The sequence below is a fragment of the Mytilus trossulus genome, chromosome 3 (assembly GCF_036588685.1).
Source record: "Mytilus trossulus isolate FHL-02 chromosome 3, PNRI_Mtr1.1.1.hap1, whole genome shotgun sequence".
Classification (NCBI taxonomy): domain Eukaryota; kingdom Metazoa; phylum Mollusca; class Bivalvia; order Mytilida; family Mytilidae; genus Mytilus; species Mytilus trossulus.
The window spans coordinates 5,395,588-5,510,463 of NC_086375.1; the positions used below are offsets into that span (position 1 = coordinate 5,395,588).

At 32.0% G+C, this 114,876-nt stretch overlaps 5 protein-coding genes across 6 annotated transcripts; 3 read left to right on the top strand and 2 right to left on the bottom strand.

Annotated features, from left to right (window-relative positions):
* Positions 1–14,845: 14,845 nt before the first annotated feature.
* Positions 14,846–29,410, bottom strand: LOC134709185 (visual system homeobox 2-like). Of its 2 annotated transcripts, none has more exons than XM_063569363.1 (5): positions 28,827–29,410; positions 26,230–26,323; positions 22,507–22,630; positions 15,993–16,173; positions 14,846–15,230 (listed from the first exon to the last, which is right to left on the bottom strand). In XM_063569363.1, the coding sequence occupies exons 1-5, from the start codon at positions 29,233–29,235 to the stop codon at positions 14,938–14,940; spliced, it is 1,101 nt and encodes a 366-aa protein (XP_063425433.1). In that variant the 5' UTR covers positions 29,236–29,410; the 3' UTR covers positions 14,846–14,937. The 2 variants fall into 2 exon arrangements, with proteins under 2 accessions (XP_063425433.1, XP_063425432.1); XM_063569362.1 differs by having other exon boundaries at positions 14,846–15,242.
* Positions 29,411–60,483: 31,073 nt separating this feature from the next.
* Positions 60,484–64,592, top strand: LOC134709904 (furin-like). Its single transcript, XM_063570030.1, has 6 exons — positions 60,484–60,651; positions 61,577–61,696; positions 62,153–62,233; positions 62,546–62,674; positions 63,328–63,395; positions 64,484–64,592. Exons 1-6 carry the CDS (start codon positions 60,484–60,486, stop codon positions 64,590–64,592), a joined length of 675 nt encoding a protein of 224 aa, XP_063426100.1.
* A 2,868-nt stretch (positions 64,593–67,460) lies between these two features.
* Positions 67,461–69,251, top strand: LOC134709905 (furin-like protease kpc-1). The gene is made up of 4 exons (XM_063570031.1): positions 67,461–67,484; positions 67,988–68,188; positions 68,777–68,888; positions 69,142–69,251. The coding sequence occupies exons 1-4, from the start codon at positions 67,461–67,463 to the stop codon at positions 69,150–69,152; spliced, it is 348 nt and encodes a 115-aa protein (XP_063426101.1). The 3' UTR covers positions 69,153–69,251.
* Positions 69,252–70,739: 1,488 nt separating this feature from the next.
* LOC134709906 (neuroendocrine convertase 2-like) lies at positions 70,740–77,173 on the top strand. Its single transcript, XM_063570032.1, has 5 exons — positions 70,740–70,816; positions 71,962–72,275; positions 74,792–74,860; positions 75,702–75,734; positions 76,989–77,173. Exons 1-5 carry the CDS (start codon positions 70,740–70,742, stop codon positions 77,171–77,173), a joined length of 678 nt encoding a protein of 225 aa, XP_063426102.1.
* A 13,854-nt stretch (positions 77,174–91,027) lies between these two features.
* On the bottom strand, positions 91,028–114,414 carry LOC134709907 (neuroendocrine convertase 2-like). Its single transcript, XM_063570033.1, has 15 exons — positions 114,184–114,414; positions 110,003–110,119; positions 108,568–108,648; positions 107,130–107,258; positions 106,659–106,723; positions 106,022–106,110; positions 104,933–105,105; positions 104,040–104,243; positions 102,948–103,072; positions 102,600–102,709; positions 99,343–99,460; positions 97,700–98,010; positions 96,966–97,022; positions 95,290–95,718; positions 91,028–91,337 (listed from the first exon to the last, which is right to left on the bottom strand). Exons 1-15 carry the CDS (start codon positions 114,412–114,414, stop codon positions 91,237–91,239), a joined length of 2,340 nt encoding a protein of 779 aa, XP_063426103.1. The 3' UTR covers positions 91,028–91,236.
* Between the last annotated feature and the right edge of the window lie 462 nt (positions 114,415–114,876).

The window sequence follows — 114,876 nt, forward strand, 5'->3', positions numbered from 1 at the left end:
CAGTTTTCTTGCTTACACTTTAGTTTAACCCTAGTGTTTTTACAATAATATGATGAATAAGCCATTTGTATTCTGTTTAAGAATCAGAAAACGGGGCTTGATGATAGTCAATAAGACAACTCCACCAAACACAAAAATGGCATAGATGTGAACAACTGCATGTAAGTCAACGTAGATACTTTAACAATGAGCAAAACCGTATATATATACAATAAGCTAGAAAATGCACTGACTTGGCAAAAAGTGATAAGTCAAACGAGAATGAGAAAGATAGTTTTTATATGTACAGTTTCAATGATAGGCCATAACGATGGAAAAAAGTCATATTAATAAAAATGTGCAATGGAATTTAAATTTTATGTTTATAAAATTGGAAATAACATGTGTTTCTATTATTCTAATACGCTATTTTTTTTTTATTATTTTTACTTCAAAATTGTATATGAATAAGATAAAATTCAGTCATATAAAAAACAAGCGTGACTGATGAAAAAAATTATGTACTTAGTATGAGTTTTTATAAAAGTCTTTTCATTTTTAAATAGTGTTTATAAGTTAAAACATCAACTGCATGGTAACGATTTAATTCAAAACTAAGTGATGCATCCCTTATTTTTATTTTCAGAAAATTGGGAGAGAGAGAAGCTACCATACAGAAATGGTAAGATATCCAGAAGGGATAATAGTAGTTTTGTTTTGTTCTTCTATGTTAGCCAGTCTTGTCGTATTTTATTTTAATTAAACCTTCCTCTTAAACCATATCAAAAGAATTGAACATGTATATCAAAACGTTTTTCTGGTTTACTCGTTTGAATGGTTTCACATTTTTCATGTTTAGAGGGGACATTTTATAGACGACTTTTATGGCATGGATTTTTCTTATTGTTGAAATGTATGACTTTAGTTGCTTATATCCACTTTATTTAAAGTAGGCTGGTGAATAGTTGTCTTATTGTCAATACTATTATAACCAGATCTTCTTATTTTTATAGAGCTATACAGAAATAATTATATATATGACTATCAATGAATTAGAAATTAAGAACATGGGCATGTAAGTGATAAGTATTGCATTAATTTGTTTTGATATATATACATTATGTATGTATTCTTGATAACTTATAAATCTTCTTATACTATGCTATTTGTACAAGAATGGGGACTATATACACTCTATTTGCCTATGACAAACTGATATATCGAAAATTTCAGGTTAGATTCCACCAAAAAAATGCATTACTTTTGATGAATTCATGCATTGCATGTCCACTTTCTGGCTTGGGTTTGAATTTGAGGTACTTTTCACATATAGTTGAATACATTTTTAAGTTTCTTGTATCTTTTTAGATGCAGTTGTATACATTATGAATAGTTGTATACAGTATGAATAGTTGTATACATTATGAATAGTTGTATACAGTATGAATAGTTGTATACATTATGAATAGTTGTATACAGTATGAATAGTTGTATACAATATGAATAGTTGTATACAATATGAATAGTTGTATACATTATGAATAGTTGTATACAGTATGAATAGTTGTATACAATATGAATAGTTGTATACAATATGAATAGTTGTATACAATATGAATAGTGTAACATCACAACATGGAAAGATACACTATTACATACAAATTGAAATGGCTTAACTCAATCAAAAGACATATTAACAGAGACAAGTGAACATACACTAAACGAATAAATTTGTAAATACAAAATTGATAAGATAAGGAGAGAGATATATACATATCTATTTTGAATATGTTTCATCATGTTCATTTTATGCTTTAATCTTTTCCATTCGTTTTACTTGTTCTAATGTGTGTGTTATTAGGTTCAGTGCATTCTTTTAGTAATCTAGACAAAAGAAGCCAACTAGTATGAATAACAGACATCACTGTCAACAATCTCTATAGAAATAAAACATTTAATAAAGAACCCTTATGACTTTCTAATTTTTACCAGTCTTAAATGATTGGCGTTTGAAAACTTGATTTATACTAAATCGGTAGATCGATCTGATCATATACAAACCCCATCTGTGGTGTCGAAGAGGCATGCATGCTCGCATTGTATGGCTGCATCGAAGAAAGATTTATATTTGTTGCTTTTATGCTAAGAACTCGATTTAGACTAAAACCAGGAAAATTGTAGCCTCGTGCAGAATCATGATATAGTGTCTGGTATAAACATTTTACAAAATGAGCTATATCACTTTCAAAAATAGGCTTTTGGTGTTTATACATATATATACAATGTATAAAGTAAGCAAGGTATATTGACACCATGCACTGTCTTGTCAATGCATGTAATATTTTCCAATCTGATGTTAAGGTGGCACGGTAGTATTTCCTGCCCCAAAAGGGATAATGATAGACTTTTTAGAATTTTCATCACTTTTTAACACTGTGAAAAATTCTACATTCACAGTTTACTGAAGTACTTTCATTTTAATATTCAGAAATGAATTTGAATATGTAGCATGACCGTTTACTTTTTTGCTGTCTATAAAAACCATATGTCACTAGTGCTTTTAGGTATTTTATCTTGCAGTGAATACAAAATTTAATAAATTTCTCAAAAAATTCATATGCATCCGTATGTAAAATTATTTCATATGTTTCTACACCTGATATATCCCTCTGTTTGGGAAAGTATGTTGAGTTGAAACTGTATTTTTTGTCCAATCACACTGTTCAGATACATTGACTTAATTAACTTAGGGTACCCAAAAGAGATTGACCTAAATTATGGAATAAAATTACAACCGTGCTACCTTAAGCTCCTATACCAGTTAATACAATATGTAGTTGTAAACCTCCAATTTTTATCGGACTGAAATTTTATAAAAAAAACATTTTTTTTTAGGTTTCCCTCAAAGCACAGTATTGACTTTGGTATTCAATTATATGAATGCAGTATCGATGTCAACGCAAAATCTCCTAAACATGTGATACCACATTTATCAGTATTAATTTATTTGTGCAGTTGTGCTCTTTGTTTTCTTTACTCAGATTGATTATTAATGAATGTTCAATTGTAGAAAATATAAATCTTAAACCACTGTGAAGTATCGGGAAAGTGGTCAATCACAAACTGGTAAACAGTTTATATTGGTCAGGAAAGTTTTGCTTTCGTTTATTTCTTTTCTTCAAGCATGGAAAAACATAGACGTATATATCCATATGGAAAACTACAAACTTGAAAAATTTTATAAAAATGCCAAACATTTCAGCAAAATATGCAAAAATGGTGCAAGCTTTAACATTGAGTGTGCGCAATACTTTACCATACAATCAATGGCTTGTACAGGACCTTGACGATTAAAAAAATTGTCATTTTACTGCACGAATCAAAATTTGACAGTCGGATTGAAACATGTTACAAGCATTGCTCAGACATTCCCATTGTTTTAATCATCGCATTGTTACATCTAATATGTCAATATTTACCTTCAGTATTACCTGAGAATTAGTTAGATTTACCTGCCCTTATCTCAAACCTGATAGATTACGGTATTTTTGTTTTACACCTCATATTTATTATTTATTTGAGAACGAGATCAAGATTAGTATTTTTTCCGACAAAGAAAAGATTTATATACTAAGAGAAGAGACAACAAGCCAAATCCTAAGTAGATCTTCTTCATATAAAAATTACCAAAAAATAAATATGTCACGTTATAAAAAAAAAAGAATTCTGCACTTCATAAAATTTTAGAGACAACATAGAAAATCCTGCCTCTTTTTTAGAAACAATATCTCTTGCAAAAATATTTTCTATATTTTTTTTTATTAAAAACCTGTGTGAATGATACAATTGTCGATTTCAGGTAAACTATTTATGGATAGCTTTACACTATAGAAAAGAAGATATAGTATAACTGCCAATGAGACTTCTCTTCACAAGAGACCAAATGACACAGACATTAACAACTATTGGTCAGTATACGGTCTTCTACAACGAACAAAAAACCCATGCCGCATAGGTCAGAAATAAGATACCCGGAAATCACAAATGTAAAACAAATCAGTTAACGTGAAGACTAACAGCCTAATTAATGAAAAAAAAATTAACAACACTAAGTACAGATCTGAGAGTTATATATTTATTTTTCGTAGAATGAAAATTTTACAATTTTAGTAATTGGATTTAAAAAAATCCAATTACTAAAACTGTAAAATATTCATTTTACGAAAAATAAATACGTGAAACAAAATGGTAAAATTTCGTTCTTTTTAAAGTTTCAATGACAATTGTCAATGAAGTTTTTATAATGATACAGATGAGGCTGTTTAATTTTGTTTTCTTCTTTAAATTAATTTTCTCTTAATTTACCACCAGTACGTATACGTCAAGATTTTTAACGACACAATTTCTGTATCAACTTTTTATATAAAATTTTAGGTATCCTAAAGTTAGGACAATTCCTAGGATTTTCCTAAGTTGCGCGATGTTTGATAAACCCATTTAGGACTAAGATGTGTCCTAAGTTGGTCTTAGGACACGTCCTAATCCTAAGAGAGCTTCGATAAACAGGCCCCTGATGTTCAGTGGTTGTCGTTTGTTGATGTGGTTCACTCATAAGGTTTTCTCGTTTCTCGTTTATTTTTAATTTATATTTAAACGTTGGTTTTCCTGTTTCAATGGTTTTACACTAGCCATTTTAAGTGGCCCTATATAGATTGCTGTTCGATGTGAGACAAGTTTCCATTTTAAAAGCCATACTTAGACCGTTGGTTTTCCCGTTTGAATGGTTTTACGCTAGTAATTTTGGGGCCGTTATAGCTTGTTGTTCGGTGTGAGCCAAGGCTCCGTGTTGACGTCCGTACATTGAGCTATAATGGTTTACCTTTTTTAAATTGTTATCTGGATGGAGAGTTGTCTCATTGGCACTCACACCACATCTTCCTATATCTATTTGATTTATAATGTTTTTTTCGTTTACAAATTGTGACATCGACGGAGAGATGTATCATTGGCACTCATACCACATCTTCTTAGATCTATTTGTACAGATTTTCGAAAAGAAAGTAAAAAGAGTTTTCATTGTTACAATGACTAATTAAAGGATTGAGCTTGTCTGTTGATCGCCTAGCTCCAAGTTCAAATTATTTCATGCGTAGCCGGTTATAGCTGACTATTAGTTGAGGGTTTGTCTCATGTGTGAAGGTCATATGATGACAGTTGTTGTTAACTTTAACATCATTGAATGCAACCAACTTTAATTCCCTAACTGGATATAAGAAGATGTGGTATGAGTGCAAATGAAAAAACTCTCCATCCAAGTCACAAGTTGCAAAAGTAAACCATTATAGGTCACATTGACCTGTTTGCTTTTGTATACAATGTGTGCAACGTAACGTGTTCGGACATTATAGATATCTTGGAAATGTCTCAATCTCATTAATTTCTGTGTTTGATTTTTTATAATTTTTATCGAATAACATAAGACTGCATGTTTTATTCTTATGACGCTATTATTTTTAATAATTCATTTTTTTTTATTTTTAGGAGCAAGCACCGAATTTAGATACAATATGAAGTAATACGAAAGTATAATAATCAAAAGTGGAAATAAAGATAGCCTTTCCCTGAAATGATAAGAGAAACTAAAAAGAAATTATGTAAGCAAAAGTTAGCGAGTAAAAAACCCCACCAACAAACATGAAGAGTAAAATTATCCGGTATTTGTTTCACTCACATATTATATGCAAATGAAAACGAACTTTTACTTATACAGTTGATCTTAAATTAGTTCATTGTTTCTTTAATTCTTACAAACAATGATAACCATTTATGATTTTTAAAAGAATTTTGAAAAATTAACAAATATATACTGAATAATTGTCTTATTCATTTATACTACAGAATTGTCTTATTCAATCAGGGAAATTGTTGTAACTTCTTTAAGGTGTCAGGCCACAAATTACTCCCTCAAATTTAGAACGTAAACTACCCAACATATTTGCAGAAATGAAACTTTTGGTGAAAGAGAAATATATTAAGACCATATTGAGTCCAAATTTACTTGTCTATGAGTTGAAATTAAAAATTGAGGATTAATGCGCTCCATAGTATACTAATTTAAGATTTCAAGAAAACCAGGGGTTATTTTTAGTGGTACATCCATTCGGAAGGTCTCTTCTTTCTTATATGGCTTTAAAGGTATGTCGAAAATTGGCATGAAGAAAGGTGATACCTGTACAATTCAGGACATACCTGGTTTGTAAGAGGTTAAACTTAAGATAAAAAAATTAGAAAGCTATGAAAATTGCAAAATTTGGTTGAACAGATATGGACTTTTAATTGGTGGTCTGACACCTTAAGGTGGTACATAACACTTCAGGGAGATAACTCTGTAAAGTCAGCTAAACGTTTTAATGACATTGTGTTGTAAAAGGAATATTAAGCTTCTCAATGATCAAAATTGGTGTTGGTCAAAATATAACCAGTGTATTTTTTTTGACAAAACGGTTGGTTCAAAATTTTCAAAATTTTTATATTTTTGTTAAAGGGTCAAAGTAAATACTTTGTCATAATTTTATAAAATTTAAACGAGCCAAATTAATTTTAGTGAAAGTGTTGGGTACCACCTTAATTGGTGTGATATATTTAGGATAATTTTGCATTTAGCCTATGCCAGTTTTGAACCTGGAAAAATTGTTGAAACAAACAAAACTTTCTGCATAAATATCTTGCCAATGGTTTTCTTCATAGATCTTTGTGAATGTAATACAATGGACAGGATCAGCGCACATCGGATGTCGTATATTTAACTTTTTACAGCTATCTTTCAAACACATTTAACGAAAAGAAAATGTATATTAGATGGTTGTATGATAAACTAGTATGAACTATATTACCCCATGTAGTCCAGTGGTAGCCATCACTCAAATTTGTTATTTTAACTAACAGTCTGGGCAATTTGACACTAGTTATTAAGCCAGTTACAAACACACAAAGTTTTTGGTTACCTGATAACACAAAATAAATAATGCTGCTGTGTTTACTCCATTGATGTGAAGTTTTACAACATGTGAATTTCAAACTAATTGAGGACATCAAGTTTATGTAAGAATTTTTATCAGATTTTATATTTTTATGATAAAGTACTCAAAAATATATTCAAGTTATGAAATCAAAAATAATGATTTCTGCTGCATATCGTTTACGTGAAAGTCGACGGAGAACCATCAGTTATCTTTACGTGAAAGTCGACGAAGAACCATAAGTTATCTTTACGTGAAAGTCGACGGAGAACCATAAGTTATCTTTACGTGAAAGTCGACGGAGAACCATAAGTTATCTTTACGTGAAAGTCGACGGAGAACCATCAGTTATCTTTACGTGAATGTCGACGGAGAACCATCAGTTATCTTTACGTGAAAGTCGACGGAGAACCATAAGTTATCTTTACGTGAAAGTCGACGGAGAACCATCAGTTATCAAACTTAACGTACATAGGCAAAAGGTAATGAATATCTTCATGTCAACAAATATCTTGAGTGAACCGTTATTTGTATTGTTGTTCTATCTAACATTCCAAATGTTTGGTCCTCTTATGCTCGTCAACTTCGTACTTTATAAACCTTCTTAACAATTATTTATTCGAGCGCCATTGGCGAGTCTTTTGTATAAATGCAAACTATAGACATCTTTGATGAGTTTTTTACAACTAGATTGTCACTCATTATTTTGACAGAATTGTTCATATAAAAAAGAAGATGTGGTATGATTGCCAGTGAGACAACTCTCTACAAGAGCACAATGACACAGAAATTAGCAACTATATATGTCACCGTTCGGCATTCAATAATAAGCAAAGCCCATACCGCATAGTAAAACAACAAAGGCCTCGAAATGAAAAATGGAAAACGATTCAAACGAGAAAACTAACGGCCTAATTTATGTACAAAAAATGATCATCGGAAAACAAATATGTAACACATAGACCAAAGACAACCACTGAATTACAGGATCCTGACTTAGGAGAGGCACATACATACATAATGTGGCGGAATTACCCCATCCCTCTTTCACCTGGGACAGTAATGTAACAGTACTACAAACGAACGAACGATAAAAATCAGTTGAAAAAGGCTGCATTTAATCATCAGATGGATATACAAATAGAAATACATCTAGCAAAAACACAGAGTGGATGTGGCAGAGTTCTTGTATATCCCAACAACAAAAAGACATTACGTTCTGATCATAGAGTACTCGTAGTTACTGACAGCTAGTTCAAAGCCACTAACAACTCTTAAAAAGAAAATCACGCATCTAAGACTAAATTATCCAACATCCAGAGTTCATTGCCACTTACTAGTATATAAAATAAAAAGAGATGTGGTATGCTTGCAAATTTTACAACCAGAGACCAAAGCATGTTGCTGTTTATTCTGTTTATATGTATATCACTCGATATGCGAGTAATGAACGTATGTAGCCATAACGATATCTTTTAACGAATTCTACTCAAAGCGGTGCTAGAAAATTGATATTGATATAGGCTCCGATGATCCTGGAAGCCTTATTGTGATATGAGTTGCATGCATGGTAAAAGCAGTAAAGCCACTATCAATTTGCTTTTGGCTTTAAAAGTTGTGTCTGTAGTTTTGTGTTATATAATAAACTATATCACCTGTTCTATCGATCCGAGTAGTTTCCATTCGGAATGCTATTAATAGTATAAGTAGTATACCAAGGTGTATATACATGTACATAGAAGATTATCCGGTACTAAAGCTTTAACCTTCAAAGAAATCTGATCAGGTTTTGTTTAACATCATCGTATATTAATCAGTAATCTCTTATAATCAGAGACATTAAAAATATTTAGTTTTTGTTTGTTTAAATGATACAACTGTGATTTGAATCATCGATTTATAATAAAAAAATAAGGCAAAGAAAAAATATTGAAAAAGTAGATCAGTCGGTATCGGAACCGTGTTCAGGAATAAGAAAACAATTGTCGGGATAAATGTACATTTTTTAAAAACTCCAGGTATGAAAGTGTCTTGTAGAGAAAAGGAAAAATAATATAAGAATCATTTTTGCATGGACGCGCCGAAAACATTTGTTCCACCCCTGCAATACCAATCAAACGATTATAAGACCCTAAATGATTGAATCAACAAACTTAAAACGAAGAAAAGACACACAACAGAACACCCGAACACCACAGAGAAGTACAAACAAAACAAAACCCAAAGCAGTGCTGGTTCTACCATGGAAAGCTTCGCATCGCATACATAACTTGGCTTAAATAATTTCATGATTACAAGAGTTTAGGTTTCTTTACCAATTCAAAATAATAATTATTTTACTCAGACATTTTGAAATTATTTTACTCAGACATTTTAAAATTATTTTACTCAGACATTTTGAAATTAAAAGTATATTTACAAAGAGAAATACAAGTTTCTGTATTTCAATCCAATTCTGATCGAATATTGTTTAATTCATTGGTAAAAGGTGTGCAAAATGCAATATCTGCAAAGTTCCAATAACACTGTGGAACCCACAAAATAGGTACCCATTTTTTCTCGTCCTAAAGATAATCCGCAAGACAAAATCCTTACATAAGCCTGTTGTGTAACCCGGCCACAAATAAATAAAAAATACCATGCAACAAAATCTAATTGAAATGAATGATTTACATATTATAGAATAAAATCAAACTGCTCTCAATCTTTTTCCAGAATAAATCCCACTTATACACACCACTATAAGTATTACTTTGTTTTTTATGGATTATCCTTATTTACCTTGTAAAGCGGCCATTTAAACATGTTAAAGTTCATAGGCTTTTGTGTATACTTTATTAGCTTTAACTATAAAGAAGGCGTGATCTATTTCATTGTAAACAGTATTCCACATTTTCATTTTAGATGCTGATACCCACATATAAATTAAAAATAGAATAAATAAAAACGAAATAACTTCATATACCAGTCTTAAATATTATGTGCTGAACTACTGTGAAATTAAAATTAGATTTAGAAAATTGTATACTGTTAAACGTTTGGCCCATGCAGTTATCGAGAGGGTTGAGCGTCCAAAGAGATGTACAATCGCTTTCATTATAGTAAGAAAAGCCCATACCAAATAGTCGGCTATTAAAGCCTCTACTAGAAACATATTTGAAAAAACTTTAAATATGGAAACTTACGGCCTAAATCATAACAATTTAATTTTACAGAAAACAGGTTTAGCAGAGATGAAACAACGACAAACAATCAACTAAAGGCTTCTGAGTTGGAATAGGCACACCAATAATGTGGCGGAGGTAACCAGCCCTCCCTAAACCTGGAACAATCGTGTAACGGCAAAAACACTGATAATAATGAAAAGTAAGTTTAATGGATGGGCACCAAAACTAAGTTAGAATCTTCTATATCATTGCTCTTCTTTTTTTTTTATTTTTTTTTAATTTTTTTAACTTCTCTCTCTTCTCTTCTAAGTAAACATTTTGCCCCGATAGCTATTTTCTAGAATATCCAAGTTCCTTTCGATCCTTTCTAATTGCCCGAAATGCAATCTGATATGACCTACATGCACATCGTGATCCAGATTGTTTTCTTGAATAAAACTGAGACACATGTCAAGGTTTAAACAATCAAGTGTTAAGTAAAATGCACCAGTAAGAAGCTACATGCACCTTCTTATTAAAGTGTTTTCACATGAATGTCCTGTAAAAATTGACATTTTGTAAATATAACATACGATGGCAGAGTTATGAGTTTGAATAAGAAGTGGGACGAAGAAGGCAACGACAAATATTAAGGGCCGGTAGTCATCATATCATTTTTTTACAAAAACACAAATGTCCTGCTGATATCGAAATATTATCCCGTTAATAATAGGACATTTAATATACAATTTGTATTTAAACACAATATTGCGTTCCTTCGAGATCGGTTTGCTGTATATATACATTGTATTAGGATCGCCATGGTATTACGGTATGCTTGAAACGTCTTTTGGGACATTTAAATTATGATCTATTACTTCATGATCATTTAGTTGTATTCCAAATACAAATTACATGCATTTTTCAGCTGTCTATATTTTCTCTCTCTCTTAGTCGTGTTGGGTTACTGGGCTATATTACATAACTCTCACATGAAATTCGAGCCGACTTCTATGGATGAAAAACGAGTCAACAGTTTTCTCTAATATGTAGATATAGGAAGATGTGGTGTGAGTGCCAATGAGACAACTCTCCGTCCAAATAACAATTTAAAAATAAGTAAACCATTATAGGTCATTGTACGGCCTTCAACACGGAGCCTTGGCTCACACCGAACAACAAGCTATAAAAGGCCCCAAAATTACTAGTGTAAACCCATTCAAACGGAAACACCAACGGTCTAATCTATATAAAAAAACGAGAAACGAGAAACACGTATATATTAAATAAATAAACGACAACTACTCTAATAGTTCTTTTCAAATTGTCAAATAGCTAGATTTAATTTTATTTTTGATTTGTAATAGTAAAGACCAGCTACAACTAGTAAGAACATAGCAAGTAGCAATAAAACAATAAAGTCGAAGAACATATTTAAACACAATGACCAATGATATAAAGAACGGAAAGAAAAACATTCACAGAGCACTTCAATGAAAAGTCACATTCATACTTTGTGTTTGGTTGTTATTCGCTTAAAAGTTCAGTGGCAAATATTTCATGCGTATTATATGTCTTTCTATGTCATGATGTTCCTTTATTGTTTCAGATAAGGGTGAAGGTTGGTACATATTAAAACTTTTAAACCCGCTGCAATTGTCTCGATGTAATTAGGTCTCTGGTGGAGAGTTGTCGCATTGTAATGACAAACATGTCACAAAATGTGATATCTCCTTTTAAAAGTAAAATCTGTGATCAACTCCAAAAAAACGAAAACATATAAGTATGTGTACCAAAACGTATGAAAAATAGTCGAAAATAAAATAGAGAGAATATACCATTTGCACAAAAACCCAGTTTGAGATTATTTGCTAACTAGGAACAAACCATACTATTTTCATATACCGATAATGCATGGTTTTGGTTATTTTCACAAGAAAAAAACAATCAAGATTGTAGCCGGTCAAAATATCAAATAGAACAAACGAAATATATAAAACATTCAAATGGATCAAAATGTGTTCAATAAAAATAACAGCCGTGTGGGAAAGTTGTTTGTGCCAATTAAATATTTACACTATATTAGATCTGTAGTTACGACACACACCCCTAGTCAGTTCAGCCACACCCTTTTTTTGCTTGATTATCACTTATTCTGCATCAATTTCTAAATCACTTATTAACAACAAATATTTGTGCACGTTGTAAAGAGATTTTGTTTGGACGTCAATTTTATGAAGTTGCACCATGTTGTAGTTTTTGGTAATTAGGGAGTCGGTTAAAAATCAACTGAGTTAATGACAATGATAATTAAAGACCAGGCAGCATTTTAAAATTTTCTTCAATTTTATTTGAAATCAAGGAGATGTTTAAATTGAAACATTGTTATACATGGTAAGGTTGAATTTGTGTTTTCCCTGTTCTGGGTTCTCCTTCTTGCGAGTTTTAGATGGTCCGAGTGAAAACCAAAGAAAACTATTTAAAAAAAAAGATTGTAATTGAACTTTAAACTTGATGAACTATTTTTTTTATTTAACATTCGGTTCAAAATATAGATAATCCACCAAAGTGTGGTTGGCTTGTTTGAACAGGAATATTTTTGATGTAAGAAATTGTTGTCAATTCTCATTTCAAAGCTTTATTAGTAGTCGGTACGTATGTAGAAGATTACCGTGGCACACATAAGTTCCATAGAGCTTTTTAAAACTGCTAATATGTACACATTTGAGTAAAATTGAAAATGGAAATGTGGAATGTTTCAGAGACAACAAACTGACCAAAGAGCTAAATACACCCATACCCGTAGCCAGGGGGGGTTCGGGGGGTTCGGACGAACCCCCCCTTGAAAACTATTAAGCACTGTTAAAGTCGATGTTCTGTTCGAATTGTGACTGTTAAAGTCGAGTTTGTGAGTCAAACGAACCCCCCTTTGGAAATTCCTGGCTACGGGCCTGACACCCGAAGGCCACCAATGCACGAGTATTAAATGCAGCGAGCAGATCCCGCACCCGGATGCCTGCTTTAACAATCAGCTAGCCTCTAAACAAAAATGTGTACTAGAATGTATTTATTCGGTTATGTTTTTTTCTTCCTCTCTAGTTTGTACTTTATTAACATTTAACGTGCATAAAACGTTTAAAATAACAAATAAAAGGCCTTAATTTTAAGCAAGATGTTTCGGAGGTAGGTCTATATTAGCTTCATACACTGAGGAAATATAAACAAAAAGTAATGCGTTTTAGATAAAGTTACTAAAGGGTGTTTTTTATTATAAAAATTATTTTCCAAATATTTGAAGAAAAAAATACTTGGTTAAATAAATGGATCAACAACAAAAACGAACCCATTTTTAGTTGTAGTAAAATCATACTGTAATTTTAATTTGCAGGGGATTGTGTTAAAAGGGCGACAACTCATTTTGCCATTTTAGAATGTCATACGATCTAAGGGAAATAACTCTAGAATATTTTCTAGTAATGTGTATCTAACTTTTCTTAAGAATGAAATAAACAATAAAATGGTAGCCTTTTTCGAGATACCGACTTTAGAAAGTTGATTTTTTTTAACGAAACCTTGCTAGAATCAAAGAATGTTATTAGGAAAGTATTTTTTGGTCCAAAAAATATAGGTTCGCGTTGCTTTTCTTAGCGTATTTTGTACTTATCCCCCATGCCTATCAATTTTGCCCTTCAAAAAAAAAAAGTCATCTCAGTGCCTTTAAGGCTACGGACTAATTTTTATTTTGCCTTTTGTATAAAGCAGAGTGCACGAAGTCTCTATAACAAAAAATAACGGGAGCACATATCGACCAATCAGGATTAGCCATACTCTTAATTCTGAATACCATGGCTGCGCCCATAAAATCTAAAGGTGTAGTGTAACCTTAAACGGAGTCAGTACAGATTGACGGAATAAACACATTAGTACAATAGTACTGACTACTGAAATCCAGCAGCGTTATCGACTCAGTGCTGCAGAAAATCTGTCTATTAACACGTGCGTATGGTTTCCGACAGAGTTTCGAAATGATCCAGTCGATGAAATAGCATCTCCGTCACACATAGCAGTAATTTAATCAAAATGGAAAGTTTCAACAAAAGTCTTGTCTACAACTTTTCTTAACTCGCAGGGATTAAGCTTTATATATTTTATATACTGGTTTATTGTTGAAGGCAGTATTGTTCCCTCTCTATGTCTCTGGTTTGTGGCGTTTAATTGCTGTTTTTTTTTAGGTGAATACCCTTATGTATCATGAAGTTTCTTATAATTCGATAAATACTGGTTTTACAGAAGCATTTTATGTCAGTTAGAAACAAAAAAGTAGAAAAACATAAATGCACTTTACAACTGCAGATTGGATATAACATTGATTTTTGTGTAATCCTTTTCTCTCGATTTTTATTGTTCTAAATTAAACATGTTTGTTGTACATGTGTTCAGACGATAATAAAAGTTTTACCAACACTAGCAATAAATGTGCATCGACTGAATCATATTTTCAATTATCATAAATTTGGGCAAGTATCCCAATTTTGCCAGCACACACAAATCTTCACACTGCCTTGATTCTTCCCTGCTAAGCTTTGAATAAGCTAAAGGTGGAATGAATATATATATTGACTCAAAAACACATTGATTTGCGTTTGACATCTATGTTTAAAACACAAATTAATATTGCAAATGATATTTAATGGTCATGTATATAGCAAACAATAATATTTATAATAAAGATATAATGAGAATAATAAAAAACACATTAAAACAAAATATAACAATAAATGTATGACACATATTTATTCAACATCAATCTCGTCTTGTGAACTTTCACCCAAAGAATCCTTCCCAGGTTCCTCGAATCTGCTCTGGTATGTACCATAGTGTTCATGTTCATTAACAGATTTCGTGTCCTCGTGTTCAGATTGATCACAGTTAAATTTTGCACTATGTTCAAAAGCTTTGGCTCGTAACGTAGCGATACTTTCCGAACGCATTTCGTCTTTGTCTTTGGTACTCTTGCCGTCATCAGATGATTGTTCGTCGACGTCTTTAAAGGTCTTGGCTGCTTCAATGGACTTCTTGTGCATACCTGAGGACAAATCTGAATGTAAGTGTTCAGAGTACTTTAGTTATATTATATTTACACCTTTGTGTCATGATCTACGCTTCGTTGTTGCTCTACTGAGTTTATAATCTGTGTAATTGTTTTATATTTGTTTCAGTAACCTTATTGAGCTTCCTCGTATTATACATACTAGATTCCAAAGTAATGGAGACCACACAATATTCTTTTACTTATATATCTATCTATTGTTTCACTGTTTGCTGTCAGAAATTGGGTTTCGAAAGTACCTCAACAGGTGCTTTAATAAAGCATAGTCATACTGACTTCGGGAACGTATAAAGTTTTATAGTTATAGTGCGCACTGGTCACAGACCTGTATTTGTCTCATTGATTGTGTACACTACACGTGTCTAAATATGAATATGGCTGTTTTGTTTCAACTTTGTATGGTTGTATGTTTGTATGTTGTTCTTTTTTTAACAAAATAAAAATTAAAACGCCACTTTCATTGTTTGCTTATCTATATTTTATTGTAACTATTTTTTACTTGTTTAACAAAATGAGATGTATGTTATTTCTATTATCTCATTCTTGCATTCAAAGTCATAATCTAGTGACTACATTAAATGTTTAATGGTATCAATTAATTTATTCTATAACAGTGATTCTGTAGCAATCTTTTGATAGAATGGTATTATTGTTTTTTTGTGTGTATATTTAATTGCCTTCAAACTGTACATATACTGAAGTATGCAAGTTAATTAAAGACTTTTGAAATAAACTTACTTAATAACCATGGTGCACACGAATCCATCACTCCACGTTCAGCACTTTTGATAATGGTTTCTGGAAGCGGAAGTGAATGTCTAACCATTGCTCCATAAAGCCCATACTCTGCCATGATACTACTTCTTCCCCAAGTTTTCTCTGTTTTTCTCCATTTAGCTCTTCTATTTTGAAACCATACCTAAATGAGAAACAAAATATTTTCGGTTTACTTCATATTTAAAAAAAAAAGGTAAGGTTAATATATATGTAAAAGATATTAAACCCATTCTATCACTAAAATTAACAGGACATAAAAAGGGGGAATTATATATATACGAGACTGTCATTAAAGTGAGAGGGTTGGTGCAATAGAACCAGGTTTAATCCACCATTTTCTACATTTAAAAATGCCTGTACCAAGTCAGGAATATGACAGTTCTTGTCCATTCGTTTTTGATGCGTTTTGTTATATGCTTTTACCATGTGATTATGGACTTTCCGAATTGATTTTCCTCTAGTTCAGTATTTTTGTGATTTAACATTTTTCTATAACCTAACTGGTGCATGATAGGACTGAGGTTATACAGCTGAATCTTTTAAAGCACGGCTGTCTAGTTACAATCTAGGCATGCATGGCAAGAGGTTTTCAGAATACACATGGGCTATTTGCCGCTGAACTTTAGAATTCATCAAGAAATGATCAGTGTTTACTTGATAATATTACTTCCAGTTATAACGCAAAGCAGGGCATATACAAAAGTTGTCTGGAATATACATGTAGTATTTGACACTGGTCGTTTTACATATGTTCAGAAATGATAATGTATATACGTCTTTCCTTCATAACGTCAACTGGCAATGCAGTGAAAGCATTATTGATATAATTGCAGTAATTTGGGACAGAGCAGAATCTCAGGCATTTGTTGAAAAAAACCAAACATTGTATGGTCATTAATGCGATAAAAAGGTGTTTACTTTGTAATTCATATGTACATGCAGCAAAATAGCACTTTTCAATTATCAGTTTATATATACAGTGATAGATAATATATTTTTGTTTCATTATATTTACATAAAAACTGGTGCTATATACTATAGACATGTAGAATACTGAGTGACTGTTAGCTGCATTATAATATATACAGCTACAAATATTACACTGGTCCTTAAATCATGCAAAAATCAACGGAAGCGTTGAAAAAACCAACACACACAAAACATGTGGGCAAAATCAACGGTTTTACAATTTTATGAAATAATAAAAAGAAGTTTTTAATTCTTTTAACTAAATTCTTATATTTTAACCATGAAATTAAGAGTTATACATCAATCTTTTCGTTTTTTTTCTGTACATCATGTTACATAAATGCAGTCAAAGCAGTTGTACTATTTACCGACATAAAATATGATATTGGAGTGCTTTGCGTTTATTGCCAGCCAATCAGAATCACGGATTTTCGTGTAATTTAATTATATACAAGAACCAGTTCAAAAATATTAGTTATTCAACATGCGAAATAAGAAAAATACAGTAGTGCTAGAATGTACTTTGATGTTGAATAATTGAAATAATTGTAAATGTTTGATGTCATTTTATTTGTATTTTAATGTATTTTAGAATTTCTTGGAATCTTTTGAAAAACAATATAGACGAAGGGGTTGCACAAAATATTTCAATTTCGTATATATATTTATTCAAATATATTTTAACTAACGCGAGAATCAATTATAAAAAAGTATTTTTATCGATTTGAAAATAAAGACTAACCATTTTTCAAATCCCGTCCGCTAAAATCTTTACACTAATCTTGCATATCTTTATGCATTAAAATTCTTTGAATTATCTCATTTGTTAGCTACAGTTCACATCAATTTAGTTATAATTTTCCGCTGGTTGGCTTATTATCGTAAAAGAGGTTTAAATATCCGCAGTGCCGGTCTAATCCATATAGAAAATATAGTTCCTTTGTTAATATTCAATAAAATAACAAAATGATTCTAACTGATTTAAGGCAGTTGACCGGATTCGTGAGAAGAAAGAATTTATCTGAAATACAATGATGCATTGACAATATAATTAGAGGAAAATGCATTACATCGCTAATATCCCGTTTTCCAATTGGAAACCTATTAATTGATGTGCAAACACGTGCTTGTTCGCGGTAGAACGTGTCTAACGGGGTTGTCAGCTTCAGTAGGTGGTATTTATCTGATCGTACACTCTATCGAAGGCAGGTCTGAAATATCTGATGAAACAAGTCTATTAAATCCTATATTGACAACCAAAATATTTCGAAATTTATTGCAAGTCTCCATAAAAGTTTATCATATTATTTAATGCGTATGAATTTAATTTACATTTTAGATATCATAGATATGAAATGTTGTTATGTTTAATTGTTATGTATTGTGGTAAGGGATGTTTACATGTATAAATTTGATTTACTAATTTGCATTATTCGGGGAAAATTATTTGTGCAGACATTAGCCGCAATTTTTTAACCTTTGGTACTACAGAGCGATTAAAAATTTAACCGTTGAATAATTAAGCATAATATGGTTATATATTCTTCACTAAAGATCAACTGGTTATCTTATGATTTCTGTTGTTGAGTTACTGATAAATTTCAAAGAGAAATAACTAATTTACTTTCTTCAAGTACGCTCAAACCTAAGCATTTGAAGGTCAAGACTAAACGACCTAAGGGGACCTATGTCGTTAATCTTCATGCGATATTGTCGGATTTAAATCATAATATTAATTCATGAATGAAGCAAAACTTTTTTTTATCGACAGTATCTTCAAAATATTAAATATTTCATATTTATTTTTATTGCACTATGAAACTATTTATTCAAAATATAATATGTGAAAACAAAAAATAATAACACCATGTTATAAATGTCATGCGCACGACTCGTTTTTTGGATAAAGATAATAAAAATGGAAATGGAAATGGGGAATTTGTCAAAGAGACAACAACCCTACCAAAGAGCAGACAACAGCCGAAGGCCACCAATGAACATGAATGTGTCCCATAAGGACGTACTATTACTTGTCAGAAGGTAAAACAGTTTTTTTTTACGTAGATCTAGTTGTTTAATTGCTATTACTACTACAACTGATTAAATTAACATTAGGTTTAAATGTGTTCTATTACTTGTGTAAAAGAGGGGCAAAAGATACCAGAGGGACAGTCAAACTCATAGATCGAAAATAAACTGACAACGCCATGGCTTAAAAAAGAAAAAAGACAAACAGACAAATAATAGTAGACAGGACACAACATAGAAAACTAAAGACTTTAACAACACGAACAAAAACTAAACTAAAAGGTGCATATGTGTAAATAATCAGAGAGTTATTTCAAACTAAGCGGTAATTTTTATTTCCGATAACAGCCCAATGCTATCCTCTAACAGTAAAAAATAATATAAATTTCAAATTTGAAAACCAGGATGCCTTTATATGTAGAAACTGGAAGAACGGTATGACCAAAATAAACATAATAATAAATATCATCGGCTTTGTTGGAGGGATTTTGGACCCCAGTTTCTTAATTATTTTCTAAATTAACCAACACAGTTTTATACTATATAGAATAAATAGGTTATCATATCCCATTATAATCCATTACATCAAAAGCTACAGATAAAATGTGACAAACTAAACTAATTAAATCTAAGTTAGCAATACAGAGAGAATGGTACTAACTGTTCGAACTGAACAAAACCTAATAGGGTGTGACAAGGAAACGGTCACGCTATAATGAACACAACCGTAACAGCAAGATGTTAATGTACGCTATTCTCATTGTGTTTTAATGAAGACTACGAGACCGGTTTGAACTATTAAGATAAAATCTAAAACCCGGACAATGATCGACCTAGCATTCGGAAGACAGCAGTGTAACTATACCAGTTAATAAATACGATACATTGTTTCCAATTTCCAAACCGGATCTAACACCAATGAAAAGCAATATGGCTACCTTGCCGCATGGTGATCGCTGCAATTAGCTTTTAATTGAATATGGTCACGACAGACGAGATTGGAGTGCTATAACAAATCTATTAATTGGAATCACATAATTGTTAAAAGATTCATTGGAGAATACAGCTAATCTATTAGATAAATTGAAAATTCTAGACATCATTGCACTCGTTGGGTTTCAAATATTCTGCTTAGCAAAATACAATTTGACAAATTCGTCTCCTGGGGTGTTTATTTCGACCTTAGAAAAGATAATAGTTCTAACGTGATATTCTTTATTCTGTTTGAACGACTATTAATTATCCTGAACAATGTTATTGGACGCACTTGTAAATGAAATGTCCATGTTGTCGATGGGTTTTCTTCTTCAATGACAGATAAAAGCTAATAAATGGAGGGGAAATATATGCATGTTTTACAGATATATAGAAAATAGATACATCACCGAAAAAAGAATCCAAATTGTTTTATCAGCTTATTTGAGTTATCATTCATTATATTGCGCAAATTTATAGAATATATAATACGGTATCTTACACAACTATACAAATAATTATTGAGAATTATGATTTTATCAATGAGTAATTAAAATATATGTGCATTTAAAACAAGGTTGGTCATTTGGATACATTTTATAACCACACATTTGATAATATTTAGCCAAATCTATTTGGAAATAACTATCGTTGTTGAAGGCCGTGCGGTATATATAGTTAATTTGTATGTCTGTCTATAGTGAATATATAGTTCAAGGGTGCCAGGTCTACTTAGTTTTACTATATATTTCCTATAACAACACGGTGCTATCCTTTAAAAGTCAAAAACTTTATAAATATCACATTTGAAAATCAGGATGCCTAAATATGGAGAAACTGGAAAAAGATCAGCTTTAAAGATAACTTTTTAAATAATTGTCAATAACTAAAGAAGAAAAAAACATCGACAAGCAGTTAGTTACAAGAGGAAAAAAGCATTTATAAAGCATTTTTGTTTAAAATGAGGCGACGTGGCATGGTCGCAACGAGACAGCTATTCAAAGGAGATAAAATGAAGTAGAACATACATTTATATATAGTTAGCAATTATAGGCGACCATACGGCCTTTCGCAATGAGAAAACCGTCATAACGTATGGTCGGTCTACTTTAAAAGGCTCCGACATGAAAAAATGGAACCAATCTAAACAAGTAAACTATAACGGCCTTATTTATGCCGGCATTTTGCATTTGCGCCGATTTTTTCTTTCATTTGCGCCGATTATTTTTTTCATTTGCGCCGTTTTTTCTACAGGTAAATCAGGTAAATTACAGGTGAAATGATATAAGAAGATGTGGTATGAGTGCCAATGAGACAACTCTCCATCCCAATAATGTTATTTTCATTTATCATTAAAGACCTATTCCGTTAGCCAGTTGTACATATGTTATGAATTGTCATGCAATCATAACATGTATGTAACTGTTGTCTCCTGCTTAAAATCAAGAAGTAAAAACCTAAGATAAAAGCACTTTGTTTATACTAAAATGACGAATTAAAAATATATGTACAGCATTCAAACCCATAAAAACGGAATACATTCAAATCATAAATCTGTTCTTTCCGAGTATGTATAGGCAACACATCTTTCTTATGATTTCGTCTCTTCTATTTTTGGCGTAATTGTCGATAATGAAGGCCACCTTTTCTTTGTCTGACATACGTACTGGTGGGGGCATTTCTAGAGATAGCATTTTCTCACAAGGAAGCTATTCAACCAAGAGTTCCAAATGGTGAAGTTGAATTCATCCCTTCGTTAATTTTATGGACGCTATCACGAATTGGTTTACCGTTATGCCGAATGTGTACTTGTACGTTGTCTAAGAATGTACATGTATGACATTTGTCATCAGAAGGAGCGGAGCGTCAGGCAATGTCAAACGTGAAGCAGTCATCGATTTCATTTAGGGAAAAGAATGGTAACCCGAAACATTGGGATAGCCATTTACCAATTGCAATGTCACTTGATTTGTCTTTATACTCTCTGCTCAGCCAATGTAAAAGTATGAACTTACCTGTTACTTACCTGTAAATCCAATTAGGAAAAAATATAAAATCGGCGCAAATGAAAAAATGAAATCGGCGCAAATGAAAGAATGAAAAATTTCAAAATCGGCGCAAATGTCATACGCCCATTTATGCACAATGAATAATTTACGAAAAACAAATACAGAAATGAACAAATGACAAGCAATGCACTACAGGCTCCCGACTTGGTAAAATATCATCGCTTTCAGAAATAACTTTGTCACACTTGGGCACTCATATATACGAATATAACCTCAACTGCTGTATTTTAAGTGGTACTTTTAGTTCATCATGGTACATATATAAGATATGTAATAGAAACAAATAATAAAATAATACAAATAATCCCAATCAAACCGTTCTTTACATCATTTTTTTTATAATTTCTCCGTAATCTCTGAGTCAAGCTATATTGCAGTAAAACATACAAAAAGAGTGAATAACACACTTGACAAAAATAAATAATTTCACAAACCTGAATTCTGTCCTCGGGTAGACTTGTTTTTAAGGCCAGAACCTCGCGTGCGTACACATCCGGGTAGTGGGCCTCTTTGAAAGCTTTTTCAAGTTCTTCAAGTTGATAACTTGTAAAAATTGTTCTATAAAAATAAAATAAATTAATGTTATAATTTTAGTATTAGAAAAAAAAAAATAATTGATATTGTGACATGAAATTAATGCATTGGTTATAATTGTGTGTTGACGTCGATGACATGACCTCGAATAAAATTATTAGTCGACATTTTCTGTAACAAATTACGATAGTTTTGACAAGTTACTTTAGTAATTGGATTAACGAAATAATCTGTTAATCGTTTTAGTGAGAAGCAAATACAGAATTGTTTTATGTTTTTGAAACATCAAACAAAAGGACACAAATATTCATCATACCCTAACCTTAACCTTAACCCTCAAAACCCTAACAGTTTCAGGTAATTTGTGTTGACATCTTGTGATTCAGTTATTAAAAAAATACGACCATGGGATTTCTAACTTTCTTCACACAATTTAATGCAAGTTTAAGTTTGAACCTTTCAAAGGGGAATACATATAAGGGGTTGCTACAAATGTATTATTTTATATGACTACAGGCATTTTGATAACCAAGAAGTATAGACATTATTTTTTTAAGTGGCCTAAAATGATTTCTTAAAGGCAAATGCCGACTGTATGGAATGCACTCGGAAAAGTTACAACAAGAAAGACAACTCTTTCATTTTAATTTTAATTTCATTCTCGCATAAAAGAAATCCAGGTCATTCATACACGTGTATGTTAATATATATGTATACATGCTTAATTAATCATTGAATGAGAGCAATTATAAATAGTCAGCTAATTTTAATAAAGGGCTGCGCTTAAGCGCATGATACGCCCGTTGCTCTTTTAACTTGTCTTTTATGCTTTAAATGAATTTATATGATCAACTAGAAATAGTGTGAGCCCTGTCAAATACCCCCTCCAAATAATAAATAAAAATGCACAAAAAAATTGGCACTATTAAGGTCAATAGATATAAACAATTTATCAAAGTTGCATAAAATTTTGTGAAAGTGTTAGTTATTGTCCCAAAATTGGAAAATCCTCTTTTTTAAGCATAAAAATTCATAACACGGAAATGTAAAATCTGAAATTTATAAAAATTGAAAGGGAGCTTACATCAATAGATATAAACAATTCACAATTGTTTCATGGACATTGGTGAAAGCCTTTTTGAGTTATTGTCCGAAGTGTTGAAAATCCCCCTATTTTTATGAATAAAGCCCCATAAATCCAAAACTTAAAACCTGAAATTTATAAAAATTGAAAGGGAGCTTACATCAATAGATATAAACAATTCACCAAAGTTTAGTGGACATTGGTGAAAGCCTTTTTGAGTTATTGTCCGAAGTGTTGAAAATCCCCCCTTTTTTTATGAATAAAGCCCCATAAATCCTAAACTTTAAATCTGAAATTAAAAAAACACGAAAGGGAGCTTACGTCAAAGATATAAACAATTCACTAAAGTTTCATGGAAATTGGTGAAAGTGTTTTTGAGTTATTGTCCGAAGTGTGGACGACGGACGGACAGACGGTACGACGGACGGACGGACGGACAACGGTATACCATAAAACGTCCCGTCTAAAAGACGACGGGCGTATAAAAACGGGATATAGATACAAACAAGGCTGTCAAAAAATATTTAAAAGTTGAAAAAAAACACCATTCCCAAAGGATAAAAGACAAACAAGAATCAGCGAAAAACTACAAAGAAAATGTTCCCGTTTTAATAAAACCTGTCTTTCGTGACCTACGAGATGTATATGCAGAGAAAAGGCGGAAACTAAGAGAAAATACTTTAATATTAGTTTAAGAAAGAAAATTTTATCCTATCGAAGAACAAAGGAAGAACAATTTGTTTTTTGCCATTTTAAAAAAGAGCTGGAAAATTAAAAAATATTCTGAATTGGTCTTTTTACCGTAATTTATTTTCAAAACTAAGAGCATTAAATCAAAATTATTGTTAACAAATTGCACTCGAGCGATTTACCATAGCTAGCTACCCGACCAAAAATGAAACCTCAAAACAGAATTACCGCCATAATTCTGGTTTTGCTTTTGAAGTATAGAAGCATAGGGGGGAATGAAATAATCGCAATAAATTATTCATTTTTATAGTATATATAAAAGTACACCTAAACGATAATGACATAAAAATTCAATGAATTTCACAAAATATAAGTTTGATGGAGCATGCTTTTTAATACAATGCTATACATAGAATAATTTAATCCTAACTAATTAAAACAACATCCTGTAAAGTTATAACAGAAAGAGTATTCTCGTGTAAGCCTTTGTATGATACGGGAATAATGTACTTTACTTTGCTAGTGCGGAAAGATTAACAGTTTCGAATTATACCAATTGATAAAGGTTACTGAGAAAATTAGCTAAAATTAGACAATTTACCAATCGAAATTGATAAACGAATCAAGCAGACAACGCAACAATTAGAAAAAATGTCATCCTATTGTTTGTTAGGGACCAGGAACAATCGTAGCATTTACCGTGCTAATCTGTTAATGCGCCTCTATTGTATTAACAATGTGTAAAATGCAAACGAATGCCTCCCTGGGTATACTTCAATTATGGCTGTCATTATCATATCGCACGTCAAATCCACAGAACAACAATTGACAATAATTAGGTTATTATACCAGGACGACCATTCTGGTTTTATATTTCACAAGTTTTCATGGTATAAGCATAGACACGCGATGGTTCTGTGTTATACAGCTAAAGGGATGAACATAATATTTATTAAATTGTATTTTAAACTAGCCGTATTTATTGATTCTAGGTAGAGAATGATATTCTACAAAATTACCTTAACAAATTATTATCTTCTCAATTTTAACTAATTAGAAATTGTCATGATACGACTAAAAGAGAACAAAGATAAAACCTCGTTTATAAAATTTACAAATGTTAGGGAAAATTCCAATACTTTTGAAAAGGTATGGATCTAACAAATGTGATTTATTTGAGCATCTGGTTCTATATTAAGCTATTTAAGGGAGAATTAGATATCCCACATTCCTTAAAAGACTCATCAAATTTCACAGGACAACAAGTAAAAAATATTTCTAGAAATTGTATATGATTAAATGCCTCATAGTGTGTTAAAAATTGAAACATCCTATACAATTTTCTAAGTAAATCTAAAGAAGAAAATTTAAAAACTGAACCCATAAAGGCTCTCTATATATATATACTGAATAGTTAATAGCCGACGTATTCGCAACGCACTAATTTAAAAAAAAAAGTCCGGATTGGAATTAGGACGAGCTATCACGAATGACTTATTGTACATATATCATAATTTGACAACTATTGAAGTCAAGTTTGCAGTATCAGAAAGTTAATAATCCAAACTAAAGATAGGATAACTAAAATAGTAAAGTAACGATATCCTTTTTTGAAGACGTCATCAGCCGTACAGTCACCTAATTTTGTACCGACACAGAGGCAAAATCGGGAGAATCGCGAGTTAAACTGATGTGGAGACTCTATCTAATGGAAAGCAAAAAACAAGTCAGCACCCGATGTACTTGGAAATACAAAACAATTGTCTTGCTGTAAATTTGAAAATTTCACACAGAATTATAGAAATTGTTTCACATTGTCATGCATAATAATAAAATTATTTACACAGACCTATGTCGTCGCTTCTTCTTCTTTTTCTTCCCTCCAACCGTCGTTCCATCCAGACTGTCGACACTTCCTTTATCTCCTATACTATGTTCTAAATCTAAAAGGAAAAATGAACAAATTTTCTGATCCGTACAAGTATAGTTATAATTTTTTTTTTAAATGCGCCAAATTGAGAGATTCAACGTTGAATATTTTGATATTGTGTTCTATGTCCATGCAAATAGTTCTATTCTATTGTCTGTTCAAATATATACGGTTATAATTTCCCTGCACCAGATGCGCATTTCGACAATTAATGTCTCTTCAGGAATGCTCAAACCAAAAAAATTTTTGAAATATCTTAACCTGACACAAACGTATAGAAGACTTGATGCATGCAAAAAAGGACAAAATTAAAGAAAACTCTGGACAAGTAATCCGAGCTATGCTTAAAATTTTCCAATATGCTTGTCTTCTTTATGATATTTTTGCCATTTCTGTATATAAATTTTGTATCGAGTTTGATTGCGACCAATTTCACCACAGAACACTCTGTATAGATCCATTACTTACACGGAATTGTTTCTGATACATGAACTTGAGGTCTTACTGTAGAAAAACTACATGTGTCGAGTACGTTGTCGTTTATATATAATTTTCAATTTAAGGTTGCACATTTTGTTTCGTTTTTTAACTTTCAATTATTCGTGGATTATGTTATTTCATATCTTATATTTGTGTAACTATAATAAGACTTAAATAATAACAGTACAAAATGTTTTAAACCTGTCGACAATTAAAAATATATAAATGATAAATTATTTAGTATAGGTTGATAATTTAATGAACAGGCTAGAAATATAGATTCACGGAATTTTAACCATAAATAATTATGTAAAAACGTATTTGTGAATTCTTTTCCCCCCTATTTTTTGGCTTTAAAACAACTTATGTATAATATGCAATAATCGAAGTAAAAACTTGTAAAAATTATTGTGTCTTCCAAATTTAAAGTAACATATTTATCGAAGCGAAAACAAACGAAATTACAAATATCATAATGTTTAAAATAATTTCCTATTAGACGTTATACAATATGACTAATTTCAAAAGTTTCAAAAGTTTTTTCTTCTGAATGATTTCATTGTTAGTAAATTCTGGATTATTCCCGTAGGAAAAACCACAAGTTTGTCATCTATAAAATTAAATGTTATCTTTTCACGTGCAAGATGATAAGTTTGAAAGAAACGTTTCCTGAGTTTACCCGCGAGTAAAAAACAATCTAGTCCTCTGCGCGTTTGAAGTGTATATAATGTGACACTCGAGGACAAACACCGGTGAATCCCGGAGATCCAGCACGTGCTTACCTGTTTAAATTAATTGAACAGGTAACCGTAATATCCGAGAAATATGAATAATAATTTTATTGCTACATCTTTTGTCAATCAGCCAAATGGAATAACTAGCGATAATAAAAAGTTAAATTAGCAAATTAATATTTGATAATGAGTAATATGAAGATATTTAATACCTGAATACACTTTGAAGCCCTGCAGGGATTGCCATTCTAAAAGTTATCTTTTTGCAGGTATAAACATTACGAATGCTTTTGAAATTAGTTCAATTTTTTTATGATAGCATTAATACAAAATGAAAACTGTTGATAATTTAATTAAACGTATTTTATATGTATATTATCAGAAATATAGATCGCTCAAACTGGTACCATCGAAATGGCTTCAGGTTAAGGTTGGCATCAAGTGATCTTATCTCGGACAACAGGCTTTTAGAAAATTGCCATCGTTACTATTAATCTTGGTTTGGCTAATGAATGTTTATTTGTTATAAGGATGAACCCCAGTAAACACAGGCAGCGATGTGTCAATTGTTAAGCCTATTATTTCAGAAACCGTTAGCATTATACAAATGACAAGCAGCGAAGATTTCGCTGAAATATACAAAAATCAGTATATTTCCGCGTGAAATAAATTACAATTGTAAATGTCACTAATAACATAAAAAATCATAAAATAGAAATAAGCTTTCAGATTTACGGTGTATTGATGAAACAATTGTTTTTTTCGTAAAATCAAATTGCTATTAAATAATTATTAATTTTTCCATGGGTCGTTTATATTTTACAAAATTACCACAAATTGTTTTGCATGCAGCAATGATTAAGCGTATTTATTCATAAAACAAACAAAAAAGAAAGAAAAGAAAGAAAGAAATACAAATATATATAATTTTTAATTCAAATATTATATTTGAAAATACAGCATTTTAGACTCTAAAACTGTTGTATATTTAAGCACTCAAAAATAAATATATAAAAGCGAACTATCTCCAATGCAATAGTGGAGCATACAATAGTTTTTGTAGTGGTTTACGATAGTCAAGATATATAAATAAACAAAAAGTGTCGTTAACTTACTTTCTTTTGTTAAATTTCATTCTTTTATTTTTTTTCCAGTAAAAATATATATATATAGTTTAAAAAGAAACAGGAATATGACAAAGTCGTTTTTTTACAATGAGTATATTTTTATTGTGCTTGTACAAAACACAATTGCAATTTTGAAATTATTTATTTACAATAAAATATTGAAATTTTCACTTACTTGATTTAATATCGCCTTTTGGTAAACCTTGACCAGCTCCAATGCCGAATACAGTTTGTGCTGAGCTATTTAGAGCATTTATAAATGTCGATCGCCAACTGGAATAAGGGAGGCTAGCAGTAGACTCCTTAAGCCCCGGACTCCCTAAAGGTGCCAGGGAGGTGGCCAAATACGCAGAAGGAGAAATCAAAGCATCACTGTGAGTTGTCCTTACTTTTTCTTCATCCTCACTTCGAAGTCCTAAAAGTTCTTGTATAGCGAATGAATTTCTAGAATGTGAAAATGTTCGGTCTGTGTTTTCGGCAGTGTGTAGATTATGTGAAGCAAAATTTGCCGAGAATCCTAAAGAACTAGCGGCTGTCATCCCGAGCGCGGCAGCATAGCTTGGATGATGGGCAAAATTCATCATCTTCTTAAAGTCAATATATATTATTTTAAATATATTTATATGCTTTTTAAAACTCTATTTTTTCTCGTTTTTTTGTACAAGAAAAATTAGAAAAAATGAAACATATGAGCGGCTGAGTCTCCGTTCTCTCAAATTACAATAATAAAACAATTAATCCATTTGCAGTATTTTAGAAATCTATAATAAACAGATTCAGAAAACATTAATTTATTAGCTTATATCTTTATGCATATAACTATTTAACGCCCATTCTAATTGAATATCAATACAAATAGCTGTCAATCTATTGTAATAACCAATACAATATCGGGACGGATTAGCTGATACGTTGAAATTGACTTCCCGCATTAATGAGATGTCTTGCGGCGTTCAGCGAGCTCGCGATACTAGACTATGAGTAGCTTTCAATAGATTTTTTATCAATTTGTAATTTTACCATATTTTTAATTTTTGTTCTAAAGGAATAAAATGGACGAACGTGATGCTCAGAAGAATAGAAAATCAAGTCCACTTAACTTTGTCTTCCCGGGGAGGTTAGGCTTTAAACTGTGGCAGCAAGAAAAACAATTTGTTGATTACTTCTTAACTAACTAATTTAGCATAACGTATGACTGCTTGTTAAGAAAACATCTTTTGCCATTTTAGATTTTAAGAGTTTTGACAATAAAGTTCATGGTACAGGGCGAGACGCGTTTCTAACTTTGATCTCGCTTTTATAAGTCATTATAAAGTACAGATGGTGTATAAAACGAGCAAAAGTACCACTCATAGTTGTTAGATACCGCTCATAGTTGTTAGACCTCAGTTTTAAGGTTTTAGGCTTCTCGAAGAAAAAATATGGAAATTCACTATATTTGTAAAGAGAGAATTCCATTTTGAAAACTAATCTATGAAAGAATAATAAGAGAAATTCATCTTAAGATTGTTATGAAAAAGATCAAAGATAATAAATTGAAATATGTTTTCTTATATGAAATTATAAAATTATGCAAAAAGGAATTTAAAAAAGTTAAAGTAGAACTAATTAAGTATGGACTAATAGATAGCAATTATTGTTTCCTTTTCTGGAATAATCATATATACAGGGGAACGGCCGTTGGACTTCAAGGGGAAAAGATGGGTTATGTTTTTAAAAAATAAATATTTTGATCCCCAATATGATAATTTTGTTTTAATCTGAATCCGTTTTTTCCACACATCTTGTAATGTTACATTTTTTTAAGGATAATAATTTGATTGAACGCGTCGAAAACTTAATAAAAAAACATAACTCCCTTTGAAGTTAAATGGTTGCAACTTTATCATTTATAAAAACAGAACAATGTATATATATATAAATCAACTTCTTTTTCATTGAAAATGAAACGGTATGCATATAGTCGTTTTCTATCCGGAGACCCATAGAAGGTAAATAAATAAAAACTATGAAGCTAGCAATTACATTATTTATGAGCTGGCTTCAAGAAACAAGGATTTGTATACTAATCCTTACAAGAAATAAATACTTTTCTTTTTTAATATTGTTCAAATAAATACACACAAGTGCTTAATTTTATACCGTCACGGTTTTATTCCAGATTCATAATCTGCCTGACACTTTTTTCATAGATTATATTTGTATACAAGCCTTTCTTGAATTTTAAAGTATTTTTTTGGATTCGAGCGTCACTGATGAGTCTTTTGTAGACGAAACGCGCGTCTGGCGTATAAACAAATTTTAGTCCTGGTATCTATGTTGAGTTTATTTATAAAGACGAATTGTTTTGTCTAGTCTATCTCACGACCAGTGGCAAATATGTCATGTTAGTTAAGGACATTTCGAGAATCCTTTGTCAGCACTTCTATTGACTGTTTTAAAAAGGAACCAATCGCATTAACCCCATAACACGATACAGGGTTTAGAATATTATAGTATCTGTTATTTTATGTATATAGACAAATTCACAATGCAGACTTGGGTGGAGTATAAAACCCTTTGATCGCAAAAAAAAATAAAAAAAAATGGCAGAAAACATTTGAATTGCATGTTTCTGGTTTAAAATATAAAATAAATTTCGTAATAATACAGCCAATTACACTTTTTCAAGAAGCTTGTATATAGATAACAATTTAACTTGATTTTGTCACAGAATTTCAACTAAATGCCATCTATCACTACCCGGGTACTTATTTATATAACTTCTATATAACTGAAGTCTCCGCATGTCTGCTCAATAAACATGTCTATAAAAATATCATTGCTTAGTTATATCCAATTTAGTTTTATAAATGCAGACTCCTTTTCTGCATCACGTGCAGGTTCCCTTTTTTATTACTATTATTATTTTTTCATCTTTCCGAAACAGTGCAATTAAGAAATCCAAGCTTTTTAATGAGCGTTCAAAATCGTTCACCTAAAGTCCAAAGCCAGATTTGGTAAGGAAGTTTAAATTTATTTTGTTTGCTTCAATATAGGATGACGAGAACATTCTTTAAATATTTATAAATTTGTAAAGTATGGACGTAAATTTTAACTGAAACATAACGTGTTCAAAAATCTTACACACGTCCTAACTTCAACACTATTAGTTTACATATTAACTTCAAAAAATGATTTTCGAAAGAGATAACCTTAATGATGTAAAACATTAAATTGTCCTAACATTTGATTGCAGTGTATATTCATAATTTAATATTAACCTCTGGTTAAATATCATCCACTTCTCTCCAAAAAAGCGTTTATATTGGATGGAGAGTTGTCTCCTTAGCACTGATACCACATCTTGTTTTCGATTTGAGCATTGAACAGTTAAACGTTATAGAACTCTTTATTATATCGTTTTGTTTTGTTTTGTTTTAATCAACAATATAAAAAAGAGAGGCATCAAATATAAACAGCTGTTATATATATTGTAATATCATATGGTTAAGAGCAAAATCACATTCAATAAGTGAAAAGTGGTTAAAAAAGTAAATAGTATTTCTTTTTTTATTTCACTTTTTTTTTTCTTTGGAAAAGCGGGTTCATTCCCGAGTCGCCTGTGAGAGTAATGGATAGAAAGATTGTAGCCTCTGATAAGAAATGTCAATCGAATATCACATGGTCAAACCCACTACGTGATGCTAAGCCGTATATATGTCCCCTACAGATTAATGCGCTAAGTATATTTACAATACTTATATAGGCACTGATAGGATTATGACTGACATTGACTATTCACAAATTTCATAACTTCTCTACTTTTGTTGTAGATGCATGTTCTGATAATAGTATGTACTTTGTATTAATAAAAATTAAGAATTTTCCAAATTTTGCACGAGGGCAACTATAAGGTATACAGTAATACAGCGGTATTAGAATATCATTAATTGAAATAAAATTATAAAACAAATACTTGCGTTGTACAAAATAAAAAGCACAAAAACCAGTTATATAAAACAGTTAGACAAAACTGAGAGTCACATATATAAGAGTCTTCACAGTTACTAAAAGCTCGTCCAAAACCAACTACAATTAATTAATTACAACTGATGTTCAACTTCCAGACTAAATCTTTATGCTGGTATATATGATCATATATATTTGGTTTATTTTTTACCGAAGGAATTAAGATATCATTTGAGATTTGTTACATGTCACATCTCTTAACGTAACGTCTCTTATACATATCATAATTTTATGATGGCCGGATTTAATCATTTCGTGCCGTTTGACTTTGTCATTTAAAAAGAGAAAACGCTAAGGCGTAAGGGAGCTACCATTTGATTTTTATGGGGGTGGCTAGGATGAAATTTGAAAAAAATAGGCAGGACAGGAGTTTTGAGTAAAAAAAAAAGGCAGGATGAGACACTTGCCAAAAAAAATTCAGGATAAACTAAAGAAAAAAAAGCAGGACCGGATAGAGTGAAAAATAAAAATGCAGGACAAAGATTACAACTAAAAAAAATGCAGGACATCCTAGCCCCATCCCCCCAAAAAAATCAAATGGTAGCTCACTAAACTCAGAAAGAAGGAGTTATTTTCAGATTTCAATGCTGCGTGTTTCTTTTCCGCATGTAATCGTTTTCCCTTTTTGAGTTTTTGCTTCAAGAAATTTTAGAGCCGATCTTCACAGATCCAAGATTTAAATTTTTTTTTTCAATTTTTACATTACTTCAATTTCTATTCAAAATTGAACTCGTCCTGGGCACGCATGAAACATTTGCCGCTGGACGTTTAGCCACCAACAATTAATCAATAAAAGTAAGAATGCTTGGAGATAATACATGACATACACTTTCAGGAAAAAAAGCTTCGATTGATAGTCATAGTAGTTCTTATGTGTCTTATCACATGTTCTATATTATGTAACAGCTCAAGCATTGGTATTTCATGGTAATTCTGTATCCGTGTTTATAACTGATTGCTTTTATCCTTGTCTTTTCCGTTTTAAAGTTAATTTTATGCAGAATTACCTATTTATATTATTGGGATTTGAGAAAAAGCAAAAATTTCGAAAAATTAACCCTGTATGAATAAATACAAACTCCCATTTCATTTACATGGCATGCCATTCATTAAGTTGTATACATGTTGCCTTTCACTATACATAAACTGATATTGAAGGAGAAAACACAGAAAGTAAAGTTATATTTTTTAATTGGATAGTGTTTAATATTATTTGCATTTAAATTTCGGGAAAAAAGTAAAATAACAAAAATACTGAACTCCGAAGAAAATTCAATTGGAAAGTCCCTAATTAAATAGCAAAACCAAATGACAAAACACATCAAATGAATGCTGACTTGGAACAGGCATTTTCAAATGTAGAAAGAAAACTAGAAAAAAACAGTACTTTATTTAAGAGGTTTGCCTGACGTCATTTGCCCGTCGGATTCAAATATAGAAAGAAGTACATGTATAAAAAAGTTGGTCCAGTTTTTACCCCAAAATATAGCAATTTTACAAATTTGTTAAAATGTAAACTTTAGTCTTAGATGCATGATTTATTTATTAGTTGTTAGTGGCTTTGAACTAGGTAGCTGTCAGATAACTGCGAGTACTCTCAGATCTGTTCATTGTGTCTTTTTGTGTCGGGATGTATAAGTACCCGGCCACGTCCACTTATATTTTTGTCCATCTGATGAGTTAAGCCTTTTTCAACTGATTTTTATAGTTCGTTCTTATGTTGTACTGTTATACCAATGTCCCAGGTTAGGGGGCGGGATCCCGCTAACATGTTTAACCCCACCACATTATTTATGTATGTGCCTGTCCCAAGTAAGGAGCCTGTTTATACAGTGGTTGTCGTTTGTTTATGTGTTGCATATTTGTTTTTCGTTATTTTTTTTACATAATTAAGGCCGTTAGTTTTCTCATTTGAATTGTTTTAAATTATCTTATCGGGGCCTTTTATAGCTGACTATGTGGTATGGACTTTGTTCATTGTTGAAGGCCGTACGGTGACCTATAGTTGTTAATGTCTGTGTCATTTTGGTCTTTTGTGGATAGTTGTCTCATTGGCAATCATACCACACCTTCTTTTTTTTATATTTTAGCTATTTATTGGAAAGAAGAACACTTCTGTTACATAAATATGGGCTGGTTTTGTCAATACAATGTACATATATCGGGTACTAGCATCATTAAGTCATGCTTAAATACTAAAATCTTCAATATCTTAGGATTTGAGTAATATTTTAGACGGTTTCCGTCTTGAATGGAAGTGGCCGCATTTGTGGTCATTCTTTAATATTTATAATTGTAAGTTGTATTTGATGATATAACATAACATATATATATAAAGGTTGAGAGTAAACACGGAAATGTGGCCAATTTCTTTTTTTTACAAAAAAAACATCTGAAAAGTGACATATTATGGCATATTTGATAATTTTCATATTTAAACTTTTATTTGAGCGTCTTTACTGACAATAAATCAGTTAAAATCTTTCAAAAAAGCTACAGGTAATTGAACAGACTGCAGTAGACACTTCAGTGTTTAAAAGGTGTTCAAAATCTTTCATCTAATGAACCTGAACTTTGAAGCCAAAATCGGCTCTTACCGGACCTACTCCTTTATCAAATTTGCATATTTGACCATAACTTATTTAAGATTTATTATTTATGAAAAAAAAAAAGTAAGTGGGACAATTTTCAAAAGGTCATCAATTATTGCAAAAATTCAAAGAATTTCAGCTCTGTGTGTATTTATCTGCCTGTAAATGCATGAAATATTTGTCACTGGACGTTAAGCTACCAACAGTGTATTTAAAGTGTGAGCGATATATACTCGAGTAATTTTAATAACGAGATAAATAACATTGGCGGATCCAGGGGGGAGGGGGGGGGGGGGTTGTTCCGGGGGTAGGAACACACCTTTTTTTGACCGATCGATGCATTTGAATGGGAGCATAGAGCTGGAACCCCCCCTTTTACTCTTGGTTGGGACCCCCCTTTTCAAAATGGCTGGATCCGCCCCTAATTTATAACTATACTGATAACGATGAAGGTATATTGTGTAGGCTCTGTAATATTCAAACTCTAATAGTTTTCGTCAATATGACCCTGTGAGGGAAAATGGGTAAATACACTGACATACCTCTTAAATGAAGTACTGTTATTCTTATTATCTTTTTTTTTAATTTGAATATATTATAAAACACCACTCGTTAACATAAACAAGTACATGCATCCATGGGTACATATTCGATTAAAGTTTATTTTGTGCTACAATAAACTTTAAAGTTTTATTTGGAAAACATTAAATAGATTTTAAAACGGTTTAAATCATCAGATGACACAATTCTTGACAAACAACCAAAGTTTAAGAAAGGAAATCCTGCCCATTTAATAACAGTTCTTTGTGAATTTAAATTAGGCCCTGTCAAATTAATCCAATTGAGCATAAAAGTAAAATATTTTCCTGTTCTTAATTAAGATTTCAAAATTTGTAAGCCAGTATTCTGACTTCTGTGTTTAAAGCTGAGTGATTAATTTTTACGGCAATTAGTCAGCTCTGTTAATGAGAAGAAAACTGTTGTTTGATATTTCTTTTAAGACAGGTGACGTCGCTGACAACGGTTAGACCGTGCTGTGATTTACTTGGTAGCGTGTCTTAATAACCACGCCCACTCCCTATTGCTATGAATCTCCCGCTGAACGAAATGCCGCAAACATTATTCTCGTTAATTTATCCAATAATTAAGCTCTAATTATTCTAGAAATGCCACCAGTCAAGTAATTTATATTTTCCTGTAACGGTATAATGATTAGTTATAAACACCAACATTTTGTAGTAACGATATCATAATGATGTCATCTAATTACGGGATCCGTTCAACGTTTATAGTCTTACTCGTTCATCGCTCGTTAGAGACATCGTTCCCAGTACCTCGCGTACATCGCTCGTTACAGATATACGGGTATAATTGTATTGTATCACAGTATTAATGACTTCTTAAACATCTTACTATACCTCTGAATGTCTCTGATGGTAGCTATATATAGATCAAGTTTGATGCTTTATTCTTTGCTGCTTTCATAAGTAAAACATATGAAACTGCTTTAATTTTAGCGAAAAGAGCTTTTGTTGTAAGATTAAAAAATCATTGAAAGATGCAAATGCGAAAAACAGGAACGGGAATAAAGTATCAGTTCACTCTATATAACAATTGTATAATTTTCCCAAAAGAGATTTACGCGAAAAAAGCTTGAATTAACGCTTCCAAATTTAGATTTTTTTTACCCGAATGACAATTGAGCGATGGCATATTAATGTTTCTTCTCATACAGTTTAATTATTGAAGAAGGTTGAAAACATACACCCCTTAACAGTAATTTTTGAGTGCATTCAATAAAATTACAGAATTAAGTATATCATAGATCACCCTTGATATAAATTTGCTAACCAAATATTAAAAGGCTATTCAAACCTTCAAGTTGTTAAGCTTTCGACAATTTTTGCATCAATTTTAGCTAAAATATTGAACTGTAAACAGCGTTTTGATATATGTATGAAGCCTTGTAAAAATATGATGTTTTTCATACATATCTCGAAGAATTATTATCAATCAATCAATCAATCAATCAAACAATCCTTTGTAAATATCATACGATACGCAAGAGTGTAAAAAATACCAGAGGGAGATTCAAACTCATAGATCGAATATAAACTGACAACGCCATTACCAAAACGAAAAAGACAAACAGACAACACACAAGACACAACATAGAAAACTAATGACTAAGTTTACTTCAATGTAAGCAACATAATAATATGAAAAAAACAAGACTACAAAAATCATAAGTTTAATATACAGTTGTTCTTCAACTTCGTACTTTATTTTGGCCTTTTAAACATTTTTGAATTTGAGCGTCACTGGTGAGTCTTATGTAGATGAAACGCGCGTCTGGCGTATTTCCAAAATTTAGTGATGGTATCTATGATGAGTTTAGTGTAGACAGTTGCCAGATGTTGTAACCACACAAATGTGTTTAATGCATAGATGTGGTAACGACCGTATTTTGTTAAAAGAGACTATACAAAATCTGTCTTACACGGTATGTAAATAAACTCATCATTGATTCCAGTATTGAAATTTATTTTGAATTTACACCAGACGCGCGTTTCGTCTACTAAGGACTCATCAGTGACGCTCGAATAAAAAAAAAATGTTACAAAGACCGAATAAAGTACGAAGTTAAAAATCATTGAGGACTAAAAATTCCTAAAAGTTTTGCCAAATACAGCTAAGGTAATCTATGCCTGAGGTAAATTATCCTAGATGCTTCAAAAATCAAAGTTTCGTTAACAGAAAATTTAAATTTATTTAATTATGAACATATCAGTGATAAATTAAGTCAACACAGAAGTGCTGGAGTGTGGATTCACATTGTTTTAAGACGTGTCGCGGTGCTTTTTTGTCCAAAATTCATGTATTTAGTTGATATGTTATATTTGTAATCCTCATCGGATTTTGTCTAATGCTTAGTTTGCCTCTGTGTGTGTTACATTTTAATGTTGTGTTGTCATTCTCCTCTTATGTTTAATGCTTTTCCCTCGGTTTTGGTTTGTGACCCGTATTTGTTTTTTTCTGTCGATTTATGAGTTTTGAACATCGATATACTACTGTTGCCTTTATTTACTACTGGTCTGGTGATTCCTTTGGGGAATTAAACCCCCCCCCCCCCCCCCCCAGTAGTGGTATCGACCCGTGCAGTGGTTGTAAGTAAACTCATCATAGATACAAGGATTGGAAATTTATATTTACGTTAGGCGCGCGTTTCGTCTACCAAAGACTCACAAGTGACGATCGAATATTTTTTTTGTAAAAAGACAAATAAAGTAAGGAGTTGAAGAGCATTGAAGACAAAAAATTCCTAAAAGTTTTGCCAAACACAGCTAAGGTAATATATCCCGGAGGTAGAAAAGCTTTAGTATTTTAAAAATTTAAAGGATGTATATAGGTATAAATTCTTGGAGTTGAAAGACTTTCAATGCATTACGAGAACAGGAAGAAAACTATGCGGGTGACATACTTTTATTTCATATGCATCCCACAAATATATATGCATCTTTTGATCAAATAAAGAATTATATTTGAACTTGAATTTAATAAATTTATAACGAATTCTGATAAATTTGTTCAAACATAGAAAAAAATAATGTTTTCGTGAACGGTACAGTTATATGATTTAATTAACAAAATCTAGAACTTTTTGGACTCGCAAAATCATAACATTTTGTACATTTCATCCAGATTTTTGTTCAAACATGAAAATTGCTCTTCAAGAAAAGAAAAGAAATTTGAAAAATGATGATACGATTATAAAAGAGTTGATCGAGCAGACGAAGATTGTATTATTGTTGAAATTACCATTTATTTGTAATTCTGTAGTTATTATTTGATCATATTGAATTAAGTGAAATTAATTTAGCCACTACAATGTTACAATCATTTTCTCAATGCCGAGTAAATTGACACGCACTTTGCATTTTACCGAATTATATCCCATATAAATTTGTTTGAAAAATAATGATTCTTTGAAAAAGGTATCTTGACCCTGATGAAACACGACTTCATCAGACATCTTAATGCTTCAATCAGCCAATACGTTTGTTAAAGAAGACCTTCTCGAGAATTATCTCGCGGAGTGATCAGATTAGCGGCCACTCACTGCAGATTACAACTCATTATAGGTCACGCACGAGGCTTCCGCGTACACTCTCGATTGGGTCTTCCGTTAATAAAACACTTTACTGTTCCAATCTTAGTTCAAATAATGATCTTTGAAAAGGCGATAAAACGTAGTTATCTGTGTTTAAACTGTTGGATCTAATAAGTAATCAATTTGCCTGGCACAAGTTAGCAATTTTGTTAAACTCGTGATTACTTATATAGGGTTTCTGTTAACAGACTAGTTTTGTTGGTAACATGGGACGAGTAGTCTTAATTCCTACAAATTAAATATGAATGTTTTTTAATCAAATTAAATGTGTTCGGAGAACAAGTTGATTAAAGAACAACAAAACAAGAATTTAATTCGAGATTGAAATTTTATTTCTGCTATAATGCAAATATGCAAGCATTTTTATGAGAGTACACAAACGATAAATATTATATTCTCATAGCTGCATTCCAGACGTTTGGTCATTATGAAAGTACTCTGTTAGTTTGTAACCCGGATTTTTTTTCCTTAATCGATTTATGAATTTTGAACAGCGGTATACTACTGTAGCCTTTATTTATCAAGAGAACAATAAAAACTCACGAGTCGAAGCTTTATTATTTTCTCAAAGGGTCACTGACTATAACAGTTTGTTAAATCATTAAAACAGATTAGAGGATAAAGAGGGCGCGTTGAAATCCATTAATTGAAGAGAGAGTGCAACACGACCAAATGAAGTACTAATAACGTAAATACAAACGATGGTTCACAGAAAAATTAAATATTAAACACACAAATCACTGCATGAAAATCAGGTGAACCGAAAGGATAATGTGTTCATGATCAACCAAGGACACCATTGCTGCTCTCGAACGACAAGCATTATTAGAAAGAAAGATAATATTGCTGTACGGCAAAAAATATCGTCATCTGTGACACAGGTATACATTAAGGTCAACTAAATAATGATGGGGTCATGCATTTTGCTATTTCTACTTTTTTTTTTATTGAAGCCGAATCCCATATTAAAATGTATTATGCTGTTAAAATACAAAATATAATTTCTGTTTATTATACCTTTATATAATTGTTTTATTAGTTCGAAAAAAGTAAGTCAATGTTGCTAAAGCACAATCAACCTTTAAAAGATGGGTACATACAATTGATGTGGTAAAATGTAGATAAAACAGAAATTTATAAATTCCAAGACACTTGTATTAAAAAGTATATAACAATTATTGTAAAAAAGAAGGTAAATAAACTCATCATAGATACCAGGAAAGAAGTTTTTATTTACACCAGACATCGCCTACAAAAGACTCATCAGTTGCACTCGAATAAAAAAATGTTAAAAAGGACCAACAATTTCTTAACGTTTTGCCAAATACAGGTAAGGTAATCTAGGGTAGAAAATCCTTAGTATTTCAAAAATTCAAAGTTTTGTTAACAGTTACTTTATAATTATGAATATATCAATAATAACTCAAGTCAAAACAGAAGTGCTGACGTGCGTTTCGTTTACAAAAGACCCACCAGTGACGCTCCAATAAAACAAATGTTTTAAAGGCCAAATAAAATACGAAGTTGAAGAACATTGAGGACCAACCTTTCCTAAACGTTTTGCCAAATACAGCATAGGTAATCTATTTCTGAGGTAGAAAAGCCTTAGTATTTCAAAAATTCAAAGTTTTGTTAACAGTTAATTTATAATTATGAACATATCAATGATAACTCAAGTCAAAACAGAAGTGCTTATTACTGGATTGATGATACCTTTGGGGAATTAAAACTCCACCAGTAGTGTCATCGACCCGTGCAGTGGTTGTAAGTAAACTCATCATAGATACCAGGAATGGAACTTTATATTTATATCAGACGCGCGTTTCGTCTACAAAAGACTAATCAATGACGCGCGAATAAAAAAATTAAATATACATTTCATTTTTAAAATATACATTGTAGCATGATACTTTTTGTTCTGCTTAGTGGGTCAGTTGGTAATTACAAAAACCTCCCCTCAGACAATTGGCAGGAGAACGAACTTAATTGAACTGGTGGATTAGAGCAAAGCGTCTAGTGGCAAACACTACATACATATATCTTGACAAAATAGTTATCAAAGGTACCAGGATTATAATTTAGTACGCCAGACGCGCGTTTCGTCTACATAAGACTCATTAGTGACGCTCATATCAAAATATTTATAAATCCAAACAATTGTTTTCTTGTGCATATTCTGCGTTTTTTGCTAATTTTTGTAAGACTCCGTGCATTTAGCTGGGATGCAGTTTTGATAGCAGATATATAAATTGAAGTTGAAAAGACAACACTCTGTCTTAGAATTGAAAATTAACATAGGAGACAATGCACTGATTGGCGATCTTGTCCTTAATTTAACAAGACGGTAAAGCATTTATTGGTGATATTGTCCTTTATTTCACAAGACGGTAAAGCATTTATTGGTGATCTTGTCCTTAATTTCACAAGAAGGCAAATCGAATCCTATACATTGACATTTCAAACGATACGTTGTAAAGGGCAAAAGTTATAAAGGAGAACCGTTAAGTATAGATATGATTTTATCATAATTATAAACAAACAAAGGCCTCCTACCAAGACATCCATTACTCTCACGAACAAAAGGTGATGCATCAATATTACTAATAATAGATTATCAGGGCATATAAAGATAAAATCACATTGATAAATCAATTAATGTCAATTAACGGATGTTTTGGACACACAGACAGATATACACTATGGACAATTTGTTTTCATATTAGTGTCAACACTAACAAGCTATTATTCCTTCGATTTTATTTATTGGAATATTTAGTTACAAACAAGACAGACGGTTCTAGAAACCATGACGAAATAAGTTTATTGAAACGTTCTTTCAAACAAGTGTTAAAAATATGTTGAATACAAGTAACAACGGGTTCAATTCTTATATTTCATCCCGTCCATATAATACTCCTCAATGTTTGACGTATATTTGTTATGAGTTTGTTGACTATTATCAGAGGAGTAAGCTGCTGAACTGCAACTCTGAGGTCCTTTTGCTATTTTTGTTTTACTACTTATGGATCATAGATTATAATTAAGGACATACAAGCTACGGTTCTGCAGCTAAATATGAGTTTGATTTGTTTGAACATTTGATTATACCATATTATCAAGGACTTTCTGTTTTGAATTTTACTCAGTATTTTTGTTATTTAGATATAGGAGGATGAGGTATGAATGCCAATGAAAGAACTCTCCATCAAAGTCAAAATTGTAAACCGTTATACTTTATATTTTACTTTTTACAAAACATTTTCTGCTAAATGGTGAAAGGGGAACATAACAATAACATTGGATTGACATATAAATAATTTATGACTTACCTGATTATATAATAAGTTATTGGAGTTTTATATAAAATAATAACATGTGCAAATTACTATGCTCTTTCACTAATATCTATTTATAATTGTGTATCGTGTATATATCATAATAATATTGTACTTTATGCATACGTTATTTTTTTTTGAGGACTCTAAGATTAAATATGTCTGTTAGTTTTGTTCACACATCGTTAATCATCGTTGTCAATATAATTGAATTGTATGTGACTGTCATACAAGCAAGATGTTTAGCTTGCTATAAAACCAGGTTTAATCTACTAATTTCAACATAAGAAAATGCCTGTACTAAGTCAGATATGAGAACTGTTATCCATTGCTGTATGTTTGATATTTTTTATTTTGCCATTTGTTTAAGAACTTTCCGTTTAGAATTTTCCTCCGAGTATGGTAGGTTTTGTTTTTTATTTTACTTTTTACCATAAATAGAGATAATACCTGTAATATGATTTCGTTAATTTGTCTTTGTTTAAATTATAACTTTTATGGTGTCTATTTTTGATAATATTCATTTGACGTGGATCAGTGCATATATATCCTGTCATTGTGTAATTGTGCTATGGTAAATTTCTGTATTTTTGTCTTTTAATTTTACTAATGGGATTTGTCTATATACCTTTTTGTTCTTTTTTGTGATATATTCATTTTTATAGTGAATAAGAATTTAACACAATGTTTGCTGCTGTAACCCTATTTATTTTACATTATTACCTATTACATATGTTTGTTTTGTTCACACATCGTTGTAAATATAACTGAATTTATGTAACTGTCATACAAATGAAATGTTTAGCTAGCTAAAAAAAACAGGTTTAATCCACTAATTTCTACATAAGAAAATACCGGTAATAAGCCAGGAACATGACAGTTGTTATCAATTAATGTGTTTGATCTTTTTATTTATCCATTTGCTGAGGGACTTTTCGTTAAGAACTTTCCTCGGTGTTTGGTATTTTTGTTATTTTGCGTTTGACCATACATACAAAAGGTAATTCCTGTACTATGATTCACCAGAATCTAGTTCAAGCAACGTATAATGTAGCTGAAAAAATGAGGTAGGGTAGTTAGGGCAGGTGACCTACTGGCCCTTCAAAGAGTTGGTGTACTGTTTTGGTAAAGTGCCGAATTGACCATGTTGTCCTTTTTGTATCATTTCACTCCCCAGTCTCTTTTATCCCTCGATATCTGTCAAAACTGAAGCACGTTGTTTTTTTTCTATTTGAAGTTTTATCCACCACTAACGTAAGTTTACCTTTTATATGTGTGCTCATTTTTAGCTCACCTGGCCCGGTTAATCAGGTCAAGATCTATCTGCCCTGAAATTTTCAGATGAATCAGACAATCTGTTGTTGGGTTGCTGCCCCTGAATTGATAATTTTAAGGAAATTTTGCTGTTTTTGGATATTATCTTGAATATTATTATAGATAGAGATAAACTGTAAATAGCAATAATGTTCAGCAAAGTAAGATTTACAAATAAGTCAATATGACCGAAATGGTAAGTTGACCCCTTTAGGAGTTATTGCCCTTTATAGTCAATTTTTAACAATTTTTCGTAAATCTTAGTAATCTTTTACAAAAATCTTCTCCTGAAACTACTGGGCCAAATACTTCAAAACTTTAACTGAATGTTCCTTAGGGTATCTAGTTTATAAATTGTATCCGAAGTTTTGATCTATCAACAAATATGGTCGCCATTGCTAAAAATAGAACATAGGGGTCAAATGCAGTTTTTGGCTTATAACTCAAAAACTAAAGCATTTAGAGAAAATCTGACATTGGGTTACATTGTTTATCAGGTCAAGATCTATCTGCCCTGAAATTTTCAGATGAATCAGACAACCTGTTGTTGGGTTGCTGCCCCTGAATTGATAATTTTCAGGAAATTTTGCTGTTTTTGGTTATTATCTTGAATATTATTATAGATAGAGATAAATTGTAAAGTGAGCAATAATGTTCAGCAAAGTAAGATCTACAGATAAGTCTATCTGTCCAAAATTGTAAATTTACCCCTTAAGGAGTTATTGCCCTTTAAAGACTTTTTTCACAATTTGTTCATCATGTTGACTTACTTTAAAAAATCTTCTCCTTTGAAACTGCTGTATCAATTTCAGCCAAACTTAGACTAAATAAGTGTCATAGTATCTAGTATAAATTTTATATTTTATTTCCTTGTATGTCAAGAAACATAGCTTCTATGGCTAAAATAGAACATAGGAGAAAATGATTTTTTTTTTGCTTTTGAAGAAAATAGGACGATCCAAAAAACATTTAAATAAATTGAAAAGCCAAAATAATCATTGATGAGAGATTTAACCAAAAGAATTAAGGTGAGCGATTCAGGCTCTTGAGAGCCTCTTGTTTATATCTTTGTGCATATTGTTGACCTATACATTTTATGCAAACTCATTTTTGATTATTGGTGCTGATTTACGCACGACATGAAAAATATTGCCGCTGTGAATTTACAGTACTGTTTGTATTTTTTATGTATGCATTTGCCCCTTAAATTCCATTCATTGTTTGTCAATCCCACATATTAGGGTTATTTTTTGTGTTTTATCGATGTAGACAAGGGTCACGCTCGAATTTTCTAGAACTACAGTACGCACAATTTTAACGTGTGTAAATTTTTCATCGTGCACGATATGAAAACTACAGTCAATGACATATGCAACCTGTCATTTTTATTGCATATATAGATACTTACGTGTAACCTTTTTCTGATATATTGATGTTGTTTTTCGAAGTGTAGTGTACAAGAGTTACTTGTATCGAACTATGTAACCATTTTCTTTGTGAATGTACTATTTTTTGACATTTATTGACTCACTAGTATGCTTATGTTTGTTATTTTGTATTTTCAGTTTGTTACCCTCTCCGGAGGTCTATACCAATAAACAGTTGAACTCTCAACGACTTATCAGTACAGTTGTTGTAAGGGTTTTTAAAAGTGAAATGGTGTGTTACTCTCTTAAACTGTGCATTGAATTGTACATTTCATTCTGACAGGATGTAGCTGCAAATTAAAACATTACAAAGTACAGCAAAACGGATACCACACTGCATATCGGTATCAATAGATTACCTCATTTCTATACCACAGGCACTTTTGGGATCAGAAAAAAAATACTCTGAAAATCAAATGATATCAAGTAAATATAGTATATATATACCTTGACCTATAAATTTGGATGTTCAGTCAATAACTTAGGTCCAGATTACTTCCATATACAACGGCATTAGTGATGTCGTCTCGACTTGCGTGGTACAGGTCCAGATTACTTCCATATACAACGGCATTAGTGATGTCGTCTCGACTTGCTTGGTACAGGTAGTATGGTTGATCTTTTGCGACTGAGGTATTATGTTATATTAATGCATGACAAACAACTCGGGTAGACTCAGACTCAAAAAGTATAGTGTTTTGTTAGATTTGCGTAAGCGTACATATTTTCATTTTATTTCTGTGTCATTGTCCTGGTGTACTGTAATATAATTATTTTTGGTCAACGTGTTTGTTAATGCTGTTTAAACGATATTAATTTGGGCAGATAATTAATTATTTGTTAACTGAGGGGAAAAAGGACACCGATAAAGAGTTATTTTGTTACAAGAGTTTCATTTTTAATAAATACAAAAAAATATAAATCACTACTCCAAAGTACCTTTGCAGCCTCTCTTACAAATTGTCAACTTTTTTGTTTTGCGTGGAACCGATACGTTTGAACAAGGACTTATATATACGTCCCTGGTTTGAATAAAATAAGTAGCTTTTAATTGTAAATGAAAAGTTTTACCATTTCAGAGATTTTATTGGTGGTATAATCAGTTCCTTCACCCGTGACTGGGGTACATAATTACGTTCACATTTGGTCTTTCATAAACCAAGAGGTATGAGTTTATCAAAACTTATACTCTTTCTTTCAGGCATTCACTGATGCCAATGGTGTAAGCAGGCTAAACAGCAAGCTAATCCTCAATTTCGTCAACTTTATATAAAAATATCTAAAATAGATGTTCCTTAATTTCCCCCCTTTATTCGGACTTATTGATAGGTGAACGTGTACTGTACTAAAGAACATTAAATTTATTTCTGTTTCAATGATTTTTTTTTACATTAAATAAGACCTAAATGCACCTCTTTTTGTGCGTGTGTTTTTGTCACGGTTTTTTCTGTGGTCTGATTGATATGCAATGGTGTAGGAGCAAATGTTTAAATGAAAAGAAATGATTTTTGCAGAGATAGTAACACTTGGTATATTAAATGAACAGTTAGCTTGAGTGTTTTGATGTACTATTCCGTTCGTGACTGCGATCTTTACTTTGCCTAACAGTCTTATTATTCATTTTGTCATTATTAAAATCTAACACTTATGTTTATTGTCAAAATATTGAAAAGCATCGTTAAATTAGTTTTTTAATTACGAAACATATTTGATAGGGAATTAAAAGGTCCAACGGAAAACAATAGAATATAAATAATTCAGGTAATTGTTAATGCACGTGGTGATCACCTGTATTTTACTGTATCGGCCAATCAGGGTAATTGACAGTCATTTGTCGCAAATTTCCCAGGTGACATAGGTATTCCTTGATCTTACAAACATTAAAATTATGGATGTTTCTAGGGGATCTGCTTTGATTTGACTTGTGCCCGATCGTATGTTTATTTTGATCAACTCATTTGATGATTAAGTATAACTAGTCGCATTTGTAATCTCGTGACAAGCAGACGACATTTTATAATTATTCGTGATTACTGTAAGCTGAATTAAACTATCATATTTTCGCAAATTGGTGTTTACATTTCAAGGTAAATATTAGAAAATGGTAAATTAAGAACTATATTTTACATTGCTATTACTATTATATGACAGCGAAGGGAGCACGACGTACTCCCGAGGGAATCTCGAATAATATATTTGTTAAATCATTAAGTCACCTTTCATAATTGGATGTTAATGATGTATGTATCATAAATAATAAGACAACAATACCGACCTTTATTATATACTTTGTTGTAAATACAAGTAAATAGTATGCGTGATACTATCGCCAGTAATTGTTCTGCACCAGCCATCCGTGATAATATCGATATGAGTCACGTATATATAGGCTAAAGGAACAGAAAAGAAGCTGTTTAAGTATAATATGTAAAAGTTATCTGATATATGGCGTCCCAATAGCTCGCATATCTCGTCTTGATTCGAGTGAGACATTGAAAAAACATAGCATGTTTCCATATGTAAAGCTTAGAAGCATCGAAGTCTTAAGGCTATTTGCTTCAATAATATTTTCCTTCAAGGATCATAATACATGTATTCTGATACCAACATCTACATGCATCTAACGCTGTTTAGTCCAGTTATTCAGTTTGATTATTAATAAATTTCATCCAAACAAATATATATTTTCTTATAATTCTTGAAGCGACCGTCCTTTATTTGTTTGATAAATTTTACTAGTGTTAGAAAAAGTTTTGAAATGTTGTAAAAGGAGCTCACGCCTTTCGCCCCTTCCTCATGAACAATTAAGAACTAACTTATAGTTGTTGTTTATAATAGGGCTTTTGGTCATTTGATTTTGTTCGGAATTAATATGTTCATGCACACAATATATCTGGATGCACAAGGACAACAAATATGAGGAAATCTGTTTTGCAACAAAAATCAACATCATAGTGCTTTGTTGCAAAACAGTAGTCGAAACATCGGGCCATTCGAGAAGTTATTGTAATGAAAAATATATAAAACACCTTTAAGAGGCAACTAGTCCATGTATGCGTTTTCGGTATCGTTTCATCTCTAAACACATAAAAGTACCACCTACGCATCTTTCCTACAAGTGAGAAGTTAAGCTAGCCATACAACCAGGTATAACCCACCATTTTCTTAGAAAAAATGCCTATACCAAGTCAGAAACATATCTATTTATTCGTTCCGTTTGTTGCTAACGTTTGATTATGATAGTTTTAATAGACTTAAAACTCTTAATTTTCCTTAGAGTCAGGTATTTCTGTTATAGCTTTTTATTACGCTTTATCGTTTATTCAACACAGGTTTAAACAAATTTCAACTTCAAAAAGCTCTAATGCATGCGTGAATAGGGAGAGTATCAACTTCAACAAAATATAGTTAACAAACAAAATATGTATCGATCCTCCAGTTTATTGCCCCGACCACCCTCGTCCCTGTCGCAGTTTATGAATCCTCTAGTTTAATGCACCCTCCCCGGGTCTGTTTCCGTGTTACAATCTATGAATCCACAAGTCCATGTATGCGTGTTCGGTATCGATTCATTTCCGAACACCTAAAAAGTAACCCCCTAGGCAACTGCTATAGAAGTGAGAACTTTAGCTAGCTATAAAACCCAGATTGCCTATATGCCTTTTTATCTTTCTTCGTTACATATATGACGTGGCGCTGTACTTATACATCCCGTCATTGTGTTATTGCACTATGGTAAATGTGTGTATTCTTGTCTTTAGTTTTTACTTATATGCTTGGTCTACATGCCATTTTGAGCTTCTTTGTAACATGTTTGTATGTTTGTGACTGCTGTATCATTGATATTTTTACCTATTATGTATGTTTGTTTTGTTCACACATCGTTGTCAATATGATGGAATTGATGCAACTATCATACAAATGAGAGGTTCAGCTAGCTATAAAACTAGGTTCAATCCACCATTTTCTTATGTCACCATTTTCTACATAAGAAAATGGCTGTATCAAATCAGGAATATGACAGTTTTTATCCATTCGTTTAATATTCTTGAGCTTTTATTTTGCCATTTGATAAGGGACTTTCCGTTGTGAATTTTCCTCGGAGTTCAATATTTTTGTGATTTTACTTTTCACCATCACAACTTCCTGTTTTCCTGTTGCAGTCTATGCAGAAATTTATTTATCATTAAACATGTTTAAACCACGAACACTTGTCTATATATACTCAAGTCAGATCTTCTCGAAGCGTAATTCTATTATTGATTAAACAATACCTTATTTAATTTGAAATATTAATTAAAAGTGTTGTCACTGTGGACAAACTAGCTGTGTGTTATCTGTACGAGTTTTACGAGCTAAACACATTGATTAGAACCTAATACGCCAAAAATTGAATGAAGAGATAGGAAATGTACGGAAATTTATTTTCCTCGTTATTTTATTACGCGATTCTGTCAGTAGCAATAACTAATTACAAAGTTATAAACAGCATTGTATTTCCATACCCGCAGTAAAACGACTCCTCAGATGACAAACCATTAGCTAACGTTAGATTAATGAGACCCCAAAATTTGCCGTAAATAGGAAAAACGACAGATTATTTTTACACTGCTGTTAGCAATGTCCTAATATATTTTTTAAAAGACAGTTGTGACTTTTTCAATGTGTAAAGAATTGAACGTTGTAACCTGGTATGTGATAAAGAATTACCATTTATCATTCATTTTCCTTAGAAAAAAATACGTATACTTTATTAATTATGTTTCTCAGACTTCAACTGTCTATCTCAACACCAATAAGGCCACACCGATTAAATTTCTTGTTCTACTCCAAGAATTGGGGCGAGCAAGCAATTTGAAAAAAATATAAAAAAAAAATACAAACATTTCAGGCGAAGCTTAAAATTTAAAGGCGAGCGATACTATTTTTTCTGAAAACATAACATAATATTTTTGACAGTATTTATCAAAATAAGATGGCAAAACACTGATTTACCACATGTACTTTGATTTGAAGTGTTCTTTTTTCCTGTTCACTAAGGCGGGAACATAGTATATTTTTTTCGTTTTTCGTCGAACAAGGAATTAAATTGGTGTGGCCTAACATGTGAATAATTTCTTTTTACAATATGTCTACATAAGTATACTTTTCAAATTATAAAATATAATAAAAATGAGATCTGCAATTCCGTACAAATACCTCCATTGATTTAAATATTGGAACTCGAGATCATGTTTTGATAAATTGTCTCTGCTCAGACTGCTGACGTAACGAACGAAAATCACCGAAGTTATCAGATAGATATAGAAAAAAAAGAAGTCGCATCAATTGTACAAGAAGATAACCATGTTGCAAAGCCAAAGAAGGTGTACATTTACCGTGCTACATACAACACAAAACAAGTTACTTAAGGTTTAAGTTGACAAGGTGACTAACAAATCAAGTTCGTTAACTGATGGTTGCTTAATTTTCAGTGACGAATATTTCATTCATATTTAGGACAATAAATAAGATACAAATGTCAAATGAATTTAGTATATACGCTCCATCTTTTACTAAGTACACACAGTTGTGCTAGCTCAATAAATATATCATATTTGTTTTATAAAAACCTATCAGGATAAGACACTATCCGTTGTGAATTTCTTTGTATTTCGGTATTTTTTGTTATTTCAATTTTTCATTTTGTCCATTTACTTTTCTGACAATTCATTGGCTTACATTTAAAAAAAACCAAGAACTTATCTTATAGTAAAGGAAGCCCTACTGTGTCATCAAATAGTCCACAGTTGACGACGTTGATACAATATCACCACTATAAAATGTTGTAAAGTGATGGCATATGCCTGTACAGATATATATTACGCTTTGAATTGTACCCTACAGATTGGACTTATCCTATATGTCGGTATTTGACTAACATTATCAAGATGTGTTAAATTTTAATGCATTTTAATAAACGTATCAGCAAGAGATTGGATGTCTGAGGTAAACGTCCCAGGGAATTGTTGATGACGAGCTTTAAATCTCGGAACTCAGATTTAATCATTCAATCAAATTTATTTGTGCCTGTAAAACACAACATTTAACTTGATATGATCTTTGAGCAATCATCTATGTAGAATAATAATGGATTGTAATATGAAAACGGGTTTATTGCCGATAATAAGCACTTCATATAATGAAACCTCTCTACTTTAGCTAGTTAATTAACAAGTCAGCGCTAAACAATATGTTCATGTATCATTAACGCTAGCTACCATTCTTCGTTCCTTCGAGATTCTCTAGCATTGGACCAGAACTTCGGAAGAAATGATAAAAGCTATCACTTTTCAATGCATAAAAACTTTTAATTTCAAAAATTGTATTGGGTTCCCAGGAGTTTACCTTCAAATCCAAATTCCTGCTTTTTGCCCTTGGATAAGCTGAGATTAGTAATTATAGAGTTGACAATTGATACGAGATGTTGAGCTAGAGTTTCGTCTCTCTGGGCGCCATATTTACAACATTTGTTACAGTTAATGCTTTATTTTTGTAATAGGTCGTTACGATTGATTCCAGGTTATAACTAGATATTTCTCCGCAGAGAGTTCACACAAATTGACTCGTTTGACACTCAATACATTCATATAATTCATGATTATTTCTTTTTATTAATTTTAAAATTATACGTTTTGTCTGCGTTTTTATGACAGAGATTTGTTTTCATCGTTTTTCTCTTCATTGCAAATTATATTAAACGTTATGACTGAATCGTTTCACTGCTTTGGTTTGGTTTGGTTTGATTTTATTTTACTTCCAGTCTTAAATTTTCACTTTATGTAGGGGTAGTCTCGTTTTCAACTGTTGAAAAAAGAAAATTGCATAACAGTGCATAAAAAAACAATTTGCTATTTAACCTTGTATTTGGCTGTTTATCTGTAAGCTCGGAATCAACACATAAAATGTTACTTGTCAACATCACACAAAATCTTTTTCAACGTGTTTTTTTAATACCACAGATAGACATTTCTTCTTCTTTCCGGTGTTAACACCATGGCATAAAGGGAAGTGCTCACCGTATAATCTTCATCAATGAGCAAAATATTAGTACATATGCCTCAGAGGGCATTATTTTTGTTATACTTTATGGTGGAAAATTTCTAGAAAGAGACTATATTCATATGATAAGGTAAAGTATATAAAGTTAACAACATCAAAATTCCATTCTGTACGTGTGCATCACTTTGAAACATCAATCCAGAGTATTTCCTTATTTTAGAACCAATTTTTATCCTTGTAATCATATTTAGTCGTGTGTTTTTTTCTTCCGTTCTTTGTTTTCCAAACAACCGTTATGACTGTATTCTTGTAAACAATTGAAGTATGTACAAATGCAAAACAAATACCATTTACAAAATCCGAATGGAAGCGGAATACGGAAGAAAGGTTGGTTTCCATGCCGACGCTTTGAAAAGATTATTTAATTAGATTCTAATTGGAAATTTGATTCACCGTGAATCTTTTACTAATAGAAATTAAACAATATGTATGGACAAAAATCGTATTTCAATCATAAAAAGCTAATGCGATATGAATAGATGTGACGTTAAACACTGAATAACTTTGTTGACAGTGTCTACTTCAATTGCCTTCCCATATCAATCTGTATTCAAAAATAATAAGATCTAAATGATATCGGCTATAAACACTAACTAGTTAATTACAACCGAGCAGTAAACCTTTTAACTACTTTATTGAAATGAGATCAAACACGTAAAACTGGAGATTGATAGGCGGACTACATTGTCGCCAATATGAAGTCAGACCTCGGGAGACAACAAACTAGATATTAGGAGGACGAAGTGCCATGAATTTCAATCAGTTTTGCCCTTATATTACTTATTAATTCTATTCTCCGGAGATCCGCTTATACAAATTGGTAGTCAATTAATTGCATGCAATCCAAATGTCATTTCGAGTATTTATGTAGACAATTTTCCAATTAGCGACTAATTGATTATCAAGTTGATAATTAAAACGATAGAAAAACACTTTAGTTTGGAATACTGTCACAATTCTGACCTTCCGTTTACTGGCTCTCTGGTATTCTAAGGGAATCAATTCTTGCCCCGTATTTTTAACTGCACGCTATACCATGCTTTGTAATCTAAAAACTTCGTTATTTAGCTAAATCAGAGAAATATAACTAAATTAATACGCGATTTATATAACTGAACAGAAGATATATAATTAAATCAAAATGTGATGCGTTTAAGAATTGATTTATATTCTGAACAAACGATTAAAATTTTTAAGGTTCTATAATTCTTTTTGTTGAATAATTCTATTAAGATAATTTTAAAGAACCCATTTGTTAAAAAATGCTGACGGTGCATGTTATAATTTCGATCTTGTGTTTATTTCTTTTCAGCTTTAATGCAACAAATTTAAAATTCACAAGTAAAAATATTGGTGATTGACTTTTACAAAAACGAAGCCCGATTCCTTATAAATATTAATAAAATTACCCCGTCTATAAAAACATGATTTTATTTGTAAGTTGAACTTTGATTGAAGTAACTAGTACAGTTAGCATAAAAAAACATATGAAGATGTGTTATGATTGCTAATGAGACAATTCTACACTAGAAAGCACTGACGTAAAAGGATAACAGCTATATACAAAAAGAAGATGTGGTATGATTGCCAATGAGACAACACTCCACAACAGACCAAAATGACACAGAAACTAGCAACTATAGATCACCGTACGGCCATCAACAATTACCAAAGCCAATACCGCATAGTCAGCTATAAGACGCCCCGAAATGACAATTAAAACAATTCATACGAGAAAACTGAACTAACTAACCTAACTTAAATGCACAAAAAAAGAACGAACAACAAACATATAACACATATACAAACAACTACCACTCAGTTACAGCTTACAACACGACAGGTGCCACATGTGGAGCAGGATCTGCTTATTATACCCTTCCGGAGCACCTGAGATCACCCCTAGTTTTTGGTGGGGTTCGTGTTGTTTATTCTTTAGTTTTCTATGTTGTGTCATGTGTACTAATGTTTGTCTATTTGTCTTTTTCATTTTTAGCCATGGCGTTGTTAGTTTGGTTTAGATTTATGAGTTTGACTGTCCCTTTGATATCTTTCGTACCTCTTTTATAGGTTATCGTATGCGAACTTCCACAATGTGCAAAACCCGTAACGCATAGCAAGCTATAAACGGCACTGGTATGACAAATGTTAATCAATTCAAACGAGAAAATCAATGGCGTTTTGTTCTTCTTCTCTCCTTTAAGAAAAATTCCAAATCAAAGATCTGAGTTCATTTCATTTATTATTTTTCTGTCTTAAGCAGTTTCAACTGCAATACAATCATTGAAAGGTCATAAGCAAATTAAAGAAAAAAAACCCACAAATAATTCAATTATATACGAAATCTACAGTAACTGTTCGCATTGATGAGTCAAGTGCAGAAGAGCATTGACACCGTGTTGAAGGCCGTTCTTCGACCTTAAATGGTTTACAGATTGTGACTTGGATGGAGAGCTGTCTCATTGACACCCATATGTATTGGTATCCCTATAAATGACTAATATAAAAATCTCATATCTATAGTTTAGATATTGCTTAAATTTGTTGACCCAACATAGTTGTTTATCTAAATTCTTTCAAATTAGAATATTTTCCCAACATATCCGCAATGTGAACATATTTATAGGGTAGAAAGAAATGTAAGGCTTTCAGTGCCAGTTTAGGTTAGAGTGACTAACACCTGGGCTAACGGTCATAAAATTTGGAGTACGTTATTCGTTCTCATCTCAGGAATCAACCAATCAAATTCATGGATTTGGCGTTTTGAGTTCAATTACTGAGTAAAATGTAATGACCGACAGGCCAGGTCTTCTCAGCTCGCAAAATGCGATAAAACGAACGAACAGTTCCGTTATGATAACAATAAAGCTTGCAAAAATAGAATTAAGGTTTACAAGTTTAGAATTAGAAACGTCACAAGATAATTGAGCTCTAAAGGAAGAGGAGCTTTTACCATGGTTACAGATCTGATGACTCTGAAAGTAAAACATTTGAAACATCACTAGGGTTTTAGAACTTGTTTATACATGTTTCATACATGTATACATTAGGCTTATTTAAAATTGTACATTACAGTCTTATTTAGGATGTCGGGGTGTACTTATTTTGTCTGTATATCTAAAGCATGTTAAATCGATTTCATTAAAATATGTATATTCAAAATAATTAAAGTTTTATGACTATACTGCAGTACTGACTATAAAACACTAGGTGTACCCATTTTTCAGACTTTTTCGAAAACTCCTCGGTAACCCGCCGGTGGAAAACATATCTCCGTAACTGAAGGGGAATACAAGGTTATCGGTACTGCAAAAACAGGCTATGATGGTTAGGGACATACCTTAAGATTTACATAATCTGTCTTGCAACATGTCACCTATTGGTGTTTTGACTGAAATATCCCCACTAGAGGCGTTCCGAAAGGAATACTGACAACTTCGTTTGCATGGTGTGAAATGCTGGATATTTGATTTCTTAGATGACTATATATATTTTAATAGTCTCGTCAACAATTGATATCTGAATTCAAAATTTAAGTTTAGGACCAGTGGAATATCTAACATGATAACTGCTACATGTAATACTTATTTTTAGCAATATTGATATCTCTATTTAAATGTGCTGAGATAACAGTCGACGGCACGAGCAGGGAATTATACCCAATAATAAAACTGTTCAACAGAAATTTAAAAGATATCTGAATTGATTTGTTAATTTGGAAAAATAAGCGAAAATCCGTTTGACACCTTAGTCCCGTATAAGGATTTTTCTGCTATAAACTCATCTTCACATTAAATAAAATCTTATGGACATGATATTCAACTTATTATTTAGTTTTTTTGAAACGAGTGGTGCTATATATATATATTTTTTAACTATTATCACACACATATTATCCAATAAGATACCTTCGTTACCTCTCTGGATTTATTAGAAACATAAAATTCACATTAGTATAATTAGTTAGTTATATTTTATAGCTAATATGGTCATTACTAAATAGTCTTATTAAAAAATCCTTTGTGTCAGGATAATTACACGATGGATCCATTTATCTAACACTTCTAATCACACATTTATTCATCAAATGTTTAGTCGATACCGTAAAATACTAATAAATAAACCATCGTAAAATATTCAATATCCAAATCCAATCAAAAGAATGCCATCCGAATAAATCGAGCGAAAAGAAAATGAACTTGTCCGATCATACAAAATATAATTACAGTATTTCTATATTAACCATTTTCATAACGCGACTTAAGGTTAGACATAATGATGTAATGAAGCCCGAACAGACTTGTAAATAATGCCGTTGCCGAGTTTTATGTTTTATGACAGTGCTTTGTTTTTAGTGCTTTGTTTACAATTAAAAGATGTTTTAATCTTTTTGTTGGTAAACTCCTGTTTTATGACTGTGCTTTGTTTTTAGTGCTTTGTTTTTTACAATTAAAATATGTTTTAATCTTTTTGTTGGTAAACTCCTCATTTAATGAACTATATTCGTAAGAAAATGTGGTATGATTGCCAATAAGACAATTCTCTATCCAAGACTTGTTTTCGCTCAAATGTCCTACGCTTATTCTTATTTTCGCTCAAATGTCCTAAAATTTAGGCCCTCAAATGTCCTATACTTTGGCGCTCAAACGTCCTTTTTTTTTCGCTCAAATGTCCTGTCAATGCGCTCAAATGTCCATTGCCGAATAATAAGCGCATCGAACTTCACATGGCCTCTTTCCAGAAGACACCGGAAGGTGAAATATGGGCTTAGTTCGACCTAGTCAAGATGTAATGCCCACTGCTCTCATCCGATAGGTAACAGTTCATCTCCAAACGAGATAACACTTTAGATTTTACACCTTGTTTGTTTCCACTAGTTTTTACGTTTCTAAAGACGCTTCAAACTCTAACGACGTTAATTCACTTTCTAGAAGACTAATCGACATATCTTTTCCTTGTGGGTCAGTTTGACCATATAATAAGAGTGTGCCCGAATGAAGAGCGCACAAAGAAAATTAAAAACGTTTTAATAAGTTTCCATAGGTTGCAGAAGAGTTTCGTTGTGTATGTATCGACAAAATCAATTAAATATGAAGCCAGTGTTATTACGATATTTTATGGAAAATTGAAAAAAGTATGCCGAAATAAATAATTAAACAAAAGAAACCGTCTAATAAAAAGTTGCTTGCAAAGTTGAAAGTATCGTTATCTTCTATAATAGCTCCCTAATGCGAAACTATTAAGTAGAGATAAAGCTTGCACCTTTAAATAATTGGAACTTAAAGCATCATGATACGCACCCAACTTGATGTTATTATTTAGTCAAATGATGACCACATTGAATTGATCATTTCTAAAATCCTTTTGATATTAAATTCTGCTGAAACTTTTTGTTTTTAGGTTCTACTGGAGTGATGAAATAGTTGTACTCAATTCGTAAGAGATGTATACTGATTTTACGTTTAACTTATTATTTTGTTTATTTTTTCTCGGTCAGTTATTTCTCGATTTTTCTAAACTTGGCATGGTCACATAGTAATTCCATAATGTTAAATGTACATTTGCATACAATGACGCCTTCATGTTACTAATATTTCGATTAATTTAAAGGGTATATTTTAAAACGCAACGCTTTATTGTTTAAATATTAACACATGCATGTCTACTAACAAGCGAAGTGTTTGTTGGTGCTGATTTATTCATTTGTTTTTCATGCTATGTGTTAGCACAGTAACATACGTATACATTTATGAATTATACTGAGCAAAATGATACAGATTAGAACATCACGGTTATTTTTCAGGCCAATACTTTTTTATTTTTTATAAATTACTATAATCACCCCCAGATTTTGGTAGGGTTCGTGTTGCTTAGTGTTCAATTTTCTCTGTTGTGTTTTGTAAAGTGTGTTTTGTGTTCTTAGGTTCGTCGGTTTGACCGTTTCTATTTAGGCCATGGCGTTGTCATTTTGTTTCGATCTATGAGTTTTAATGTTCTCTGGTATCCTACGCCCCCTTCTATAGTGTTTCACGAACAAAACCGAGAAGGATAGTCAATGATGTCGTATACTCTCATCCCTCTTCTATAGTGTATAACGGACAAACCCGAGAAGGATAGTCAATGATGTCGTATATTCTCGTCCCTCTTCTATAGTGTGTCACGGACAAACCCGAGAAGGATAGTCAATGATGTCGTATATTCTCGTCCCTCTTCTATAGTGTGTCACGGACAAACCCGAGAAGGATAGTCAATGATGTCGTATATTCTCGTCCCTCTTCTATAGTGTGTCACGGACAAACCCGAGAAGGATAGTCAATGATGTCTTATATTCTCGTCCCTCTTCTATAGTGTGTCACGGACAAACCCGAGAAGGATAGTCAATGATGTCGTATACTCTCATCCCTCTTCTATAGTGTGTCACGGACAAACCCGAGAAGGATAGTCAATGATGTCGTATATTCTCGTCCCTCTTCTATAGTGTGTCACGGACAAACCCGAGAAGGATAGTCAATGATGTCGTATACTCTCATCCCTCTTCTATAGTGTGTCACGGACAAACCCGAGAAGGATAGTCAATGATGTCTTATATTCTCGTCCCTCTTCTATAGTGTGTCACGGACAAACCCGAGAAGGATAGTCAATGATGTCGTATACTCTCATCCCTCTTCTATAGTGTGTCACGGACAAACCCGAGAAGGATAGTCAATGATGTCGTATATTCTCGTCCCTCTTCTATAGTGTGTCACGGACAAACCCGAGAAGGATAGTCAATGATGTCGTATATTCTCGTCCCTCTTCTATAGTGTGTCACGGACAAACCCGAGAAGGATAGTCAATGATGTCTTATATTCTCGTCCCTCTTCTATAGTGTGTCACGGACAAACCCGAGAAGGATAGTCAATGATGTCGTATACTCTCATCCCTCTTCTATAGTGTGTCACGGACAAACCCGAGAAGGATAGTCAATGATGTCGTATATTCTCGTCCCTCTTCTATAGTGTGTCACGGACAAACCCGAGAAGGATAGTCAATGATGTCGTATACTCTCATCCCTCTTCTATAGTGTGTCACGGACAAACCCGAGAAGGATAGTCAATGATGTCGTATATTCTCGTCCCTCTTCTATAGTGTATAACGGACAAAACCGAGAAGGATAGTCAATGATGTCGTATATTCTCGTCCCTCTTCTGTAGTGTTTCACGGACAAACCCGAGAAGGATAGTCAATGATGTCGTATACTCTCATCCCTCTTCTATAGTGTGTCACGGACAAACCCGAGAAGGATAGTCAATGATGTCGTATATTCTCGTCCCTCTTCTATAGTGTATAACGGACAAAACCGAGAAGGATAGTCAATGATGTCGTATAGTTTATTTTTATTTCTATGTCTGCGTTCTTTTGCTCGTAAATATAAAATAATGAAATTTACTTTAATCGAATTTGATCATTTAGTTCAAATCGCTATCAGCCTTAGCTTCATCAATAAGCAAAACCCATACAGTATAGTAAGCTACAAACAAAAGGCAATATGACAAAATGGGAAACAAAAACACAAAATGACAAAACAGTAAACGAAGAAAACTATTATCAGAAAAAGCCGGTTTATACCTGACCGTTAAAACGTTCCAGAATTCTAGAGACGCATTCTCATTCTGTTTATATCTAAAAAAAACAACAACGATGTAATAGAAGTACTTAGGTCCCGATATTTAGATTCATTTTTAAAGTATACTCGCTCTTAAATATTCGCATTGAACTGTCCACGACCCGGCACTGAATAGTTGGTGCTAATTTATTCATGATAACAATACTTATAAAGTCAATATATATGCAAACTATTTTACAAAGTTTTTACAAACACGAAAACGAGACGGTTCCAAATATGTGCAGCTGGATAATAAATAGTGTTTTGATATTATTTCTACATTTTAATCCATTTAACACATTAGGATTGACAGAAACGATTGATGAAATAGTGATAGAGTTGTCTGACGGAGATGATACTGGTGCAGTTTCGGAAAGGTTTCATAATTTAGAATTCGTAGATAAAGTAAGCTTCTTTATCATATTACACGAAAAGTCTTTAAGGTATACATATAAAGATAAGGAGAGTGGGTGTTGAAGGTTGCTTTCTCATGATCATATTGACTAGTTTCATATTTTGTCATGTCGTGGTTATACCATCTGCCAAAGTTCAGTAATAAGAGTTCCTTTTCACTAACATCGTTTTTTTTGTGTTCCTATCTATTATCAAATATTCCTCTTTTGGTGTATTCCAATTCTCCTTTTAGTTGTTTCGTAAAAATGAAAAAAAAAACGAAATCCTATTCAATATACCTTATTCGTTATATTTTTACATGCAAGATGCAATTGGTGTTGAATGTTTTTTGTTTTTTTAGAATTAAGAATTGAATAAAGTTCAAAAATATATATTAAGTTCTAGATATTAAGTTTGATTAGGGTGCAATGTTGTATATAAATAAATTCAGCACACAGCAAACAATCGCAGTTTTGCGATAGTGTTGGCATAGAAATAGCACAAAAAAGAAATCATTTTCTATACTCTACATTATTGTTTAGTAAAAAGGAAAACAAAATAATATTCAATATCTCTTAAATTCGTTATCTTTTTACACGCAGGTTGCAATTGGTGTTGATTGTTTTTTTTTGAATTTTAAAAATTAAATAAAATCCAAACTATTTTTCAATTCTAGATATTAAGTTTGACAAGGGCGCAGTGCTATTCAGATCACTGCAAAAATCCCAGTTTTGCGTTCGATGGGCATTAAAATAGAACAAAAATAAAGTTTTTTTTCTTTACTTTAGATTATTGTGTAAATTTGAAGAAAAAAGCCATACTGACAATTTTAATCTTATAAATCGGTCAGAAATAAACCTTAAGTCTTAAGCTTGACAGTTATACTGTAAAAGGAAAGACAACCACAGTTTCTTTGACACCCATCGATATTTTGTAGCTATCAATAGGAGAACGAACATTCTATAAATTTAAACTTAAAGACAATGATGGTGGACACTTACCAAGCACGTCTAGATCTGCTGCTACTACTATCAGAGCTCTTCAAACAGATTCCAGCGTAAGTATATATGTCACTTAAAGGCTAGTGGAATCCTCAATTTGACGATCATTTTACAGAGTTACTGTTCCAATTTGATTGGTTATAATATCATAAAGTTTCTTTAAGGGCAGTTACTACGCAAGTCCAAGGCCTTTTACTCCAGTTTCAGTCCGAATATAATATCATAAAGTTTGAGGGCGGTTATGACATTTAACTTCAGTTTAAATCCACTCTTTCCGACATAAGCTGTAACTATAAATCTATTATTTCAGAACACATGTTTTCTCTCTCAAACGATATAAGCACACTTCACAGTATGGATAAGGACTTGTTTCACAGCTGTAAATGTTGTTTACATTAATAAACTTTTCGAGAGAAAATAAGAAGGTGAAGAATAACTCAAAACTAATAACGAATAAATTTCCTGATATAAAGGACATATATTAAGTAAATACTCTACATAACATTTTGTAGATTGGATATGTCGGTCCTCAAATCAGACGTCATTTCTACAAGAAGACTTTAGACGAGGGATGGGAGAAGCAGTGGCACTTGGTAATATATTACTAAGTTTAACTAAATATTTTCATTTTTATACATTTCTGATGTAAAATTCAAATTAAGTTTAACTGTTTATTGTTTTAAGAAGTTTAAGACAAATAAATAATTATTTTAGCTTTAACTTTTTATTTTTACGGACCACAATTCATTTTAATGTCGTTACTCAAAAATTGCAAAACAATTTTGTGACGGCATATATAATCTGAATACCAACAAACGAAAGAAATTTAAACTTCATTTCAAAGTAAAAAATAAACCATTATAACTGTCTGATATTAATATAAAGGAATATATTGATTGTTGTAGAATGGACAAATATATCCATCAATGAACGTTCACAAGGCATGGGAAGCGGGTTATACCGGGAACGACGTAGTAATAGCAATAGTGGACGATGGAATACAAACAAATCACCCAGATTTAAGAAATAACGTGGTATTTATTAACCATATTACTGTAGTACCTTACTGGATAGAAATTAATATGTACATATTGATTAGATGGCATAGCAACATTATATGAATATGAATAAAACAACAAGTCGATAAGACGAGGAGCACAGTTGGTTACCATGGGAATGTCACGAGATGGTTTGTTGACAAATTTTGATCAGTGGACGAATTTAATACGTTTTTACTTACGTTATTTTTATCAGCCTGATGTTAGATTAATCTTCTTGTGAAGGGAACATAGCTCAATATTATCATACAAGCTTTATGTATATATATAGTTAATTAAGATCCATGTTAAATAATTATATTCTTCACTTTTTGGGTCTTTTTGAAACTGTTGATAGTGACGTATTTAGACCCTCTGTCAAGAAATTTGTTACATGCAAATGAATAAAAAAATGCTGTTCTTATCCAACGCAATCATAGGTTTGAACGGTGTTTTCAATTTAGACTTTCAGATCTTTTTTGCTATAGTTTTAATCTTACATTATAAAGAAATAACTATTAGTATTAACAGACCACTCAATTCATATAATATTTTTTTCATATTTCAATTATTAGGCTTGAGTTGCAGTTTTATTGAAACGTTTTACACTTAACACAGCAAAAATAATCAAAATACTTCCTTTCTTGTAGGATACAGTAAATGACTATGACTATATTTCCTCTGATTCAAATCCTTTTCCTACATTCTCTTCCGACAGGTAACTAATTGAGATCCTTAACTATAGCAGTCAGCTGAAAGGCTATTTATATTTTATAATCTGGAATCAAAATCATGTTCTTTGTTGTATTATTCTGTATATATGACATAACAAGTTATTTATTGAAATCACATAAAAGGTTAACGAAAAAAACAAGGGGTAATCCGAAAACATAGGTCGACGAAAAGTTCGCACCATTACAAAAGCTACAATATACTACGAACACATACTGTGAAAGTACTTTTATTCGTGGGGTACCAATTTTCGTGGATTTCGTGGATGACTTTATCCACGAATTTAAGTGTCCAACGAAATAAAACAACCATTGTCCATTTAATCAAGACATGGAAAGATCCATTATTTGTTTTTGTTACTGTTTTTTAGGTGACATGTGTATGGCATAATTAACACCTTTGATAGTCTTTAATCTGTTGATCACTTTATCATTGGTTAATTAGTGTTATCATTACGATTTACACAGGTCAATGTTTACATTTCAATTTCCTAAATCCAGACTATTTGTAACCTTTGTTTCTTAAGGGCTTTAATTTTTCAATTGTTTTTTTTAGAAAACTAAAATCCACGAATTTAAAAACCCACGAACATGTGAATATTGCTCAAACCACGAAAATTGATACCCACGAATTAAAGTACTTTCACAGTAGGTCGACGAAAAGTTCGCACCATTACAAAAGCAACAATAAACTACGAAAACATAGGTCGACGAAAAGTTCGCACCATTACAAAAGCAACAATAAACTACGAAAACATAGGTCGACGAAAAGTTCGCACCATTACAAAAGCAACAATAAACTACGAAAACATAGACAGAGGTCTTAACAAGATTACAACTAAACAAAAGTTGAAAAAGTCATATATTAACCCAATCAAGACCGGGAATAACCGCAGGTGTTCTGTTAGGGTACAACAGGGATACAACAATGTCATCAGTTACAAATAATGTTTGTATTAGGGTATAAACAAAAAGTAAAAATGAAGAAGATTTGACATAATAACCTTACACGTGTTACGTCAAATGATAATTAAAAGTTAAAACCCTGTATTCTAAAACATGTATTGTTTTTCAGCCATGGTACACAAATTGCAGGTTTGATCGCTGCTGAGAGAGACAATGGAGTATGTGTGGTAGGCGTGGCATATAATGCATCATTGGTTGGTACGTATCCATGTATGTAGGCGTGTTGGTATTTATACTATAGTTTTAAGTTGGCATGATATATGACGAATCATTGATTGGTAATGTTTGGTGAATGAAGGCGTGGTGTATAATGCATCATTGGTTAGTACTTATCCATGTATGTAGGCGTGGCATTTAATGAATCATTGGTTGGTATTTATACTATAGTTATAAGTTGGCATGATATATGACGAATCATTTAAGGAATAACAGTACTGTAGTTGAAGAGTTGCCACCGTCAATTGTAGATTTGACGGTCGCAAATGCAGTTTTACTGGCGACGCGTAGCGGAGACAGTAAAACGGAGATTTGAGACCGTCAAATCAAAATTGACGGTGGCAACTCTTCAACTACAGTACTGTTATTCCGATTCTAATGCATTACAAAAATAAAAATTACGATTAAACTTGAACAAATGTCTAAATTTGTCAAATAAAAAAAATTCCGCGAAACTTCATGAATGATTTTGGCACAAAGACGTCATGGCTAAACGTGACGTCGTACAATGAAAACTCACAAACCGGAGGTTATTACGTGGTTATTACGTTTTCTGTACGCTTCAAATTCGGATAACAGTACATTAAAGTGGCAATTCGAGGTAGGTGTTGTTTTATTTTCGAGTATATAGTAGTAATCGAACATTTGTTGATTCTTTAATTCAAAATGGCGAGTCCCTCCTTAGTTACGCCTGGTCAACTATGGATTTGACGGCAACTTTTAGCCAATGAAAAAAATTGTTACATTCAAATTGCATTACAATGATTGGTAATGTTTGGTGAATGAAGGCGTGGTGGGTAATGCATCATTGGTCGATAAGTTTGTATGTATGCAATTATGGCATATAATGCATCCTTGATACGTGTAGGTATGGCGTATACACCATTTCTTTTTGTTAATTTATACATCAATATTGCAAAATATGCCACACTTACGGACATTTATAATAACATATGTTGCAACATGTTAGAAGCATATAATTATACATTAAAACTTAATATTAGCGAATGAATATTCAATATTGCAAAATAGACCATGCCTTCATAAATCAATAATTCTAATGCAACTTCACTTTGTAACGTTCATTTTGATTTGATAACGTCACACATTTTCAGGGCACCAATTCACAATTGATGCTTTGAAAATATACGCGCAAGTGCAGGCGGCGTTTGACAAATTTTAAATGTTTAATTTGAGTGAGGCAGTAAACTTAATCTGCTATCATCAATTCAATAATTGATGCCGTCGAAGCTCAACATACAATACAATTATTTCCTAATTACAAATACTGATTTAAGACAACAAACCATGCACACATTTGAACAACATAAGCTTACAGGCCAACACACGGTCTTCAACAATAGAAACATAGTTTATTAGTGCAGTATAGTCCAGTCAAATTAAGATTTAACCTCAAAATAATTGCTACAGAAAATGGTATAGTTCTAATCTATAGCATTATGCCCTTTATATTCACAGAAAAAAGTCCCATAAAATCTAACTTGAGGAAAACTCAAAAATCAGTATTTTTGATTTCCTATGGAAATTAACATTGAAAGGGGAGATAACTCTTGCAAAAATTAGTATTTTTTGTGTAAGTTATTGGTTGTTTTTCTTGATATTTATGTAAAATATGATACTTTAATGGGATTTAAATTTGTATTTGACTAAATTATATAACCTTCTGCTTATGGAATGTACAAAACCGAAGTCTTCTGGGTAGTTTTATTTTTTTCGTGCATTTTTCATTACGGAAATTGCAAATTTGAAGCTTTGTAACCATTTTGAAAAAAATAATGTGAAAATTTGGTATTGTTTATATCTGTATATTATATATTTTCAGCAACTTACTTATCTTAAGAAACTTTAAACCACAAAAAGAAGAATACATGCTTAATTATTTTTCATTAAAAAGTAAAATCACAAAAATACTGAACTCAGAGGAAAATCAATTTGGAAAGTCCATAATCACATGGCAAAATCAAAAAACAAAACGCATCAAAAACGAATGGACAAGAACTGTCATATTCCTGACTTGGTACAGGCATTTTCAAATGTAGAAAATGGTGGATTAAACCTGTTCTATAGCGCTAACCCTCTCACTTTAATAACAGTCTCATCAAATTCCGTTACATTTACATGATGCGTTAAATAAACAGTCACAATCAATAAAATAGTCAAAATATGGGAACATCAGTCATCATCGTATAACAATTTAACAGGACACAACACCATCTACTATCTACGAACACATGGATTGATTTGAGTGTCTGACGTCAGAAAAATTATATACGTCACATAAATTTGTCGTTCAATGTGCATACAATAGTTATCAAAAGTACCTGGATTATAAACAATTTTAAATTTTACATAGGCAATGAGCGCAGACAGGGTTAAAAAATCAAAAGTATGTAAGAATAAATTACAGAAATAGTTATTGTAAATACGACATTAAAATAAAACAACGCATCAAATGATGTTAATGTAATCGAATCCTTCGAAAATGAGAAAAAAGAAACTTAGCCTGTGTATAAGATACCAATAAAACTCTTTAACAGACAAACATATGTATGTTTATCTTTTCCTTTTATCTGTATACACTGTCAGGTGTCCGGCTGATTGGAGATTTTGCTGTCACAGATTTCGAGCAGGCACAGGCACTCTCACATTATAAAAGTGACGTCGACATTTACACCTGTAGTTGGGGACCAGAGGAATTAACTGACTTTGAAAGTATGGATTTTCTAACATCTTTAACCATAGCACATAATGCTAAAAAGGTTAAAAATTTAATTATTGAACTTATTTTTTTTTATGCATTGTGAAATGACTGTTTAAAAAGTTAAACAACAAAAATAAAACAAGCTCCGATGAAAATTCGAATAGGACAGTCCGTAAGCAAATGGCAAAATAAAAAGGTCAAACACATCAAACACATCAAACGAATGGATAACAAATGTCACATTTTTGACTTGGTACATGCATTTCCTTTTGTAGTGAAAACACAACAAAGTTAACTCAGAACCGAGCTACATGAAACCCACCAAGTTGTTTATATGAGTCATATGTCGTGCTATTCATTTAAGTATGCATTTGGTGATATAGTATAATTTAGGAAAATCAAAATAAAACATATTCAATAAGTTTCAAACAATTAGCAAATTCATATATAAACTTAACTTTACAGTGATAATAATTAGAGTATACAATGTATATGAGGTATGCAAGTAGAATACACAATAAGTCACACATCAAATAGGTCAACACGTACCTATCCCATTTAAAAAAAACAATCTGAGATTGATCGAATAATTGCTTAACCGTTTTTACGATACATGTGTAATAAAAATATAATTTCTACCATAATTCATAATAAAATATTAACCAATATATACAGGGGAGATCTGGAAAAGGCATTATCTACACCTGGTCTGCAGGAAATGGGGGAACGAATGATAATTGCAATGCTGACGGGTTCACTAACAGTATATACACAATAGGAGTTACTGCTCTTGGAATTGGAAAAGAGGCCGACTACGCAGAAGTGTGTGCTGCTTCACTTGCGACAGTATATGGTGGTATCACCGATTCTTACTTGGTAATTAGGATAATTATCATTAAGAATAATGACCGCAGAAGTAGTCATTCTTCGAAAAACATTAAAGTTGAACAATTAAAAAAATCCAGATAGGCAATGAAACATGTGTCCAGAACATTTTACAATCTAAAGTTCATGATTGAATGCTAAATATTAAAAAATACATCAAGTGTAGAAAATAACAATTGAAATAATATGCTTTAGTAATGCTGCTTATCCTTAAAACAACAAAATCGAAATGACAACAAAAAGGAGCCTCTGGCCTTTATTAGTCTTTAGTATATCTTATTTTAGTTTCTTGTGTACAATTTGGAGTTAAGTATGGCGTTCATTATCACTGAACTCGTATACATATGTTTAGGGGCCAGCTGGAGGACACCTACGGGTGCGTGAATTTCTCGCTTCATTGAAGACCTGTTGGTGATCTTCTGCTGTTGTCTGTTCTATGGTCGGGTTGTTGTCTCTTTGACACATTCCCCATTTCCATTCTCAATTTTAGAAATAAAAGGTATGATTAACCATGACGTTTTGCTACACTACTGTTGTCTGTAAAAACTCTCCTAAATATAACTCTATCTAATTTTTCAGATGACAACTTCAACATTAAGTAGATGTTCAGATGATGGTATCGAAGGGACTTCATATTCAACGCCAATAGTTGCTGGAATCATAGCTTTAGCTCTGCAGGCCAAGTATGAAAGTAAACTTTTATAATTGAACATTGTTTATAAAATTACCGATTTTGTCGCTCTTAATTTTTGGCCAAGGATAAACTCATCAAATAAACCAGGATTACAATTTTGTTCGCAAAACCCACCTTCCGTCTACAAAGGACGCTGGAACTAATAGGAAAGCAATTATAGAAAGTACAGCTTCTATTCCTTAACAAACAAAAAACCTTAAAACAAACAAGTTAAGGTGATACTATGATGTAATTGATCTGTCTTTTGTAGTCGAGATTTGACTTGGAGAGATGTACAGCATTTAATTGTATATTCATCATCACGAACCAATTTAACAGATACTTATGATGGTTGGCAGACAAATGGTGCTGGAAAAGAAGGCAGGTTTAATGATATATAAGACGGTTGCAGAAGAAAACAAAGAATTGTAAAGATAACTATTGATGCATTGCTTCAGTCGACATAACAAACACCCCCTTATTTCTTTTCTTGAATTCTTATGTCTTATGTCAACCTTGAAACCCTCAACAATGAGAAAAAAACCTTCACCATGTATTCTAGTTATTTTAAATTATTTACATAGTTATCTTCATTATCTTAACTTTTCAAACACATTTTTGTGATTTGAAAAGTACATCTAGCACAGGAGCTTGCAAATCAATAGTATCTTATAAGACGAAAAATGAACCTACAAGTTATCAGTACCCAACATCAACTCAAATTTAGAATAAGAAGAGAAAATAATTATAGAATACAGAATGGTAACAAGGAATGTTTCAAAGAGGCAATACCCAAACCACAGAGCCAAAAACATCCCAAGTCCACCTATAGATCTTCAACACAACGAGAAAATTCAACACCCGGTGGCAGTCTCAGCTTGCCCCGTAACAATTATTTATACCAGTACCGTACATTAACTTATACTATACATAAAAAAGAAGATGTGGTATGCTTGCCAATGAGACAATTCTCCACAAGTCAAGAGACCGAATGACACAGGAATCAACAACTATGGGTCAACGTATAGTCTATTATTGTTTGTTACCTATAATTTTGAATAACGTGTTCATTGATATATCTTTAATCTTTTGATTTTGTGAACTCTATAAATGATAGAGTTTACTAGATTTCATGTTTATGTTCGTAATAACTAAGAAATTGTACCAAAGTAAGATGGAACTTAACGAAAACGAACATGCAATTTTAAGCATTAACAATGTATTTATTTACTGTAAGTTCATTGTTATTTCCTGGATTTCGCGTGCGAACGTGATATCCAAAGGTAAAGCATAGAACGAAGTACAAATGTCCTATTGGCTTGAATGCAGAAAATGGAGAATCTTCGGAAAAACTAAAAAAACAAACTTAGAGGAAAATCAATTTCGGAAAGTCTATAATCACATGGCAAAATCAAATAACAAAACGCATCAAAAACGAATGGACAAGAATTGCAATATTCCTGACTTGGTACAGGCATTTTCAAATGTAGAAAATGGTTGATTAAATCTTGTTCTATAGCGCTAACCCTATCACTTTAATTATAGTCTCATCATAAATGATATTGGTAATGTCCATAACGTCTATAAATCATCTGTGGTACAATACCTGATACGGCCTTCCATTTCCTGAATTTTAGTAAGAGCGATTAGATTGGTGTTATTGATGTAATAGGACCAACTAATACAATATTATGACACCCGACGAGTTAAGTCCTATTTTTATAAGGGCATGTGACATTGAATCTTAAGTGTAGTGATTTCTCGAACCCTGGATTTACCTTTCTGCGCTTTTAATAAGTATCTCCAAGTTTCGACTTCGATATTATAGTGAGCCAGGTTCTATCATTCGGAATTTTGGATGCAGACAAAATGGTAACGTTGGCAAATAACTGGACTCAGGTTCCTGCTCAAGAAACTTGCAAACTGCCTAAACAGTTTAATACGAAGTAGGTATATGTCTTTATACTTACAAATACTCAACTGCCACTACGCTTTGATACTAACGCTTTTCCCAGGCATAGATTACCTTTAAGCTAGCCATATTTGGCACAACTTATTGGAATTTTGGATCTTCAATGCTCTTTAACTTTGTACTTGTTTTGCTTTATAGATATTTTGATATGAGCGTCACTGATAAGTTTTAAGTAGACGACACGCGCGTCTGGCGTACTAAATTATAACCCTAGTACCTTTGATAACTATTATATTTATTTTCCAGTAGTATGTGCACTATTGGATTGTTCTGTAACTTCATTTTTTGGCAGTTTGTCTCTATTTCTTATTTTGGAGGAAACCCAATATAAACTTAAAATGCTTCATACAACGATAGTTTTGTTATTTAATTTATAATAAAGCTATAACTAAGAATAATTGTAAACGTTATATGTTTTGAAGAATACCGAGTTATATAGCTTGCCTAGAAAGTACCTTGATGTTTAAACAAATTTACAAGTGTCCAACCTTCATTTAATAGTATCTGACGAAAACGTTTCTGCTTGAAATCCATATAAAACTGTTTTTAACATTCTGAAACAGTTTTTTTCCTGTGTCCATTTCTGATTTTTGCATAATTGTTCTGTAGTTCTGGACCAAAACATACAATATTTTTGAGCAAAACCATGTTTCTGTATATAAATTGAAATTGTAAAATGTCATGCATATTCAGAACAAAACAAATAAATATATACAACAAATAGAAGCATTCTGCAATAATTGTCGAACAGATGAAGGTTAGGAGCTCAAGGCTGATTTTTTTTTATGGTAGACAATTGTTTTCTGTTTCAGATTTGACCTTCATAGTTTTCAAAAGCGTCTTACTAGACACAGATCATGACACTACCCAACCAAAGTAACATAATTAAGCTCCTTAACATACAAAGAGTATGACACATCCAATCATAGGACAACGAACTAATATCCTTAACTGACTTACCTAATCATAGATCATTGTACATGGTTTTTAATTTATACATCCTGTATGACTTAAAAGAAATTGAAAATATGTTTCATTAACTGACGCAAGTAATACCACCTGTGTTTGTAAATTTCTGAGTATAACATAGCAGGTAATGTTATATATTTGTTATTGTAGAGGAACAAAAGGGTCAGCATTTTCGACAGTTTCACTAGAGTTTCATAATAAAGAAGACTGTAACATTAATTTTCTAGAACATGTGACAGTCGATGTAGAATTCTCGTACTCAAGATACCGTGGTGACACTGAAATATATTTGAAATCATCAAGTGGAACAACCAGCCACATACTTACGTATAGGCCTTTCGACTCGTACGTATATAGCGATAGAGGGGATCTGTCATGGACGTATATGTCCGTTCATTATTGGGGAGAGGATCCAAATGGAACGTGGGAATTGTTATTCCGGTCATGTCATGGCTTTTCAACAGGTATTTACAATTAGTAGTATTGATAATGATAATCAGTTCTACTTCAAATTTGAATTTTGCTCTCGTTGGGGTACGTCAAGACATAACATGAATGGTAATCCTGCATTGTTAAAGTAATAAGTAAAATCCCCAAAATACTCAACTCCGAGGAAAGTTCCAAAAGGAAAGTTCCTAATAAAATAGCAAATTAAAAAGCGTAACAAAATCAAACGAATGGATAACATCTGTCATATTCTTAAATTATTACAGGCATTTTCCTTTGTAAGGAATGGTAAATTGAACCTGGTTTGATAGCTAGCTAAACCTCTAACTTGTATGAAAGTCGCATCAAATTCCATTATATTGACAACGATTCGTGAAAAAAAAAACCGAAACAATAAGTAACACGAATGTGTCCATAGCACTATCATTTTAAATGTTCAGTGGACCGTGCAATTGGGGTCAATATTTAATTTGGCATTACAATTAGAATGGTTATATCGTAGGATGCATGTGTATTAATTTTCAAATTGATTGGACTTCAACTTCATCAAAACCTACCTTGACCATAAACTTTAACCAAAACTTTAACCTGAGCTTTCCACTTTTTCTTTGTTCAGTGGACCGTTCAATTTGGGTAAAAACTTTAATTTGGTATTACAATTCGAAAGATCATATCACGGGGAACATGTGTACTAAGTGGCAAGTTCATTGGACTTCAACTTCATTAAAAACTACCTTGACAAAAAACTTTAACAAGTGTGTGTTTTAAACCTTTACTGTTTAGTCCAGTTTTAATAATATCCTTATATCGTGGCTTGGTATTCGTAAATCCCGCCATTGTCTTAGTTCTATTATATAGTGTCTTTTATTTTTATTATGTGCTTATGTGCATTGTCCATAGAGTGTCCATTTGTTTATTTTTATAGTGATAAAAAAATAACGCAATTTTAATTGACAGCTGTTTTCATAATTTTTGGACATTTTTACCCCTTGTACCTGTTTGTCTTTTTCACACATCGTTGTCAATATAATGGAATTTACTGCAACTATCATACAGTTGAGAGGTCAAGCTTGCTATAAAACCAGGATTATACCGCCATTTTCTACTTAGAAAATGTCTTTACCAAATCAGAAATATAACAGTTATTGTCCATTCGTTTGATATGTTTGAGCGTTTGATTTTTCCAGTTGATAAGGGACTTTTCAATTTGAATTTTCCTCGTAGTTCAGTATTTTTGTGATTTTATTTTCGTCATTTAGTCTTTCTTTTTGACATATTTATGTATCGTTTATGTGATTAAGAATATAACAAAATATTGACTACTGATATTTTTGTATTATAACGTTTTTAAAGGGGCACTAGCTGTCAAATTCATGGTCACAGATTTGACGTAAATTCTCATATTTGAATTATAACAATGTAAAACAAATCCAAACTACCAAAAGTCCAAAAGAAACAGTTTACAGAGCATGGGGTAGAGAATATGTAGGTTCGTTTCGTGTGAACTCCATCTAATTAACTATCGATTTGACCTCAAATGACTATATAAGCGATGTAAACATAATAAAGATATGAATAGATTAAACCAACACGTGCAATTAGATTTTTATAGGTCTGTTTGATTTTATTTTATAGATTAAACATATTTGTTTATTGTTTTTAACCGTATAAGAATGATTTTATATGAATAGAGTAAGTATCAAATGGTTTACAATCAAATGGTTTACCGTAGTTTCACTTTCATTGTTGACATTCTTTTTCTTTTAAAATAACCAGTACACGTATAATGCATGCGTTGTCAATCTCCAGCTAGGAGTTAAACTGAAGTTCACATGAAGACGGATTTAATGAGAGCGACTGATTCACTTGCAAGTGAATTAGCAAATGTCAATGTTTCTTTGCTTAATTTGATAAAATTGAACTATTTTGGCTGCTAAAAGCGAATTTTTATTTCACTATTTCACTTTCATTATTGATTTAACAAAAAAACTCTTACTTTATATATTTTATATATCTCGTAGCTAGTACCCCTTTAAGTCGTGCTCACTAATTGTTGTCAATATGATGAAAATATATGCAACTGATATACAATTGAGAGTTTTATCTGGATTTAAATCAATGGAATGTCTATACCAAGAAAGAAATATGCCATTTGTCTTGCATTAGTTTTATACGTTTAGCCTTTGACTTTGCCTTTGGATAAGGTACTTTACGTCTCAGTTTTCAGTAGAACGATTTCCGTTTTGAGTTTTCTTTGAAGTTTTTGATTTTCTTAATTTAATTCATATTATGTTAATACATTTGTCCGTACGCATGGGTTCAACTGACTTCATTTTCATGTATTATCATAAAAATTGAGTCTCAGTGATTTATTAATAATTGTGTATTGTTAAAAAAAGCTACTTTTTGATAATTTCTTAGTTACTTATAAGTAAAACTCTAATTAAGTGTCAATGAAAAAAAAAGAAAGTTTAACATTGTGCATTTGTACGCATTACGTTATAAAATGTAATTCTTTATTGTGTACGTACAGTTATTGTGAAAGAATGGAGTATTACGTTGTATGGTACTAAGACAGATCCATATCTTGGTGACAATCAATGTAAGTACAGTTTTAATGTGAGTTGCATTTGTTTTTTTTTAACAAAGAAGTTTGTAATTAGCATTACATATCTGCAGGTTTTGACAACTACCGTATAGCGGGTTATTTTCGCGGATGTAAACTTTCGCGATTTTCATTGATTAAGGTATACGAAATATTTTGGCGGTTATTATTTTGGCGGATTCTAAACTTTTATCAATACCTTTGCATGTGCACTTTTAAATTGGCGGATTTTAATTTGGCGATTTTGTTCTATCCGTGAAAATAAGCGAAAATTAACACCCCGCGAAAATAACCCGCTATACGGTATTTGAATTTGATGTTATATGTGTATTTTATACCTAAAAGAGGATCAAAAGATACCAGAGGGACAGTCAAACTCATATATCGAAAAAAAACTGACAACGCCATGGCTTAAAAAGAAAATGACAAACAGACTAATAATAGTACACCTGACTCAACATTGAAAACTAAATACTAAGCACCACGAACCCCACCGAAAATTGGGGTAATTTATGATAAATTTAAAAAAATGGGGTAAATTGACCATACCTTTCAAATAACAATAATAAAAGAAAAGGACATTTAACATTTAAAAGTCAAACAGCCGTACGGGCTAGCCACTTGTAGGACAGATGTTTTTAGAATCATTTATATTTTCGCTTATTTTTTTATAAGTTAATATAAAAGTTTTTATAACATTTTCGACTCATGATCAAACTAGTTCGAAAAATAAATATTTTATAAGCAGTTCTCGGTTGCAGTATTTAAGTGCTAGGTGCTGGCGTTAAGTAAAATATTATGTTAATTAGCTTTAAAATAGAAATGATTTATTTGACAGTGTTGACGGACAATCAAAGAATAAATCAAAACGGTAAGTTTATTTGTGATATAACATTTTTTTTTTAAATTTCTATTTGCCAGGTAGTTCATCGTTTCAGAATCTACTAACCGGCCACCAAAACATATTTTGTCCTTTGTTAGGAATAACTATATATATTTTATTTTGTTTGTGATATTCTTTAATGTTAGAAACCTTCATTTAACGTCTTAAATTCAGGTCATCACTCAAGAAATTTTACGGTCGCCATCATAAGCGGATTGGCCATTATGACAAAAGTGTGTCAGAAATTATATCTGATATTCTTCCTCAGTCATATATATTACCTTACATCATTACCGAACTGAACAAAGAAATAACACGACGGTGCAGGAAATGCTTACCCCTCATGAGCACCTGATTTCACTCCCGGATTTTATTGGAGTTCGTGTTGTTTCTTAATAGATATAGGAAGATGTGGTTTGAGTGCCAATGAGACAACTCTCCATCCAAATAACAATTTAAAAATAAACCATTATAGGTTAAAGTACGGCCTTCAACACGGAGCCTTGGCTCACACCGAACAACAAGCTATAAAGGGCCTTATTTATAACTGTTGATGTAAATATCCTTTGGTTTTGTGAGTCTTTGTTTACTCCATGGTTTTGATTGTTATTATCTTATCTTTTAATTTATAAGTAATTTTATTAAAGAACTATCATTATTTAACTCTATTAAGAAGTGATATGTTCTAAACGATATTTGATTGTATTTAATTTGTTAAATATTGCATTTGCAAATTACAAAAACCATGAACACTGTTTTTTGCATATGCAGATCACAGAGAACATATTTTCTGAGAACAAATGTTTCACTTAAGAAATAATTGGAATTAGCAAGAATGGTTGAGAGTTCTGAATGTTTAGTTTGTTTATGCAAATATTTTTTTTTTTAATCTTACAGACTGATATTTGCGTAAAGGTAATCGGATCAATTTAACCAGAAATTTGAAATATGATAAATATGATAAGTTTTAGAAATAATCAGGAAACTATATTATCACGACTTGTTTCCTTACCTAGTGTATTTACAAACACACACACCATGGCACCGTCGTGAAATAATCAAAGCAACTTACTTTGCAAAAACACATTTTGTCATTGTTTTTCATTAACAGTGAATGTATTAACTATGTATTGATTCGAATGACGTCAAATATTTTAGAAAATAGTTCAAAATGCTCTCAATTCCTTTTAATTTTGTGTATCATGAATTATAATGCTCTGTCAATGTTGTATTGTATTACAGATGGTTCCAACGACACGTATATTATACTCGGAGCAGTGCTAGGACTATCTACTCTTCTGGCTTTTGGAATCATCTTATTAAAAAAGAAATCAGTGTCTACAATTGTACCATCTAAATCAATCTCAAAGGAATCAACTTGTAAAATCATCAGTCATACGAAATCTACAGTTGTACCACAGTTATGATGAATCACGAAAACAATTCAAAATCAAACTTATAGATGTGGTTAAAAATTGTGGTCAGTTGCGCAGTCCAGTTTACTGTTTAGACATATTTGAGTCAGCCGTTGATTGTAGTAAATAAAGGTTCTGAAATACAAAAAAAATATTATCAAGGAAAAATAGAATTAGTGAAAAAAAGCATGATTAAGACGTTAATTTCATGTTGCGTAAAAAGTCACAATATCGATTTCAGTGCAACAATTCGTAATTTTAATACACTCTAGATACCCATTTGTCATTTGTACTATTGTTTTTCTGTTTGTCTTTTTCATTTTTAGCCATGGCGTTGTCAGTTTGTTTTAGATTTACGAGTTTGACTGTTCCTTTGGTATCTTTCGTCCCTCTTTTAGATACCCAAGTTTTTCATACAGAACATTTCAATAATAAGGACATAATACAAGACCAGACACCGTTATCTCTATCATGCAAAGCTCTGACTACTTGTTCGACTTGGGCTGTACTTTTTTTTGTGTGTTACTAGGTTCAGCTTTCCATGATTTATAGAAAAAACTTCAAATTGTTATATAATTTGGCCCCGAGCATCAGTAAAGGGACATTTATTGTCAAAATGCGCTTCTAAGGCAGATAAGTGGAATCATTATTGTTGTTTCGCTGATTATGTTAAAAGGGTCTGTCGAGTTTAAAATCCATTAACTGAGTTTTGTCTCTCCGTTCTTACAAACTTCGAAAATAGCCATTTGAATAAAATTATGAATACTGTTGATATTCGAATATCTCATTTAGAAAACAATTCTGAAATTATTAATAGGAACCATGATATACCCATTTCTAGAATAAAAAACAAACTCAAGGTACTCGCAGAGCGGTTTGTGTTCGTACCGGCAGACAAGGCAGCAAATAATGTAGTGGTGGTGTGACGCATATACTACACGAAAGTTCTTCAAAACGAAATAATAAATTCCTCTACATTCAGGTCAGTGCGCACCACAGAGAGTCAAATCGTTAACAAGCATACCACTGCCACTGCCCAGCTTAAAGCATCTTCCGAACATTTGAAAGTCCCTACCATGTACTGGTTACCGAAATTACACAAAAAACCATTTAAATTCCGTTTCATCTCCGCTTCGAGTAAGTGTTCTACTACTAATCTATCAGTGCTTCTAACCACCTCCCTTACTACTATCAAAGAACTGGTTATTAACTTTTGTAATAAAGCTTATGAAAATAATGGTATTAATTATTTTTGGAGTGTTAAAAATTCTTTAGAGGTTTTAGATAAAATACATGCTTTCAATGGTCCTTACAATTCTGTTGACAGTTATGATTTTTCTACTCTGTACACTACACTTCCACACAATCTTATAAAGAAACAGTTTTTGTATTTGATAAAATGGTCTTTCGAAAAATCTCATTGTAATTTTATTTGCTGTAACTCGTTTAAGGCCTTTTTCTGTAACGAAAAAGGAAAGTATGCTAGATACACTTACTGGAAATGTGAGGATATGATTGAAGCTTTAAACTTTCTGCTTGATAACATTTATGTACGTTTCGGCGATAAAGTGTATCGTCAGGTAGTAGGTATTCCTATGGGCACCAACTGTGCCCCTTTAATAGCAGATTTATTTCTATATTGCTATGAATCTCAGTTTATGACCAAACTCAGTAAAGACCCATCATTGTTACATTTGGTTGATACATTCAAAAATACCTACCGTTATCTGGATGATATTTTTTCGTTGAATAATCCAGAGTTCTCTAAATATACTTCAGAAATTTACCCAAACGAACTTACTTTAACTAAATCTAACATAAACAGCAGCAGTTGTCCTTTTCTAGATTTAGACATTTCAATTTCAAACGGGAAACTTCACACTAAAATTTACGACAAAAGAGACGATTTTTCATTTCCTATTGTTAATTTTCCTTTTTTAGACGGCGATGTGCATTTGGCTCCATCATACGGTGTTTATATATCGCAACTCGTTCGGTTTGCCCGTGTGTGTTCTGATGTCATAGATTTTAACGAACGTAATCAATGCATCACTGGTAAATTGTTGTGTCAGGGATTTCGATACCATAAATTACTTAAAACTTTTACTAAATTCTTTCATAGATACAAAGATTTGATTAGTAAATTTGGCTATACCTGTAGAAAGCTTATTAAAGATGGTATTTCTCATCCTAAATTTTATGGTAATATTGTACTTAAAGCGAGGAAATCACTATGTGATCCTTGTAAACTCATCGAACCTTTAAACAAACTTATAAGTAAGGGTTATCGTACCAATATTGTAATTAGATCTCTGAATATAGTTCACATTGGCACTAATATTGATTTTGTCATTAGCAAATTAAAACATAACTAAATTTCATTACCTTTTGAGGCGAGATGTATAGGGGACACAGCCACGTTAACTTTTATTTCTATAGAAGTCGCTCTTCACTATACTACTACCTGTCGATACATTTATTTTTGGCATTGCACAAGTCATGTCTTCTTTGACTATTAATGACGTTAAAATACTAAATCCCTGTGATGTGTTTTAGTCGATTTTAGTCTCTGATGCATGATTTTTTACTATTAATTGGTTTTGGCTTTTAACTAGCTGTCAGTAACTGCGAGTACTCTCAAATCGTATTTTCTTGTTAATTCGACCTGTTGATACTGTTTATAATGCTTTTTTGTCATTTTTTATTTATATGGATCTTGGCTGTATACCAGCTTTGATTATTTGTAATATCTTCAATTTTTCACTTATTCTTACAACATTTGTATAAACTTCAAGATTATAAAAAACCGTTTTTTTTCTAAAGTGAACATTGATTGGTTAAATATTTCTCAGTGTGTTTGAATTTGTTTGATAGCCTTTTGGTCATGACTGTTTGTCTCTAATATTTAATTAACTGTGCATTTGTATTCAGATATCGCAGATCAAATTTATTCGTTCTTTGTGTAATCATACGTTTTTTGATTGAGTTAAGTCTGCTAATTGATATTTTATCGTATGTTTTTATATGTTGTGATGTTATGCTATTGTTTCAGAAAAAGGGAGAAGGTTTGTGCCCATTAAAACGTTTAATCCCGCTGCAAATGTTTGCACCTGTCCTAAGTCAGGAATCTGATGTACAGTAGTTGTCGTTTGTTTATGTAATATATACGTGTTTCTCGTTTCTCGTTTTGTTTAATATATAGATTAGACCGTTGGTTTTCCCGTTTGAATGGTTTTACACTAGTAATTTTGGGGCCCTTTATAGCTTGTTGTTCGGTGTGAGCCAAGGCTCCGTGTTGAAGGCCGTACTTTAACCTATAATGGTTTAATTTTTAAATTGTTATTTGGATGGAGAGTTGTCTCATTGGCACTCACACCACATCTTCCTATATCTATATAAGCCTTTTTTAACTGATTTTTATAGTTCGTTTTTTTGTTGTACTGTCCCAGTTTTGTTTGCGGTTGGAACCCCGTTAACCTGTTTAACCCTGCTACACCCTGTATGTATGTGCCTAATCCAAGTCAAGAGCCTGTAATTAAGTGGTTGTCATTGTGTATGTGTTTAATTATTTTTTCGTTCATTTTTGGCACATATTTAAGGCCGTTAGTTTTTTGTTGTAATTGTTTTACATTGTAATTTCGAGGCCATTTATGCGGTATGGGCTTTTCTCATTGTTGAAGTCTATACGGTGATTTTAAGTTGTTAATTTTCGTGTTATTTTGGTCTCTTGTAGAAAGTTGTCTCATGGGCAATCATACCACATCTTCTTTTTTCTAAGCTAAGTTTAACTGTTCTGAAATTAAAAAAAGAGAAACATTTATTTTTACACGTGTTTAAAGTGATTGTATTTTTTTATCACACTGGTGTCGATCAATTATGCAGGATAATGGATGTTATGACCTTTATGAATTCTGAAAATTAAAATTGAACATGGATTTAAGTGTATTTTATTTTTTATTACATTTGCCAAAATGAAAATAACAATAATAATAATCCAAGAGCTCGTTTATTTATATAAGTTCCCTTAATAATAAAGAAATATTTATAAAAAAGTTACTAAATATGCGTAAAAAATATGAAACATAAAAAGAAATAACATTAAAATAAACATAAAAAGAAATAAAATTGGGAAAAAAATTATAACACAGAAGATAATATCTTCACCAAAGTTAAATGTTAAGGATGTTCGCTGCTCAGTTTCAACATAAATAACTTTTCATAAAATTAGTATGTATTGATAGGGAATAAATTGAGGAATTAAAAAAGCAAAAAAAATATAGGGGTCAATGTGCTTGTTTTCGAGTTATTAGCCCTTGAAATTATGGCGGGAAAATGTTCTCTCTTGATTTTTCATAGCTTTATCATTGACCAGTTATAGTTCTCAAATACTATTAAAAAATAAATAAAAGTTTATAAGACTTTTACAAATGACTTATAATAGTACATGTAAAAGATTTTTAAAAAGAAGAATGGGGGTTCATGGGAAAATTTCTTAATGCATTCAAATGGATTAAACCAGAGGATTCCGAAAATCTGACAACAATTCCAAAACATGACAAGCAGACATCCTTAAACGTATATCAATCTTCTACTAATTGTCACATGTGTACATTTATAATTACAGTTTTATTAGATGACCGCTAATTAGTAACACAGCATTTTTTTTAAATAATTAAAATATGACATTGACAGGGAGGCCTTATAAAAAGATAAACAGAGAAGTTGAAAGAATAAATTCTACCTAATATTGAATAGCTAAGGACCATGGTCCTTACGTCTGAATACTGCAATCGTCTTAATCGGAATGACAATTCCCGTATAAACACCGTAAAGGACCGATGATAATTACCGTATAAACACCGTAAAGGACCGATGACAATTACCGTATAAACACCGTAAAGGACAAATGTATGTCAAGTATGACAGTGTTTCGAAGAAGAATTTTTATTTCATGTAAACTTTAAATTAGACTGATTTATGCAAAGGTAATTGGTGTTATAACATCTGTATTTTCTGTTAAAATGGTTTTGATCTTTAATGCTCTTTAACCTCGTACTTTATTTGCCTATTGTGGTGTTTTTTTCTCTTTAACCTATTTTGATTTAAACGTCACTCAATGCTCTTCAACTTTGTACTTGTTTCTACTTTCGAACTTTTTCATCTGAGCCTCACTTGTTGGTCTTCTGTGGACGAAATGCGCATCGGGCGTATTAAATTTTAAACCTGGTATCTTTTGTTAGCTATTATTCGTGTGTTTTTTTTGGTCCTATTTGTTCTCCCATTTACTGTGTTGTAGCCCTGTCATGTAATGTTGTCATTTAAATGTTATATTTAAAATTGCCATAAAAGCGGGAGGTTTGGCAGCCACAAAACCAGGTTCAATCCACCATTTTGTCTTAAAATGTCCCGTTTCAAGTCAAGAAAATGGCCATTGTTATATTACAGTTCGTGTCTGTGTGTGTGTCACATTTTAATGTGGTGTTTCTGTTGTATCGTATTTCTTCTCTTATATTTGATTTGTTTCCCTCAGTTTTATTTTGTAACCCGGATTTATTTTTACTCAATCAATTTATGAATTTCGCCTTTATTCATAAGTCTATTTTAGACGAATGCGCGTCCGGCGCAAATATAAAATTTTAATCCTGGTATCTATGATGAGTTTACTTAAAATATGTTTTATAACAGTATCGTATTATTTGTCAGCTTTGCATGTTGCAATGGTTTTTGATATATAAAAATGATGCATGAACTGATGTATGCTTTTTGCAAAATAGAATAAAAAGTATTAACAAGAAAACATAAGAAAAACCCCAAAAAAAAACAACAACAGGAATAGCACAATACATGAACAGTTTTATGTGAAAATAAAGATTATGGTATAAAAATTAAAGTATAAAAACATTAAAAATGTTGAGCAAATGTTGTGTACGAAAAAAAGCAAATTTATAAAAGGTAATCATTTACTGATAAAAGTCATCAAATATTAATTTTTGTAACATGTTACGATTGTCATAACATAAAATAGAAATATATAAGTTCATATAAAAAATAATGGTTTAAACACCATGCTATAGAGCTTGAATACCCTCCAGATAATAAGACTAAAATAAAAAAAACAATAAAACAAAACAAAAATGAGTCACACGATTCATCTCAGTCTATTTGATGCCACAATAAGCATACGTTCAAATTTCTCAATACACAAATCAGCGAGTGATGTGAATTAACAATCATTATATACTTTCACCTTTGATAACTATTTACACCACTGGGTCGATGCCACTGCTGGTGGACATTTCGTCCCCGAGGGTATCACCAAGCCCAGTAGTCAACACTTCGGTGTTGACATGAATATCAATAATGTGGTCATTTTTATAAATTACCTGTTTACAAAACTTTGAATTTTCGAAAAACTAAGGATTTTCTGATTCCAGGCATGGATTACCTTAGCCGTATTTGGTACAACTTTATAAAATTTCGAATCATTAATGTTCTTCAACTTTGTACTAGTTTGGCTTTATAAATATTTTGATATGAGCGTCACTGATGAGTCTTATGTAGACGAAACGCGCGTCTGGCTTACTAAATTATAATCGTGGTACCTTTGATAACTATTTACACCACTGGGTCGATGCCACTGCTGGTGGACGTTTCGTCCCCGAGGTTATCACCAGCCCAGTAGTCAACACTTCGGTGTTGACATGAATATCAATAATGTGGTCATTTTTATAAATTTCCTGTTTACAAAACTTTGAATTTTTCGAAAAACTGAGGATTTTCTGATTCCAGGCATAGATTAACCTTAGCCGTATTTGGCACAACTTTTGGGAATTTTGAATCCTCAATGCTCTTCAACTTTGTACTAGTTTGGCTTTATGAATATTTTGATATGAGCGTCACCGATGAGTCTTATGAGAGAATTTTATGTTTCAAACGAAACTTACGTACGTTAACGCAAGAAACTTAGGCTTACAATTATACTAACATATAAGACATAATATAAATTGTGGTTGTCTCCCTTTATGTATTTCAGATTTCAGTCGGATAGTTATAATATTGTTTTATTTCTAAAATAAACATTCATGTTACAGACACGGACCATTCGATTTTCGGGGGCCATTTCTAAGCATTGACATTTCGAGACAATGTATGGTTATTGCAAGAAAATTGGTACCGTTAATTTTATTATTCTATATTTATGCGTTAAACATAAGTTTTTTTTATGCAATTATATCTATTTCGGAGGGGACTAGATCAAATTTGAAATAAATAGGCAGGAACCTCGAATTTATGATGAAACCAGTTTTGAAAGGGAATACACAAAATCGAAAGGCAGAACCAAAAAATGACCGCAAAACAAGATGATTGGAGTAAAGAAAAAATGTTGGCAAGCTTGGACAAAATAGGCTCAATCGAAATTTCGCCTTTAAAGTTTATCCATGCACCCCCTCCCCTAAAAATAAATTGGTTGCATCCTTATAAATAAAACCCGGACATTTATTTAGATGAACAAAAGTAAAATGTGTACAAAAAATAGAAAATAAGACATTAACAGAAAATAATTTACAACAAACGTTTTTGGTATTTAAAGGTTAATATTTTCCATTCCTTTATTTCCGTCTTCCGTCTTCTTGAGACTGAGGGAACTATCGACCTCACTATACCAGAATACAAATAGGTTTGTATGGTCGGCATTCTATCGAACTGACAGAAAGGAGTTAAACTATCTGACTACACCTCATAAGGTCGAGTCAATTAAGATAAACGGTACTGTAGTTGATTCGGTTTAACTTAAGAGATAAATCGGCTTATAGTCATGTTTGTACATAAGTTGACAGAGTAACAGGTCGAAAGGTTTACACTTAAAAGGTTGTCAAGTTGACATTAGAAAGGTCTTCAAGGTTGACAAGTGTTAAGGTTAGAAGGTTGACAGGTCGACATATTGAAAAGTCGATAAATGCATAGGTCGACAGGTTGACAAGTGTAATATTGAAAAGTCGATAAATGCATAAGTCGACATGATTACAAGTGTAAAGCTCAAAGGTTAAGATAATGACAGGTCGACATATTGAAAAATCGATAAATGCATAGGTCGACAGATTGAAAAGTCGATAAATGCATAGGTCGACAGATTGACAAGTGTAAAGGTTAAGTCTTGTGTATTGTTGAATTATGTGTTGGACTTGCAAAGACAAGGCTGAATTTACAAATTTTCTTGGTGAAGAACAAGATGTTCCTATGGTTGCAGGATAAGGCCATGCAAGATTTGTTTTTATTTCGTTCTTACAATATAAAATTGGCAATGTTTAAAAACCTTTTCAGTCCATTTTTCAAACTATACAGTGCATCAAGTTTGATTTAGAATAAACAAGTTTAATAACTTAAACGTTTGTCTCATGATTATATGACTCGAAACACAATAACTGATATATACATCGAGGAATTAAAAAGACTTATACTGAACAATAATGATATATTATTTATTCATTTAAACCAAAAATGTGAATCAGAAAACAAAATAAACTTAAACAGGCATATGACAGGTTCATCAATTATAGAATTCCGAGCATCAATTTCAGTCGATCAAACGAAAGTCAAATATCGTTGGTAATAATCGGTAATTTGCCTGCAGACCATGCAAGCGTACCATGTACAACAGATAAAAAGTTACAAATAGTTTACTCAGTGGCTGTACTGGGGGTGGGGTCTGTGATTTGATTCAACCGTTTTTCGTAAATTAAAAAAAAATCGTGACTATTACGGTAAAGGAGACAACAATTGTTTGTTTTCTTTTTTTCTGAAATCCTCTTTTTGAAATTTCTGGATCCGCCCAAGTTACTAATCTACCACTTTATCACCACGCTTTTGACATATATCCAAGTTTGTTTTAGTCTGGATTATCTACAATACCCTTCCCTTTTCACGCATGTGACCTACCGAATTAGACTTTTTACCGGAGTTTGAATAACATAACCAACACCACGGATGCCACATGTAGAGCAGGAACTGCGTATCCTTCTGGAGCACATGAGTTAACCCCCAGGTTTTGGTGGTCTCCGTGTTGCTTAGTCTTTAGTTTTCTTTGTTGTGTCTTCTTGACTATTTTTGTCTGTTTGTCTTTTGTTTTAAGCCATGGCCATGATGGCGTTGTCAGTTTATTTTCAATCTATGAGGTTGGCAGTCCCTCTGGTATCTTTCGTCCCTCTTTTATCATAAAGTAGATATAGTCTAATAGCTACCCAAATTGATACGACAAAAATTTTAAGAGGAATCAAATATGCTGCTTAATTTAGCTTTGATTGTCGCTTATGCCTATAATTTGGCTCAAATATTAAAGGCAATACAACAGAAAACAAATATAAAGATTTCTATTTCCGCAAAACCCTTCTCGGCCTAGTTCACCTATTATGGTAATGTATTGTTTTGATTGACAGCTAAGCCAGTACAACATTGCCTGTGACAGCCAATTTCTTAAGTTTATACGATGATTGTCGTCAACGGGTCCAATAACCTTAGCATCAAGTCACGCTTCGTTGACATAAATGGTTGAGATATTGTAACCCATTTTGCATCATTTGATACCGTATCTCGCCTTGGATAACATACATGTCGCTTTGGATTTTTTTTCCTGCGATAGCTTTCTTTTTTCCAGAGTAATTTCCTTTCACCAGGGATGCTTCGAATGGCAATAGTAACACATTGCTACCTTCAATCGCGCTGTCGGTCCGTAGGTCTGTCCGTTTGTTACACCCCTGTTGAAACTCTTAAATCTGCATCCTTCAAGGGATTTTAAATATGGCAAATTTATCACCCGCGATATGTTTTTTTTTCTCATTATCCACATAATGATTTTTCTTGATAGATTGTGGCAAACACGACACAGATCATTCATTGAAAGTGAATAAAAGCTGAGTTATCAATAAGACAAAAAAATATGTTTGGTATTCTTACAAATATTAACAAAAGCCCTTTCTCAAGTTAATTGCAATCAAATATAATGACACACAAAACGAGTTGATGATAAAATAATCCAGGTATTTCAATATGCCTAAATATTAAAAAGACACTACAATCTACATGTATATATTTACTTAAATTACTGAACTTGTACAGGGTCGTTAATCTTTCACCAACTTTATCCTTTTTAGAATAAATGTGTTCAAAAACTCATTTTACCTTATACTTTCTGGCACGCAATGTTCACAAATTAGTTGTAAAGAAACTCTTTTTTTGTTAGGAAAATAGGAAACATTCTAAACTGTATATTATTCAAAATATACATGTGTCCCCTGTGTGAAAAGTTTGCTTTTTCGTTACATATGGTCAGATATAAGACAAGTGTAAACTCTCGCTCGTGGATGCGCTATTTTAAATAGATTTGAACTTAATCGAGAAAGGGAGACAAACACAATTTAACAACGACCATGTTAAGGTGTATTATGTACGTCAAAATATATGATTTTTCATTAATTTACAAGTTAAATGGTCAACGGGAGATAACAATGAACATTTTTTGAAATGATTAGGTATGTTACGTATTACGTACGTCAAAAACCTAAAATTCTCTATGTAGACGAAACGCGCGTCTGGCGTACTAAATTATAATCCTGGTACCTTTGATATCTATTCACGTGTTATAACACCCATTTTCAATTGCACGATAGATGATTTAAGAAATTTGCGATTTAAAATGGTACACAAGGAAAGCTGAGGTATAAGTTAGTGGCAACCATTTAGCTTAAAGAGGGTTGAGGTTATAATTTTTGTTTAAGTTAGATTTTTTTTCGCTTAAATCTCAGACATTTGTTTTATAACTTTTGTATAAGTTCGATTTTTCCTCGTAAATCTCAGACATTTGTTTTATAATTTTTCAATGTTATAAATCAAATTATTTTTTTCAACATTTGACACGATAAGATGTGTAATCTAGGTTCAGAATGGAACGGAAGATTTTTTGTGTCAATTTTGGAATCAGAATATTTGTTTAGAAAAAAAACATATCCCTCACTTTTATGTTAAATGGTCGTTCCCTAAAGGCTGAAATGTATACATTTCAACAAAAAGATCAATAAATATTATTTAGATGCTGGATGTAATGCTTGGTTAAATATGTCTGATAAAAGAGTTATAGGATTAAATGATGAAACTAAATGGCGATGATTTTATTATATTTATTTGTTAAATATAAATGATATGATGTTTAATGTATAAATATTTAGCGCTACTATAGAGATTTTTATTTTTTGAAGATCAATTTACAACTATTTTGTTTCTTATTGTTATTTAAAGAGGGACGCAATATACCAGACGGACAGTCAAAATCATAAATCGAAAATAAAATGACAACGCCATGGCTAAGAATAAAAGACAAACAGACAAACGATAGTACACATAAATTTCAAAATGATTAAATTAGAATAACACTATTTGTGAGCAGAAAAGTTTGATAAATTAATTATGTTTTGTATGACTAGGGTACAGGGTCTTTATAAGATGAATATTGATACTCGCGTATCACCTGCTAGTTCTGTTGAATACATACATAAATGCGAGGTAACACGATACGGTAATGCGTTGCCATTGACTTAGAAGTAAGGATATACTTAATATACCACCGTACCCGTCTACCATACATTGCATTAATTGCTGGAAAAGGTTTCCTGTCATACTAGTCTTATTGTTCTGTTTTTTGTCTTCCTGTCGTATCTAGAAATGAAGAAAGCAAATGTATGTCTTATAGTTAAAGGTTTACTTTGCGTTAGAATAACAGACTAAGTATAATATGAATGTAAAGTTTTTGTCGAGCCTGCAATTTTTGTTGCAAAAAGCTCGACATAGGGATAGTGATCCGGCGTCGGCGGCGATAGCTAACTTCTTAAAAGCTTTTCATTTCAGAAGGTAGAAAGACCCGGATGCTTCATACTTTGTATATAGATGCCTCATGTTACGAACTTTCCGTCAGTCACATGTCCAATGTCCTTGACCTCATTTTCATGGTTCAGTGACTACTTGAAAAAAGTTAACATTTTTTGTAATGGTAAATTCTCACTTATTATAATTAGTAGGATAACTATATTTGGTATGTGCGCACCTTGCAAGGTCTTCATGTCCGTCAGAAAGTTTTCACTTGACCTCGACCTTATTTCATGGATAAGTGAACAAGGTTAAGTTTTGGTGGTCAATTACATATCTCAGATACTATAAGCAATAGGTCTAGTATATTTGGTGTATGGAATGATTGTAAGGTGTACATGTCAAGCTGACAGGTGTCATCTGAACTTGACCTCATTTTCATGGTTCAGTTGTCAAAGTTATGTTTTTTAGGTTTTGTCTATTTTTCTAATACTTTAAGCATTATGTCAACTATATTTGGTGTATGGAAATATTTTATGATCTATCTGTCGTTTACGCAGGTTTTATTTGACCTTGGCCTCATTTTCATCGTCCATTGCTAAATTTTAAGTGCTTGTGTGTTTGGTCTGTTTTTCTTAATTTATAAACAATAAGTCAACTATTTTTGTTGTATTGAAGAATTGTTAGCTGTACATGTCTGCCTGGCATGATTCATCTGACCTTGACCTCATTGTCATGGTCCATTGATCAATGTTTCGTTTTCTTGGTTAATGTTGAGTTTATGTGACAGTTGTAATAAAGCTTTATATTTAGGTCTATCAAGATAATATCAATGTTTAGAAACGAAGGCGAGACATTTCAGCGTGTGCACTCTTGTTTACACATTTTTGTGTTTACGAGCGTACATGCTTCTTTGATGTTTACTTTATGTACACTTCATAGATTTTAAAATTAGTGTGAAATTTTGTTCATTTTGATTTGGATTAAGAGGGTTTTTTTTTTATTGTTAAAGGCTGTACAGTGACCTAAAGAAAGTTGCTTTTATCTTTGTCACTTGAACTCAAACCACATCTTTTTATTTGTATAACATTAAAATTTGTGATAGAGGTGCATAGAACAAAAAAAAAACACAATTGAATGTTTATCTTCAAATTTATTTCCAAATGAAGTAAGTTAACCTAGAAAAATTCTGATTATTGAAAAATGCGTTCGATTGTATACTACAGCATGATCATAGTTTATGTTTTAAAGTAAGCTAGATTGATTGATTTGTTTCTGATTACATAACAAAACAGCAGAAAAATACCAAGAAGATAAGAAACTTATAAAAGAGAAATCTACAACGCCATACCATACCACTATAACATCACCAATAGATATAGGTACCCCTCGAAAACAAAAAAATATATAATAGCAAATTGTGTCTATTGTATTAATCGTACGGTGAAACTATTATCTGTTTAATTGTCACGACGTTCTCTGAAACAATCGTTTATCTCGCGTTGTTACAGCTTTAATATGATATAACTTTATTTTACAAACACTTCAGATTAATGGTACAAAGATAAATCTGAAAAGTTTGTCCTAGTCACATGCCTCTCTCAATAGGTATCACACGTTTCATTCTGGCGATTATAATAGAGAGAAGGTCAATTATGAATCATAATACGCCCTCAATAAGCTCAGTAGAAGCTATAGACGAAAAAATAGTTTATTAAAAAGGAGTAGAATTTGACCTCACTAGAATGTTTTGCCTCTGCCTCGAGGGTACATTGAAGCGGTTGTGATGCTGAACAGTTCGCTCGGGTGTTTATTTAGATTTACATTTAAAATAAAATAAACGAACAAAAGTCGTTTGAATGTAAAAGAAATTTAAGCATCAATTGTTATAACGGAACTGTACATTTACAATTTACTACTATGTTCAAAATGTACTCATGATTGTTGAATTCGGACAACATGAGTGTCGATTTACAATGATTATTAACTATGCATTAGAGAATGTCTGTAAAAGAGAAGAAAAAATATACCAGAGGGACATTCAAACTCGTTGATCGAAAAAACCTGACAACGCCATGGCTAATATTGTTTTATAGTAAATATGCTTTTATTAGCATTCTTTATCCCTACCATCATGGCGTTTATACTTTTAGTAAGCAACGTTATAAATGCACGTTGAAATTGTAGACAAAAAGTAAATGTAATGCTGACTTTTTAAATCTCTATTTTGCTGCATAAGTAGCAAACACTGCTCCAGCAATGGAGATAATTGCAATAACAACTCCAACACCTTTGCTTATTGTAGCACCATTGGTATCGTCAACTGAAAATTTCAAGTAAAAATATAATTAATCATGGATTTTATTTAAGTAGAAGATGCGTACATTATAGACAAATCTGTCTTTTGTTGGTATGTAAAAAAGTTATCTAAAACTAAAAATGATCAAACATTAAAGAAAACTTACTAAACGAACGCCACAGGATAGAAAACGTGTAAACAGGGGCTGTCCTCTGTCTGTATGTCTGTCTGTCTGTCTGTCTGTCTGTCTGTCTGTCTGTTTGTCTGTCTGTCTGTCTGTCTGTCTGTCTGTCTGTCTGTCTGTCTGTTTGTCTGTCTGTCTGTCTGTCTGTCTGTCTGTCTGTCTGTCTGTCTGTCTGTCTGTCTGTCTGTCTGTCTGTCTGTCCCTCACTCTCTCCTTCTCTCCCCTCTTCCTCTCAAAGATAAAATCATGAAGGAAAATGTATTTCTAAGTTCATAAGCCTATTAATATTCACACCATTTCACATGTGTAAATTTCTACAAATGGATTACTATCCTATAGGTCCTTTTGATTTAATTGAAACTGTGTTTTACAGACTGATATATATGTAAAACTATCGTTTATCTCAAGATGGCACGTGATAATTTCTAATTTTTAGGTTGAATAAAAATGAAATAAAATAAAACGCAACGTTAAAACTGAGCAACACGAAACCTACTAATTATGGAGATGATCTTAGGTTCTGTTAAAAGTGAAGTATATACTGCTCTGAATATGACACATGTCGAGTACAAACGGTCTAAGTCGGTTATATCAACTTCCAGGACAATTCATGTAATAAAAATAATAATAATAAATTCTTTATTTAACGAAAGTAACTCATTTAAAATACAACTGTTAATCTCACACAAGGTCTTCACACATTTAAATGTATAATTCATGTAACAATCAATGCATATAGAACAATTACAAATAAATATGTACACAATTACAAATATATATATATATATATATATATAAACGAGTCTAAATTGAAAACTACGTTCAAACCTATGACTGCGTTGGATAAAAACCGCAATTTTTATACGTGTGCATGCCAAACAAATTTCGTTGTAGAAGGGTCTAAAAACAGCACAAACAACATTTTCCAAAAGACCAAAAGAGTGAAAAAGTATATTTAAACAAAACGCATTTGACTAACAGGTCGAACAACTGATGTTCTTTAACCCTGCTGACTGCCATTGGCGATTGCCAAATAAAATTGATCACAGGTTGTAACAAAATGGATCTTATTATAAATTTAATACGTCACAGAAAAAAAAAATGGTTAACTTGTGGACAGGATGTTGTGCCACAAACATTCGGTGTCAATATTTCTTTAGTACACCATATCCGGATTTCGACAATAAATGTCTCTTCAGTGATGTTAGGGATCGAAACGGTATTTGGAAGGCCATATAAAAGCACCCTCATTTTTAGAGAAAGTACCCTCATTTTTAGATTAACTCTTGAATTTTAAGAGTCAATATATAGGATGAACGGATCATATAAACCGGAGGGAAAATATAATACATGCCCAAACAAAAAATATAAACGAGTCTAAATTGAAAACTACGTTCAAACCTATGACTGCGTTGGATAAAAACCGCAATTTTTATACGTGTGCATGTCAAACAAATTTCGTTGTAGAAGGGTCTAAAAACAGCACAAACAACATTTTCCAAAAGACCAAAAGAGTGAAAAAGTATATTTAAACAAAACGCATTTGACTAACAGGTCGAACAACTGATGTTCTTTAACCCTGCTGACTGCCATTGGCGATTGCCAAATAAAATTGATCACAGGTTGTAACAAAATGGATCTTATTATAAATTTAATACGTCACAGAAAAAAAAATTGTTAACTTGTGGACAGGATGTTGTGCCACAAACATTCGGTGTCAATATTTCTTTAGTACACCATATCCGGATTTCGACAATAAATGTCTCTTCAGTGATGTTAGGGATCGAAACGGTATTTGGAAGGCCATATAAAAGCACCCTCATTTTTAGAGAAAGTACCCTCATTTTTAGATTAACTCTTGAATTTTAAGAGTCAATATATAGGATGAACGGATCATATAAACCGGAGGGAAAATATGATACATGCCCAAACAAAAAATATAAACGAGTCTAAATTGAAAACTACGTTCAAACCTATGACTGCGTTGGATAAAAACCGCAATTTTTATACGTGTGCATGTCAAACAAATTTCGTTGTAGAAGGGTCTAAAAACAGCACAAACAACATTTTCCAAAAGACCAAAAGAGTGAAAAAGTATATTTAAACAAAACGCATTTGACTAACAGGTCGAACAACTGATGTTCTTTAACCCTGCTGACTGCCATTGGCGATTGCCAAATAAAATTGATCACAGGTTGTAACAAAATGGATCTTATTATAAATTTAATACGTCACAGAAAAAAAAAATTGTTAACTTGTGGACAGGATGTTGTGCCACAAACATTCGGTGTCAATATTTCTTTAGTACACCATATCCGGATTTCGACAATAAATGTCTCTTCAGTGATGTTAGGGATCGAAACGGTATTTGGAAGGCCATATAAAAGCACCCTCATTTTTAGAGAAAGTACCCTCATTTTTAGATTAACTCTTGAATTTTAAGAGTCAATATATAGGATGAACGGATCATATAAACCGGAGGGAAAATATGATACATGCCGAAACAAAAAATATAAACGAGTCTAAATTGAAAACTACGTTCAAACCTATGACTGCGTTGGATAAAAACCGCAATTTTTATACGTGTGCATGTCAAACAAATTTCGTTGTAGAAGGGTCTAAAAACAGCACAAACAACATTTTCCAAAAGACCAAAAGAGTGAAAAAGTATATTTAAACAAAACGCATTTGACTAACAGGTCGAACAACTGATGTTCTTTAACCCTGCTGACTGCCATTGGCGATTGCCAAATAAAATTGATCACAGGTTGTAACAAAATGGATCTTATTATAAATTTAATACGTCACAGAAAAAAAAATTGTTAACTTGTGGACAGGATGTTGTGCCACAAACATTCGGTGTCAATATTTCTTTAGTACACCATATCCGGATTTCGACAATAAATGTCTCTTCAGTGATGTTAGGGATCGAAACGGTATTTGGAAGGCCATATAAAAGCACCCTCATTTTTAGAGAACGTACCCTCATTTTTAGATTAACTCTTGAATTTTAAGAGTCAATATATAGGATGAACGGATCATATAAACCGGAGGGAAAATATGATACATGCCGAAACAAAAAATATAAACGAGTCTAAATTGAAAACTACGTTCAAACCTATGACTGCGTTGGATAAAAACCGCAATTTTTATACGTGTGCATGTCAAACAAATTTCGTTGTAGAAGGGTCTAAAAACAGCACAAACAACATTTTCCAAAAGACCAAAAGAGTGAAAAAGTATATTTAAACAAAACGCATTTGACTAACAGGTCGAACAACTGATGTTCGTATATATATATATATATATATATAAAAGTCTATAAAAAGGACCAACCAGCAAATTTACTATGTACCGGATCGTCTAGAATAGGCGATACTATGCAGATAAGGAAAAAATTATATCAGTCTTACCTGTATTATCACCTGATCTATTTTCACACCTTATACATTATGTATCAGTATTGTTAAAACTTGTGACACAAGAAGAAGGCCATTTGTTGAGCCGAAATATTTGTCAACACGATTTTATAAGAACATTTTCGTTTAATAACACCTTATATCAGTACCGTTGTGCAAATCTTTAGACTGATATATATATATATATATATATACACAAGCATGAAAACAGACTGTAGAACTAGCATGGTAAGAATGTCCTAAAAAATGTGTGATTTGTTCGACTGCTTTTTAACCGCATGTAGTTATCAAACTCCTAATATTCCTAAATAGTGATATACCGCATAATGCAAATTCAAATGTTTTGTACTAAAAAGATACCATCAGTACTTACAAGTAGCCGTTGTGCTTTTTATAACTGTGTTTGTTGTGTGTATTGGTGTAGCTGCATGTGTTATACGTATCATCGTCGTTTCAGTTGTAGCAAATGATGTTGGAACAAACGTTGTGCTGTCTGTTTGACGTTTAGTTTTTACATTTGTCGATTGATACATTGTTGTGCTCTGTGGTGTAGGTGTACTGATAAGTTCAGTAGTTGGAACAAACGTTGTGCTGTATGTTGGATGTTCAGTTTTTACATTTGTCGATTGGTACATTGTTGTGCTTTGTGGTGTAGGTGTACTGATAAGTTCAGTAGTTGGGACTATTGTTGTGCTTTGAGTTGTAGGTTCAGTTGATACCTCATTTGGTGACATTTGGGTGGTAGTTTGATCTAGTGTTGTAGTTCTCTCTGATGGAATAGATGAAGTCGTTGCTTCAGCGCCTACAAAAATAACCCGAAGTCAAAATTATCATTTTGAAAACATCGACATTATGCACTTTACAAACAATGGAACTCATTCATGACAGTTTGGTTTTAATTTCAATGAAATGATTAAATTAAATGGAATGTATTTCTGAACAATTATAATGAATAGCCTTTCACTATAAAAAAAATATATGAAAGTATACATTAGTGGGAAATAATGTGATTGTTGTTTTTAAGATGAAACTATTCAATTTTGAATTCTCTTCGCAAAACGGATATACGTGTATGAATTTCTATTTGAAATCAAACAATTGTTATGAAATATTGTACCAATACCAAATAAATTTATATACAACTCAAATAAAGGCACAGTAGTATACCGCTATTCAAAACTCATAAATCCATGTACACAAAAAAATCGGGGTAACAAACTAAAACCTAGGGAAACGCATTAAATATAAGAGGAAAACAACGACACAACACTAAAATGTAACACACACGGAAACGGACAAAACATCAGACGAAATCCCACGAGAATAACAAATATAACATCAAAACCAAATACAGGAATTTGGGTTAGACTATTCTGATCGCAATGTAAATTAACACTCAAAAATATGATAAAACAAATGACGCAATGTTATAATGTAACAGACACAGAAACGAACTATAATATAACAATGGCCATATTCCTGACTTGGTACAGGACATTTTTAAAGGAACAAATGCTGCGTTGAACCTAGTTTTATGGCATGCCAAACCTCCCTCTTTAATGGCCATGTGAAATATAACATCAAAATGACAACACAACACCACAAGACTACAATATAAATAAATCGGAGAACACTATTGACAAATTAAGAAACACACGAACAGCAGCCAACAAAAGGCAACAAATTCAAATTTTGATGCACCAGAAGTGCATTTTGTACTCACAAGATCTACTAGTTTGAACAGCATCGAGGACCAAAAGATAAAAAAAAGTTGTGCCAAAAACGGCCAGGGTTTTCTGTTAGTAGAACATCCCTATTATTAAGAATAATTAATACTATTGCAAACAGTAAAATTTATAAAATGACTATACAAAAGATGTACATGATAAAACTGAATTATTAACTAATTACAGGAAACAGCTGAAATACATTACATAACCAAACATTTGAAAAACAAAAATTAGACACATCCGAATAAGTTTAAATCAAAGTTATTCAAACAGTTTAAGATTAATTCTCAGTGTATCTAGTATTGTATTAGTTACTTACTTGGCCATGGATCTACAGAAGTTCCATAAAGCGTAAGTGACCAGCTGTCCAACGAAACTAGAATTATATCAAACAAGATTGAATTCAGTGCTATATGAACTCAGGAACACAATACACTTGCCTTGATTGAACATCTGTCAATAATTCATGGTTTTACAACGCCAGCTGATGTAATATTACTTCACGGACCTTCACTGTTGTCGTGTGTGTTTGTATAACAAAATATTATTTGTGAGCTTGTTATAGTTGACTCATGTTTTGTTTATTCATATATGGCTTCCTTAATTGATAATTATTCATAATTTTCCGATTAATTCACATATGTGGAATAACAGAGTATTCAATATCATTCCTGTATACATGTTTTGTATGTCCATATAAGCAAGCATTATTTAATAATAATAATTAATTTCGTCGTTAACAATGCTTTCCTTTAAAACACTTAGTAGCAAATAGTAAAATAAAAAAAAGTACAGAACTCCGATGAAAATTAAAAACGTCTGTAATCAAATGGCAACATCAAAGGTTCAAACACATCAAACGAATTAATAACAACTGTCATATTCCAGACTTGGAACAGGCAGATTCTTACATAGAAAATGGTGGATTTAATTTACACTACATTTTTTAACATTAACTTTGATCATTTATATTCTATGAACAGCAAGGAGACAGAAAGATGTTTTCATGCTTGCAAACCCAAAACGATGCGATTAAAACTATATTTTTATTACCAGTTATAATATCATTGATGTACGAACTAATTTCTAGGCTCCAACTTCCAATTGGATTTTCCATCCAAAAATGTACCGACATAAATGTCCAGGTTAGAGTCCCTGCTGGTTCGTTATCAACAGCATCATTATACCTGTAGTGTAATAGATGACTTCTGGTACCAGATGGCGACACCAAATACAACTGTGTTACACCTCTGAAGCCTGTATAGGAGAAGGTTATATCAGCTACCACGTGCTCAAGAAAGTTTACAGATGAACAGTCACCAGACGTTATAGTGATAGAATCAGATGCCGAGGTATTGGTGCTCCTGTAAAGAAAATACGATATATGTTTTTACTGAGGGGATTCTGATTGACATTAAAGCCAAATTGTTTGAGTGTAAGACGTTATGTGAACATGAAGTGCTTGGATAGCATAATGATATTACAACAAAATAATTCATGTTTAATAACTTTAATTCCAGTTTAGAATCATAAGACAGAACGATGACTACACTTATATGCTTCTGTAACACTTAATTGCATAGACCGGGATTGGAATGAATATTTAACAACAGGCATCAACAAATTAAGAGAATACAATAGAAAAAGAGAAAGAAAAAGAAAAACGTAAAAGAAAATATCAAGATGGAAAGCAATGAGCGACACACCATACAATCACGAATGTTATCTGCTATGATTAAAATTAACTGCTTATAAAGTCAAAAGATAATAAATGCCACACAACACCACATATTTGAACATTAACTGACTATTATAACCTTTAATAATCTACTGTATATTATATATTACAAAAAAAAACGAAAAAAATTTAACAACAGATGTCGTAGACCTTAACACAATTTTAGGAACGTAAGAATTACGTCGCAAATTAATACAAAACACAGTCAGGAAAAAAGCCAGAGGGTTGGGTTACAAATTATGAAAGAAAGGACATGAGCAAACGCAATCTAGAAATATTTTTTTTTGTTTTTTAAATTTTAATATTGGACAATTGTATACAATACCGCAATTTTATAGTTAGATTCTTTTCTTTTTACCGACTGTAATAAAGTGAGGACAACTATACCGATTAAAAAAAAATTGATGTCATTTTCCTGCTCTAGTTTGTCATATGAATTGACATAATAAACTTTTGATGACCTTTTGTGTACTCCCAAAAACATTAAAACCCTTTTTGAATATTTATGTTGTTGTCGTGTATCGATGGCTTATTAGAGTATTAAAAATACATCATTAATGGTATCGCAATCAACATGCGGTATGGGCTTTGCTCAATGTTGTGGATAGTTGTCTCATTGGCATTCATACCACATCTTCTTTCTTTATAAGACTTGTGTGTATCATTTTGTTATTTTATTATAGTTTATACGAACGTTTCTTGACTAGAAAAAGGAAGATTTGGTATGAATGCTAATGTGACAACTATTTATTCAAGTCACAATTAATAAAAGTAAACCATTATAGGTAAATGTACGGTCTGTAAATTTGTATCTTTTATTTTATTTTAATAATTAGGATCTGATTGCTATAAGATTTCCTACTCAACGTTTTGTTTACGATTTAATTGATAAAAAATTAACGAAACAAGGCATACGCAGCAAGAAAAAAAAACCCACAACATTATTGTATATACTCACAACGCTGGAGAACTTGTAGATGAACTACACGTTTTTTGAGTTGGAACTGTTACCCAGTGTTTACCGTACTTTACCATAGCTTCAGCATCCAGCAGACCAAAACCTAGAACCTGGCTGACTATCAATATAAAAAAACAAAAAATAATATATTTGATGAATATGCAATTAACCAGTCAATTTTAAAATTATTGAAAAAGAAAAATAATCTAAATTTTCATTTGTCACATTTACACACCTCGCCAAAAGTTAAGCAACACATGATAATTTTCCAGAACCGTTATTTAATGGATTTATAACTAATCGTAATATCTATACAATGAACTAAATTTGTGTTTTCATAAAATAACATATATAATTTTAGTAGAAAAGTGAAAGTTTAGACTGTTTTCATGATTGAATTGTTTGCTATTTCATTTTTAGCAAATGGCTGTAAAATTGCAAAATAAAATACAAGATAAAGTTTCAACTTATACTGATGTTTATGAAAAAAGCGATCGGCATTATATACAAAAGTCTTTTCAAAACTCAAGAGTGACAATTTGTGAATACCTTAAAGTACAATTAAAGACAGTAGAGAAAAAGTAAAATCACAAAAATACTGATCTCAGAGAAAAATAAATTCGGAAAGTCCATAATCACATGGCAAAATCAAACAACAAAACGCATCAAAAACGAATGGACAAGAACTGTCACATTCCTGACTTGGTACAGGCATTTTTAAATGTAGAAAACGGTGGACCGAACCCGGCTCCATAGCACTAATCCTCTCACCCTAACGACAGTCTCACCAAATTCCGTTTATTTAAATTGACGCGTCAAACAAACAGACACAACACACAAAATAGTCAAAACATGGGCACACCAATCATCATTATAACAATTTCAAAAGGAACAATCTAACAGAACACAAACACATCTACTATCTACGAACCCATTGATTGACCTGAGTGTCCGACGGGAGAGTGTATCTTCAACGCTTCCGGAAAATGTTTTCCCAACGTCGTCGCAGGCTTTGAAACTAAGCGTCGTAAGATTCTAACAGGAATTCTTTGTATTTCTTTAGTTATGGCTGCTTGTAAATACTGTAAATTTTGACAAGCTTGAACCTTGTTGTTGATGTTTTAAACAATAACATCGAAGACATGCTCAATGAGATTCATATCCGTTGACAAGGAATAGTGGCAATTGCCTCCTGGCGTACAAAATCTGAAGCAATGCATGTTCTGTGTGGCTAGCATTATCGTCCATGAATATTGGTCTAGTTGCAAGATTATGATTGTCAAATTGTGGCACACCGATATCCCAGATGATGTAGGAGGGATCTGGTTCGTCAGACCAATGGACTTGAAGCCACTGCCCAATTTTGATGACCACTGAAGTTGAGCTTGGCGATGCCTACAAGTCAGCAATCGTCTTCGGGCACGTTAATTGGCACAACTTAGTCTTCTGTTAACAGTTTCATTTTATTGCACGAATATTGAAAGGAAAAAGCTTACATGTAGCTTTAGAAAAACTTTTTTTACAGCAGCTAGGAATAAAATGTATACCTGAATTCTTACCTGTCGGTTAACACTAGATTAACGAAGTGTATGGTAACAAAGCAGTATCAAATATTTTTTTTTAAACAAAAAATAGAAGCAAAAACATTTAGGTGTTGCTTCACTTTTGGCGAGGTGTATGTACACGTTTATCATTTCTTCGTAAATTTTACGAACGACATCACAATTTGGTTGACTGTTACAGAATATTCGCTTTACGTATGATATTGAATACGTTCCTTATGTCGAAACTACAATCCTGGGACCTTTCCACCAATGTGACATACCGAATAATACTGTTTACCGGGTTGTGCAGACATTAATTGTCATTGATATGGTTATATTTATAAATTTACTGTTTACAAATTTTTGATTTGCTTTTAAAAACTAAGGCTTTTCTACCTCACGCATAGATTACTTTAGCTGTATTTGGCAAAACTTTTAGGAATGTTGGTCCTCAATGCTCTTCAACTTCGTACTTTATTTAGCCTTTTAACTTTTTTTTATTCGAGCGTCAATGATGAGTCTTTTGTAGACGAAACGTGCGTCTGGCGTATATACTTAATTTAGTCCTGGTATCTATGATGAGTTTTATTGTAATACATTTGTAACATGAGCAGCACAATTGACGCAACATGTGTAGCATGGTTTGTTTAACTCCAGGTTCACCTGAGATCACATAGGTTTGGTCAGTGTTGCTTATAGTTAACTGTATTGTGTCTTGTGTACTATATATTGTTTGTCTGTCTGTTTCTCTTTTAGCCATGGTTGTCATTCTATCATCAACCTATGAGTTTAAATGTCCTTCTGATAACTTTCGCCACTCTATTGATGTCTCAAATTATCGAAATTAATTATGAGACGGTTTTCCTGTTATAGGACCAAGTTGTATGAAATAAATACAATGCAATACGAAATCTATTTCAAGCTGTATGATTAGTTCATAAAGATATTTAACAAGCATTTAAAAGAAAAGACAACGTTTTATTTATATTTATTCGTTAAAAAAATACTTGCAAATTTTTGCAAATTGTGTCACCAGTTTCTATTTTGTGTTGGGTTTTTGAAACCAAAATTTTTTGACAAAAGAGACGATTTACTCTTCCACATTTTGAACTTTCCATTTAGACATAACAAAATTATAGCAGCGCATCCATACAGACTACATATATGCCAGTTTATTTGATATTCCTACCATGCGTTCTTTTGGGAAGGTTGCTGCTTACCAGTAAGATATTTAAACAAGACTTCTAAGTGAGGAAGTTGAAAACATCGCTTTATTAATTGTACGGACGCTACCATGAGCGTGTTGACTGTTATAGAATATCTGTTTGACAAATGATGATGAATATGTCTTAAATGTCAAGATAACAATCCAGTTTCCCTTTTTTACCGGGTATGTACTTATATCAACAAAACGCCGAGTGCCACATGTGGATGACGACCTGCCACACCTTCCAAAGATCTTGGGATCTTTCCGGCGTTTCATTGGATTTGTGATTATCAGTCGTTTGTTTTCTATGTTGTGTTTTGTGTTCTGTTCTGTGTCTGTTTGTCTTGTTTAGCTATCAGCGTTGTCAATTTATTATCAAATTACGAAGGTTTATGTACCTCTTGTATATTTTGCTTCTAGTTTAAAACAAACAATCCTTTTTGGAACTTTTTTTGTTTGGATAAAGCAATGTTTGTATCTAATATTTTTTTCCCTCAGAAACTCACATTCTCTATTTGCTCCGTTGATTGACCATTCAGAGTAGGTGTCATTGAAACCGTTTCTGTTTGATGTGAAAACAATCAGATGTTGGATGTCTCTCCAGGTCAGATTTGGACTGGCAATATAAAAAAATATAACGACATACAGCATACACCACTAAGGATTAATGTGTCAAAGTTATATTTCATTTGAATTATTATTCAAGATATTATTTTTAGAAAATCTTTTACCGTAACCACGCATTGCATGCTAATTTATTCTCAGTTTTATGTTGAATTCGGAATCACACAGCAGCATTAATTATATGTGACGATACTTATATGAGCAACAAAAAAGGATCAAAATGTATTTACTTAGCCTCTAGAGTCAGAGCAGCAATACCAGTGGCTATTGGTGCGGCATATGACGTTCCTTGTACACCCTCGGTTTTACATCCTGATGCTGCTGTTGTTGTAGTCTGAAATACATTTTTATCTACCTTAGATACATTAGCTGTTCTATATGTATGTTCTACTTACAATGAACACGTGCATATAAACTGCATTTATGAGAGCGTGTTTCTTATACATGAACTGTACACACCAAAATCATGAAATGAAAAAGGAGAAAAACCCTCACAGAAGTCAAGCATCTAGATAGAATCTGTATAGCAATGTACTAGTATACTGGTTGTTACATTGTTTTAATATTGTAATTAGTATATTTTTTTATGTTGTTTACAGAATAATCTTCGAACGGTGTAGTTTAGAAATCTATGGAACATTCACAGAATGATTGAAACTTTCCATTTGACGTAGATAATGATTCCAGAATGATCTTTATAAATGATACGTTATTTAAACTTCTACATTTTACTAGAAACTTCCGTTGTAACTTTCTAGGACGTTCCATTTTTAGAGTGTTCTAGAAATTTTCGTGACAACTATATATGTATATACAGAAACTAAAGTTAAACTTGAACATTGATAGACATTAATATTCACAGGATTGGATTGACACTTAATTTAAAAAAACAACATCATACTGAATTGTGACCTTAGTAGTGGACGTAATATTCAGATTTGAGTCCGAGAAGATTTCTGGATACAGATAAAGATAAAAGATTGGACTCATATTTTGACAGTGAAGTTCACAGTTATATTTGTGTAATACTTCTTGTAAACTTTTGTATAATAAATAATTTCATTATCGATTTGTGTCTTTTGTTGTCTACAATCTAAAGGGGATTTCTGACCGTAACAACATCATGTGTGTATAAATAAAACCTACGGTGAACCATAGATCAGAAGATGTTATCATATCAGTAAATATTGGTGTACACAATAAAGAATAGCAAAATATTTTAGCATGTTCAGGACATGTTGTGGTTACCCAAAGATACACATTTGCAGGGAATTAAGTTTTAATTTTAATAACTTTTCACCAAAGCACAATATAAGTCTTACCATAAATCTGTCTTCTTCACTGCCACCATATGCTGCAGCTAACGCAGGAGCACAAACTTCAGAATACCATGCATTTTTACCAATTTGTACACCGGTGATGGTGACAGTATATATACTGTTGGCATAGCCGTCAGCATTACAATTGTCTGCCGTACCTCCGTTACCTGCGGCCCATATGTAAATAGAACCTTTACCATTCCTTCCCTTTCATATGAGTAAATGGTCAAAATTTTGGATAATCACCTTGTGCAATATGAAATAATGAGATGTGGTATGATTGTGAGACAAATAGATGAAATACCATTGTTATATTTTTCCTTATTAAATGTTCTATTGTTCTTTGTTTGAGACATTTATCTAATCGTATATCATTTTCTGCTTTTAGTACGTTAAGTCTGATAGAGGTGAATAACCTTTATAATATTTTGATTATGCTTCCAGGATTTTATGAAGGGAATTTATGCACACCAAACACATGTGTAAACTAGTTTATGAAATTCTCCAAAAAGTACAGTCGCCATGTAAAACCGACACCTGATATTTTATAAAATATTTTTGAATTATCAACCGTGTTTTTGTCGATGACGTTCAATCAAAAAAACTCATAATGTCCTTAGCTTTATTGTTGTTGGACTGTACACTCGTGGCCTACTTTTTGTGAGTTGATATTGTAGTCACTTGTTTTCAGTTTAAAATCTCATATTGTCTTAGTTTTATTGGTTGGACTATAAAATCCTTATATATATATATATTACTGATTGATTCTTATTGTAGTCAACAACATACTCTGACAGTTGGATATAGTGTAATGTATACGGCATAGCTAAATGGACACCATACATTTTGGCGAGAGTTAAACATCATTTGTATATTCACCAGATCTATAAACCTACATTAGTTACTCCATTCTGCAGTGCCGCCTTTGTGATTGGACCGGGTTCTTCGAAACCAGTTAGCTCCCCTGGTCCCCAGCTGTTGCTATATATATCAATCTTTGAAATAAAGTGATTCAAAGCTTGGGCTTCATCTGAATCTAATAAAGATCTATCACCTAAAATCCGAATTCCTGTAAATCAAATAATGTCATTGTTTAGATGTTAAATGATTATTTATCATCATGATCATACCGTCTTTCTTTTGTAAATATGTACTAACCGAAACATAAAGAAATATTACAGCAAACTTCTGTTATGAAAACGGATACTCAGAACAAACCCGCTGATTCTGTTAAATATATTGTAGCTTATAAGAATTCATTTGACCTTCTGCTGTTTTTTTTTTTATTTGGTCGGGTTGTTGTCTCTTTGACACATTCCCCATTTCCATTCTCAATTTTATTTTCTAAATTTGTTTTTGTTAGGTTTTTTTTAACTTGTTTGTATAAAAATAATATGTTTTCGGATCTAAAAAATGAGAGATAAAATACAACATATAATATGTCATAGCAAGCTGGCCTTTTAAGTTTGAATACACTCAAATGGAAAATATAACTTACCACGCGACAATACCAATGAAATAATTTTACAGTATTTTCTGCATAAGATGCGCCTTTAGAACCATATGTAAAACTCCAAGGTAAATAAACCGAAAAAAGATTGTATAATTTAAAAAGGCCAAAACAAGTAAAGCCATAACTGGACAAGGACTTATTTGCATAAGAGCTATATATTTATTTATGTGATATACTCGTTTTAAAAAAAGTGTGAACAAGTTCTGAGTTACAACCCGTAATCATTTTGATTTAGATTTTCCAAGAGAATTCACAATGGAATGCAGATTTTATTAAAGATTCAACAAGCAAGACAAGTTTACCAAATGACATTTCATAAATAACAAGTTATTTCTCATCTTTTTAGTACACTGATAGTCCGAGCGAAAATCTTCTTAAAAATGCCAATACTGAAACATTGGCCATCGGTATAGATTATACAAAACGGCAAAACGTTATTTTGCTACTTTAAAAAGCCTCAAAGATAACTTACCAATAAGAGTACAGCTAAATGCCACACCAACTACACATATATTGTTGTCTTTAACCGCACCTATTAAGCCACTACATTCTGTGCCGTGACTAAAATAAGACAATTACTGTACTGATGAAAACAAAGTAATAATTAAATCACATGTAATATGAAAGCAAACGACAAAACAAACAGGTTGTTTTAGGCTACAAAGAACTGTGTTTTTCAAACTTTCTTTCTTTGTTTTTTGTCAATGCTTTTCAAAACGGTTTAACCAAAATATATATAAAAAATAACATTAAGCATAGTGATATTCAACATTTTGCTTAGCGTTATAAGTCAGATTTAAAACATTCTAGATTTGACTGAAATTTTCAAAAGATTTGTTTGCAAATCAAAAGCAGCTTTATAGGATCCTTACAGCTATAACTATGATTATTACCTAGATCTGGCATGGTGTCAAGGATAATAATCCGTCTTGAGCATGATGATAATATTTAAATTCTGTATCCCATGGGATGAAAGATATTATATTTAAACGTGTATATGTCATTATGATAAAGATCATTACTTGTTCCCAGCTTCATTATAATCACCCGTTTTGGGTGTCGCGATAGGGATTATTACCGTTTTTTGTCTTTATGTTTTGGATTTTTACCTGTTTCCGCCTTCATGACGAGGATCATCATCATAGTCATAGAAATCTTTATCATTGTCAGTGTCCTGTGCAAAATGAGAACAAACAAAGTGCAAGTAATCATGTTTTACTGGATACCAATCAATGTCAAGAAAGTACAATGATTTGTCTTTACAATCGTATTCCTAAATATACTTAAATGCACAAACAGTCAACCAAAAGCTCACTTTTTGATTACAGATCTATCCTTTAAATACAAAAGAAGTTCATTTGTAAATTGTAAATAGTCAAAGTTACTTTACATAAGTGGACAAATGTAATAACTGTACTGTTATATAACATGTATAATGTAGTCTTGCATTGAGATGTAAGTCTATTAACATTTAGACCTTTGACGGTGAATCTATAAACATTTAATCATGTTTAATCAGTAATAGTTTGTTCCATTAGCTTTTGATACAATGACATATGTTAATAAAACAGCATTCTTACGATATTGGCTGCAAGATCAGGGTGGTCTGTCTGTAAACCATCATCCAAAACTGCTATAGTAATACCTTTACCAGAATAACCTGCCGCCCAGGCTTTGTCAATTTTTATTGACGGGGAAACATCACCATTCTGAAATAGAACAGAAGTTGGTAGTTCAAATGTTTGCACAGTATCCCAAGGAAACATATTTACACGAATTTACATATGGAGTTCATCAGTAACAGGCAGTAATTTCGTTTACATCATATTCGTTAGTAGAGAGCTTGTAGATCAGAATCTCTCTAGATTCAGTAAATATTCAAAACATGTCTATATTCAGTGAAAAAATACACATGTTGCGAAACATCAGAACATGTTTATATTCAGTACAAAATCACATATGTTAGCGAAAATAAGAACATGTCTATATTTATTAAACATGACACATGCAGCTTGAAACGAGTTATACAGTTGGCTCTGGAAAATCTTAAAACTTGAACAAAAGGAATGTCGAAATGCTTATAATAATGATTTATCAATTCGTGTACGTCTTACTTATTTTTTAAAGGTTTGGATTTTCAATTATTTATCTGTTGTCGAAATAAATCTACATCTAGTGCAGATAGATTGGAACCGCCATTGTCATCATATCAAATATATCAAGCAATTGCTTCTATGAAAGGACCCAGAGTTATTACTCCGATTAGTGTTAAAACGCATAAACTATTCCAAATTTATATCCCTAGAGTTTTGTCTTTTCAACACATGACGTATAAAACAGAGGCGTAAGACACCAGAGGGACATTAATAGTGCTCGAAAATGCATGGAGTTTTTCAAAATTCAGTTTAAAATGACACATGTGGGTAAGAAAGAAATTCTTATCACTTATCGAAGTTTAAGAATTTAACCTGTCCGAATAATAAAAATGCGTGAAACGAATGCGTAATCGAATTGTAAATCCTCTTGTAATACAGATCTGATTCCTTATTAATAAATTTAAAGCTTTTCAATAAAGTTTTCAAACCTTAAGGTTACGGGATTAATCTGAGACACAAAAAAAAAGAGTCCATTTGCCACCCCAAAGGTCTATTTTTGCATGAAAAAATTCCAATGAAACCGGAACGTCAGTTATTTCGTGTAAAAAATACCGGTAGTTTTGTAAAAGTGTCCACAAGTGATGTTATGTAAAGATTTTTGATTAAATGTTTCCCAAAAACAATTATTTAAGAATTTAGTTTAATAATTCAATATATAAAACAAACTGTTATTATTGTCTACAAAATTCGAGTGAGTCATGGACAACTAATTAGAAGAAGGGTGTTTGGCCCTTACTATGATATTTTGCGGAAAACATGTGCGGTGTCCAAAAATACAACTCCTAAGATAATTCAATTAATAGGTATACAATGTATCTGGATAATTTAAGAAATCTCTTGTAAGCATAACAACATTACTTACCAAATACCAAAGAATCGGCCATTTTGTATCCAATGTCCTCGCCCTTCTAGTATGTGCTTTTTCCTGAGTAACCCATGAGATCTATAATGAAAACCAACCACCACATTCAACGAGTTAAGTGATGAGAAAAACATAGATAATAGATGAGGTTCAAACATCAAAAAGTTTAATTATAAAAGTATTAATTATAACATCATGTACAAGCCCTTTGAAAATATCATGAACATATGAATAATAAGAGATGTATGGTTTATACAATTACACGTCTACAACTTAAATAACCAGATTTCATATACATGTTAACGAAGAAATGACTTTGCACTCTGTCAGAATCGTAACCGCCAAAAGCTGAAAAACGTTTTGATAAGTTCATTATTTCTTGAACAATGGAAACATGATAATTGTAATTACTTTTTAAACTAGGTCTCAATATGATATACTTTTCAGAAAGTATGATCTGCAGGAAAATTAAGGTGTGTGTTTTTGTCCGGAATGTCAGGCTACATTTCAACTTAGATAGGTATGAAAACAAACAATAGAAGATTAAAAAATTCCACTGTAAGTTTGTTTTGGGTCCTGTGCAATTAAAGATTTTTGGTCGTGATTTAATACCTTTAGTAATTATTAGTAATTAGTCACATCTAAAGTGCATTGCAGTGGTACATGTGACTAATACACAGTCATGGTATTTGTTAAAACAATACATACAATTATATTCAATGATAGTGAACTGTGTTTGTACTAGTTTAGGGTAGTGGTTATTTTGGTATTCTAATCCATTATCGCTATTAAAAGTATCTGATATTTTACAATACTTTTTGAGAAAGTTTACTAGCTATTTATAGATTATATATTAGAGCGTTAGTTTTCCCGTTTGAATGGTTTTACACTTAATCTAGTGATTTTGAGGCCCTTTATAGATTTTTGTTCGGTGTAAGCAAAGGCTCCGTGTTGAAGGCCGTACATTGACCTTTAATGGTTTACTTTTATGAATTTTTATTTGGATGGAGAGTTGTCTCATTGGCACTCACACCACATCTTCCTATATCTATCGTTCATCAACTCAACAAGATTGATTTTCTCGCTTGAGCTAGAACGGCGAAAGCGAGAAAAGCAATCGAGGTAATCGAGTTGAGATGACCAATGATAATCTGTTTATCACTATTTTATATTACGATGTTGTCAATTTCATGTCAATTCCATTAGTAACGCCTCGTGCGTCCTTAGTTTCTAGCGATAATATTCCACTCAAGCGAGAAGCATGATATGAAAAATTATCACAAACAAGATCAAAGGCAAAATCATAAAATATCGATTATAACGTTTGTATGTAAAAAATGCTTCAAATGTTTTCCGATTTCATTTTTCCCATTTAAAAAACCCTTCACCCCTTTAAAATGGTAACGTCAAATCTCTTGCACTTTTAACATCTTACCTCAGGATTTTGTCTCAAGACGTTCACATCCTGGTCTTCACTTAAAGTACTTAAGGCCTCTTTGGTTTTTGACTGACGTATTTGAGCTGTGATGTATTTTGTTTTCCCAATCAAAAACTAAAATATTCATATGTTCGTGATTTACAATAATATGTAAAACAAAAACAGGGAAGGGATACATTCAAAAGTCGAAAGTCGGGAAAAACTGAAAACGACATGGTTATAAAAAAAACAGTGAAAAATAAAGACAAGACGAACACGTTCACAAAAATATACTACACAGAAAGTTAAGTATCTCGAGTCAACCTAAAGACATGCGACATGCTCATTGATGTTATTATCCTATGTATACATTTTAAAAGATCTGCGTTTATATTGTGATATGAACTGAATTTAAGACAAAGTTTTATGATATCGTATTTCCTGATCAATAGATTTTTACAAAAAAGTATAAATCATAACAAAGTAACACGATCATACTATTAGATATTAAATTACAATATTACTTGTACGTGTGGTTTTAAACGGATAGAGTCTTTTTGTTATCTTATATTTGTTAAAAAATATCGATACTTAAATGCATTCGAAAAGTTAACTTTATGGTAAAAGTGTACCTACACCCTAGGTTTCGTTCCTCTGGCAATGGTATCAAACTTTTGTTTTGAAACCATTACACTGGTATACTCCATGCTTAATTTGTAGACAAGTTCGCATTTTGTCATCACACAGAAAATGCCACACAGATATAAACGTATCTTTTTTAGAAGAAATAAATCATACTTTGTAAAAACATTTTTCTAGTAATCAGATGCTAGAATATTTGATTGACAACACATTTTCTTGGTTATGGAGGACGCATTTTTTCAACAAACCATCTGCATTCCTATAACTTATTATACTCCTCTTCTTGATAAATTTTCGTACATCATGTGAATAAGACTTTAAACGGGAGTTTCGATAGAAAAATAGATGGAAGCCACTATTTTCCTTTCACTTCACGTTAAACTATATAGATGATGTCCAATCACCACAGAATTCAAAGGTGGGGACTTTTACATGGGCATTAAAATAAAGGATAACACAGATACAATTATTTCTGTCTCATAACGCGACATACATGTTGAAATAAAGAATGACGTTCAATTAAAAACAATGTCAATAATTAAAAAAGATATTTTCAGCTTCCCAATTAATGTTTTCATTTCTTTGTAATGAAATTTTGGCGACTCAAGAGCATGCAATTCTTATCATAATTTTCTTGATAGTAGATGGCTGCTTAGCAAGGGTACCAAATGTTGAAGTCAAACATTTTACAGACTCAATCGAAATACCGTCGCCCTAAGATGTTGTATAACTGAATCAGTTTTTCCATTCGTTTCATTTGTTTGTTTTTTTGATTTTGCCATTTTGTAAGTGACTTCTTCGTTTTGAATTTGACCTGCATTTTTTTTTTTTTTTTTGTAATTTCACTTTTTAGGCCCCATTTATGGGCATATTGTGTTCTGGTCTGTGCGTTCGTCCGTTCGTTCGTCTGTTTGTCCGTCCGTTTGTCCGTCCGTCTGTCCCGCTTCAGGTTAAAGATTTTGGTCAAGGTTGTTTTTTGTAGAAGTCCAAACAACTTGACAGTTCGTACACATGTTTCCTATGACATGAACTTTCTAATTTTTATGCCAAATTAGAGATTTTATCCCATTTTTGAACGGTCCACTAAACATAGAAAATGATAGTGCGGATGAAGCATCTGTGTACTGGGGACACATTCTTGCTCTAAGTATTTTCTGGACATGTTTATCGTTTTTGTCGTTTTTTTTTGTCTCAATGACTTTGTCGGGTCTGGTTTGACTTGTGGGTATAGAAAGACCCTTGATATCTTCCACGTTTTCTCATGATTCTAAAAACGCCTGTACGTTTACAAAAAAACCACATCACCAAAAGATACAGAAAATCTCAAATTATCACATATAACACACCTGTCTGTCTCAATGTTAACTGTAAAGAATGCAAACAATGTATTTGTAACTTAAACTGGTTAACATCTCGAGTATCGTTAGGTCATGTAAACTTTGAGACGATTTATATATGTTATGGTATAAAGTCTTTTGCTTGTTTAAAGTATTAATGAATATTTATCATTGTCAATTTTTTTTGGATTCGAGCGTCACTGATGAGTCTTTTGTAGACGAAACGCGCGTCTGGCGTATATACTAAATTTAGTCCTGGTATCTATGATGAGTTTAATTATCAAATTAAAGTGTATCACGACCACAAGGAGATCAATTATAACCATAATTCTATTTATTCATCAAACCACAGTTAATTATTGTCAAACATAAATAAATAAAATATCTTCTTGTATGGTTGACAAAATAGTATTCTGACATGTAGATAAATCTACTCAAACTCACACTATACAAACAAACTGACCATGGCATGGTCAAAAACGAATCACGGCGAACAGACAAATAGTAGAAAGGACGCATTTATGATGATTTTTGTGTGTGAATGAAGCAGTTCAATGTTTTGAACATGTATTTGTAAAAAAAGGCAACAGTAGTATACCGCTGTTCAAAACTCATAAATCCATGTATAAAAAACAAAATTGGGGTAACAAACTAAAACCGAGGGAAACGCATTAAATATAAGAGGAGAACAACGACACAACACTGAAATGTAACACACACAGAAACGGACCAAGTATCAGACAAAATCCCACGAGAATAACAAATATAACATCAAAACCAAATACATGAATTTGGGATAGACAAGTACCGTGACACGTCTTATCGCAATGTGAATTTACAATCAAAAATAAGAGAAAACAAACGACGCAACGTTAAAATGTAACACACACAGAAACGAACAATATTATAACAATGGCCATCTTCCTGACTTGGTACAGGACAATTTTAACTGAAAAAATGGTGGGTTGAACCTGGTTTTGTGGCATGCAAAACCTCGCACTTAAATGGCAATGTTAAATATAATATTAAAAATGACAACATAATATAACAGGACTACAATACAAATAAACAGGAGAACATATTAGACAAAGAAACACATGACTAATAGATAACAAAAAGCATCAGGTTTAAAATTTAATACGCCAAAAACGCGCCTGGTCCATAAAAGACTAGACGACACAAGACGCCCAGATATAAAAGATCGAAAGTGTAAAACAGGTACATAGTTGGACAGCACTGAAGATCAAAAGTTGCGAAAGGTTGTGTCAAATACGGCTATGTTTTTATGTTTGGGATAAGAACATCCTTATTATTTAGAACAATTTAAGCTATTGCAAACAGTAAATTTTATCAAATGAATATAAAACAGATATACATAATGAAACTGAAGTGTTTTAACTAATTACAGAAAACTAAACCCGAATACATAATGCTAAGACCAACACAGTATAGACACACCCGACGCAGTCTAGGCCACAACGCAATAAATCATGAAAATGACGTCACATACGATGGCGAATAGGCACAACAAATACGTCAAATTTGAATTAATGAAATTTCTGAAACAGCGCAAAAAATGACGTCACAAATGAAAACCTATAATTCAAAAGTAAGATGGAATTAAGGTAGATTTAAGATTATATAAGAACTAAATACTGATATTACATTTAAACACAATGCATATTGCAATACTTATTAATAGCAATTAACTATAATATATATATATATGTCGAGTTTGTTATGAATCCAACTTCAAACGTAAATTATCGTACAGATAACGTTGAACAAAATTAAATTTAATAAATGAAGCGGTGATTATTTTTTCATTCCGTAACACATAAATATAATAGAAAAGACGAGAATTACAAATATAACATTAAACATTCAAACTAAATACATGAATTTGGGATAGACAAGTACCGTAACACGTCTTATAGTAATGCGAAATAACATTCATCAAAACATAAAAGAAAATACATAGTGTTATAAAACCAGGTTTAATGCTCTATTTTCTACATTAGAAAATGCCTGTGCCAAGTCAGGAATATGACAGTTGTTATCCATTCGTTTGATGTGTTTGGACTTTTGATTTTACCATTTGATTAAGCACTTTCGGTTTTGAATTTTCCTCGGAGATCAGTATTTTTGTGATTTTCATTTTTTTAAAGGACAACCGCCTTGTGCTACAAAGAATGGTTTACAAAAGTAAATATATCTCACCTGGCCAATGTATTCATATTGAGGATATTTCTTATTAAACCATACATTTGGGTCATCTTCTCTCGTCGTTGTAAAAACTATTCTGTTCGTGAATTCTCCATTCTTTACGTTAACCCTTTTTATTTTTTTCGGATCATTATCCTCTTTTTCATTATCCAATCTTTCAACATGTTCAAAGCCACTAATTAGATAATTAATTTGTATCAGTACAATGACAAAAAAGAATTTCATTACAGGAGTTGTTTAGTACACTTAGAATTTTAACTTATAATATGAGAAGGATTGTTCGGTTTTGAATGAAAGAACTAGTCCGTGAAATAATATTTTTTTTATGTTAATCCCTTTAAAAGTTAGTTATTTTATAATTGATAGGAGGTTAATTCATAGGTTGCTGTGTATTATTAGAACATCTAGGCCTTTAAGTCGTAAGACTTTTGATGTAATTACGTTTTTATACTAATCACATGCCACCGTTTTATTTTGTTGACCTCTTGGCTTTGGCATTTCTGATGCAGATGAGTTTCAATGCGCGATTTGGACAGAACTTTCTTTTTAGTTTATCAGTGTTGTTTATATATGTTCCATTTCATTTACCCTGGCATTTATAGTTCATTTATAACTTTTCGAGAAACTGTATTATGTATGTATTATCAACGACAAAAACATTGTGTTGACGTCATTGTCAATTTTGTT

Coding starts and splice junctions, on each gene's coding strand:
- LOC134709185 (XM_063569362.1), bottom strand. CDS start 29,235: ATGATGAATTTTGCCCATCATCCAAGCTATGCTGCCGCGCTCGGGATG. Junction 26,324..28,826: donor AAAAGGCGATATTAAATCAA/GTAAGTGAAAAT, acceptor TTTTCCTTTTAG/ATTTAGAACATAGTATAGGA. Junction 22,631..26,229: donor AAGAAGAAGCGACGACATAG/GTCTGTGTAAAT, acceptor TTATTTTTATAG/AACAATTTTTACAAGTTATC.
- LOC134709906 (XM_063570032.1), top strand. CDS start 70,740: ATGGTAACGTTGGCAAATAACTGGACTCAGGTTCCTGCTCAAGAAACT. Junction 70,817..71,961: donor CCTAAACAGTTTAATACGAA/GTAGGTATATGT, acceptor TTGTTATTGTAG/AGGAACAAAAGGGTCAGCAT. Junction 75,735..76,988: donor TCAAAGAATAAATCAAAACG/GTAAGTTTATTT, acceptor ATTGTATTACAG/ATGGTTCCAACGACACGTAT.
- LOC134709904 (XM_063570030.1), top strand. CDS start 60,484: ATGTGCAGCTGGATAATAAATAGTGTTTTGATATTATTTCTACATTTT. Junction 62,234..62,545: donor GGGAGAAGCAGTGGCACTTG/GTAATATATTAC, acceptor TGATTGTTGTAG/AATGGACAAATATATCCATC. Junction 62,675..63,327: donor CAGATTTAAGAAATAACGTG/GTATTTATTAAC, acceptor CCTTTCTTGTAG/GATACAGTAAATGACTATGA.
- LOC134709905 (XM_063570031.1), top strand. CDS start 67,461: ATGAAAATTCGAATAGGACAGTCC. Junction 67,485..67,987: donor AAATTCGAATAGGACAGTCC/GTAAGCAAATGG, acceptor CAATATATACAG/GGGAGATCTGGAAAAGGCAT. Junction 68,189..68,776: donor GTATCACCGATTCTTACTTG/GTAATTAGGATA, acceptor CTAATTTTTCAG/ATGACAACTTCAACATTAAG.
- LOC134709907 (XM_063570033.1), bottom strand. CDS start 114,414: ATGAAATTCTTTTTTGTCATTGTACTGATACAAATTAATTATCTAATT. Junction 106,724..107,129: donor CTGATCTTGCAGCCAATATC/GTAAGAATGCTG, acceptor CATTTTGCACAG/GACACTGACAATGATAAAGA. Junction 103,073..104,039: donor GTGAAGAAGACAGATTTATG/GTAAGACTTATA, acceptor AATGTATCTAAG/GTAGATAAAAATGTATTTCA.